Below are 144179 nucleotides of genomic sequence, written 5' to 3'. Positions count from 1 at the left end.
TCAGAGTGAGATAACGCAGCTATGAATCAGTTGAGGGCCCTACAATGGCAACATTTAGCGCATTAGTGTCAGGTGCGGGTTAGGGTAGGGTGAGGGTTGAGTTTTTCCTGACCCGAACATCACTATTGGGCATTCTTCTGATGCAAAGTCCATGTAGGAGACCCATATAATTCAGTAAATCGATCCCAAAAGAAACAGTGGTTACTCTATAATAAGTAGTTCATATAAAGTGATACACTACGTAATGTGCTAATTAATCAGTTGGTTAATTGGGGGCCAGGGGAATTTAAACTCTACACTTCTGCCTGCCCCTGCTCTCCGCTGTCATTGCTTGATACGCAAGTTGCATATGTTTTTGCATAAATTACATATATTGAGTAAGTTTAGGGGACAAAGTGCTAATAAGTCAATCAGTTCATGGAGGGGTCAGCAAAGTTTGACCAAATGTTAAACCTACCTGCCCCTGTCACACTGCTCTGCCTTGTTATTGCTTGAAATATAAGTTACGTAAGTTACTTTAAAAGTAATGTGAGTTTTTGCATAAGTTACGTAAATTACGTATGTGTAGGGGCCCAATTATGTTGCTGTGAGGCCCAATAACTAGTCATTCCAGTGCTGAAAACTTTATGTAGGAGACGCTCATATAATTGCATAAATAGAGCTTAATATAAATATATATGATGTTACTATAAGTAGTTCATATGATTAATGTGCTGATAAGTCAGTTACTTCATTGGTGGTCAGTGGAATTTGCTCCTGTTAAGCCTCTCTGCACTGTGTTTGCTTGATTCATACGTTTCGGAAGTATTTTTGACACTTAACAGGCAGTGTTAGGGGCACAGTTCACGCGGATGCTTCCCAATACACTGCAGATCAGTCATGGTTTGTGGCAGTGCCCAGAGCAAAGCGGCTTACGGTGGCCATTAGTGATAACTGCCGGTCGGGAGGGTTCAGGCCAGGCCCCAGTACTTCCTTTGCAGGTTGCAACCCCTGACCTTACACTGCCGGATTCCTGCTTCTATTTTTATAGGTGTGCACGTCCCACACCTTTAATGTCATCGGCAGGGTGGGTTGGCATGGGACCATAAATAGAGGGGCGGAGGTGGGTTTGGGGTGGGCTCAGATCGGTGCGGGTCGGGTTCGGGTAAAAAAAAAAAAAAAACACACCACCCGCAAATCACTAGTGGCCATACATACAGAGAGCCGCTTGAGGGGGGTGATATGGGGCTGATACAACTGTAGGCCCCAACGATTGGATCAAAATGACTAGAATAAAGGCGGTCGGATCGAGGATAGCATCAACGGTCCTTAATTGGATGGGATTTTTAAGCCAGATATAGATTGAGGGAAGCCCGTCGGAGGGCCCCACATATTGACGAATAAGCTGCCGACAGTTTATATCGGTCCGTGCATGGGGAGCTTTAATAGGGCCTGATTATTTATAAAAGGTCTTAGGGGGTGCTGGAAGTTATAAGGCTCTTTTGGGGTGCTGGAAGTTTTACTCCAGCAACAACTAATGGGATGCAGGTTAAGCATCACAACAATCAAGGTGATCTATGTCTCATGCCTGACATGTGTCACCCATAACCCATCTAGTATAAGGAAGGCAGCTTCACAATCATAGTGCCAGCATGTCAGACATACAGTAGGATGTGTGCCATAATTAAAATGACTCAGTGTACTGGATTGTAGCTATCTGTACTCTTTACTGTAAGTAGGTAGTGAACAGTAAACAGATTGATATGTTGCCAAAATTGACCAGATAGGCAGGTTTGAAAATCTAATTGATAAGGAATGCCTTGCCCTGTGGATGCAGTCTTGGTCAAATGGCTGTGTATGGCCTCCTACAGATGATGATATATTGCTCTCTAAGGGTCAGGGCACAAAGGCAGATTCGGGGAGATTACTCGCTTGGCGAAAAATCTCCTCTTCTTCGGGGCAACTAATCTCTTCAAACTGCCTCCCCGCTAGGTAAAATGTAAATCACAGGTGGGATGGCACTCGGAGTGATTCATTTTCCAAAGTCGCCAGAAGTTGCCTCACAAGAAAACTTTGGGCGACTTCGGAAAACGAATCACGCAGAGTGCCATCCTGCTGGCTAAAATGTAAATCGCAGGGCAGTTCGGGGAGATTAGTCGCCCCGAAGAAGAGGCGATTTGTTGCCGAACGACTAATCTCCCAAAGTCTGCCTGTGTGCCCTGATCCTTAACCGTCTTAGCTTAGCACATGGGTGACCAAATGAGGCCCAGCTGCATGACAAGTCCCAGAGCTGTCTCCCACTTCCTCCACAAGGTGAGCCCTGACATTCCAGCCACTCACCTGCTACAATGCACTTGGCTGAAAGTTTCACCATGATAAGAGTTTGGACAGACCTTCAATTGTGCAGTCAAAATCCTGTAGGAGGAAGAATGTATATGGTTAACTTTGTAAAATAAATATTCAGAATTCAAGCTGTTGCAGGAGAACTAGTGCTCCCAGAATGCCCTCAAAGCCAAGGCTGGCACCGGAGCAAAATATTCACACAGCTGTCTGTGTATAGGATCGCAATATACCTTCTATAATGGAAACCGATGCACTCGCACGCTGCTGATATAACTGGTATCACTTGGTAACGTGGTTGTTTCCTCCTGTGTGTGTGTGTGTTTGTAACAGTCATGCCCCACCTCTTCCTCTGCAAACTACATCTCCCATAATTCCACATGCAAGGAAACATAGAACACTGGTCCTGGGATCTGTAGTTCAGTGCTACAGACGAGCTGAATATGTCCAGCCCTATTCCCCACCCCTGCATTTGGGACGCTCAACGCTCCCATAGCAACCTGGATTGCTAAAAGATAAGCCATTGTTCAGGCCTGTGGAGCTAAAGCAAAGTTTTTGCTAATTAATACTTAAGTGCCCAGCCTACTATTAACTCTTAATACTATCAGGTTCCATAATAATATAGGTTTTATTTTGTATGTATATTTATATATGATTAATGCATACAACTCTATACAGAAGAACAAACAAGGGATAATATAATAATAAATATTAAAGATTTACTACTAAAGAGACCAGTGGATGGTGCTCTCTGCCCCAGAGAGCTCACAATCTAATACATCTATATGAATAATTGCAATAATCACAATAATAATAATATGAAAAAGACTTCTACTCCACCTCAGCTTCTATTGTTATTTGACACCCTTTATAAATGTATAATGCCCCAGGAAAAAAAAAAACAGGTGGTTTAAATCACATTTTACCTCTTACAAAGGCCATTGTATCAGAGCTACAGAGAGATCTGCTCTGCTCCGTGTCTAAGCTGAAATGAAGGTGGGCGTGTCATTGCACACTCCCGCAGGAAGTGATCATAACTGTGAGTGACAAGCATAACTGAGCAATAGCAGCTGTAACCCCACCTCCTGTCTCTCTATGAGAGGGTGAAGCTGTGTCTCTGCTCATGGTGTTTAGCAGAGCTGCAGCTTTCCCCCCTCCTCAACAGCAATCTGTTGTATCACCTTTATCATCGGTTTTATCTCATTCGAAGCACCTTTATTTGCTCGTCTTCTGTGTATAATACACAGTGCACCCTCCCTGAAAGCAGTAGCACTTATAATATGCTGGGGTCCTCCAGCTATAATTCCCTTCAATCTTAGGGGCATATTTACTAAAGAGCAAAGTGGCTAATGCTAGAGACAATTCTCTAGGGTTGCCACCTGCAGGGAAATCGCCAATTCACTAGCGTAATCAGACAGTCGCTGGCACCGTTTCAGACCCTATGCTATGGCCAGACTATTTTCGGTCAAGCGAATGGGAGCTACTCCGCAAATTCACCAAAGTGCAGATTTTACGCCAGAGTTGCCTTCGCCACCTCAGACCAGGCGAAGTGCTAAAAAGAAGCCACATCTTCCTCAATCTTCTGTCACTTACATCATATCCTGTATGATGAAATTGCATTAAAGTTCCAAAAACGCTGGCGATTTTTCCATTTTTGAAGCGGAATTGCCTGCAAAAGTCCTTGAACATTCATTTTACAGTGGGCTCATGTGTAGGGCATTATATTAACTCTCTTGTCTTTATGAAGGTTCCCTGGACATTTGTAAGAAAAAGTGGTAAATTCAAGCATTTGAACCAACATTTATAATAAAGACTTCCATACAACTTTAAATTACCCGCCGTATGCAAACTTACCTAAGCGCAAGATCACTAGCGAATTTTTGCGAGGCACAAACAAACGCTAGCGCATCTTCACTATGAAATGCTCGCACTGCTGAAGTAACGCTAGCAAAAAGTCACCAGCGTTCCGCGCCCAGGACAACAACGCATGTTAGTGAATTATCGTTGTGGTAGCGAATTTACGCCTGCCGAAGTGGTGCGACGTGTGCGAAGCAGTCGCTGGCGACAATTTGCCCTTTAGTAAATCTGCCCCATAGAATGAGCAATATGTTATTTAATCACACTTAGAGGGACACTTCTTTGTGAACTTTTGCAATCAGATGGCCCTCCAGCTGTCACAGAATGACAAATGCTTCTATATAAAGGGGTAGTTCACCTTTAAATGAACTATTCTGAGACAATTTGCAATTGGTTTTCATTTTTTATCAGTTGTGGTTTTTTAGTTCTTTAGCTTTTTATTCAGCGGCTCTCCAGTTTGCAGTTTCAGCAATCTGGTTGCTTGGGGCACAATTCAGGTGCAACCATGCATTGATTTGAATAAGAGACTGGAATAAGAATAAGAGAGGACCTGGATAAAAAGATGAGCAATAAGAAATAGCAATAACAATAAATGTGTAGCGTTGCAGATCATTTGTTTGGAAGGAGTCAGAAGAAAACGGTAAATTATTATTGAAGGCCAATTGAATCGTTGCTTAGAATTGGCCATTCTATAACATACTAAAAGTTAACTTAAAGGTGAACCACTCCTTTAAAGCTGAATTCAGTTGTCCTGTGACAGCCCGAGGGCCACATACTAGAAAATGCTTTCTTCTCATTATTCAGTGTTACACATCTGTACGTGGCTCTCAAGCTGTTACAGAACAACAGATAACCCAAATTGTGAGGGTGACACAATAATCACACACACATTGTGATACCTCGGCCCCTGATGTAATCACACCCGCTGTCAACATCATCACATCTGCCCCCAACAGCATAGCTTCATCCCCAACATCCTCATACCTGACCCCTGGCCAATCGGCCAGTCCCCTTTTCGCCTGGGATTCACCTTTGGGCCACCTGGTTACATGGAGGAACATGAATCTAATAACACATATTTGGAGAAAGCAGCACCAGATTTATGCCTGTTATTGCCATAGGCACCACCGCTTCACCAACGCCTCTTGCACCTGATTGGTTACATTTGTAGGGTTGATACCTTTTATGGCAAAAAAGTCTGGGCAGGGAGCGGGGTGGGCGATGTCAGGGGGCATGGCAGGTGACATCAGGGGTGTGATGGTGATTTTTTCTTGGCAGTCTGTGATGTCATAGGGTGGGACTACGAATCAGTAATTGTCAAATGGTTGAGTGCTCTGTCATTCACTTCAGAATTGGGTGGTTTTCACCTAGACAGCCCTTCCAAAAACCAGGCTGTCCAGGTGGCAATCCTAGGCATGTGCAGTACAGACTGTGTGTATATACTGTATCACTTGCAAAGGAGATTGATAGCCCCTGGATGCAGTGCTGAGCCAAATCTAAGGGGCTCCCTAGGCAAGCCCAAACCTAGTACCTAGAGCCTCCTACTGTTGTGCCCTAGACACATTCCTCTTCTGCTTACCCCTAGTTTTGCTAGTGAGTCTTGGGACAGAAGTGACATCACTAAACTCTGATTATAACTGATGACATCACCAAGCTTATAAGGAAATAATTTACAGGAAATTCATGGCTCTTGTGTATTATGTGTCTGTATATATATATAGATATATATATATATATATATAGATATATATAGATATATATAGATATATATATATAGATATATATATATAGATATATATATATATCTATATATATATATATCTGTTCGTCTGGTTGGCACTCCGCTCCTTGTGCGATACCCGGGTGCACGGTAATGGTGGCTGTAACTGCACATATCAAATACAATGTTTTTCACTAAAACCCTGGTATTGCTGGTCATTTGAAAGTTTTATATTTATACTGTATATATATATATATATATATATATATATATATATATATATATATATATATATATATATAGTGAATAAAGTACCCCCTCTTGTAAAATATAAGGATATTGTAAGTTACCGAGGAGTTTCATGACCATATAAAAGCACGAGGCCGAAGGCCTCAAAGGTAACTTTGAATATCTTTTGAATATTTTACAACTGGGGGTACTTTATTTATTATAATACACAAATTTCAATGAGTCATGTGACTGAAATGACATCAGGTAGAAGAAATGCAGATTTGTAGGCCGCGCACTCCTGGGACACCAACACGAACCGCTCGTCTCCAAATGTTTAAAAGGTAAATTCTTTATTTTTAAGACATACAATCAATCAAACAGCAATAGCGTCTGAGGTCTGACGCGTTTCGTGATAATTCACTTCCTCAGAGACCTGGTCTCTGAGGAAGTGAATTATCACGAAACGCGTCAGACCTCAGACGCTATTGCTGTTTGATTGATTGTATGTCTTAAAAATAAAGAATTTACCTTTTAAACATTTGGAGACGAGCGGTTCGTGTTGGTGTCCCAGGAGTGCGCGGCCTACAAATCTGCATTTCTTCTACCTGATCTTGACATTCCTTCCTAGTGACGGACTCGGGGCTGGCTGCACCCGGGTCACCATCCCTGCAGGGTAAGATTCGCAGCATAAGCTTCCATTATTTAATCACTGGTGTAGCAGACTTGAAGAACCCGCTGTTTATATTCAAGAGTGGGGTCCGGGGCTTTGTGCACCCGGACCAACCAATGTCTACGGTGAGCAGGGTTAAGTCAGCCTTAAAGTTTTTTGCAGCTGGAATTTTTTTCCTGCACTTTTGTCGTATTTAATAAGTTTTTTTTTAAAAAAATGTCTCAGAGCCGGATTTATTCTCCTTGTAAAGTTACTGAAATGACATCAGAACTCACCGTTTATAAGGATATAATTTACAAGATATTCATGGCTTTTGTGTATTATATATATATATATACACACAGTATAGTGGCGTATGATAGCAAGTTATGGCTCATCCTTAATGATAGCTATAAGGTTTTACATTAGGGCACACTGGGTTGGATTGGCCTGCCAGGGCACCAGGAAAAACCCAGTGGACCCCACCAGCACATTGGTGGGAGGCTGTGCAGTGTGGTACGGTGTGGCACAGGGCATCAGGGGGGGAGGGCAGTGTAGGTGACTTGGGCTTTTTTGGTATGGCTAACACTTATACACACTCCTTGCACTTGGTGAATACTTTCAGGGAGCACCTGCAGCCCCTGACCTTCCTGCACTGATGCATACTGCCCAAGTGCACTGACAGATGCAGAGGAACCTTGGAATAACCAAGAGTCTGAAGGTGGCGGTATTTCCAAGGTTCCACTAGTGCGATTGTGGCAATAGGCTCTACAGACTTTTGCCAAGCAACACTAGTATACTGATATTGTTATTAATGATTCACACCAGAAGTAGTGTTGTGGTAGATGTAATTATCCATGACAAATTGTGCGCTACTTTTGGACAAATATTGTGGCATCTGGCACAATTGCTTTGGATGTAACACACTGTGCAGTAATAATTCTTCTGAATTTCTGGGAAAGAATGCTGCATTGTGGGAAAAAGGGTACTCTGCTACATATGTTCATGACCCCTTTAGTAGCTGAGGTTGAAAGAAAAAAATGCTGATCAAGACCAACATTTGACCCATGTAAATACATTCTAACTTACAGCTGATCTAGAAGAATGTAAAATCATTTCAGTCTAGTTTTAGGGGACAAAATATCTCATAGGCTGTTCAGTTTCATGCCTTCACATTATATTGTGCACTATTCGGTTTTAATGAGAATTTAATTGCTACATCCCTTATTTACATTCGTTTGTATTCTCGATTAAGGCAGATGATTGTGCTTATTTGTGCTTTTTCTCCGCTTTATTGAGCAACCTTCTCTGGTTAGCACAAAACTTCCAAGGAAAATCCTGTTTAGCCTACTAATGATATTCCATTTCTAGGAACTGAGATCAATTCTATGTTGATGAAGGTTCGTATACTAACGGATAAACCCATCATGCTTAAAAGGCTACTGTCAGTTACTGTCTCATCCGAGAAAATGAAAATTAAGCATTTATAGTCACTAATTGGTCGTCTCAGTCTTGTGTTATCCCATTCAGTAGGGCTGTTAATAGGAGGCTCTCAGGTTTTATGGATGGAGTAAAAAATTCTTCCGGGGGCATCGTGTTTAGAGGTGATGCTGAATAGAATCTGTTAATCTGTTAATTATTCATAATCCTATTTTATCACATCAGTCAAGCAAAATGAGCTTTAATTACACTATATAAATTATTTGAATCTTTTTTCCTTCAGTCTGGGAATTCAAAATTACAGCAAGCAGGCAGGAGCCATTTTGTGAACACTGTTATTAAGACAAGCCTTGTATCAGCTCAGAATCTTGTTTGTGCACAAGAATGGGGAACCTGATGTTCATCCCCATGCCCTGGCTACACAATTAAACGGTGAAGAGAACGGGAGAATGTGTGGAGAGCAGCAATTTTTAGGAAGTGCTGAATGGAAAGTGAAAGTAATTGTCTGCCCGTCTCTATGCCCAGGGCATAGAGGAGGGGCAGACAATATTTGATTGACAGCTGAAATGTTTAAATGAGTTTACAACAGATATGAATGTTTTAATAAAAAATGGAAATTGGATTTCATGTTTAATTTGAAAAGGACTTTTATTATACAGCTTTTTGTTTCTGGGTGACAGGTCCACTTTAATCTAGCAAAACAAGCTTGTGAGATACAATTACTTGGGTTTAGACCAAAAACAGCTGTCTTGTTTTCAATAAAGGAGGCAAGTGAGCCCTTAGTGCAGAAGTGCCCATACTTTACTAATGTGAGGTCTACTTTTAATGATGTTGTCCCATTAGGATCTACATCCATAATAGCACTGTTGGCATTCTGTTCCATGGAAATATTACTATATAAAATATATTGATTTATGAGAAAATGTATATTGTTATATTTAACAAACAACTATTACTTATCTAACCTTAACATAAATTTCTGAAAAATATGAAACAGGAGGGTGATTTAGAAAAGCTGCTTGTTGACTTTGTCTTGAGATCTACTGATCACCAGCTAAAGGTCTACTGGTAGATCCCGATCTACATTTTGGGCACCCCTGCGCTTAGTGCAAAGATAAAGCAGTTTTACAAAGGGTCAGGCCCCATTACTTACAGGAAATTGTGAAGGGATATCATCACTCCTTAGTGAGATAGACCCTCTAGATAGCCCCTTTCTAGGTGTGGTCCCTACAATTAGGTCCACACTAATTCTCCTCGGTGGAGCAAAATACTGCTATTGCCAGCCTGGCCTGTCTGTCTCATGATCTTTTTATGAGTGCAATGACAGAGCTGTCTACTACTACATTATCCTCATTCATAAAGTCCCTGCTCCCCAACTTACTAAGACCCTTGGCCAACTTAGGGTTTAAAGCTTGGTACTGGGGCTTTCTACTCCAGGCTCCCCAGTACATCCACCCTGATAATAGGCGGAGCCCTATTTATTTGCACCATCCCATCATATAAACTATTGGCAGGAACTGGTCAAACAACCTGTTGGTCAATTTGGAGATTTTAAACTAGGGTAGGGTGCAGTGTAAAACAGCTTAGATTAGGTAGTGGGCATAGGAAGGGAAAATGGGGGAGGAGATTTGGCTGGAGGTACTGTTAAGGACAGGGAAGACCACATGTAGTATTTACAAAATTCTCACTCTGGTTCCAGTATTAAATATATGTTTTCAAATGCAAGGCATCTGACTGGTAAAATTGGAGAGCTGGAGGTGCTGGCACTGGAAGGGTAATATGATGTGGTTGGTGTGGCTGAAACATGGCTGAATGAGTTGCATGGCTGAGCAATTAATATCAGCAGCTATACTTTGTTTCAGAGGGACAGAAAAGGAGGAAGTATATGTCTGTTTGTTAGGCAGGATTTAAAAGCTAATATAAAGGAGGAGGTGATGTTAGAAATTGAGGAGGAACTCGTGGGTGGAGCTTTTCACTGATTGTAAACCAGCAAATTAATTGTAGGAGTATGTTATAGACACCTGCATGTAAGTGAGGAGGAGGCTAAGCTCTTGATGCAAATAGAAAAGGCTGCTAGTTTTGGGAAAGTAATGATATTGGGGGATTTTAATTACCCAGATATTGACTGGAGTAACAGTACTGCCAGTACAGTTAATGGGAACAAGTTAATAAACTTGTTTTGTTCCATGACAATTTTATGGCACAGGTTGTTGAGAAGCCAACCAGAAAAAATGCTATACTGGGTCTAGTGATCTCTAATGACCCAGAAAGTATAGCAAATGTGCAAGTAATTGAACCCCTTGGCAATAGTGACCATAATGTGATCTAATTTAATGTCTGGTGCAAAACAATTTTACACTCGGGCAACAGCGCCTTAAGGGCTGCCCTACAGAGCATAGATTGTGGCATTATGTTTTCTGCTAAGAACATAGAACAGCAATGATTTTCATTTGAAATTATATTAAATTGTTACTGTTCTCTATTTATTGAGCACCAAGAACCACTCTATGTGGCTGAATATAGAAATAAAGAAGTTAATATGAATGAAGAAAGGCCTTTAAAAACTACAAATATGTGGGGACAGAAGCTGTATTTAATGAATATAAATACTAAATTGTAAAACAGCAATCTGGAAGGAAAAGATTAGAAATGAGGAATGCATAGCGGCAGATGCTAAGACTAACCCCCATTTTTTTTTTAAGTATATTAATTTGGAGGGGTTGAACTTGATGGACTTTGGTCTTTTTTCAACCCAATGTAACTACGTAACTATGTTACCGTGCTGGTACCAGTATGGTTGTAACAGATAGAGAAAAGGCAAATGTGTTAAATCAATTAGATTCTTCAGTGTATACAATAGAGGAGTCAGAGTTCCCAGAGCCACCTAATAGCTGCACGTTTCGTCGCCCGCGTCCACTTCGGCGCGCGACAGTTTCCGACGCGCTCGCGTCCGCGTCCATGTTGACGCTCGTGCGCGAATAGACCTTACAAGAACATAGTTCATTCATCCACATAGGAGTTCATAGAAATCAACAGGAACGTAGAGCAACAGAGCATAGCATATACAGCAGCAATTGAAGGTACACCCAGTTTCAGTCTTTTCCCTAAGTGGAACCCAGGAGAATCTCTACATCCCTAAGTACACTTAGTCCCTACTTCTCGGAAATCAGTGCCTGGGATTTTAATCCCAATCACACGGAGCCTTCGGCTGCTTAACTAAATAACCTGTCTGTCACTCCTAGAGTGACCTATTACAGAGTATAGCGTATCCTTTACTATGCTTGATCTACCTAAGTTCCTCTACCCATTCCCTTCCTGCCTGCTCAGTTAAGGGCTAAAGCAATTTACCCAGAGTACATTGTTAGCCAGACCTTTATACTATAGCACAGTGCCATCTACTGGACAATTGAGAACTCCAAGGGGCATAGCTTAAAGGGCATGTAAAGGCAAAAATTAAAATCCCATTATTATGAAAAAGAAACCAATATACTTTAATTAAAAAATGTGTACCATTTTTATAATAAACCTTACTGTATGCAGTGAAATTTTCCCTTGATTTACTGCTGTGGATTGGAATTATCAGATGGTCCCTAACTGCTGAGAAGGGAAACAATCATACTTATGAACAGCAGGGGGAGCCCCCGCCTTACTTCTCAGCCATGCAGAACTCAAGCAGCTTTGTTTATGACGATCCCTAAGCAGCCCAGACCACACTGAGCATGTGCACAGTCTTAGTCTTGCAAATATGTTTAACAAAGTTACAAGATGGTGACCCCCTGTAGCCAACTTTGAAAGCACAAATTATTTGTTTGATTAGGCTTGTGGTGCAGTAAGTTCATGTTTATATTTAGTATTCAAAATACAGCATTCTAGCCTTATTCTATTTTAGATTTTGCATGCCCTTTAAGGCAGAATACAGGAATATGTCCCTATCTAACAGTGTCAGGACCTATTTAGGCTTCTATAGCACTAGGTAATTGCCTGCCAATATTAATAAGGGTGGCTAATTTACCAGACCCCTACACACTTTCCAGCAGTTTTCTTGTCCAGCGCAGCATACAGAAGAGTGGGTGTAATGCAATATTGTAATGCAATATTTCTAACTCACAGTCCTTATTGAAATCTTCAGGTCACGCTCTAACCAATTATTGGGAGCAATGCATGAAATATGTTCCTAGTCAATAGGCAGGGCACGTATCTATAGTGACTTCACAGACTGCACAACTGTAAATGAAAAATATCTATCCCACCCCCTACCTGAAACAGTAAAGACTCAGCGATCACCACCATAATAGTGCTGCTGCCCTGGTCCCCATTACTGCATTTGACTATGTAACTGCCCACACCCCTCATCAACCGAACTAGAGTCCAATTCGAGTTGAAGCGAACATGCAACTGCACTCGTTTTAATGCACAAGCTGCATTTGTGTTAGGCGTAGTGACCCACTTCAAAGCTGCAGTGTTGCTAGAGTTATAGTGAAAATGCTGCATTGTGGGTATAAAACACTGCAAGATGTGCCTGAAATTGCACTTTGCACACTACACAAGTTTTTAAAGTATCCCATCGCCAATTCCACATATATCCCTGAACCTATGGCAGGATAAATGCAGAAGCAATTTCATGTATGATACACCCCCAAAAACGTGACAAGAAAAGAAGATAAATGGCATACCAATTTAATATATAATGTACCCATAACACATTCAAGGTTAAACAGGTTGTGGTCCATGAATAATGCCCCAGAATTGCAGGATAAATACTGTGACAATTTCCTGTATAATAGCCGCAGAACACAGACACATAGAAGGATGAATACAGTGACACTTTTCTTGTATAATAGCCCCAGAAGAACACATAACAAAAAATACATATAGCAGAAAAAATAGTGTCAGCTCCATGTATCATGTCTTGAAAAGACACATAGCAAGATAAATACAGTAATGTACAAGATAAATACGGCACAAGCTCCGTGTAGAAGGCCTTTTTAAGGACACATGGCAGGATAAATACAGTACCAGCTCCGTGAAGAAGGCCTTTAAAGAAAATAGAGCAGGATAAATACAGTACCAGCTCTGTGTATAATGCCATTAAAGGAAACGTGACAGGATGAATAAATTGCTGAGTCCATCCATTATTTCTCAATCCTGTTCTTTGTGGGAAATTCAGTGTATCATTTCTTGAAAAGACACATAGCAGGATAAAATACAGTTCCACCTCCGTGTATAGAGCCTTTTAAAGTAACAGAGCAAGATAAATACAGTATCAGCCCGTGTATAAGGCCTTTTTAAGGACACATGGCAGGATAAATACACTACCAGCTCTATGTGTAAGGCCTTTAAAGGAAACAGAGCAGGATAAATACAGTACCAGCTCTGTGTATAAAGCCTTTCAAAGTAACAGAGCAAGATAAATACAGTACCTGCTCCATGCATAAGGCCTTTTTAAGGACACATGGCAGGATAAATACAGTACCAGCTCCATGTATAAGGCCTTTTTAAGGACACATGGCAGGATAAATAAAGTACCAGCTCCATGTATAAGGCCTTTAAACAAGACAAGGCAGGATAAATAAAGTGCCAGCTCCGTGTATAAGGTCTTTAAACGACACATGGCAGGATAAATACAGTACCAGCTCCGTGTATAAGGCCTTTAAACGACACATGGCAGGATAAATAAAGTACCAGCTCCGTGTATAAGGCCTTTAAACGACACATGACAGGATACATACAGTACCAGTCCATGTATAAGGCCTTTAAAGGAAACAGAGCAGGATAAATACAGTACCAGCTCCGTGTATAATGCCATTAAAGGACACGTGGCAGGATGAATAAATTGCTGAGTCCATCCATTATTTCTCAATCCTGTTCTTTGTAGGAAATTCATTGGTGTTGGTTTGGGGAAAAAACATCTATGTAGATACCAGACATATGATATATTGGGATATTGTATATGTAGCACTTTTTAGCTGAATGAATGGAATATGATGATTTCTCAGTAATTCAGCACAATATTATCATATTCTGCATTACTTCATGCATTTATATTCTGTACTGATACTTTCTGTAAAGCTGATTGGGGGCAATTATTAAATATGTATAATGCTATGTTTAATGGTGTACAATGTGCTTTCAGGCCTATATAGGTCTTGCTCCCTAGACACAAAGCCTGGTCTTTAAAGGTCAACAAATTAATTGACAGTGACGTTTTCTGTTGAGTGATTAATGTTCTTTCTGCGTTTCTCAGCAGTTTCAATTCACCACTTAACCAAACTAGTCTGGAAACAATCTCAGACCAGATGAAAAAGACATCTGGTATCATCAAATAAATATAAGATCCCTTTTAATTTATCTAATTAGATCAACTGCCCTAATGAAGCCAAAACCCAATGTCCGCAAACTAAAAAATTTCACATTTAGGTAGATTACATTTCTTTATATATTTTTGACAATCGTAAGAAGTACATCTAGAAATCCTCACCATCTTACTATAGCCAATATTGGCCAGGTTTCAAATCTTCATTGGCCCAGATTGTTTCCATATGGCTTGTTCTCTTCCAATTACCCAAAATACATTAGATTGAACAAGTGCCCATGTTGCCTCGTACAACTGTAAACCAACATGGAGTAGGACTGTTTCAGCTGCATGTTGCCTACACTTCTGGAGACATGTCAGGAACTACCTGTCTAGGATACAGGGCATGTTTTAAAGGGATGGTTCACCTAACAGTTCATGTGTAAGATGTTATAGAATGGCCAATTCTAAGCAACTTTTCAATTGGTCTTCATAATTTATTTTTTATAGCTTTTTTAATTATTTGCCTTTTTCTTCTTACTCTTTCCAACTTTCAAATGGGGGTCACTGGTCCCTTCTAAAAACAAATGCTCTGCAAAGCTACAAATTTATTGTTATGGCTATTTCTTATTGCTCGTTTTTCTATTCAGGTCTTCTCCTATTCATATTCCAGTCTCTTATTCAAATCAATGTATGTTTACTTGGGTAATTTTGCCCCTAGCAACCAGATTGCAGAAATTGCAAACTGGAGAGCTGCTGAATAAAAAGGCAAACGACTCAAAAACCACAAATAAAAAAAATTAAAACCAATTGCAAATTGTCTCAGAATATCACTCTCTGCATCACACAAAATGTTATTATAAAGGTGAACAACCCCTTTAAGTACTTTTCCATGTGTGCCACCTGTGTGTTCATGCTGCCTGCCATATTTCCCAGAACCAGTGGTACATTAAAGGAGACCATATATGGGGAAACAAGCTTGGTCATCATTATCATCAGCACAAAGCACTGTACACAGATAAAATACTATAAGGTATGCGCACATCTAGTAACCCATAGTAACCAACTGCATGTGTATTCTCAGCTGACTAGTAAATGCTGCCTGCTTACTGGTTGCTATGGGTTACTTGAAAAGAGACAAACTATGCTTGACACACAAGGCAATTTACTGATATAAGGAATTCAAAATATTAATCCCCCCTATTGCTGAGGAAGTACAACAGCCTGCAACCTATGCTCTGTGGGAGGGAGCATTCTCAATTACATAGTGGCATAGTAAGTTAGGTTGAAAAAGACACATTCCATCCAGTTCAACCTTTTAAGGTCATATATAAACTGCCTAACTTCTAATTGATCTGAATCCTCTCCAATTTGCCTCAGAGGGGGAAAAAATTCCTCCCTGACTTCTGACTTCGTTTATTTGCTGAAAAGCCATCCAACCCCTTCTGTATCAGCCTGTACAACTGATTTAGGGAGATAATTCCACATCTTCACAGCTCTCACTGTAAAAAAATCTCTTCCGAATATTTATACAGAACCTCCTTTTTTCTAATCGGAATGGATGCCCCCGTGTCAGCTGGAAAGACCTACTGGTAAATAAAGCATTAGAGAGGTTATTGTACGATCCCTTTATATATTTATACATAATTATCATATCCCAACTTAAGCGCCACTTTCCCAAAGTTAACAACCCCAACTTGGCCAGTTTTTGCAACATTGAATCTCATTGGCCACCAGTTTGTCAAGATCCACTAAGAACCTTACTCCAAGTAGAGAATGTACCATTAACAATCACCCTCTGTACCCGATCCTGTAGCCAGTTTCCTATCCATGTGCAAACGACTTCATTAAGCCCAACAGACCTTAGTTTAGAAAGCAGTCGTTTGTGGGGCACAGTATCAAACGCTTTGGCAAAATCCAAATAGATCACATCTACTGCCCCCCCACTGTCCAGAATCTTACTTACCTCATCATAAAATGCAATCAAATTTGTCTGACATGCCCTATCCGACATTAAGCCATGCTGTTTGCAGCTGATAAAAATTATTCAAATAATTTGCCCACCACGGATGTCAAATTTACTGGCCTATAATTGCTAGGCTGAGATTGTAATCCCTTTTAATAGGAATGGCATCAGCTTTCCTCCAATACATAGGTACCATACCAGATGAAAGGGAGTCTGAGAAAATCAGACCTAAACTAAACTAAGATCTCTTAGAAACCCGAGGGCACCATGTTCATGTTCATTTTTAGTAAACCTTTATGAACCGTATCTTGAGTCTGCCACTGACTAGACTGAGCTGAACTCAACTCCAATTTAAAGTTTTTGCGGATTGAAGACGAGGAGCAGACCCAAACTTTCAAGTCGGAGACAAGGTCTGGTTAGCTTCTACCAATCTTCGCCTTCCTCATCCGTCAAAGAAGTTTGCCCCAAGATTTGTTGGGCCTTTTTCAATTAAAAGGTGTGTTAATTCAGTTACCTTTGAATTAGAACTTCCGGGGTCCATGAAGATCCATCCAGTTTTCCATGCTTCCTTATTGAAGAAATGTTATTCTAGTCCTTTCTCCTGCCAGCATCCTGTTCCTGTTCCCCCTGTCGTTTGTCAAGAAGGGATTGAGTTCGAAGTGGAACAAATTTTGGATTCTCGGCTTCGTTGGGGGAAGTTGCAGTATTTGGTCAAGTGGAAGGGGTTTTCTGTTGAAGAGAATTCCTGGGAACCGGTAGGAAACATCCATGCTCCGAGGCTCATCAAAGCTTTCCACAAGAGTCATCCTGAGAAACCATCCAGAGGTGTCCGGAGGCCACCCCTCAGGGGGGGGCAATGTAAGGTCTATTCGCGCACGAGCGTCAACATGGACGCGGACGCAAGCGCGTCGGAAACTATCGCGCGCCGAAGTGGACGCGGGCGACGAAACGTCCGCTGACGCAACGGCGTGCGGCGTGATGACGCTGATGACGCTGGCGTCTTTACGTTTGGCGCCAAGACACTGCCTTTAAAAGGACGCTCTGGAAAAGGATCCTTGCTTGGTTATAATCCTAGCTCTTGGATGTGACTTGATTCCTGATCTCGGTTTGACCTTCGGCTTGTTTCCTCGGACTTCTGATTGACTTCTACCTGCTTGACCCCTTGCCTGTTACTGGACTTCGCTTGCTATCTGCCTGCCCCCGACCCGGCTTGTTTTTGGTTACGCACGAACTCTGCCTGCCCCGACCTTGGCCTGCTCCGACGATTCTTCTGCTTACTCCTTGGTACCTCGCTTCTGGCTTCATCTGGGACTGTTTTGGCCATTCCTTGCCTCCTCACATCTGGACTCGCTAACCCAGGCTTGACAGTTCTCTGGTTAAGCACAAAGAACCACTGGCACCCAATTATTGTGCATAGCACTTTGTTACAGTTGCGCTACACCCTGCCTCCACACTGTTGCGAGGTCTTCACCCCTGAGAGAAAGGTCTCACCCGGAGCACAAATATATATTAGCGTAAACTCTTAGTAGAGACGGCGCCACTCAATTTACTATAGCGCTACATGTGTGAAATATGTCAGTTTCCCTTTCAGATGCATAGAAGCTGGAAGACCACAATACAGCTTTCATTAAAATACGAACATAAGAGGGGTGCATCCCATAGTGTAAAACCAGAAATACTAATTATTATTATAGATGCCACTTACAATGTAAACACAGACAGAAGAAATATAAGGCACAATGGCCTTTTTTACTTATTTGTCTGATATATTCCAAAGCCGGTTCCATTACCAATCAGGGGCTTCTTTGTACTTCTGAGCCAAGATCCCTCCATTGCCGCAGTGTATGGGTTAATAATAAATGTCAAGGATATCTGAACTGTGTATTACTTACCATATAAATAAGCCATGAATACTAAAGTGGTTGGCACAATGGCAATGCCACTTCTGGTACATATAATAATAATGGACTTATAAACCACTATAATCATCAGTAATTTTTTCTGAGGCAGAGAGCTTGTGAGAAATTATGTATAATAATGTGCATCTATCCCTTGGTTTCTCTTGTGAAATCCTCCAACACAAGATGTGCAGAAAAAAATGCACTTTGTGGTCACTAGAGGGCAATGTTGCCCTAAATATGCAACGTCATCCAATCAGTGCCACTGCTCTCAAGATGCCAATTGAGAATTTTAGCATAGCTTTATTAGCGCTGTTTTCATCCTGCCTTTTATTATAGAATTTTAAGATAGTTGTACTTTCTCCATCACTTTGTAAAAGGACACTGGCACAAAGGAGTTTGTCCCCTTTACACAGGAGGTAGGGCACTAAGGAATAACACCACTCCACTATACAGCAGGCAGGGCGATCCGTCACATATCTACCTCTTTCAGTTTTTTAGTGACCTTTAGGAATGCACAAGGCATTTGTTTTCTTTCATTTTGCTTTATTTTGTTTCCCTTGGTTTGTTATGCTTTGTCCACAATATTCAGCACAAGCTCCAGAATTGGCTCTGGGCCAGGGTTTCAGCTAGTTCACCCAATACATTTCCCACTGCATGGGCCAAGGGAGAACTAGAACCTCAAAGGTATCTGAGTGACCCAAGTCCCCTTCAGTACAGTTGGCCAGATGGGTCACCATCCAACTGAATGGACGGATCTGGGTATAAAGAGGTTTTCTGTGACTGGCAGGTAGTGGTGAATAATGGTCAATAATTAGCGTTCTTTGAATAATGAAACGATTTACAAGATATAAGTTCTTATCCAGTGCAGGAACTTTCCCCTAGGAACACATTATAATCCCCTATGCCCCAAATTGGGGGTTTCAGTGGCTTGTAGCTGGAACAATCTATTTTGTGTCACATGCAAAGTGGCAAGCTCAGGTGCCAGTCATTTGCCTGTCAATGTAGGTGGCCCCCAAATACTGGCTCGTTATGGCTCCTATGAGGGGTCTATGGTGGATGCAGACCCAGGACAGGTTCATGCAGAGCCTCAGGGGCTGGAGGAAATTTCACCTAGGAAGTACAGGAACAGTCACTTTACGGCTTGGCAGGAGAGGCCCATGTGTGCTCTTCCTTGTGTAGGAATTTGTTGGATTTATTGTTGAAATTTCCTTAGACCACACTCGCTTTTATTAACACAGTTGCAACAAAAGAAGAAGAAAAAAAAAAAAAAAAAAAAAAATATATATATATATATATATATAGATATATATATTTTAAATATATTGTTGTAGCTCCCACCCTTCCCAGCTATAGTCAGGTGATCCCACTGGTGTCTAATAAAAGGGCAGCCAAGTTTGGGAGTTTTACTTTGAAAGCAGCAAGTAAGTTGCAGGTAAAACCTAGTCCCTTTGTAAAATGTATAATGAAGCAATAGAATTCTTAATGAATCAGATGAAATTTGAATGTAGGACTGGCCAGATATGGGATGACTTTGACGTAGTTAGCCAACTTAAATATATTGCAATATATGGACAAACAATCCCTGTTTTGTTTAAAGGGTAAGGCATTTTTCAGTAGCAGTATGCACAAAATGTCTCTGTCTTAAATATATTGATAATGGGTTGTGTGCAGAGGACCTCTTGCTACTATGGGCAGCACGGTGGCTCACTGCCTTGCAGAGCTTTGGTACTGAGTTCAATTCGAGCTTGGGCACAATCTGCAAAATGTTTGTATGTTCTCCCCGTGTCTCTATGGGTTTCCTCCTAGTATGTGTGAATGTGATATGGGACTGTGAGCTCACTGGGGCATGGAATGATCTATAAGTTTTGCAATCTGCTGAGTATAAATGTTGGTGCTATATAAATGCCAGGAAATAAATTAGCAATATTTACAACATTTGTTTCATAGGGCCTAGCTGCAGAAATACGTTGTGTTAGTGTTATTTATGGCCCATGTTTACAATGAAAAATAAAGTATATTGCATTTAAATATGGTGCTAATTAAATGTTTAAATAATGTAATATAAATATATATATATTACTGCACATAAAGCAATAAAACAACCATGGGCAGCATGGTGGCTCACTGCCTTGCAGCACTTGGGTCCTGAGTTAAATTCTAGCTTGGGCACTATCTACAAAAAGTTTGTATGTTCTCCCCATGTCTCTATGGGTTTCCTCCTAGTGTGTGTGAATGTGATAGGGACTGTAAGCTCACTAGGGCATGGAATGATGGGTGTGATCTATATTTTTTGCAATATGCTGAGTAATAACGTTGGTGTTATATAAAGTAAATGCCGGGAAATAAATTAATATTTACAAAGTTTGTTTCATAGGGCCTAGCTGCAGATATATGTTATAATAGTGCTATTTATGGTCCATGTTTACAATTAGAAGTACAGTATATTGCATATAAATATGGTGCTAATTTAATGTTTAATGCTTCCATAATAGTATACAAGTGGCAATTTAATGTTTAATGCCCAAATACACATACAGGTTTGCCGTGTCCCAGGATTTATAGCAGCATAAACAGTACCAATTTGCCCTCAGTATTCAAATTTGTGCATATGCAGTGTTTGACTAGAATTGCAGTATGTTTTGCCGCTCTTGACACAATCCAGTGTTGTAGTTATACAACAAACATAACATACATAAAAGGGTCCCCACATCATTTTGCCCCCTCAAGATTCTGTGAGACTCACTACTGGCAGCAAAAGATTTACAGGAGCCACCCTTTGATCATCTGTACCTGGCAGTCCTGACTATACCGTGGCTAAAGGGCTCCAGTTAAAAAAAACCATTGTGAACAACAGTTGTGGAAGCAGACCCTCGGGCTGTGGTTAAACTGTCCAATAGGGCAGTTAGTGATGGGGACAAAATTCCAGGTTCCCCCCCCCCCGCCCCTATTTGTGGACACCCATGCCTGAACTTTAGGGCAATGTAGAACTGAAGGATCCAGCTAAGTGCAAACATAATGGGATTAGTGAAATTGAAAGATCCAACTTTACAAGTACTTTAATATGATTTATCCATTCAAAAATAAGTGGTTTTCTGTTGCCTGTGATGGACCTTCCAGTCTCTGGGTTAGGATGTGTTTGCCAGCAGATCACCACTACCTAGGGAACCTGTCAAGGCAAACGCATTTCATCAGGTCGTAACCAATCTCCTTCATGTGTTGGCGAATGTGCCAATTCCAAGGGCACAAAGATTCAAATGTTTCTGTTAAAATCTGGTTATTGAGCCAAAGCAGGATGGTTATGAGAATTGCTTGTGAGGAAGACCAGGTTAAATAGATACACTTAAATAGATAGTTCTGGAAGCAAAAACATACAATCTATCTCTGAGCCAGTGCATATATTCTGTTAGGATGTAATCTTAGAAACCCAGAAAATATATTTTTTCTGAAAAGAGTTCTAGTCTAGTGATATATATAGTGACAGGAGATTCTTGGCAAAGGTCCCCAAGTTGACAGACATTGCGGATGATGGGTGGTGCCATCCCTTAAGTGCAGTTCCATCTTTGACAGATTCAGTGGGATATCCTGAACAGGGCCTCCAAGCAAAAACAGAAAAATCAGGCTCAATATACAGGATCTTGTGCGTTCATTTTTGAACAGATGCATATATTTTTTGTTACCCCTAAATGCAAATATACTCTCGCTTCTGATCTGCTATCAACCCCTTTTACCACCTGTGATCTCCCATGCCTTAACTCATGGTTCATGGACCTGCCATTTATAACCTGGCAAAGAGAAACTCAAAGCTCATGGAGGATGTAGCTGATGTGAAAATAAAAACTGTGTAAATAGATAGGCTGTGCCAAAGGAAAAAAATGTTTCTAATATAGTTAGTTAGCCAAAAATGTAATGTATAAAGGCTGGAGTGACTGGATGTCTAACATAATAGCCAGAACACTACTTCCTGCTTTTCAGATCTCTAACTAGTCAGCGGGAGCCACATATCTGTTCAGTGAGTTTGCAATTGATCCTCAGCATTCAGCTCAGATTAAAAAAACAACAGATATGACCCATGTGCCCCCCCTTAAGTCTCTGATAACCAGGGTAACCAGTCAGTGTAAATCAAGAGAGCTGAAAAGCAGGAATTAGTGTTCTGATTATTATATTAGACATCCAGTTTTACACTGAGCAATTCCTTTAAAGGAGAAGGAAAGGTTAAAACTAAGTAAGGCTTATCAGAAAGGTCTATATGAATACACCAGTAAACCCTCAAAGTAATGCTGCTCTGAGTCCTCTGTCAAACGAAACACCACATTTCTTTTCATTCTATTGTGTAGACATGGGCTTCTGTATCAGATTTCCTGGTTTCAGCTTAAACCCCCAGGGCTAGGGCTTGAGCATGCTCAGTTTGCTCCTCTCTCTCTCTCTCTCTCTCTCTCTCTCTCTCTCTCTCTCTCTCCCCTTCCCTCCCTGCTGTAATCTGAGCCCAGAGCTATGAGTGAGCAGGGAGAGACTCAGGCAGGAAGTGATGTTACACCAAGTTAATATGGCTGCTGCTAGCCTAAACAAACAGAGAGCTTCTAGAGCTGTTTACTCAGGTATGGTAAAGCATCCTGCAGAATAAATATAGTGTAATAGCTTGTACTATTGTGGCTAATCTAATGGCAATAAACTACTTCATTAACTTTCCTTCTCCTTTAAAACAGTCCTATTGGGTTTAGAATGTTTCAGTTATTTTTTAGTAGACTTGTATTATGGAGATCCAAATTAAGGAAAGATCCCTTATTCAGAAAACCCCAGGTCCCAAGCATTCTGGATAACAGGTCCCATACCTGTATTATACTAACTCTGTTCTTAGTAAATGCTCATGGAATTGCTCAGAACACTATTTCAGTATGTGCTTCCCAGGCACCATGTGGTTAGGAAATGTTTAGGTGCAAAGAAAACTGGAATCATTCAGGTTCTGCTTGATTAAAAGACCCCAAAATGCCCTTGTGTGAATCTTGCACTGTATAAAATTCTGCAGATCTATAATAGTCCTTTGTGATATTGTATTGCAAAAGCACCATGCAACACCAAATAAAGATGAGAGATTAGAATTTCAGACAATGAACGAGAAATAAGCAAAAGCCATGGGAGGAGGATGATAATAATATTGTCCATAAATCCACTCAGTATATTCCCAACATTTATTGTGCTATGCATTATAGGACTATAGCACATACTAATTAAAGTAAGTCTAGATTTAAGTGTGAGCACGATCAAGAGGCTGCCTTGAAAAAAAAAAGACAGATTTATTGTTGTAACTCAATATCAGGGGGTTTTGTTGTTGCTGCAGATCGCCTCCCACATAGCCAACAAAGCACCTGAAAATACCTTTTACTTGAAAAGCCTTAAAATTGTGTGTTCCAAATCAGTTGAATCACTTAATTGTATGAAAATGCTTTCTTCAACATTTTCAGATGATTGCATAATCTAACCAACTTGGTTAGTGAAAACAAGTGTTTGGAGAGTCTATTAAGACCTTTGAAGATGACACACTCTAATATTATCAACTGTCCTATAGAATAAATAAGAGGAGACAAGAACATAGTTATGGTTGTTTAATTTCAAGGTGGTTTTGCCCTTTATTGCACTGGTATGCTTTGTTCCTACATGGAGATCCAGTAGACAGGGACCAAAGGTGGAGTATAAAATGGGACCAATAAATAAAATGTTGACTAAGGGGGTTGGGTGAGGGGTCAATGCGCACAGGTGGGGTATGAAGTTTGAGCAGTTTATGACTCTGCCACCAGTGCTGTGAATTCTATGGAGACAAAAAAAAAAGAAAATGGAAATCAGATAAATGATTTAAATAGACACGTCAATCAATGAAACAATTAGTAACACAGAACTGTATTTACTGTACACAATGGTATACGATCAAGCTCAAACTCTGAGGCATGATTGTATTTCTGGCCATTTTCTACTGTAATATGGAAGTATTTGTAGTTATTTACATAAAACATCTGCTTTTCTTTGACATGCTAGTAGAATATTTAGGCTTTTTCATGGTACAGGAATGGGGTCCATTATCCAGAAACCTGTTATCCAGAAAGCTCAGAATTATGGAAAGGCTTTCTTCCATAGACTCCATTTTATCCAAACAATCCAAATTTTTCTACTATCGCGGTAATTAAAATTTAATATAAGCTCCATCATACTGAAATAAGAAACTTTCTAAATACAACCAGTTAAATATTATGCATTGTTTCTGAAATAATCAACTTCTAACCACCTTTTTCCAAAGAATAAAATGACCCTTCATTGCATCAATAGTATTAACTTTGTTTAAGAGCCTGATCATACCAAGCAAAATATGCAATAAACTATGAACAAAATTCGATAAGAGAGCTAATAAATAAGATTGTACGGGAATTGAATGCAGACATAGATGCAGTCGGTTATTGTGATAGATCTAATACATTTTTTAGGCAGTGGGAGCCCATGCAATGAATTTGACCTAACTGTCAATCAAAATCTAACTCCGGCATGAAGAGAGACAGAGAGAGGGGGGTAGTGACAAATAACCTGATTATTTCAGAATCAGTATAGAATTTATTATTGGTTGTACACTGTATTTATTCAGAAAGTTTCTCATATCTATGAGACGAAGCTTAGAGTAACCAGCGTTTATCAGCAAATAGAACAGGGGGCCTTAAATTACAACCATTGGCCATATAATGAATCACACCGTTTTCATTCTTTTCAAAGCAGTTTGTGGAATATTTATATATGTCAGCAGATTCCAAGACACATATTTGTTGGAAATTCATTTTCCTAATCCCTACTCCAAAGCATAAGAACTAGATGAGATTTCAAGCTTTAAACTCAATCAAAAACTAGGCTTGTGCCGCTGTCATGATTTAATGATACTCGTAAACATTCTCACTGTACAGTCAAGCAGCGCTATTTATTCATAGGAGATGAAAAGTAATGACATTCTGTGATTGGGGGAAAGTTGAAAGGATTCATTTCACAACAGACTTATCCCGGGTAGTGGTAATGGAAGCATTGCGCATTGTAAGGTACATTGGGGGAAAGGGAATGCCATCAAAGAGAAGATAAAGAGTGCGCCGGTGCCAATTAGAGTTATTTTTAAAAATGTCTCAAGGGTTTATAAATGGCCTTTTGCTACAGAGAAGATCATTGAATCAGTGAGATAGTAAACTGAAATCTCTGCATGCAAGACTTGTGCTTATAGAAAACAACCATTGATTTATTGCTTTAAAAATGGCATTCCTATTCAGGAACTTGGAAAAAATACCAGCAAACTCATAGGCAGTCCCAACTGCACATTGTAGCATAATAATTGTCTAATTTATACAAAGAAGCATTAACACAAAGTAATACCTACCAGCCTTACTTTTGATACTTCGGGCCAGATTCAATTCAGTGAGAGGAAGGTTTATCATGTGAAAAGTTATGAACGAGATTTAATTTGAGATGCAATTCAGTTCAGTAAAACTTATCACTTGAAAACTGTATTGAAGTCTATGGGGAAAAACTGGGACTGAGTTTGGAGAAAAGTTTTTTCGCCTCAAATTGAATCTCGTCCATGAGTTTTCATGTGATAAACCGTGAGATAACTTTCTGATAACTCACTGAATTGAATCTGGCTCTTTATTAGAGAAGCATTTTTTAATAAGAAACGCACTCTCTGCAACACAGAAATGATCAACTTGCTTTAAGGGCTATGGCAATGGAAGAAAAGTCACCTCTTAGTATGATGCCTGCAATGTTTTTAACTGACGTCGAAAATAAAAAATTTTAATATCTATCATAACATTGTCTTTGAATGCAATTTATAATTATAATTTTGCCATAAAAGCATTTGCCTGATGCTTTTACATTACCTTTCTTACTACCCTGTTCCTCTATGAAGAGGCTGCCATATTTGTGCAGCAGTAGTAGTCCGTTAGCATTAGAAACTCTGACAGGTTAAAAAGGGACAGTCAGGCTGGCAAAACAGTCAGGTTTAGGAAATTCAAGTAACAAATACTTACAAAAGTAGAACTACCAGCATGATCTATAGGTAACTTTTAATGTAGATTAATATTTTCAAAATATTTTTTTTTAATGTCAGTATCACTTTAAGAAGTCTGTGGTCAAAATGCCCCAAATCATCTTCTGTTGTCTCCAATGAGAATTGCCTGAACGTGCCGGCACCAACACAAGCCAGTGATTGTCACCTGAGAATGGGCACTGCTGGACGTTTAGGCAATAATTAACTAATGTGCTAGTGTTTTCAGAATATGCCCATAGGGACAATGGGGGTGATTTCATACAAGTGTATTTTTTTTAGTTGTAAAATTGTTGTGTAGGCAGCCATCTCAGGTCATTTTGCCTGGTCATGTGCTTTCAGAAAGAGCCAGCACTTTAGAGTGGAACTGCTTTCTGGCAGGCTGTTGTTTCTCCTGCTCTGTGTAACTGAATGTGTCGCCGTGGGACCTGGATTTTACTATTAAGTGCTGTTCTTATATCTATGCTATGCTGCCCTGCTGTTGGTAAATAAAGGCAATTTTTTAACTTTATCCTGGAGTGCTGCCCATTTCGTCTCTGATTGCTGTTCTTATATCTACCAGGCAGCTGCTATCTGTTTACCTTCCCATTGTTCTGTTGTTTGGCTGCTGGAGGAGAAAGGGAGGAGGGGGATATCACTCCAACTTGCAGTACAGCAGTAAAGAGTGACGAAAGTTTATCAGAGCAAAAGTCACATGACTGGGGGCAGCTGGGAAACTGACAATATGTCTAGCCCCATGTCAGATTTCAAAATTAAATATAAAAAAATCTGCTGGAGCAGCATTATTAACTGATGCATTTTGGAAAAAAAATTTCCGTCGACAGCATCCCTTTAAAGCTACTTTGAACTTCTGTCCTGCCTTGGAATCAAGCGCAATAGCACCCATTGATGCAGAGGGAGCCACCCTGGTGCTACTGCCAACTCAGCAACAGGCGGTAGCTCCAGGGTTCCCTCTGCACCATGTGTCAATGGGTACAGCACAGAGACCGAGGTGGAGAGCTTAAAACATTGAACACATACCTTTGCGGTACCAGGTGTCAGAGGCTTGTTAAAGGGCCCGGGTGGCCCGAAACATTGCCCTGTTTGAAATGTTTTGATACAATAAATTTCACGTTTGTGCAAATCTACGGTGTGTTGCTGATAACTGCTTTGAATGGGTACAGCACAGGCATCTAAAGAATCAGCAAATGCATCATTATGTGCTGAACACTGGAGATGATGCCAACCGGATTTGTAAAACATTCAGCACAATTGCGTCTGCTTTACAGAGAAGTATGAGAGCAATTGCATCATGTCCAGTTGCGCCTATTGATGGCAGGCAAGCCTGGGGGATACTGCCACCCTAAATGTGTTATTAATTCCAGGTTTCCCACAACGTGATACATTAAAAGGTGCAACAGACTTGCAGCAAAAGGATCACACATTTTCACTGTGTGGCAATCAATGTGTTGCAATCCCCACATTGTGCACAAAAAGGTGCAGTTGCATTATTTTGGCACACTGGGCATAAACTGTGTCAAACACAACTCTGTGTGTCCGCAATGCTGCTAGAATTCTGTAAAAAAAAAAACAACCACTGCATTGTGGGGAAAAACATGGTGATTTGCATTCGAAAATGTTCACACTGTACTGTATTGACAAGTGTGGGATTTTAATTACTGAACAGAGATTGCACCCTGATCATTTACTCTTCAAAAATAAAACAAAATCCAGTCCAAAAGGGAATCAATAGTTGGAAGGAGTACAGATGCTCTACAGAATAAGAGATTGCTGTTTGCATGCTGTACTGTGCTTTGTTATAATTGACATACTAGGGATAAAGGAGCAGCGACATACCGAGACCGCACTTGGCCCCTCTGCAAAATAATCTTTGGGGGGGGGGGCGCTTCAGCCATTACTGGTCGCCCTCCCTCCCTTTCTGCTGCCTGCCTGCCCCGTCTCTAATAACTTTTTGTTTCCTACAATATAAACAGATAGGACTTGTAGGGATCCCTTTTAGGTTACGGTTGCAGCGGGTTAACATATCTTCAATAAAGATGTACTATGATTTCTGGATCTCAATGAAGAGGGCAGTGTGTACTGAGCGCCGGTGCTCAATGAAGAGGGCAGCATCAGGACGCACAGCTAGCCATATCCTTACTCTACCTTTCCTTACCACCTTCCTAAAGGCCGAGAGTGAGTTACTGTGTCGATACCTACCTTATATGCAATGGAGGGACCAGAGGGCATGATGCATCTCCTTGGACGCCCATCCACCAGCCTCTTTCAAAACAAACAGGCCACACTCGATTCAATGGGCAGTGTGCAGGTCTCTGCCCTCCAAAATTGAGTCCCTACTTTTATTTGCTCCATGCCCCATGCAGTGGGCAAAGGGCAAACAAATGGCAGATTGCATTATGTATGAACCATTTTATGTAGATTATTTAGTTCTGGGTCTCAGCACCATGAAGAATTTTACAAAAGTGTTAATGTAAATTATCATGGGTATGGTATAAATGGTTATTGTGATCCCCTCTTTTACATAATGTTACAGTGTGTTGAGCAATGGCATTAGCAGAGTAGGTAAGACTACAATGCAGTTTTCCTGTAAAAGTCAATATATTGTATGGTGCAATGCTCTCCTTAGACCTGAACACATAACTGCATGAACACATAACTGCATGAACACATAACTGCATGAACACATAACTGCATGAACACATAACTGCATGAACACATAACTGCATGAACACATAACTGCATGCAGAAACCTCAATGCGGCTATTAGCACACAACCAAACACAGTGTGCAAAGTGTAAAAAATATGGCCGAAGTTATGTTTGGCTTCACAAATTAAGCCTGTATTTTTTTCGTTTAACAAAAGAACTAGTGTTTAAAAGCAGATAAAGATCCCTTCTAATCTGATAATCATTCATTTTAAGGTTCTGTCTGATATATCATTGATTGGCGTAGTAAGTCTGCATGAAACGCAAGTGTTTATTGATCAGTTCTGTTTTAACTGTCCCCACTCTTTTTTTTATCCTAATCCATTACTCAGAGGAACAGTTGTTCTAAAGTCTGAACTTAATACACACATACCATCTACTCCGATTTTGCCATCTCCATCTTTGTCACCTGCGGCGAGGAGCGTCTTGGTTTCCTTATCGGAGAGAGCACGGCCATCTGGGGTGAATCCTTTTAATACAAGCCTGCGTGACAGAAACAGTTATCCTTTTTATAGCAATGCAATGGTGGATTGTTCAGCAGCCGGTACATTTCAGTAATACTGCAATCTGTCTGCCACTAATAAATTCACTGGTCCCACCAAGCAAAATAGTTTGCTTTACATGCAATTCGTTTGTGCTATTTTGACACTTTAATCATGAGTCTTTCTCATAATATTATTTCAGGACTTTGTGGCCCTTTTCCTTCATTACATACAAGTTATAGTTTTCTTTTTACTTTTTTTTGTCAGAGATAAATACAGGTATGGGAGCTGTTAACCAGAAAGCTCTTAATCATGGAAAGGTTGTCTCCCATAGACTCCAGTTTATCCAAATAATCCAAAATGTTAACAATAATTTCCTTTTTCTCTGTAATAACAAAACAGTACCTTGTATTGGAAGCAAAACAAGCCTATTGGGTTTATTCAATGTTTATATGAGTTTCTATTAGACTTAAGGTAAGGATCCAAATTATGGAAAGATCTCCTATCCGGAAACCCCCAAGGTCCCAAGCATTCCGGATAATAGGTCCCATACCTGTATTTTTAAATTGCCGGCAATGTGTTTATTAAATAGGTTGTAACGGTGGAAGATTTTATTATCTATGTAATTGTTGGCTTCTTTTAATGCAGACATGGTCTCAGTGATTTTATAGTGCAGGTGAATAGGGCGATTCCAAACATGTACGTTATAAAAGTTGCTCTTCTGTGTGTGTTTTGCATTCGCTGGTTCACCAGACGGCATGTGGAAATTGAATGGGACTTGTTATCCGTAAAAAAAACCCTGGAGTTATAAACACAGGGGCTGCATGACAAGGGATCTGAATGACCAGCAGCCAAATTACACTGGTTTATATTTAAAGATTGACAAAATCAGATGCAGCTGTGAGTGGGTGATAAGGATTGAGTTAAGGCAGGGAAATGCCAGGCTGGGGGCGAAGAAAGACAGGGATGTGATGTCAGGGGAAGAATCAGTTCACTTCCTTATCTTCTGAGCAGGTAGAAACCTTTTTTGCATATTTTGTGAAATGTCAGGAGTTTCTCTTTATGTTGTCATATTATCTATTAATAAGCAAATGTGGAGGTATTCCTTCATGTATTGTGGTTTTGGTACTGTTATACAGTATAAACATGAGAGAGTTTGCATGTTATTATTCATTTTTAATGAATGTGAAATGTTTGATCCAGGGAATGTTTCCGATCGCCATTGGGATCAGGAAGGAATTTTTTCCCTCTTGAGGCATTATTGGCAGTGGCTTCAGACTGGGTTATTTGCCTTCCTCTGGATCAAAACAGTGGATATATGTTAATGTATTTTAAGTTTGTATTTGTCACAGCAGCGGTAGGACTGTACAGGTAAATTTAGAAAATAAAAAAAGGAGGTTCTCTCCTGTGACTGCATTGATACCGACGCTACTACTGCTTGTGCTAGGTGACTCCTTACATTTCCTATCATCGACACACTGCAGATTCCGGACCGACAGCAGGGCTGCTGAACTTCTCTCATGGTGGGAGATGCAGCTCCTGCTCGCTGCAGAGTTTGGGGCCATCCTCTCTGTAGGTAGAGGCAGCCTTATACTCAGTGGTGGATATAATGACATAGTGCTGATCTCAAGTGAGGAGCAGCAGAGTATAGTAACAATCTCTTATGGAATTCTGGCTTTGAATATTGCCTTGGGGTGAGGCTGGCAAGGTCCTATTTATTTGATAAAATGTGAATAAATGCTGTGGCCATTTTCACCATTTTTGGCTCCTGGTGTCTCATTACGGTATGTAACAGTGGGGTTCAATGGGACAGCTGAAGTCGAAGGGTCAATTGAGGAGTCCCCTTGTCATGCTTGGGACCCGGGGTTTTCCAGATAACAGATCTTTGCGTAATTATGATCTTCATACCTCAAGTCTACAAAAAATGTAATTAAACAATACTACAAGATTATCCCCCAAACATAACTGTAATACAGGTATGGGACCTGTTGTCCAGAATGCTCGGGATCTGGGGTTTTATGGATAACACATGTTTCTGTAATTTTCATTCCTTCATCTTCATACCTTAAGTCTGCTAGAAAATCATGTAATCATGAAATAAACCCAATAGGAACCCTAAGCTTAGTTTCTCAATAGCTATCCAGAGCCTACTGAGCATGTGCAGTGCCACTGGCAGGGAAATTAAGCCTAAAAAGGTCCAAAATGTTAGGCTCCTTTGAAGTCCTGTAACTGTTATAGGGCTGCCGAACAGTAAGTTCGGCAGCCCTAGAATTATATATATAAATTTTTAGGCTTCAGTTCCCCTTTAAAAACAAAATCTCATACATACCTGCTCAGTCATATTTGCAATGATTTTGTTTTGCTTGTGTAATTCAATAGGGTGATTTATTCATTTATAACGTTATAGATTAAAAAAAAGAAAAGTATAAACCCACTTGAGTTCATCTTCTTCTATGAATCCACTTCGATCCTGGTCGAGAATGTGAAAGACTTTCTTGACGTCATCCATACTCTTTTTCTTCAGGCCGACCAACTCAAAGAATTTCTTGTGGTTAAATGAGTCAGCGGCTGGAGAGATTGAGAATACATAGGTCTAAATGGCGAGGAGGATCGATGGGGAAGAATTAAAAATAGAACAAAGAGAGGCAGGCGACATAATGTAGCCTTGTGAGTTATTAGGATGACCACAGATGACCAGCAAAAACCAAATGGAATGTACCATTGTAAGTAAATAATTGATAAAGGAATATACAATAGATATGAATACCTGGTTAATAATATAAGTTGCATTGCCATACTACCGTTTTAATAACCCATAACAACCAGTCAGCAGTTCAGCTGTTCAGAAACCAACATCTGATTGATTGCTATGGGTTACTAGACCTGGGCAAAATATTCTCGTTATATTACATCATGTAGAGTCCAGGGTCTCACACTGTGAGATGATTGATAAACATGCTGTATTTTATGATACATATATTTTCCATGATGATACATGTACCAAGGACCGGTAAAGCCATAACATGAAAAGGTTTATTTCTTTTTACAATTTTAGTTTGTATCTGTTTAACCAGCACCTACAAATAAATCTTTTCTTGCCAAATGTCCTATAAAAGGCTCTTTCTATAGCCATGAACAGTGTTTTGTCCTGGTGTAAAATGCAGATTTTCTTTTATATAAATGTGCCTTATAGCCCAATTTTTACTTGAATGGCTGCCCCTGTGACTACACAGCATTTTTTTTAAAAAAATATAAACTGCAGCAGTTCTTCTGAAACAAATTCCTGCTTTAAAATGCTATTTATATGCATGCAACCCATTTTTTATTTTTGGTTGCTACTGGTTCTTTAATACACAGAATGGTTCTCAGAAGTCTGGACAGCAACCTTTCTTTGGAAGATCCACTACTGTAATACTCTACAAGCATGAACCAAAATGCATAGTAATATTGAAATATTAATACAGATAAACACTATTTAGACAGAAACTGTATTGTTCTGTGCATTCTATGTGGATACTGCCTTCAATAGTCTCATTTCATTGCTTGGGACATTGCAGGCTTTGTAGGGTGGACAGACAAAGAAGAGATGTAATGAAGGCAAGTATAGCTACTGCAGGTGCAGGAGAATGTGTAGCACAAACAAAAGGGAGAGCATAAAGAAAATTAAGATTATCTGTTATAATGAAAGGGGAAAAGAAATGCAGTGTAAAGCTCAGACATTAACACATGCACAAAGGCAAACAAACGGTTGAGATTGAATTATATGTGGATATATCTGTTCTTCTTTGAGAATACCTGCATTTCTATTCTTTTGGGGAATACAAGCGCTGCATGTCTTGCTCTTTTGGAGAATACAGTAACTGCAGTTGGTATTCTTTTGCAGAATACATTAACTAGAGTTCATTTTTTTTTTGGGTCCAACAGCATTCAAAAGAGAAGACCTTGAATGTCCTACTAGAGATGATGCCTAATCAGCTGGAGAAACTGGTACAATACAATTGAGTCATGTCACTGTAAATCTATACTTTTTACAGGTATATCTGATTCAAATGATTGTATTTCTGCTTCACCTCTTGCACTCACACAGGCACACCTTTCTTACCTGCAAAGGCCCCCACGGCATTTTTGATGTCAGCAGCAGCGAGAACATCAGTCATAGACATTGCGGCTCTGGATCTGCAGAAGAAGGAGACAGACTGAGTGGCAGAGTAGGTTCTGCTGGACTCATCACTTCTTGGGGCAGTCGACTTGACTGCGGCTGCTTGCAAACACGCAACATCCCGTGATAAAGTGTGAGGGAGGGGGGTGGCCGACTCGGGATGCATTTACTGGCTGGATGCCATGGGGCACTATGCCAGTCATCTGAGCATGCACCAGTTTTACCTCATCAACTGTGTTTAGTGCAGTATGAACTAGGCCAGTGATCTGATAGGGAAAAAAGCAGCAGAAACAATATAGGCTGCATTAACGCATTCCCTGCTGCAGTGGTTATAAGGAGAGAAATGCTAATGTTCTGCACTTGCATTGAATGTCTTTCGGTCTCTTTTTCACACAGAGAGCCATTATTGATTCAGTTTTCCTTGTGTTTGATTTTGCATCATTTTCCATCAGTTTATGGCTTATACTGCATGCATATGTCACTTTAGCTACACTGCAGCACTACAAAGCTTGCTTCTTACTCTGAAATCTAGGGTCAATGTCAACCTTATTAAATTCCTATGCAGCATTTAACTCTTGCAGGATCATGACAAAGGTACGTTACATTCCATAACAGAACACTGAAACTGCTTCAAATTTAGATTTAAAGAGTAACAACAGCACTCATATGTCTCCCTAATGTCATATAATAGTCCTATGCTGCAGCCCAATTTGACTTTCCACAGCCAGTACCATCACACCATTCCCATGGAAGGCTTGGGGAAGTTAAGAATCCCTAAACCAACATCAGTGAATGAGCCTACAACAGGAGGGAGGTAATATGCCTTATAGTGTGGTGTGGCTCACTTTTAGTATATCATAGAATGGCCAACTTTTCAATTGGTGTTCATTATTTATTTTTGATAATTTTTTAATTATTTTCCTTCTTTTTACTCTTTCCAGCTTTTAAATGGGGGTCACTGACACCTTCTAAAAACAAAGGCTCAGTAACTATACATACTAAATATACATTTATTGTTATTGCTATTTTTTATTACTCATCTTTCTATTTACACCCTCTCCTATTGATATTCCAGTCTCCTATTCAAATCAGTGCATGGTTTCTAGGGTAATTTAGACCATAGCAACCAGATTGCTGAAACTGCAAACTGGAGAGCTGCTAAATAAAAAGCTAAAGAACTCAAAAACCACAAAAATTAGCAAATTGTCTTAGAATATCACTCTTTACATCAGGGGTCCCCAACCTTTTTGTACCGTAAGCCACAATCAAATGTAAAAGGAGTTGGGGAGCAATAATAGCATGAAAAAAGTCCCTGGGGATGCCGGATAAGGGCTGTGATTGGCTATTGGTAGACCATATGTGACACCTGTTTCAAAACTGGAAAGAGTCAGAAAAAGAAGGCAAATATCTAAAAAATAATAAATAGAAAATAAAGACCCACTAAAAAGTTACTAAAAACAGGCCATGTGAACTACCCATTTAAAAAGAAAATATAACCTCTTTTTTGACATGAGCAAATTCAATTGGGCTGATGCAGAAAATGTGCATAAATACTATCTGAAGTTCAAGAAATGAACATAAATGTACAGATGAAGCCACTTGGATTTGTGAGTTAAATGCGTCATGACTCAGAGTTAATTGAAGAAACTGTGTTATCTAAAGTTATCTTAACTCATTTAATGCATTTAACCTTTTCATTAGCATACCAAAGCACCATTGTTAACAATGGTGAATGCTTTAATTAGATGGGATGTTGTGACACAGTTTTCTGTGTTAAATGAGATAAATGGGATATCTGTGTTTAGTTATTCTGTGTCAAACAGACAAACCAAAGTGGCTGCATCTGTATGTTGTTTCTACATGAATATACCTGATGTGCATAGTGAACTGATTCTGTGGAAAGTAGAGGGACTTCAAGTCCCAAATTCATCACTTCACAATGGCACAAGATGTGCATTACATTAAGGGGCAGATTTATCATGGGTCGAATTTCGAAGGTTAAAAAACCCTCAAATTCGACCCTCGAAGTAAAAATCCTTCGAATTCGAATATCGAATTCTAAGGATTTACCGCAAATACTTCGATCAAATGATTTTAATCGATCGAACCATTTTTATTCGATCAAAAAAAACTTAGAAAAGTGCTGGGGAAGGTCCCCATAGGCTAACATTGAACCTCTGTAGGTTTAAAGTGGCGATGTGTGAAGTCGAAGTACTTCGACTATCGAATGGTCGAATAGACGAACGATTTATACTTCGAACGTTCGAATCATTTGATTCTATCGAATTTGACCCATTTGATGGTCGAAGTACCCTAAAAAATACTTCGAAATTCAAATTATTCCCTCGAGTTTAGTAAATCTGCCCCTATGTGTCTAAGGGATGTTGGGAACTTGCCTGTATGAGTTATCATGCTTTTCTTTCAATCTGTGGAATCAGGCATGTGTGTGTGTAGAAGAAAAATACATTTATATTTATTTATCGCAAGTCAGATAGTGATTATGCACCTTTTCTACATAAGCCCAACTATACGAGCTCAAGTTAAAAAGGTAGCCATATTTAAACTAAGCTCACATCCCCGATTTTTATTAAAATAACTTGAAAAATTGGATTGCGGAAAGACTCGATAAAATTGAGCCAAATCCGGAATCGTACGATTTTTTTCTGACTATATTCCCAAATTAAATTAAATCGGGTTATCGCCCGAAAACCCTGAATTTTTTGGATCATAGGGCTAAACCCAGCGCAGACCACCATATCTTCAAATTGGTATAGGGGCATCTTTCATTGATTTATAAATGACCTCAACAGGTCAAAAAGCCCGACCAGAAAAAAATCAAGTTTTAGTAAATAACCCCCCTTCTAGAAACCCATTTAAACATAAAATAAGATGGTGTTGCCTTAAATAAGGATTAATTATATCTTAGTTTTCATCAAGTACAAGTTACTGTTTTATTATTACAGAGAAAAAGGAAATCATTTTTAAAAATGAGGATTATTTGTATAATATGGGAGACAGCCTTCCAGTAATTTGGAACTTTCTGGGTTGCCGGATAATGGATCCCATACCTGTACCAGAGGCAGCTATTACACTTTATTACTACTGCCCCTCTATAAGACAGCTCTTCTGTTCAAACACTTCAAGTAATTTTGGCCTAAAAAACATGCTTTGAAAAGAGGAAACTAAAGGGTAATTTTCACCCTATAGGTTTGGGATACTAAAAAAGAAAACAGTTAATTTACATCTGCTATGATTATTTTAATGCAGATCCCTCCATCATTGAATTATTTTCCAGCATGCATATTATGAAGTTTACATTGTTTTATTGCTTTTTTATTACTTATCCCTAGAATGAGAATTTAAATGAAATCTAATTTAGGTATAATCTTAGAGAAGAAACCTTGTCTACTGCTGCTATTTCCCATATTATATTGACAGGCTGACAATACATGTAATATATGGACTAGCCATGGTGTAATAATGCAGAAACATCAAGCAAACAGCATATGCAGAGGTATTGTGCTGCTTAAGCAGAGAGATGGCAGAGAGTGACTCAGAAATGCCAAAGGTCTCTCTGTACTGCAGATCTCTGCCAAGTGGAGAGTTCTTCTTCTTGAAATTGCTGATTGTGCAGAACGCTGGGTATTCTGCATACACCCACCCCTTCAGTGTTGCTGGTTACAGTAAGCTTCCTCCGTCTCTTTTTGGACTTGGCACTGATCCCTTATGCACTGTTCCCTGGCAGAGGCATCTGGATGTGAGCAGTAGATATATGGAGAACTAGCAGAATCTCAGCAAGTTTTTTCTACTTCATGTACTTTCTTTTTTCCCCTCACTGATAATTAAATCTGCACAATGAAACACTGTGAGCCCATCTGCATTATCCTAGTTACACATAGGACACCCTAATTCACCAGCAACGGCTTCCCTCAGAGCGCAACACTTCGCCAGGCGTAGATTCGCCAGGACAGGGCTAATTCACTAAAATCGGAAGTTGCGTCCAGGGCGCCGAACGCTGGCGAAGTTGTGCTAGCGTTACTGCACCAAGCAAAGCAAATTTGTGCTAGTGTCGTCTAATTTGCATACGTCGGGAAGTTAAAGTTCAATGGACGTATATGTTGCAGCAAATACATTACATTGCACAAGCCCAGGAAACCTTAATAAAATAAAATAAAGTTGTTATATTGCCCTACACATGAGCCCAGTGTATAGTTTATGTGCCATATTATGTAGGGGGAAGCTGGTTACCCCCAAAAAAATTATGCTCTTTTGCAGCCTATCACCCTGAAAAAAGTAAAAGACGCTAGCGTTTTTTGGGACTTAGAAAATTTTTCAGCTATTTTTTGAGGAACTCCTATCTACTCTATTGCACTTTGCCTGGTCTGAGGTGGCGAAGGCAAGTCTGGCGCATGAGGTAACGTTCAGTAAAATCCGCATCTTAGTGAATTTGCGTAGTTATGTGAATTTGCCAGAGCGCAGATTCGCCTGGTGTTAGGGAGCGATGTACCGCTAGACTCCTTCGCTAGCGAAGTTACGCCAGCGACCATTAGTAAATCTAAATTATGTCACCCCAGCGAATTTTCGCCATTGTTAGTCACTTCGCCCTTTAGTAAATTTGCCCCTAAGTGTATAGAATATATATAAAGGTCCAGGGGACACGGGGGAAAAACCCGGTGGGCCCTGGCCCTCATGGGCCCCGTGGGGCCAGACACAATACCCGTTTGGCTAGGCCCATAAAAAAAACAAATTGCGTGCCAGCGCGGCGGTGTTCATACACGCTGGCATCTGCGCATGCATGACACGCGCACTGCTGGGGACCCGGAGGTATGGAACCCAGTGGGCCCCCAATGGTCCAGTCCGACCCTGTAAATGTCCATGTGAGGACCGAAACGCTGATCCAATAAATACGTTGTTTATAAGTAAAACCCTGGTGTGCTTCAGCATTTTTCTATGAATATGTATTTTTTCTGAATTGCACCCAGGTTTGTGTTCTTATAAGTGTGTGCCTAAGCTCTCTATTGCATATATATATATATATATATATATATATATATATATATATATATATATATATATATATATATATATATATATATATATATATATATATATATATATGTAATACACAAAAGCTTTGTGTAAATATCTTGTAAATTATATTGTTATATAACGGGAGTTCTGATGTCATCAGTTATAAATGGCGAGTAGTGATGCCATTTCTGTCACATGACTCACTGAAACGCGTGTATTATAATAAATAAAGTACCCCCTGTTGCAAAATATGAGGATATTAGAAGTTACCTCTCCGCCACTTGTAAATTTAAGAGCCAAACGTCTGGGTTTTAACCCGGAAATTTGGCTCCGCTAGTGCAGAGAGCACTATTGCACTCAATGCACTAGCTGTGCTGCCCCCTTAGACCCGCTCCAATGATAATTTTTAAGCGCAGAACAGGAGCGGAGGGGGCAGCATCGCTAGAATCGCCACTGGGGCTAATTCAGGTTTCCACTAACATTACTTTCTATTTGGATAAAGAGATTGTAATTAGCGTTTTTCATAATGCGTCAAAAACATCTGTTGATAGCGAACAAGAAAGTCTAATGCTGCCATCATGGCTTTGGTTATGTTCAGTAAGTTTCTTGGTTAGTTGGTTGGTTGTGTTCAGTAGGTGTTCTCTATTGCTTTGCACAGTTAACATATCTACTGTTTTAACTGGCACAATCATATTTCATACCTATACTCTTGCCCATGGAGCCAACATCTCCTCTTCCATCACAGAAAATATTGCTCTGTTGAATATGATATTGAGGGATAAAAGATCCTAATTTATTCCAATATCTTAAATGTTTCCTTTCTATGTGATTTATGTAAGACCTTATAGAATGGTCTATTATTTTAAGCAGAAAATGAATTAAGAGAGATTTAGGGTCCTTAATATTCATAGCGTAAATGAAAGATCAGAGAGAGATGCGATAGGACTCAAAGTGTGAGTTACACTAATGGATTTAAAGTTCAGGGGGCAGGTGCTAAAAATAATGGATCCATTACCTGCACTATGTAAATCTGAAACAAATTATGACAATTTTCTGTTAATCCTATATTTCAATAGAAAGGAATTATTATCATTATGGGGGTAATTTGCAAGCAGGGAGCAGATCCAGAAAGTGTTGTGGCTGTTACTAATACCGATATTGAAAGCTGCCTCTACCTTCCCCACAGAGTAACCACCCAGGTCCTGGTTTAGACTGATTCAAACATACTTACACCCAGGCAAACCAAACTACACTGCTATTCTGCACCATTCCATTTCATGTCTACAATTGACATCCCAATGTGCTATGATGCCCAAGCTGCATTACTTGTAGCACAGATCGCATATATGCTGCTACACAATTAATTTTATTAAACTGGGAACTTCTGCATCTAAATGTAACCAAAAGCCATGTCATTATATCTAATCTGCATTCATTAAAATCAGAGCAGATCCTTAAATAGATAATGCTTTGTTTGTCCTGCTGCACGTGTGGCCTTTTATTAAGCTATTAATATGATACATTAAATCGTGATGGAAAGATCAGACATCTCATATACTTCTAGATGTATCTCACAGTACAAGCACTTAAGCATCTGCCTTTCTTTCCACTGATATTCCCCAGGGCCTTTTCTATAATATGTGTGTTTTTATAGCTTGGATTACTTTACAGTTCTTCCACTTAGAGCCACCACTTGGTAGTAGAGTTAAAGACTATACTATTTAAGGCATATCATCTGACAGTAGTCGTTTGAATATTTAAAGAAGCAACAACAAAATTGCAAGGGATTTGTCAGACACAAGGACTGTCAGACACAAGTCGGAGCATGTTGGAAAGCAACGTTGTCCGTTATCTCTGCATATTGAGCTATGAATCGCTTCTGATGGCATAAAACAATTGAGGAATTGACAGTTTTATTTCTCAGGCGGTTACATCAGATTCTGTTCTGTTGCAATGGGGAAAAGCCTCGTAAATCAATCCAAATCAGGGCATTGCCCTTTTGCCGTCCTGACATTCTCTCACATACACTGCCAACTCTGCTTTTGCTATGCTATGGCTTTCACTACAAGCTGCATTCTCTTCAGATCTTTCACAGCGTGCCAGCTGACAATGTTCAACGGGAATCTAATCTATACCCTCCTTTTTTTCGCACCTGGTCAATTGCTATGCCCCCCTTTAGATTTTGGCTGCCCCAAAACTTCTAGGATGTCAACATCTAAAGTAGAGGCAGTTGTGCTTGGTTTCTCTCCATATTAAGTTTATATATTCTTCTCTGTTCCATTCTTAGTCCATAACCTTTTGTGTTTCATTCCAATTGACACCGATCCTTAAAGGGATACTGTCATGGGAAAAAATGTTTTTTTCAATACACATCAGTTAATAGTGCTGCTCCAGCAGAATTCTACACTGAAATCCGTTTCTTAAAAGAGCAAACAGATTTTTTTTATATTTAATTTTGAAATTGATATGGGGCTAGACATATTGTCAGTTTCCCAGCTGCCCCCAGTCATGTGTCTAGTGCTCTGATAAACTTCAGTCACTCTTTACTGCTGTACTGCAAGTTGGAGTGATATGAACCCCCTCCCTCCCCCCCCCCAGCAGACCATCAGCAGAACATTGGGAAGGTCTCCAGATAAAAGCTCCATAACAAAATATAACAGCTGCCTAGTAGATCTAAGAGCAGCACTCAATAGTAAAATCCAGGTCCCACTGGGGCACATTCAGTAACATTGAGTAGGAGAAACAACAGTCTGCCAGAAAGCAGTTCAATCCTAAAGTGCTGGCTCTTTCTGAAAGCACATGACCAGACAAAATCACCTGAGATGGCTGTCTTATCTCCAATATTACAAATAAAAAAATACACTTGCTGGTTCAGGACAGTGTAATTTAGAAATAAAAACTACATCATAAAAATCATGACAGAATGCCTTTAACTCCAACCATCTATCAACCTATCCAACACCAATCTATCTGTCACCTGTACCTGCTTTGGGGAGTCACCATTGCTCACACTTTTATTTGCCATTATTTTAAGCAAACTATCTATGTTAAGACATAATTTTTGCTCTTTAATTACATTTGCTGAATGTCCATATTCCTGGCCCACAAGAAACCATTGAGTTGTCAGTATATGTCAGTCTCTTAGATTAGAGAAACCTGCCAACACCAACAAATCATCTCTAACGTCAACGTGCTCTTCCCTTGTTTCCAGTGTAATTACTACACTTTGTACTGCCTACGCACAAAAAATAATATAAATATAATCATGTCTGTTTTATTTTTGCAATAAATATATAGAATATTAGAAAAAAAAAGTTCATAACTAGAAAAACGTATCCAGAATCAGTAGTTTGTATTCTTACTAATACTTATGTCAGACCTAATCTAATTTAGATAATCATCCTTTATAAAGGGAAAAAATATACCAAAAAAGTTCAGTTTTACATAATGATAAACATACTACAGGCTGACAATGAGTGAATTCAGTGGGATACCTCCCTCAGGATTATATATCATATTAACGTCCATCTTTCGTTTGGCCTCTTTTTTAATTTTGTCAGACCTACACATAGCATTTTATCCCTTTATCAAACAACACAGAGATCACCTATTAAAGGGTGGTTCACCTTTAAGTTAACTTTTAGTATGTTATAGAATGGCCAGTTCTAAGAAATATTTCAATTGGTCTTCATTATTTTTAATAGTTTTTAAATAATTTGCCTTCTTCTTCTGACACTTTACAGCTTTTACTAAGACTTACTTAGTTTTAACCTTTCCTTCTCCTTTAGGGGTCCGTTTACTAAAGTGCGTTAAAAATATTCGCACAATATATAGACAGAATTTTCGCCAAATATGTTATCGCCAGTTTACTAACCTGCGGTAAATATAAATTTGCGAATTTTCTTGCGCAAGAATAATTGTTCGCCAGTTATCGCATTTGCTGAAAATAACGCTACGTACACATTAACGCATGGTTTACTAAACAGCGAAATGTGCTAAAGACAAAATTAACGCCAGAATATTCGCAAACTTTTACCGCCACATATGAAGTGGCGTAAAAGTATTTTTTCCGCCAGAAAATTCTCAAGGGGCAGGAAATATCCCATAATAATGTTTTTTTTTTACCCATCATTCTTTGCTGACAGGAGGGAGATCTGTAGCTATTGCTGACAGGATGTTTTGGCTTCTGCTTCTATCTGGTACAACAGCAGCAGTTTCAGCTCAGAGGCGTATTATTGGCAGTGGCATCACAGTCCAAGGATTCGTCAGCCTCTACACTTTTTGGTTTCATTGGGATTGGCTACATTAAACTGTGCATTTCTATGAAGCAAAGAGATTGACTGGTATCATTTCCTATGATTCTATTGGCAGAAGGGTTTATATGATGCATAAATGTTTGATTGGTGTTACTCTGGTGATGTTGTTGGATGGTATAATCATCAGTCAATAAAGTTTATAAGTTTTGAAGATGCATTTCTGGCCATAAATGTCACAGTAAAAATTGCCATAATAACCGCCATAAAACAAGACTATTTTATAGCATAAATATTCGCAAAAACGTAATTTTTCGCCAGAAAATTCGCAACTCGCTAAAATTACCGCTAACGTAAGCTGGTTCCTTAACGTAGTTACCGCAAGTGATCGCAATGACTTCTGAGCGCATCGCTGTTTAGTAAACTTAGTCGCTGCGAATATTCTGGCGTAAAAATATTCTCAGCGATAACATGCGGAAACTTAAAGTCAGATTTACCGCACTTTAGTAAACGGACCCCTTAATCTCTTCCCTTCTTGCCTAACTGTTCCAACTTCATACTCTGCTGAAATACACTCATTGTTTGTTCTCTTGCTGCCTGCAGACATTATGTGCATATAAGACAACACATTTCAGCTCCTAGTATTTACATGTTATTTACCGTTTTCCTTGAAGGCACAGTTACAACAAAAAATAAAAGTATTTGAAAAGTAATGAAAATATCATGTAGTGTTGCCCTGCACTGGTAAAACCTATATGTTTGCTCCAGAAACACAACTATAATTCATATAAACAAGTTGCTGTGTAGCAATCGTGGAAATTGAAAAAGGCTATATGGCACAGGTTAAATAGTGGATAACGGATAACATTATGTTCTACAGAGCTTATCTGTTATCTGCTTGTGTAACTTGAGCCTTTTCTCCTTTGAATGGCTGCCCCATTGCTACACAGCAGCTTATTCATATAAACAATAGTAGTGTTCCTGAAGCAAACGCACCAGTTTTACCAGTGCAGGGCAACACTGCATTATATTTTTATTACTTTAAAACACTTTTAATTTTTTGATGTTACTGTTCCTTTAAATCCCCACCATAGAATATACAGATACTCAATGCATTCTAGAACCAAAATGGACGTCAGTGAGGCCATTTCTAAAACATGCAGCATAACAGAAAGGATGATCGAAGGAGACATTTGGGGGCACATTTACTAAGCTCGAGTGAAGGATTCGAATGAAAAAAATTTTGAATTTTCGATTTTTTTTTTTGGGGTACTTCGACCATTGAATAGGCTACTACTACCTACGACTTCGACTTTGATTCGAACGATTCAAACTAAAAATCGTTCGACTATTCGACCGTTTGATAGTCAAAGTACTGTCTCTTTAAAAAAAATTAGACTACCTACTTCGCCACTTTAAACCTACCCAGCTACAATGTTAGCCTATGGGGACCTTCCCCATAAGCTTTCCAAGCTTTTTCTGATTGAAGGAAAATCCTTTGATCGATGGATTGAAATCCTTCGAATTGTTAGATTCAAAGGATTTAATCGTTCGATGGAACTTTTTTTCCTTTGATCGCTCAATCAAAGTATTTGCGGTAAATCCTCCGACTTTGATATTCGAAGTCGAAGGATTTTACTTCGAGGGTCGAATATCGAGGGTTAATATCGAGGGTTAACTAACCCTCGATATTCGACCCTTAGTAAATGTGCCCCTTGGTGTTAATGTGATTGGTTTGGGATATACAGGTATGTAATGTATTATGCAAAATGCTTGAAACCTGTGTTTTGTCAGATAAGGGATCCCTCCATAATCTAGAATACCACTTTTTAATGGGATAATTCACCTTTAAATTAATATTTAGTATGACGTAGACTGTAGAGAGTGATATTCTGAGAAATATTGCAATTAGTTTTCTTTTCTTTTTTATTTGTGTTGCTTTGAGTTATTTAGCTTTTTATTGAGCAGCTATTTTCCAATTTCAGCTATTTGCTTGCTACGTTCCAAATTACCCTAGCATCCATGCATTGATTTGAATAAGAGGAATATGAATAGGAGTGAGTCTGCATAGAAAGATGGGTAATAAAAGTATCAATACCAATACATTTGTAGTCTTACAAAGCATTTGTTTTTCATATGAGTCTGTGACCCCATTTGAAAGCTGAAAGTCAGAAGAAGAAGGGAACTCATTTAATAAATATAAAAAAGAAAAAACGAAGGCCAATTGAAAAGTTGCTTAGAATTAGCCATTCTATAACATACTAAAAGTTATTGTAAAGGCGAAGCACCCCTTTAAGGCTTAAATAAACATAAAAGAGTTGTGATAGAATTGGATAGGATTGTGTCACCTTCAATTTCTGCTCACATGGATATTATCAAGTATAAGGTAGGGCAAAAGGAAATCAGTCATAAATAGCAATAGTTTGCTCAGGAAATCATAATAAAATGCATTGTCATATCCAGAGCATCCTGGATAATGTGATTTCAGGTAATAGATCCCATGCCTGTCCTTCCTCGTAAAAATAAAAGCAACATGTATTAAAATTACACAAATACAAAAGTGTCAATCTTTTATCATATGTACTTCAATATTAAAGGGCCAATTACACCATAAAGTAAATCTGCTTTGTATATATAATTATGTAATGTATAAAATATAGCCCAAAAAGAACTTGAATGACATCCCCCACTGCTACTTTATTAAAACAATATTAGTAAAGCTTAGTAAGTAAGTACACAATTGATCTGTTACCAGTACAGTTTAAATGCATACAAAAGTCTTTTCTCTTTCTGGTCCTTTAGTCCTTTAACAACGCTGTCAAACCCAGAGAAGCCCATGTACTATATGATTGCAGTGTTTGAATGGATCTCTTTAGGATGGGACTACAAACATGTAAGCATCTACCTATTCTAGAGCCTAATACTTCTACCATTCTAGAGCCAGGCCTATACACAATCTTCTTGAAAGCTTTTCATTTGTCCTGTTAATTCTCATCATTTTCCATTCCATTTTTGATCTGATCTTTTCCCTCGGTTGATTTTCAAGCACACCATTCCAAAAGAAAAACACAGCCATCTATTCTAGCTGGTAAGCACAGAGATTTCATTCTCATCACTGGTGCTATAATTATCACATCATCTACCATAATATACTTGGTACCTATTAGACCCTTTTTGTCTTGGGTAATTCTGGTAGCTCTCTTTCCCACTTTTGCCCTGAGCTTTTCATCTATCAATATTCAAAATATTTTTTCATTACATATGTCAATTCTTTCATCTGCCTAATACCCTAAGCCCCTTTGGTGGTACTCACTAAGGGATGGATCAGGATCCGTGGGAAGGGCTGAAAGGAGACAGTCAAAAGCCAAAGATGAGATGATCCAGAAGAGGAATTCCCTCTTAAATACTTTATCTATCTGATCTATTTTGGGACGGTTCATCCCCTTAACCTTCTCTTCCTGGTCCCTTGGTGTCAGATACCCTGAGACAGCAGGAAAGGGATCATATTTATTGACAAGTAACTCATCAAGAAACTCTATTAATACGCCTGGCAGAGGCTCAGCTCCTGGACTTGGTCGTCTGAGGCCATAGGAGGAAGGAGGACTGGGGAAAGGAAGAACCTGCCTGCAAACCAAAAGGTGGGGGTGGGGAAGACCCCAAGCTTGCTTATTTGTGCTCTTGAATTAAATTAATTTAGAGACTCATACCGATGAATTTTAAACCTTTTTAACTGGCAGCTAAATGTTTGGGAAATGATTGCAAAGAATATCTTTACAACATCATGCGAGACAACTGGAGAAAGACTGGGCCTTATTGATATCCCAAATGGAACAGCTTTTGCAAGATCTGGATCTACCAGGATACATTAATATACATGATATAACCTACCAGTAAGGCTGAAGATGAACATTCCCAGCTTTGGGTACTTTTTTGATCTGAACGTTTCCTTGGATTTCTCATAAAATTATTTATAAGCTCAAGATCCTCTATTCTAGAGGCTATGAGATCCAAAATTTCAACTGGTTTGGAATTCACTGATCATCACTGTGCAATTAAGTTGATTTCATTCATTTATAAATAAATGTTTTGGTTTTTTTTAAAAGAAATGTCATCAAATAATCAAACAGCAATGGAATATTGCCCTTTGTGTTTGACTTTCCTTGGAGTGTAATTGAAAGAGGCGGGCTGCTGTCCTGAAAGGTAAACATGAATACGGCTTGGAATGGAAATTCCATGGATTAACACAAGTCCCTTGCCCCTCCTGCTCTCTGCAATGTGTCAGGACTACTGAATGAATAAAACAGGACACACACATAAGCTTGTTGATATTACAGGTATGATTTTCAGAGCCAAGACTTGTTGGAATCCTGTATTGTAAACCTAAACTCAGTTGGTGATTATGTATCACAGCCATACATAGAGTATAATGCAATAGGATTAAATGCAGTTTTAGGATGGCTCATTCGAGAATACAAGAGAATACATTTAGGACATGATTTAAATTACTGTAGACAGCACTTTTAAGTATAACAGCTTACTGTAGTTTCAATGGTCTATTTTGTTCTTAATTCCCAGAATGCCCTGTATTACACTGTAGCTGTATTTGCCAGAAACATTTTTTATCTATATGGATATCAATTATGGTCTGTACCCATGTGCCAAGAATAATGTCAAAAAATCCATTGTGTTTCCCCATTTACCAACAAAAGATTAAAGGTTTATGTCTTCTTTATTCAGTGACATATACACTATTTATGATTTCTCATTCAAGGTGTAAGCGTAAAGGGCAAAAACTGTTTGATTGATCATATAATGTCCTGGAAATGAATTTCTTAATTACAGTGACTGTCCTAAAAGCAATACCTCCTATATTTTGCATTCTGTAAGAACTGAGTGCTGTAATAGACTCTCTGCTACACTATTTAATTGAGGATCATATTTATGAAATACAAAATAGCAAAATACCCCTCGCTCAATGCTCACATGTCACTTAATTTATTATTACAGGTATGGGATCTATTATCCAGAATGCCCGGGACCTAGGGGTTTTAAGGATAACAGCTATTTCTGTAGTTTGGATCTTCATACCTTAAGTCTACTAGAAAATCATGTAAATATTAAATAAATCCAATAGGCTGTTTTTTCTCCCAATAAGGGTTAATTATATTTTAGTTTGGATCAAGTACATGGTACTGTTTTATTATTACACAGGAAAAAAAGGAAATATTTTTTAAAATATTGGATTATTTGAATACAATGGAGTCTATGAGAAATGGCCTTTCCATAATTTTGAGCTTTCTGGGTACCGGGTTTCTGGATAATGAATCCCATACCTGTACTATGCTTTATAGCACCAACATATACTGCAGTGATTATTACAGATATTATATACAATATCATTCACATCAGTTCCTTCCCTAATGAAGCTTACAATCTAAAGCCTCTATCACATTCAAACAAGAATCTATGGTCAGTTTTATTAACCTGCCTGTATATTTTTGGAATGTAGGCGGAAACTGGAGTTTCAGAGGAAACCCACATAGACATAGTTACATAGTTAAATTGGGTTGAAAAAAGACAAAGTCCATCAAGTTCAACCCCTCCAAATGAAAACCCAGCATCCATACACACACCCCTCCCTACTTTTAATTAAATTCTTTATACCCATATCTATACTAACTATAGAGCTTAGTATCACAATAGTCTTTGATATTATGTCTGTCCAAAAAATCATCCAAGCCATTCTTAAAGGCATTAACTGAATCAACATCACAACATCACCCGGCAGTGCATTCCACAACCTCACTGACCTGACTGTGAAGAACCCCCTACGTTGCTTCAAATGAAAGTTCTTTTCTTCTAGTCTAAAGGGGTGGCCTCTGGTACGGTGATAATCTTTATGGGTAAAAAGGTCCTCTGCTATTTGTCTATAATGTCCTCTAATGTACTTATAAAGTGTAATCATGTCCCCTCGCAAGCGCCTTTTTTCCAGAGAAAACAACCCCAACCTTGACAGTCTCCCCTCATAATTTAAGTCTTCCGTCCCTCTAACCAATTTAGTTGCACTTAGTCTCTGCACTCTCTCCAGCTCATTTATATCCCTCTTAAGGGCTGGAGTCCAAAACTGCACTGCATACTCCAGATGAGGCCTCACCAGGGACCTATAAAGAGGCATCATTATGTTTTCATCCCTTGAGTTAATGCCCTTTTTTATGCAAGAAAGAACTTTATTTGCTTTAGTAGCCACAGAATGACACTGCCCAGAATTAGACAACTTGTTATCTACAAAAAAAACCTAGATTTTTCTCAGTTAAGGAAAAGCCCAACACACTGCCATTTAGTGTATAACTTGCATTTATATTATTTTTGCCAAAGTGCATAACCTTGCATTTATCAACTTTGAACCTCATTTTCCAGTTTGCTGCCCAGTTTTAGACAAATAACTCTGCAAAGTGGCAGCATCCTACATGGAACCTATAGTTCTGCACAATTTAGTATCATCTGCAAAAATAGAAACAGTACTTTCAATGCCCACCTCCAGGTCATTAATAAACAAGTTAAAAAGCAAAGGACCAAGTGCAGACCCTTGCGGTACTCCACTAACAACACTTGTCCATTTACCACCACTCTTGTAGTCAATCTCTTAAAAATTTCAGTTACTTGAAAAAGTCAGGTTATGGGCTACTTATCAATAAAGGATTGTTTTGTATGAATAGCACTCATAAAAACATTTACGGTAACTAAATACACTATATGTAATAATAACTAATTACTCCAGTGTTACAGGTATAGACCTGTTATCAGAAATGCCCGAGACCTGGGGTATTCTGGATAAGGGTTCTTTCCATAATTTGGATCGCTATACCTTAATTCTACTAAAAATCATTTAAACACCAATTAGACCCAATAGAATTGTTTAGTATCCAATAAGGATTAATTACATCTTAGTTGGGATCAAATACAAGGTACTATTTTATTATTACAGAGAAATAGGTAATATTATTTAAAATGTTTAAATAATTGATTTGAGTGTCTATGGGAGATGTCCTCATTGTAATTTGGAGCTTTATGGATAACGGGTTTCCAGATAACGGATCCCATATCTGTATTACATACACTGCACATTGGCACAAAATTAAAAAATGTGCAATAGTTTTTCTAAATACCTTTGAGGGTTATAATACTATTCATGCCATTCATGCACAAATTCAGTAAGAGATTCTTCTACCACAATATGCCACAATTTACCATTTGTTAATGCTGGAGTTCTGGGAAAAACTCTGCATTGTTGGTAAAAAAACCGATTGAAGTCTGCATATTGCACTTGTATTTGTAAATGAGCCTTTATACTGAACATTGTATGGAACGTGAAACAGAGAGCACTTATATTTAATTGTCAGTAGTGCTCCCCCCGAGAGGTTTAATAGCTACACAGTTCTTTTCTTTAACACCAGTAAACCTGGACAAATACATTTCAGGATTTAGAGAGCTAATAAAGCTCATCTCTTAATGTCTGCCAAATGAAACATTATCTATATTCTTGCCAGGATGCAGCTATTAAAAGAATATATACATATTACATGCATTATTTATACATTGAACGGTTGTTACCGGCATTGCAGTACGGCACATAAGTCTGTATTTTCATCTTAGAGGGGAGATGTGTGTAGACACTAAGGTTCATCTTGAATGTATTTAGAGTTTATAATCTTGTATACAATGCAGCATGTTAATTCAAAAGCCTTTGCACTACATATATATGCTTTTTTGTTTGTTTGAGGTTATGTTACTTTGCCTTGTCCTGTGTAAGAATTTAGATGTAAAACCTGTCAGTGATCCCAGGGGAAACCAGGGGACACCATGAAAAAAACCCGATGGGCAGCATGTGCCCCAACTTTTGTTGTCTAGGCCCGCTTCCCCCCACCCCCAATTGCAGGTGCAAGAAAAACATAAACAGTGTGGGGGGAATTACAGCAGGTTGCCATCTGCTTGACTTCTGCAGGAGCTCTCAACTGAGGAGGGGTGCTAAGGGGCGATTCTGGGTGGGGACCCAGACACCCCAGTCTGACACTGAATGACCCCAAACTGTATAAATCATTCGAGTTACCAGTTAGCTAGATTGCAGGTATGAATGCATTGGCATAAGGGCCCTAAAACCAACACAAGTAAATCCTACTGCTTACACTACTAATTAGCAATTAATTGAGCTAATAACCATTTTTCCTACAACACCACCAGCATGTGCATGCTGGAAACTGCAGTCCAGTAACAGCTGAAGGACCAAAGGCTGGAAAGACCCACTTTATATAAATGTAGGGATGTGTAAAATAGCCATCCCCAGTATTATTTAGCAGGCAGTTTCCCTAGTATTATAGATACCTAACTGGGTCCTAAAATACAGTTGGGAGGGGTTACTGTTTCCTTTTCCTGCTTTAAGATATGCCCTTGTTGTTTCTCACAGTGACCAGTAGATGGCATTGTACTAGAGTATAAAAGACTCTGAAGCCATGCTTTCAGTGTCCATCTTGTGCTGGCTCTAGCTTGAGCAGGAGGCAGAGCTTGAGTGGAACCTAGACAGGTCAGGTCTAGAAAGAATAGGCTACTCACCTTTATAGGTCACTCTAGGAGTGAAAGACAGTCAGAGTAGGGACTTAGAAGGGCACATTTACTAAGCTCGAGTGAAGGATTATAATGAAAAAAACTTTGAATTTTCAGGTTTTTTTTGGCTACTTCGACCATCAAATTGGCTACTTCGATTTCGAATCGAACGTTTCGAACTAAAAATCGTTCGACTATTCGATGGTCGAAGTACTGTCTCTTTAAAAAAAACTTCGACTACCTACTTCGCCACCTAAAACCTACCGAGAACCAATGTTAGCCTATGGGGACCTTCCCCATAAGCTTTCTAAGTAATTTCTGATCGAAGGAAAATCGTTCGATTGAAGTAAATGCGGTAAATCCTTCAACTTCGATATTCAAAGTTGAAGGATTTTACTTCGATAGTCGAATATCGAGGGTTAATTAACCCTCGATATTCGACCCATAGTAAATGTGCCCCCAAGTGTACAGACCTAGGGTAGAGAGTATTCCCCTCAGGTTCCACTTAGGGAAAAGGCTGAAAGCTGGGTGTACCTCCTCAAAGCTGCGTGTATTGTTCCTATCTCTGAGGAGAATCATACTGACCAAAGGTGTGTGAGTACTGCCTATTCATTGTAATGATCCTGCAATGTTCTCTTTATGTACACTCCACTGAGGATTGTATGCTCAATAAATCTGTTCTATGGTTAAGTTATAAGAACCACTGGGGCCCAATTATTTGCACCCTGAATACAGTTACAGTGGCACTACACCCTGCTTCCACATCACTGCGAAGGTTCACTCCCTAAGGTTTTAAGGTCTCATCCGGAGCATATATACTGGGAGTGAAGCTTATAGTAGAGTAAGGTGCACTCAATTTACTATAGCGCTACATAAATAATGGGACCCCAATAATTCTGTTTTGCCTTGGGTCCTGCCATTGCTAAAGACTGACCTGTAAACTGTGTGCAATGCTGCATTACTATTATTATATAACTTGGCACTGTGCATTTGCTCACTTTGATGAATAAATTCATATATGCCTCCCTTAGTGTTTTATTTGACAATAACAGACAAAACTGCGTAAATCCAACAACCTCCAGACCAAGGACTATAATATATATATCAAATGTTTTGGGGCTGCATAGAATTTAGCTACTCAGTCTCACTACACACTCGAAGTGTAAGAATATTAACTTCATTATTTACTTGTTTTGATCAATAATGTTTGCTGTTAATGTAGGAGTAAAAAAGGAGTTAAGTCTCAAAATGAATTATACAACCTGTTGGAAGTTATACAAAATGCAGAATTATTTCTGTTCCTTGTATTTTAGGTTTGGTGGCCCTTTAAAGTCCTGGTGGACATTGAGGCCAAAATGATAATGCTGGCACATGAGTGGGTGTTCTGTGCTTTGTTGATAGCGTCATATACTCTGCCCCTGTGATTGGAATCCTCCGGGAATCCTGAACTCCACCGGTAATAGTACATTGTGTACTGAATTCGAAACATGGACAAGCAGGCCCCATAACATCCATCATTTTCAACAGAAATCAATGAGGGAATTACCTACAGTAAGTGGAGAAGAGCTTGCGCAAGCATGCATGGTTAAACACAACTAAGCTAATGAATGACTTCATTCATAGATACAAAATAATGGACTTCCTTAACTCTTTGCATGCCATAGGCTTATACCTTTTTGCTTTAGCAATGCCCAAGTAAGGAATATGCCCTCTGGTTCTTACGGTCCTTAAAACAGGATACACAAAAACAGACTCAAAAAAGACAATCAGATAAATTAAAGCACCTCCATGTTTGGTCTAATTTGGTACATGATTCCCTGTGTAATGGACTCCTGTTAACAAAACAGTCACAACAGAGGGTGAAAGAACAGGGGTCATATACTGGTAATCTAATTATCTACCTTGCAAGGACCAAACATGGTGTAGCTTCAGTTTCCGTTTAAATAAATCCAAAGCCATACATGTTTCCTGATAAAAATAATAGTCAAGACTTATTCAATGCACTCGTGTTGAATAAGGGAGTATACTGCCCCTTTATGGAGCTAAATGAGTACACTCTTTTACTGTCTGTATGTTTATGGAAGTAACACAGCTGCCTCTGCTTCACTGCTTATCTGTTTCCCCCTATGCTAACCTGTACTGACGACTATACATACTGTATATGTGCTATTGTACCTGCTTATGGTTTTTTTCCTCGATCTGCAGTGGTCACTGTGTGAGTACCTGTGGTATCCCAGCCACATGTGGGTGCACAAAGAAAACATCCTTAGACAGCTGTAGCATTCACATGGCCATCTCTATCAAGTACAATTTAGTGCATTCAATAATGTGGACCTGTCACTTTAAAAAACAATTCCAAATCCTTTTCTATTGTCATTGTAAGGGCAGAATGGAAAACGAAAGTAATTGCTTGTGGGGCAGGCAATATATGATTGACAATTGACAGCTGAGATTTTAAATGCCTGTATAACAGGTACGGATTTCTTTAAAAAAAATGTAGGTTAAATATTAATTTTTAAAAGAACTTTTCTTATACAGCTTTTTATGTCTGGGCAACAGGTCCCCTTTAAAGAAAAAACCATTACAGGTATGGGACCTGTTATCAGGACTGCTCAGTACCTGGTGTTTTCCAGATAACAAATCTTTCCGTAATTTGGATCTTCATACCTAAAGTCTACTAGAAAATCATGTAAACATTAAATAAACCCAACTGCCTGGTTTTGCTTGCAATAAGGATTCCTTATATTATTATTAAAATGTAATTTTACAGCGCCAACATATTGCTCAGCGCTGTAATTATATCTTAGTTTGGATCAAGTACAAGTTACTGTTTTATCATTACAGAGAAACAGGAAATCATTTTTAAAAATGTGAATTATTTGGATAAAATGGAGTCATTGGCTGACTCCAACATGTATCTGCAATATGCTATGCACCACTAACAAACAGCTCAGTCAAAACATGTTAGGTTGGTAATGCATAGTTATAAAACATTTAATCCAATAAACTGTGGTGTGGTGATGGCAGAGCTCACCTGGCAGTGCGTCTCCTCGCGATCGACGCTCTTGCGAGAACCTGGAAACTTCCCTCCAGATTTGACTACACAATCTCTCACTCGCTTCTGAGTGTTGATCAAAGGGAGGAGTCGCTTTAAAGGAGAAGGAAAGGCTAAAATTAAGTAAGCTTTATTAGAAAGGTCTATATAAATACACCAGTAAACTCTCAAAGTAATGCTGCTTTGAGCCCTCTGTCAAAAGAAACAGCATTTCTTTACTTCGATTGTGTACACATGGGCTTCTGTATCAGACTTCCTGTTTTCCGCTTAAACCTCCAAGGGCATGGCCTTGAGCATGCTCAGTTTGCTCCTCTATTTCTCCCTCCCTGCTGTAATCTGAGCCCAGAGCTATGAGCGAACAGGGAGAGACTCAGGCAGGAAGTGAGGTCACACCCAGCCAATATGGCAGTTGCTATCCTAAACAAACAGAGAACACTTCAAGAGCTGTTTACTCAAGTATGGTAAAGCATTCTGCACAATACATATAGTGTTATAGCTTGCATTATTGTGGCTAATCTATTGGCAATAAACTTCTTCAGTAGCTTTCCTTCTCAGTTAATATCGAATTGGCTACATTAAAGCACGCAATAGTAGTACAGCAGTGGGTGTGCAAACTAATGCGTTTCGTGCCTATACAATCGACACTTCCTCAGAGGTAGTGCCGAGTGTACAGGCACGAAACGCGTTAGTTTGCACACCCACTGCTGTACTACTATTAGTATGTGTGCTTTAATGTAGCCAATTCGATATTAAAGTGACTCCTCTGTGTTGATCAGCGCTCAGAAGTGAGTGAGAGATTGTGTAATAAAACATTTACAATTCAAACTGTAGTAAAAAACAATAAAACTAATTTGTGCATCATTTTTATAGTGGATTTTCTATTCTACAATCACCTATTATTTCACAATTTGTTCCTTTGGAACATGAAAGAGATTTGGACCAATATAATACCATTTCTGTATTTTTCTTAGTTAAGAGTCGTCCGTGAGACATTTCCATGCAGACATATACGGAAATCCATCTAACAGCCGTTTAACATAAAACTTTGTTTACAGATGTTTTAAAGGGCTGATGTGGCAACTCTAGTTGCAGATAGAGCATGCCTTGAGAATTAATGTTACATCACAGTGACAAATCAGGAGCTAAATTTGGAAGTGCTAGTGATGGAAATAAATCCAGTAGACTTGTTAGTTAATAGTAGCAGCATTGTCAGAAACATGTCTGAACACATTTAGCATATGTAGTTACATATGCTTTCAAGTAACATCCTGGCACATGGAACATACCTGGCACACGGAAAAGTTGGCACAACATGCAAATACTGTTGCATTATTGAAAAACATTTTGCAGGAATCTATTTTGAAAATCTCACCCAAATAAAAATATGTGTGCATATCGATTTATATATAGAAATAAATATACATTATGTTCCCCGTAGGGTATTTCCCTTTGATATCTATTTCATTCTAACTTAAATTGTCCCTGCTGTAAACTAAGAGACAAATAAAAACCTAGGTACTTATGAGCCAGGACCTTGTTACAATCCTACCCAGAGTCAGACTATCTCCCTGGCCACTAGACATTCAGTTACACTTGATCTGGGCTCCCAATGGCTCCAAGTTTTAATTTAGACTCAGTCTTGGCCATCCTGCAGTTGCTGATAAATTTAGTTGGGGATTAAGGAGCCCAAAAGATAGGAGAGGCCCTTAAAAGGAGCATTAGGGCGGGAGAAACATTGACAAGCAAAGCATCCCTGACTTGCCTTGAATGGTGATGCAGAGTCCCAGGATACAGAGAAGATGATGCTGATAATGTCTAGCAATTCTAAGGACAGATGCAGTGTTTCCTCTTGCATGACATCACCTGCATCTTAAAACTGTCATTTCTGTAGTAGTTATTGCTACGTCGGCAAAAATGTTATGGCTGCTTATCCAGACCAAATGTCCCCAGTGCCTCCGATGTAACAAAATGAAAATGCTAGAAATTGCAGCTCAGGTGCTTTTTTTGATCCAGTAATCTGCCCTTTAAACAATAGACATTAAAGGAGAACTAGAGCTTAACAAAGAAGTAGGCTACATATTATGTTTGGGGTTCTGTCCCAGCCCAAGGCAACCACAGCTCTTTAGATGTAAAGATTTGTGCCTCCGAATATGCTCCTAGTAGCTCCCCATCTTCTTTTCTGTTGATCCTCTATGAGCTGACAGTTACCTGAGATTAGAGACCAACTCAGTATATATAGTATATATAGAATATAAATGTCACAATACAAGGATGATGTGATTAATTCTGATTTTCATTACATGGCACAATTAGCATCATAATTTAATTATTGTTCTTGTAGAATCAGCTTATATGACAAGCAAACTCCATTTTCTGCTTGATGATTTGTGACATGCCCTAAGCCTACCTTCTCAACAGCTGCTCACTGAGCATGTGCAGTGTCACTGACACTCATAACAAAATCCAAGGTGGGGAGCTCTTGTGTCAACGCTAAAGGCCTGGAACATTACTGTTATAGATATTCTGAGACTTTAGGCTGGTACATTAAGGTCAGTATATAAATTGTGTCATTTCTAGCAATGTTAATTTTTAGGGTTTAGTTCTCCTTTAAGGCTTCTTTCTTCTGAAACACCAGGTCAGAGAATAGAAAGGGACACTTCTATTACCAAGTACTTTTACAAACAATACTATACACTAGTAATGCAAAGTTGCTTAGAAACTTATAGGTATGGGATCTGCTATCCAGAAACCTGTTATCCAGAAAGATCCGATTTACGGGAGGGCCATCTCCCATAGACTCCGTTTTAATTTATTAAAATTTTCCTTTTTCTCTGTAATAATAAAACAAGAGCTTGTACTTGATCCCAACTAAGTTATAAGTATACCTAACTGGAGGCAAAACAAGCTTTTTGGGTTTAATAAAGTATCAATGTTTTTTTAATAGAAAAGATCCATTATCTGGAAACCCCCAAGTCCTGAACATTCTGGCTAACAGGTTCCATATCTGTAATTTCTTTCATTAGAATTTTATTTTTGGGTTTAAAGTCCCTTTACGTGTGACCACAAGCAATGTCAGATCCCTTCTTCCTTCTTGGTAGACTCCCTTTAGTTTTTCCACTACCTAGTGGCTGATTTCTTTTTAGCTTGTTGCTTATCCAAACCATCAATGTGATGTGCCACTGTAACTTTCCAAACTGTAATCTTTATTGTAACCAGACTATCTTCTTATCTTGATATCTTCCTCTAAGAGTAATGTCAAACATGGCATTTTGACCACTGTTAATTTCAAGGGCGTTCAAAACGGCAGCTTCTCATCTCAAGTGGATGTGAAAGGGAAGCCACACGTGGTCTATGTATACTGTGTCATGTTGTCTTATAGCACTGTTATTGCAAATTAATTTGGAGAACTCAGATCAAGTGAACAGTTTCTTTTTTTCTAGAATATGAAATGGCAGAGGGTATGTATGTCTGCCGGAATGGGAAAGAGGAGTGCAGTGTTTATGGTATGCGCACTGGGGCTTCCAGAATATTGGCCTGGTTCCATGTCACCTCTTCTAAATCAGACATATATTGAATTCACTTCCTGCTGGGTTAATAAGCAATTAATTAAGATGAATGATGCATTGCACTGGTTCATGTCAAGCCAGATAGGTTGCATGTAAATTATTGCTAATGAGTCATGCAGCATATAAATTCAATTGGAGTCCTCTTTAGAAGGGGCAACCCTAGTGTCATGGTGAATTTTCCAAGGGGACAAGCTCACATACTTTGATGAAGCTCTCACACTGGGACCATTGCAGTCATGCTGGAGCAGGTTTATAGTTTTGCCCTTTCCACATGACAGTTCTAAAGGTCCTCAGTTGAAGGATAAGGTCTGGGGAAGCAATATATATGCTGGTTATGAAATGCCTTTATATCTGTTGATGATGATCAAATTGCTCCTAAAAGGACACAATTACCAGCCATCTTGGCCATTATAGTGACTTCAAAGCCCCTTTATTCACTTGAATATTTTATGCTTATGGTTCATTTCTGTATCTGAAGTTTGAATAGATACCAGATTATTAATGGGGAGTAGCATTTGTAATTCATAAACATAATCTTTTTTTTCATTTAATCATTTGTTTCCTAAAATACTTCCCTATTCCTGTGAACCCCAGTAGCTGAAAACTATTAGTGGCAAACACACCCCCTAAAGCTGTGTTAAACTTTAAAAATCCATTGTTTATTAAAGTTGTTTTTTAAAACAGAAAACAAAATATGGATCCATCATAGCAACTTTATCTTCCAATAGGAATAAACAGTAGGAGGATTGTACCACACCTTTTATACCGTATGTATAAAACATGTATGTATTGTATGTATTGACATGATTCATATCACTGATAGGAACGTGCTAGTGTACAGCAGGGAAGACTGCTATGAAGACCCAAGGGGGAGTTAAAAAAACTAGAGTAAACCCTGCCATAGTAACCCATACAACCCCAACAACTAATGATAATTTCCTTAAAGTAGCCTTCTCTTATTACACATCACCAATCAGAGCTAATTGCTTAATGGTTCGTATTGTTGTTTGTATTGCAAATGCTGAGCAAATTTACTCTGGGTTTGTGATTTCCCCACAAGACAAATCCCAATATAGTTTTCCAAAGAGGCAATGCCGGATAGATACACTTAGAACTGAATTTACACCTTGCACAATTAAGTAATCGGATGTGCAACACAATAAAGGGCTCCACTCCCCAAAATGTTAACAGATATAGTTTTAAATATGTCTGCGCCTCCTGCAAAAAAGTTTCCACCAAAATAATTTGAGTCTCTCCCGCTCCCCACCAGCTTAATGTCTCTTTAGGTCATGTTATGTGTTCATTAGAATTAAAACAATTCATAAAACACAAAGTTAAAAACCAATGAAAAAACCAAAGTGAAATCAAATCTTCTGTCCCTTTGTTGCTCAAAACGGTTTCCCAGCCCACAGTGTCAGGACTTTGCGGATTGACCTAGTTGAGGACCCATAGGGAGAACGAAGGATCCAAAAATGAAGCGGCGTGTGATGACGAGTGGAACAGGAGGCAGCAAACGGAACCACAAGCAGAACTGCTCGTAGAATAAGAGCCTTTGGGAGCTATGTAATAAAAGGCACTAAGCTTGCCCAGGAGCAGGAACCCATAGCATCCAATCAGCAGGTAGCATTTACTGGTTACCTGTTTAAAAGCAAAGATCTGATTGGTTGCTATGGGTTACTGCTCCTGGGCAAACTTAGTGTATTTTATTACATATGGGGGTTTGTGTGTCTGTGATCCCCAAGTATTGACCTTACGGTATTATCAAGGTAGGACGGGATTCCGCTATCCCTGAACACAACGTGACCTAAAGAGACATTAAGCTGGTGGGGACCAGGAGAGACTCAGAAAATTTTGGTGGAAATTTTTTTGCAGGAGGCGCACGCATATTCAAAACTATCTCTAGTGCCGGATAGATACACGACCTGCAACCCACATTTTACCTGCTCTGACCCACTATCCTTTCTGAACACATACTGTACATGAATACCAGATCATTTGAAGAGGGGGTAAGGTGAAAAAAAGTAAATAAACAAGTAAAGAAGCAGAATTAGCTTATATTGAGACCAAAAAAATGGCAATTATAACTTTGAAAATGCAATAAATCGAATAAAATAGGAGAATTCTTAATGGATCTGATTAAAGTCAGTGTAGGACTGGCCAGAAGCAGGATAAAGTAGTTGGACAGCTGAAGTATATGGAAAAAATCCTTTTATTGTTCTAAGGGGAGGGCATTTTCTTAATAGCTTATGGTATACAGTAGGTGATTGCAAATTATTACTTCTCTCTGTATGAGCTTCGCAGACACAATCTCATGCTTTGGCTGACAACAACTTTCCCCTTTTTGCTAACAGTTAATAATATTGTTCCCATCCTTTTGGAATCAGGATAAAATCTGCATTCTGGTTGGTAAAAATCCAATACAATCTGTTGTATGAATCATAATGTATTGCTTATTTGCCAACTGGGATGTATATTTATCATGTGTCTAATTGTAGGGGGAAAGGTGGCATACAAAGATTGTGTGCTGGTGGTTTCTTGTTTGGTGGTCAAGCACATGAATACTATATAGGGATGATACTATATGATACTATTAAATGGTGGAGACCACAGGGCTGCAAAATTTAATTTGGGGAATGTGATTTCCATGATGTTTTCTAGACTAGGGATGGTAAAAGTTCTACTGCACTTGGAGCAGACAACCTTGTGCTGTTGCTGGAATGACTGTAGTTGAAAAAACAAGGGCCACAGGTTACCTATGTCTGTTAAATATGCATCAATTGACTCAAATGACATTACAAGGGTTATTTATGAACACAGTGTAGACACAGATCGCCATGTTTTTTTAACTAACAATGTGATTTTTGGCATAAGGCTGTTGCACCTATTGACACCACATGGTGTGGGAACTATGAAATTATTGCCACGTGCTGTGGCTCCAGGGTTCCTCTGTGTCCATGGGTGCGATTGGACGGATGCAGTGGTGCTGAGCATACCTATATGGAAGGGTCCATGTTTTTATGCAAATACATATGTGCATCCATAACATTTATGTCAATTTAGTGCTACTGTCCCGTGTTTGTAAATGACCCTATACATCAGATACATATACTCAATTAATGCATGCTATTCATTATTCCGATGAATGAACTTTCCAACCATATAAAAATAGAAGCAGCAAAATGGCCTGTGAATGTGTTTACTAATTTGGCACATTAAAACTCTTACCCCAGGGTCAGGATAACATTTCATTCTGGTTGTGCATGGAGCCCATGGAGTGAATTCTGCGCACCTCTCTTGCATGCAGTCACATCACCTTGTCCCTGAATGAACAGAGCTCCAGTTGGCCCGTGCTTTCTCCTTCTTCCTCTGACAAATCTTCCCCATTTTTGTGCTAGTACTGCAGCTGTTTTGGAGCAGGGAGGTTTGGTGACAGGCTGCTAATTGGTTGCTGTTTCTAAGAGTAATGGCCTTTAGAGCTTTTCATGAAACCCGTATAATTAAAAGCCAGACTATACTGAAACATAAGAGCCCGGTGCTGTATAGTAAGCTTTAAGCATAAAAACGATGCAAAGAACATAGCACTGCAGTTATGTCTCCCTCAGATGCCATTGTAATAGATCAATCAGTAATCGGCACTATGCAATTTGCGGTAATAAAATGCAAATGAGAACGCCGACTACATCAGCGTCCTACTCATTTGCCCTTCAGCTGCTCTCTCCTGTGCTGCTGTGTATATCTTCAGCATATTACATTATCCCTACCCTGCTGGATATAGATTTGCATGCAATTACCAATGCCTTTTCTAGTGTATCTTAACCCACAGGGCCTAATGGGTAGATTTGTGGTTTTGGGCAATATATGCTTGTTTGTGAACACTAAGCACTCTATTCATATTCTCGGCGCTTAGGGGATACTAATAAACACTTGCTGTAGATAGATAATGTCAGGGGTGTATTGTTTACGATCTGTTTACTAAACATGATCCTTTTTGGGTTTAAAAATTGGTGACTGGGCTGCAAAAACGTAACAGTAGGCAGAACCATTTTTTGCACAATGCAACACTTGATAAGGCTCCAGGCAAGTCACACCAAGCTTCTAAAGCACAGCAGTGCTACAAAAACAGTTCCATAATTACTGCTGTACCTCCATTATGGGACAACTTTCAGCCTTATCCATTCGGGATATTTCAGAGGCCCCTGGTTCTAACTTCCGTTACCTAAATGTTCTAATTTCCGGTTTTGATCAAACAGGTCACCCCTTTCATAACCTTTTGTAGATCTTTAGCCTTTCTTTCTCTTCTTATGCTTATGTACCACTGCAAGCCAGGTAATACCTACATAGGAATACATCCCCATTAAATCAGGAGTAGCAGACAAGGAAAACATTTAAAACAGTGACATTACTACAGGTATGGGACCTGTTTTCCAAAATGCTTGGGACCTGCGGTTTTCTGGATAATGGATATTTCTTTAATTTGGATCTCCATACCTTGTCTACTAAAAAATTATCAAAAAATCATTTAAACGTTAATTAAACCCAATAGGCCTGCAATACGAAAGAATTATATCTTTGTTTGGATTTAATACAAGGTACTGTTTTATTATTACAGAGAAAGGGAAATAATTATCAAAAAGATTTTAATTTGTATAAAATGGAGTCAACGGGAGACAGACTTCCTGAAATTCAAAGCTTTCTGTATAACGGGTTTCCAGATAATGAATCGTATACCTGAATTGGAGTGCACCATTCAGCTAAGAAGGAGGCACGTGTAACTATATAACTTGCCATGATTATATCTGGTAAAGCAGAAGTGCACTCTGGGAGCCACTTAAGGTGGCCATAGATATAACTATAAGATGGATTCGTATGGTCGTAAGAAAGATTGTTTGTTTTCAATACAGACATATAGAGATGAATCAACAGACTACCTGGCCTATCGATGAGCTGACTAATATCTAAATCTTTTGCCAATATCGGCTTGCAATATCGATGTTGGCTTGTCTTGAGCCATACGTGCACCGAATATTGTACGGAAATTTGTTCCATATTGTAATATCTGTGCGTCTATGGCCACCTTTAGGGATTGTTACCCTAAAAGTCATTTTGATTATGACATGACTACAAATACAGGGAAATATTGGTGTATCACTAATTCAATCATAGTTTAACAAATATCTGGGACAGCAAATATACATATTCACCTTAAATCTCACCCTAACTGACCTTCAACTGGGCTTACAGGTGTATATACCATAGGAAATCAAATGACCATTCTCCCCAATGTCTATGACATATAAGTAAGGGTAAGTAATTTATAAATGTCCAGACATACGTGCAAGAACAAGAAGAAACGTTGTGCTTGTGTTATCTTTGTTGATCAATGAGGGAGGCTTTTGCATTTTGTTTTTTTGCATTCGTAACATACTGTGTTTTTGGAGGGCCCTGTGTGTGCTAGGATTCATTATACCGTCTGTGACACAGTGAGTGCATGCGTGTGTGCTAGTAATACAGTCTGAGTAGACTAGTAATATTGTGTCTGTCTGCATAGGTCATGCTCTTTCGCCAGTGTGTGTCTCAGAGATCTGAGCGGGCAGCCTCCCTGATTAAATTTCCCATTTTCAGCAGCTTAGAGTAGACACTGCCTCTGGCCAAATTACCTCGCTGCTTCCATCTGCTGCCCACAAATGGCACTGCGACAGCTGTGGAACTAGGCTCACGAGAGGCGGCTAGAGCATTTTAAGGAAGAATAAAAACAAGCTGCTAAGCACAAAAAGGAGAAAATTAGTCTTTTCTGTAGTATTTCATTTCGGCAGCAGTCTGTTGATTGGGCTTTAAACCCTTTCTCTGCAAAGTGGATGATGTGGAAGACCTCTGGCAGAAGAGGTGTTAAAAATATTGTTGCAACACATTAACTCTGTGCCAAGTGCCTTTTTCGTTTAGGGGAGTAACAGGATCACTGGCTTAAGGGAATTCCCAAAGTTGAACCCTCTGCTACAGTGTTGAGATAGAAACTTGAGCTTCTGCTTATATTTCTGTTGCTAGAAGATAATGCCACTGTCCCATCCCTGTGCAGCAGGGTCACAACTGGTGAATTGTAACATGAAAAACAAACTTCTCCTCTAGCTGCACAAAAAGGGGTTCCGCTGTCTCTTTGCTCTGAGATGGCAACACACACATAGTCCTAAGTAGTCAGCAATCCCAGCACACTATGGTATAAAAAAAATACATTTTGCTAACTATAAACTATTATACGTACCATATGGAGATCTATGGTTTGGTAAAGAACCAATAAGAACAGTGTCCACTGGAGTTCAATGGGGTTCGCCATTGTATGGAAATAGAAATGAAGCACTATTATGTATATAGCTGTATAAAGATGGTTGATTAGCTTGGCACTAAATGAAAGAGAATGGTAAAAGAGAAAGAGTTCTTCAACATGCGATGAAGTATGCACAATGCACAAGCTACCCATAGCCTAGGCCCTAGGGGACCATCTAGCTTTTTTTTAAAATTGTTATTTCCATTTTATTTATTTTTATTTGTGCTGCTGGGTCGGTTGGGTGCACCTTCTGGGAGAAGAAGGCAGGAAAGGTGCAAAACCCAACCCAAGTGTAGAAAGCTTGGGTAAACACGTGCCTGGATTTGCACAAATCCAGCAGTAGCCTAAGGGGGGCCTGTGTAGATATAGCCTAGGGGCACCATATGTCATTAATCTGACCGCCACTGATAGTTTACCCCACCGCAATCTTTCTTATTTATAAATCAACCTGATCCTCTCAAGCACTACCCTGTGCTTCCCAGCTATCTCAGCAAGGGCAGATATGTGTGGGTTCCCAAGCAAACCTTTTGCACTGCCGGTACTCAATCTTCATTGACCAGTGGTAGTCAACTCCTTTTCCATATGTGAATATGACTATTTGACTCTTACACAAGGCAGTGGGGAAATTCCCAACCTCCATAACCAGGTCTACATGTATCATTGCATTGCTGCTACCACGGAGTAGGTAATATATAATGCAACCATAGATGGAAGAACATGTTGCATAGCTAAAACTGTAGCTACATGCCAGTGCAAAATCATCCCTTTCTAGGAAAATGTATTGCAAAAGCCTGTGCAATGGGAAGTGATGTAATGCAGGAATGGGTCAGCAAACACATACAATATACAGTATAATAACTGCCTATTTAACAAGTCAACTCTAAAGCTCTTATTATACAGCATTCATTCATAAACAGTGCAGTGCTGAAGGTAGTGATCTGAGGTACCCTGACACTGCCTTCAGTGGGATGTTGGATTTGAAGTTTAACAACAGCTGGGGGGCTGCAACACAGACATCCATGATGTGTATATGAAATATACTGACCAATTGTTACAAAAGGGGCCATCTAATGCTGGGGGCTTGGAGCAAATGGCCTATATGCTCCACCCTAAGTCTATGGTTGTGCATGAATCCAAGATTTATTAAGTGCAAAAAAGTTCATTATAAAAAAAAATCAGCTAACAACTGTATGTATAAATCAGTGGGACTTTTCAAAATTTAAACTGTTTTTAAATTTGAGTTTTTGAGCTCAATCCAAAAATGAGTAGTAGTAGTGATTTCACTGCATTTGAGTTGTATTTTTTCAATTGTGCAATTGCGCTTTGAGTTTTTTTATGAATAGAGTAAGAATGTTTTCTTTCAAAATTGAAAAAGACTTGAAAATTCTTATAAATTGTTTCATAAATCTTTTCATAAATCTGTCATAAATGCTCCATAACCCCATGTTTAGTAGTTGGTCAGAATTATTTGCTCTACACCTTGCCAGCATTTGTCGGAGCCGGTGGGGCACCAGGAAAAATTCAATTGGGCCCTGGCCCCCATGGGCCCAACCACCCCAGACCCGCTGCTTGCCCCGTGTCGGGATCTGATCTCAGTGGGGGTAGGCAGACAGCACCAAGCAAGAGGATGTACATGGCGCGGTTCTGAGGCACTTGTTGGAAAGGGGTGCAGCAGGGAGGATGGTGCCAGTTTGGGGGCCTTGTGACTGGGGTAGTGGGCCTTGTAGGTGGCAGACCCAGTGGGCCCGGACATCCCATTGTGACAATACTCCTTGCAGCCCCTTTAGTTACACCCCATAGCATAATCTATACCAGTGATCCCCAACCAGTAGCTCGTCGTGAACAACATGTTGTTCACCAACCCTGTGGATGTTGCTCCCAGTGGCCTCAAAACAGATGTTTATTTTTGAATTACTGGTTTGGTTGCCTAAAAACCATGTTTAATGCCAAACAGAGCCTATATGCTGCTAGTCCACATTAAAAAGCCAGTCAGAACCCTTATTTGGCACTCCCAGTGACTGCTTGTGTTGCTCCCCAATTCTTTTTTACATTTGAATGTGGCTCACATGTATAAAACCATGGGCAGTCCTGGTCTATATGATCCAGAGAAATGTAGGAATACTGCAGCATTGATTTTTCTTTGCACATTCAAATGGGATACTTAGATGGCTCTAATAAATACTCTTGTAACCCATAGCAATCGTTCAAAAGATAGCATTTACTGCTCTGCTGTTTCAAAGCAAACATCTGACTTGTTGCAAAGGGAGCAAATATTATTATTACATTACCCCATTGATCTTTCAACCGAGACTGTAGCAATATAGAGCTTCACGTTTGATAGAAAAAAAAACATGACTGCAAAAGATTTATTACTATTCATTTGTACTCAGAATTAAATGGTTAATAGTTCACACAATATTATGCCTGAAACATAAGGTTTTCTGGGACCATAAAAAACTCTATTGCAATTGGCTACTGGCATCAATAATGTAACAGTGATATTTTGCAAAGTGGCTCATGTGTTTGTGTAATATAGAACTGGGATTGTGCTTTCATAATGGCTCTGCTGGCAGACCCTCAGCACTGGTAGGCAGCTTGCTTCTTTATGATTTACATTAGGCTTAAGACATTTCAGGCCATATGGTGCTCATTTGCAACATAAAGTAGATGTCTGATAAAGGATCCATTTAATCTTATCAGGGCAACAAACAGCATGGTAATATTATCATAGCCTGCAAAGTTTTGACTTATAGCTTTATGCATAATGTTATTATAGTCCTACTTATAAACCAGCCTTATCCACTTTTCAGTCAAGCTAAAAACAGCAGCCCATTCACTAAATGACAAGGTCAGGTTTACTGCTTCCAACTGTAATTATATTTACAAATAACTGTAAAACAATTGGAAACAATAAATGAATTTATATTGGAAAGTCCCCTGGATTAACATTGTCTTTCATTGGGCAAAATACTATTTTCAGGTGCACATCCTCTTTAAATACTTTTTCCATATTCCCTTACTTATTTTTTTCCTCTTTCCACCCTTTCCATATTCTACTGGGATTAGAGGGAGGGAAATGATATTAAATTAAAGGTCACGCCTGTGTGTTTGAATATTACAAGACCCTGGCAACCAGATAGCTGCTAAAATTCCAAACAGGACAGCTGCCGACATAAAAAAGGGACATTATTGAAAACCCAAATGAAAGCCAAATGCAACTTGTTTCAGAATATACTGTATGTCTATGTCATACTTAAACAGGGAACAACCTCTTTAAAGGAGAAGGAAAGATTAAAACTAAGAAAGAAGCCATATCAAAGGTCCACCTAAATTTACCAGTAAACGCTCAAAGTAGTGTTGCTCTGAGTCCCCTGAGTCAAAAGAAAAACTGCCTTTCTTTTCTTCTATTGTGTACACATGGGCTTCTGTATCAGACTTCCTGCCTTCTTAAACTTATTTGCCCCAGGCGTAAGCATGCTCAGTTTGCTTCTCCCTCCTTTCTCTGCTGTAATCTGAGTCCAGAGCTATAAGTGAACAGGGAGAGACTCAGGCAGGAAGTGATGTCACACCAAGCTTATATGGCAGCTGCTATCCTAAACAAACAGAGAGCTTCTAGAGCTTTTTACTCAGGTATGATAAAACATTCTACAGAATAAATATAGCATTCTAGCTTGCACTATTGCAGCTAATCTATTGGCAATAAAATGCCTCCGTAGCTTTCCTTCTCCTTTAAACATGAGCTTTGTGCATGACAGTTATTACATCTGCCGTCTGAGACAGCCTAAGTGAATTGAGTAGATATACTGTAACTATTTCTACTTCCTACTCCCGTCCTTCTGCTTTTCATAAACCAACTTCCCCTTTGTGAAGTAACAGCAAAAGTACAGTATGTCATTAGAGAGCAGCGGAAGGCAGGAGCTTCTGAATTACAGGCCCTTACTCACAGGCGACTGCGCCCATTCCATGCACATTGTACTCTCTGATTCTTTGGCGCTGGCAGTCATCGTTCTGTCACAGGTTAGATCACTGGTGATACAAATCATTTCTTTTAAAAAGGGCTATGGATTATGGTGGGACAATATTGTTCTAGTGGTATAAGAGTATCTCTGTGTTGGTTTAATGCTGCCATCTCTGAGGCAGTTTATTTCTGGTGGGATTAGACTGTCTCTGTGACAGGGTAAAGCAGTAGTTTGCCTTTAAGTTAACCTTTAGTATGTTATAGAATGACCAATACTAAGCAAGTTTTCAGTTGGCCTTTCTTTTTATAGTTTTTTTTTTATTATTTGCCTTCTTCTGGCTCTTTCCAGTTTTCAAATGGGGGTCACTGACCCCATCTTAAAATGATATGCTCTGTAAGGTGACACATTTATTTTTATAGCAACTTTTTATTACTCATCTTTCTATTCAGGCCCTCTCCTATTCATATTTGAGTCTCTTATTTAAATCGAAGCATGGTTGTTAGGGTAATATGGACCCTAGCAATCAGATAACTGAAATTGCAAACTGGAGAGCTGCTGAATAAAAAGCTAAATAACTCAGAAACCACAAATAATAAAAAAAAATTAAAACCAGTTGCAAATTGTCTCAGAATATCACTCTCTCTCTATATATATATCATACTAAAAGTTATTTTAAATGTGAACAACCTCTGTAATGGTGGTGGGAACAACTCTATGACACAGGCCCCGGAACAAGGGTCTGGACCAGGGGTAGGCGATAGAAAAGGCATCCACTTTCGCTGTGCCCTAGGCACGTGCCTCTTCTGCCTACCTCTAGTTCCGGCCCTGCTATGGCAGATTATTACTTATTGTTAATGTGTCTTACTTATTGTTGGCAGTTTATTGCTGATGTGATCAGACCCTCCTAAAAAGGAGATGGAGTGAAAACTGAAATGGGTCCACTGTAGATGTGTTGGTGCTCATTTACTAATGCACTCTGTTCCCACTGGGGTTAACCCACAGGCAAGTTACTTAATACCCTGTTGTGTTGGACACAACTCTCACAACTTGCAGACACAGGGTCAGAGGCAGCAGTCCTATAAATACCACCTTGCAGGGACTTATTTTTAGTTTCCTGCACTCACTGCTCTCTGCAAATGTGGAAATGACTTGCAAGATACACAAACTAATGATTATGGATAACATCATGAAATCAATCAAGACAGAGGTGTTATTAGAAAAAATTCCATAACACACACAGAGCAGAGACAACTGTGGGTTCACCTCTGTCCCTTTTTAATAAATCTGGTACAACACTATAGTTATGGTTGTTGTAAAGAGACCTAACACCCTGGAATCTTTGCTAAATGTCTCATATGCCATGAAATATATGGTGCCCTTGGCCCCTTGCCCCAGAAAAACAAAATTCATTTCTATGCACCCTGCTCATAACTGAGACGGGAAATCCTCCTATTCAATTATCAAAACCACAAAATTGTGTACAAGCAGTGTGAGATTTGTGGTTATTGCTTATTTCCCTTTATTCAGGAAAGTGGTAATGTAATATATAGTGAATAAAGTACCCCCTCTTGTAAAATATAAGGATATTATAAGTTACTGTGGAGTTTTACGGCCATATAAAGAAAAGAGGCCAAAGGCAGAGTGTTTTTATACAGGTCATGGAACTCCGAGGTAACTTCTAATATCCTCATATTTTACAACAGGGGTACTTTATTTATTATAATACACAAGTTTTAGTGAGTCATGTGACAGAATTACATCACTACTCACCTTTTATAACCGTTTATAACTGATGACATCGGTACTCACCGATTAAAAGGATATAATTTACAAGATATTCATGGCTTTTGTATTTTATATTTATATATATATATATATATATATATATATATATATATATATATATATATATATATATATATATATATATATATATACATATATACATATATAGCTGCTACATGGCATTAGCCAAAGGTTTCAGTAGAGTGCCAAAAACATAATTAAGATCATTTATAGGTTTCAGCTTATATGTTGCTCACAATCACAACGTATATGTACAATAGTATGGTTATGTGATCCATTATCTAGAAATCTCCAATTACAGGAAAGCCATCTACCATAGACTTCATTTTATCCAAATAATCCACATTTTTACAAAATATTTCCCTTGATCCAAACTAAGATATAATTAATCTTTATTGGAAGCAAAACCAGCCTATTGTTTTATTTAATGTTTTACTTATTTTCTTGTAGACTTAAGGTATGAAGATCCAAAGATCTGTTATCTTGAAAATCACAGGTCCCAAGCATTCTGGATAACAGGTCCCATACCTGCATAAATATATAATTTATCATTTAAAGTATGTATAAATATATGTCCCTTAAAGTGCAGTGGCATCCCCTGAAATTAAGTTCCATCTTACAGTGCAGAAATGATTTAATTCAGGAGTTTCATGAACAATGACGGAGGTGACCTTTACAACCTCACCTATTATATTATGTCACGGACATACATACCACCACTCACGCTACATATTGATTAGTACATTAGAGCTACTGGGAACGCTCCGTAACTTAAAATAAGATTATAATTTAGAGTGGGTGTGCATTATCACATATTCCTGTGTCTTGTCTCAGGTCAATGTGCTGGTGATATCAGGCTGCCAAGACAAAGAAGGTTGAAAGCATTTCCTATTCAGTGCAGAGATCATGTCCCTTCCACGCCAGCTGAGAGATGAGAGGTGAGTGACCCAACTGTACAGTACATTAATTATCATAGTGACCACAATATATAGTGACCTGTCATCTGCTGGTTGCAACATTTTGCTGCTTCCTTGGGTAAAGTAAAATCACTATCAGAAGGATGACACCACACAATCAAGTGACCAAAGCTCCATATTAGTTTTTTTAACAGTGTTTATTTTGTTTTAAAGTTAGGGGGGGGTACAGAAGAGAAAAAGGGGGGGGGGAGAAAAAAGGGGGTATCAGGTACATTCCACACAGTCCACAAAATACAGTATAATAGCAGAGATATTAGACCTCATCTCAGTACACAATGCATAGCATATACAAGAAGCACAGAGTAATAAATGCATAGAGACATTGTGAAATCAGGTGCACCTAAATTTATCTCCCGACACGAGCCTGTGTACCACTATAGAAGCCCTATTATCTAGGAGTGGGCCTCCGTCCATTCCTCCCAGGTTTTCTCAAATTTGGCGCGGCACCCTCTAGCTATATGTCATCTGAATCAGCGGAAGATTTTTATTAATAAGGTCCAACCAAAACTGTAAGGAGGGTACTTTTGGGTCCTTCCATTTCATAAGGAGCGCTTTCCTAGCATAATACAGTAGGCTACGCCAGAGGTCTCTCTTTGCTCTAAAGGGGGTCACCTCGTAACTCCAAGAACACAGACTTGTGGTGACATTATTTTGGGGAAGGTCGTTTTTTCCTGTATATGGGTCATCACTCTGTTCCAATATCTATTCACCTTAGGGCAGTCCCATATCATATGGAGATACCCCACCTCCCTCTGTTGACATTTGGGACAGTACGCCTTGTTTGTATCACCCATACGACTCAGCCTTAATGGTGTAATGTGGAGCTGATGTATTATTTTAAATTGAATTAACCTGTCCCTGGTTGCAATGAGATATTGATATGCCGTAGAGGTGGATGCGTCCCACTCCTCCTGTGTAAGATCATGAATTCCGGTCTGCCACATTGTGTATGCCCTGGCAAACGGTGAGGGAAATGTATAGAGCAGATTACTATACAATTTGGTTACCAATTTTTTCTGAGATGGAGACTTCAGTATTTCTAACACAGGAGGTAAAGCCAACTCCATCCTGCTAGGTGTAAATTGTGCCACCAAGGCGTGTCGAAATTGCAAATAGCCCATGTGACTAATCTGTGCCCCTGGGTGTGCCTGGATCATTTGATCCCTAGTGAGGAGTAGTCCATCCGGCACTGCATCCCCCAGCGTCATTATTCCAGCCCTTGGCCATCTCATGTAAGTTAGCAAGTGTGAGTTGCCCCATAGTGGGAGATCCTTGGTAAGCAGTGGATTGGAAAGGCGATGAGTTTGCATGGCCATTGTCCATGCCTTATGGGGGGGTAGTAAGGACTGGATGTTTTACTGGTAAGTCTGATAATTTCCGATACAGTATATATTTTAAGGAATCGACCGAGCCAGCCAAAGTAGTTTGAAATTTAAGATTGGGGTTGCGTGGGTCTGGTACCAGCCACCAGGGTATATAAAACAGCTGTGAGGCCAGGAAATCTCCATATTGTTTTTAATTAAAATAACGAGCATTCTGGGAAAAAAATCCATGGAATATCCTGTACACACTATACACTGACACGTACCACTAGGTTTGTAAGATATAGTTAGCCCAGGTGCTGAGCAGATCTTTGGGCTGTTCTTGCTGAGGTTTGTTAAAGTATCTGAAACCAGCATGAAGAAGGAATAGTTATAAAGGCTTTTCCTTGACTTTTCCCAGAATGCTTGTTGTTTTGCTTGGGGAGCTCTTGACACTGTTTATGGTGGTCTCATCTGTGTTGTGTTATGTGATACCACTTGCTTGCCTTATGTATATTACAGAAATTACAGTGAGCTGTGGAATTGGCAAACCAGTCTTTAACCAGGATCTGAAGGACACTAAGGGGTCAATTCACTAACTTCGAGTGAAGGATTTTTTTGGGCTACTTCGACCATCGAATGGGCTACTTCGACCTTCGATTACGACTTCAAATCGAAGGATTCGAAGTAAAAATCGTTCGACCATTCGACCATTCGATAGTCGAAGTACTGTCTCTTTAAAAAAAACTTCGACCCCCCAGTTCATCATCTAAAAGCTACCGAAGTCAATGTTAGCCTATGGGGAAGGTCCCCATAGGCTTGGCTAACTTTTTTTGATCGAAGGATATTCCTTCGATCGTTGGATTAAAATCCTTTGAATCGTTTGATTCGAAGGATTTTATCGTTCGATCGAAGGAATTATCCTTCGATCGAACTATCTGCGCTAAATCCTTTTAGTTCCTAGTCGAATATCGAGGGTTAATTAACCCTCGATATTCGACCCCTAGTGAATCGGCCCCTTATCTTTTCCATGGTTTATAAATTCTATAGGAGACCCTCAGGTTATAGGATATTCAATGATAGTTAAAAGTGTAGACAAACGCAACTTGTTTCTAGTAATTCTTCTTGTTTTCGACATATAGTGACTCAAAAAAAGAAGTGCTTATTGAGAAACTTAGGCTCAGTTAAGGAAACTCCAAACACACTGCCATTTAGTGCATAACTTGCATTTATATTATTTTTGCCAAAGTGCATAACCTGCATTTATCAACATTGAACCTCATTTTCCAGTTTGCTGCCCAGTTTCCCAATTTAGACAAATCACTCGGCAAAGTGGCAGCATCCTGCATGGAACCTATAGTTCTGCACAATTTAGTATCATCTGCAAAAATAGTAACAGTACTTTCAATGCCCACCTCCAGGTCATTAATAAACAAGTTGAAAAGCAAGGGACCTAGTACAGAGCCCTGCGGTACTCCACTAACAACACTGGTCCACTGGATCATTTAGCCAGTTCTCTATCCAGGTACAAATACTATGTTCCAGGCCAACATTCCTTAATTTAACCAGTAACCTTTTGTGTGGCACTGTATCAAATGCTTTAGCAAAGTCTAAGTAAATCACATCCACTGCCATCCCAGAATCGAGGTCTCTACTTACCTTCTCATAAAAAGAAATTAAGTTAGTCTGGCAAGATCTATTACACATAAAGCTATGCTGGCACAAACTCAGTCTTATATTGAGACATTTATATTATATTTAAATATTCAGAATATTGTGCATTGGTCCCTAAACTCAGTAAGTGACAGCAGCACAGAGAATGTGCAGTGAATCTGCAGAAAAGAAGATGGGGAGCTACTGGCAGTTTTGGAGACAAAGATCTTTATTGCTAAAGGGCTGGTACAGAAGCCCAAACATGATGTACAACATTTTGGCCCTACTTTTTTGCTTAAGCTTTAATTCTCCTTTGATTCTGAGCTTGTCACTAGGCAAAAGCAACTTGTAAATATTGGCAGAGCAATTATTGTTTGGCTGTAAATTCCACTCATGGTATGTGTCAGAATTGGCATCATGGGGGTTCAATCTTAGATGACGTCCTTTCTGTGCTACTCAAACAGTGCAAAATAGGGCCCAGATGGAGCACCAGTTGGTCAATGGCAGGTACTTGACTGTCCTTGATTCCAGTAGATGGAGCTAATTTCTGGGCTTTATTAACAGAACATTCTGCATTGGTATTGTGCATAAAACTTCCATCATTTAAATGCTTGTTTTTGTGGGCAAGACAGCCTGGTAAATGCTCACCTCTTATAATCTGTTGCTGATCTATCCTTTATAACAATAATAATCTGGACTGATTCCAATATTATTATCCTCTTCTTTTTCTTAGTGATTTTGAACAGTTACCAGAAGACGTTCCTGTATCTGCTCATATTGCAGACATGGAGGAAAGGAGAGGCTTCTCTTTTTACTATGTGAGTCCATCCGTTTCTATGTCTCCATGACAATAATTTCATGTGTTAATGAGAGTCTCTACCCTGAAGCGCAGAACATCCCACTGTTTCTCTTTGTAACACTAACAATATTTCCATTGCTGTTCCATAGAGCTGATTGCCTTCTGTTGCTCCATTTGGTCTCCCACCATGATTCCTATTGTGAAATGTAAATCTCTAATAAGCGTGCTTGCTACAGTATATATGTGCCATGTAATCCATATTTTTAAACAGAACCCGATTTGACCCGTATAATTACTAAGGCTGTTTTGTTCTTTGCCTTTTCTGTCCACTCCATAACCACTCCTGATTTTGCTCCCAATTTCAATACATCTGAGGATTTTACATAGTAATTCTATGGTAATTCTATAGTAATTCTATGTCGATTTTATCTCAACATTTTCTGCTGCAAACTCCAATCAAATCCACTTGGGTTTTTTACGCTCATTTTATTATTACATTTTCCCGAAAATTTGCTTTACGGGAAAAAAAATGATTTTCACGATTTTTCACCCTAAAATTCCGATTTTTTGGGGGGGATTTTTACCCAAAAACTCAGATTTCTTAGATTTTTTTTTGCCCAAAAACTCAGGGTATTGCACAAAACTCGGCGCAAATCAAAAAATCATTGGGACTTCTCCCATTGACTTATATGCAACCTCTACAGGTCTGAGATGCCGGATTTTCTGATTTCGACTTTTCCATCCTTGGGGTTTAATAAATTTTGAAAAATTCGTAATTTTTTAAAAGTCCAATTTTATAAAAAAAAAAAAATCACACAGCGTGATTTTTGCATTCGGAGATTAGTAAATAACCCCCTATCGGGTATATTTATCAAAGAGTGAAGTTAATAGTGAAGTTCCGCCACTAGAGTGAAATTCCGCCACTCTCCATTCATTTCTATGGGATTTTTATAGGCGTATTTATCAAAGGGTGAACTTTCACCCATTGATAAATACGCCTTTCTAAATCCCATAGAAATGAATTAAGAGCTGCGGAATTTTACTCTAGTGGCGGAACTTCACTCTTTGATAAATTTAACCCTATGGGGCAGATGTAAGAAGGGTCGAATATCGAGGGTTAATTAATCCTCGATATTCGACCAGGAACTAAAATCGTTCGACTTCGAATATCGAAGTCGAACGATTTAGCGCAAATCCTGCGATCGAACGATCGAAGGATTATTCGTTCGATCGAACGATTAAATCCTTCGAATCGAACGATTCGAAGGATTTTAATACAACGATCGAAGGAATATCCTTCGATCAAAAAATCACAGGCAAGCCTATGGGGACCTTCCCCATAGGCTAACATTGACTTCGGTAGCTTTTAGCTGCCGAAGTAGGGGGTCGAAGTTTTTCTTAAAGAGACAGTACTTCGAGTATTTAATGGTCGAATAGTCGAACGATTTTTAGTTCGAATCGTTCGATTCGAAGTCGAAGTAGTAGTCGAAGGTCGAAGTAGCCAAAAAAACACTTCGAAATTCGAAGTTTTTTTAATTCAAATCCTTCACTCGAGCTTTGTAAATCTGCCCCTATGTGTTTCAATGGAGTGGGTGATGGCCCAGTTACTGTTGTGATTGTATAGAGTTAATTCAAGGTTACTGCCAAAAAATATGGGTGAGTTGTCTGAGGGTGGTGCATGTGTGCAGTGACACGTGTAGGGGGAAATTCCATGCAGGGATGATTGACAAAAACTGCCATCCGGAAGATCCTCCAAGAGCTCCCTTTCCCTCACACAAGGCTTGTATTAGGGATAGGCAGATAGAAAAGGTCTGTGCACCACAATCCCCTCCACTGTTGCACATGACTCTTCTGCCTAACCTACTTCCAGCTCTGGGATGGTGCATAATAATTTCTATATACATTTGGGGCTCATTCAGTAACAATAACATATTTGCATATTTGCACCAGTGCACTCATAACAACCAATTAGCTATCTATTGCAGGACAAATAATCATAGGGAAACTCTGACCTAGTGCTATAGTTAGGTTCACAGTTAAGTTCACTTTTAGTATGTTATAGAATGGCTAAAGCAACTTTTCATTAGGATTTTATTTTTTAGAGTTTTTGAATTATTGGCCTTCTTCTTCTGACTTTTTCCATCTTCCAAATGGGGGTCACTGACCCCATCTATAAAACAAAAACTCTTTAAGGCTTCAAATGTAATGTGATTGCTACTTTTTATTATTCATCTTTCTAATCTGTCCCTCTACTATATACTCCAGTCTCTTGTTCAAATCAATGCATGGTTGCTAGGGTGATTTGAACCCTAGTAACCAGATTGCTCAAATCGCTGTAGAGCTGCTGAATAAAATGCTTAATAACTCAAAAATACATATACTATAAAAACGAAGATCATTCCCTACCAAAGGTTAATTTACAGGTGAAAACACCCCTTTTAACAACTCTTTTCTAATGTCAATGCCAATTTTCCCAGTGTGAATTTGTTTATCTTTACGATGTTCTAGATTACAAATATATAACATTCTGTAATTAACCTTGAGATCAGTAAATTGTATAATTTATAACTTATAAAACATTTAATATCCCTATGTTTGCTACCAGCAATCCTGATGCATAATGTACTAACAGATGAGCATAGCCATTTATTGCTTATTTCTTCTGGTGTGAGACTGCTGCTCAGTGAGTATCAGTGTTGCAATATGCAGTAGGGAGGGGGTTTCATATTTCTTGTGGAACAGAATAAAGGTACGCAGGGTTTATTAAAGGAGTATATGTGTTTTACCAGCCCCATTCAGGACAAAGGAATGTGGGAGGCGGGGTCAAATAATTGTTTGGGAAAGTTCATAATGACATTCTGTCTGAAGGAGACATTTTAATTGTAGGCTAAGGGAGAAATGCATTTCTACTTCCTCCATAAGATGCAAATCATTCAATAGTCCTGTCTTTGCCATGTAATTAAGGTTGTAAGGTTGTTCCTTTTTCTGGAAATAAATACAGGGCTTTCATATCTCCCTTATCTGTTAATAACATTGTCAACGAGTGACATTATTACTGGTTGGGCAGGTAAAATACTGGCCGTGGTGGCAAGTGTACTTGTCATTGTAACTTTTGCACTAAACAATATTGCTCTTTTAGATCTGACAAATAGAATTCCCCATGTTGCTTCAGCTCTTCCTTAATGCTCGTCTTATTGCTTCTATTCTCTGCGAGTCAGAATTAAGGTGGTCATACACAGGGATCTCTGCTCATTTGGTGATGTCGCCAAACAAGCGGGTCTTTCCCCGATATGCCCACATTGAGATGGGCGATATCGGGCTGATTCGAATGTGGGCCCTTGGGACCAACGATCAGATCAGAATGGCCATACGGGCGGTCGGATCGTGGGACCGCATCAACGAACAGATGCGGCTGCGACCCGACTGGATTTTTTACCCTGCCCGATCGACATCTGCCTGACTTTCAGCCAGATATCGACCGGGGAAGCCAACAGAGGTAATATATCAAATATAAAGAATAATACTCATGCAACTAAAAGTAAAACATTTATTATATCAAATAAAATACAATAGTCCTCCAAAGAGCTTTTGGTGGGGGACTAATGTATTTTACTTTATATTATAAATGTTTTCTTTATATTTGACAAAGAGCAGTGTTGGCCATAGAGCAGGTAGTTTCAGGGATAGGGCCCCCCATTGCAGCCTGCATCCGTCACTAGTGATGAGCGAAATATTCTGCCAAGTTTAGCCACAAAAATGATACTAACAGACTCCAATGGGTAAAAAAAAATTGCTGCACATCAAAAAAAATTTGATGTGCTGCATCACGCATCAAAAAAATTTATGCCCATAGATTTTAATGCATTTTCGTGAATTTTTGCTGTTTTTCAAATTTTTGGTACAGCAAAACAGGTCAGATTCGCCCATCACTATCAGTCACCACTCCCTGATTTGCATGTCTGAATGACACATAAGTTAGGGGTTGGGGGCAGGATGCCTAAGCACTTCCCCTGTTCCCACCCCTCATGAATACAGTCCGCTGGACGCAGGCAGCACTATATTCATGGGGGGGAGCCAGCAGAGCCCATTGACCACCTGTGCAAATTCTTTATACAAGAATGGAGCATACAGACCTGTGCTTCCCTCATAACTACAGCTCTGCTGGCTCAAGGTGCAATGGATCTATCCCTACATTCCCTTTAGCAACGCAACGCAACGTGCACTGTGAAGATATGCCCTGAACGCAAGTGTTTCCACTAAAGGGCATGATTAGTTCTCCATTGATGTTCTTTTCGACTCAGACAACAGTTCTATATACAGCACTTATACATGGGCCCAGAGGCAGGAGAAATTTAGGCCACCAGCAAATTTAATCTAAGGCAAAGCAGATGTCAAGTTCACTTATTTAGTTAGCAGGATTATTTTGGTGCAGTATTATTTTGGAGCAGTATTAGGGCATGCTAAGTTTGGATGTGATTACTACCAGATAAAAGTTTATTGTAACACTCTTTTTACTATGCCACTGATTGTACTTGCATTTTCCTACCTAGAACTACCCATTACTGCTGCCCCTTTTTCTTTCCTATATTTAATGTCTCTTCTCCTTTGTCAGACATTTGTAATTGAAGTAAAAACGAAAGGGGGCAGTAAGTATTTCATATACCGGAGGTACAGCCAATTCTTTGCTCTGCAGACGAAGCTGGAAGAAAACTATGGCCCTGAAAAGGGTATTGCTCCTTACATCTGCACCCTTCCTGAACTGCCGCGTGAGTATCATTGTTAGCTTTCTTCAACTATAAGTCAAGGGAAAGTTTTGTTGAATTTTCCTGCAATCTGTCTCTGAGTACCAGTCTTTGGGGAATATTTATCAAAGGGGGAAAAGAGTTCACTCCTCTTCTGCTTAGGTCTGTAGTTTACATTTCCCTGCCTTATGGTGGATTTTCTGTAACATCTACTCAGTGCTACCCAGGGGTGTAACTACAAAGGAAGCAGACTATGTGGCTGCAGGGGGACCCTGGCGGTATAGGGGCCCCATGAGGTCCTAATTCATATACAATTTCAATAAATATTGGTAAAAACAAGTCAACCTCTAGATATTTGGGTCACTGAGGAGCCCAGTAATATCAAGTTACGCCGCTGGTGCTACCTTCACAGTGACCGGTTCTGCACCGGGACCCTTCCATTTATTAAAATCCCCATATAAAAGTCTTATTATCTTATTATCTATATCTTATTATCAGCCTTGAACATCTTTTACTTTCTTTGTCCTGTGCTCCCATTGGGGCATACAACTGAATAGTGTCATGTTTGTGTCCTGCAGCAAAGATTTTTGTTGGAAACAAGAAAGACATTGCGGAAACTCGCATCCCCCTTCTTAATGGCTATATGAAGGTACAGTATTCCAGCTGAATTAGATTTATTATCTCCTTTATTAGTGGTTGCATTTGCTCACCAATGCTATATTTCTCATATTCTTGCTACATTGCATAGTTTTATAGTGTGTCCATATTTATGCACTGTTTATTTAGTACAGAGTCAGGATATAAAACCCTGAAATGTAGAATATTAAAAAAATCAGCCATGTGTTGCTTAAACCAGAATAAATTAGCTCTTGCCTTACTCCCTCTTCCACTATAATGAATATGAACTTGCCATGTAAATGATTTCCACTAACCCAACATAAATCCATGCTATTTGGGTTTCGTGTATGTTTTAGAAACTTTTAAAGGAACAGTTCAGTGTAAAAATAAAAACTGGGTAAAAAGATAGGCTGTGCAAAATAAAAAATGTTTCTAATATAGTTAGTTAGCCAAAAATGTAATGTTTAAAGCAGGCCCAGACTGGCAATCTGTGGGTTCTGGCAAATGCCAGAGGGGCTGCTATAAGGTCCCATAGAAAGTCAGTATTTAGTGGCTGGTGGGGGCTTTTTGGGCCTCTATGTTGGCTGAGTTGGCTTCTGTGTACCTGAAATGCCAGGGCCTATTTTAATTCTCAGTCCGGACCTGGTTTAAAGGCTGGAGAGAACACTACTTCCTGCTCTCTAACTCTGAGTTAGTCAGTGACTTGAAGGGGGGCCACATGGGACATAACTGTTCAGTGAGTTTGAAATTGATCCTCGGCATTCAGCTCACACTCAAAATCAAACAGTTATGACTCATATGGTCCCCCACAAGTCTCTGATTGGTTACTGCCTGATAACCAATCAGTGGAAACCAAGAGAACTGCAAAGCAGGAAGTAGTGTTCTGGCTATTATGTTAGACATCCAATCACTCCAGCCTTTATACATTACATTTTTGGCTAACTAACTATATTAGAAACATTTTTTATTTTGCAAAGCCCATCTATTTTCCCAGTTTTTATTTTTACACTAAACTGTTCCTTTATGCATGGGACACACAGCTATAGAAAAAAACCCCAGTATGTATAAACCTGCATACCAAGCATTTGAGATAATAGATCCGAATCTATAGCAACCTGTCTCATGGTTTTTTTTTCCTGGCAGTCTGTGCATTGTTACAGTCTTTGACTTATTGGATATGCTTTTTCTTAGAGGCTGCTAAACTCTCCTGTTTGGCTTTTACTGGATGAGGATCTGCGGCTGTTTTACTACCAGACATTATCTGATAGTGAGAGGATCCCCCATGGCTTGCGGAGACTACGTCCTCAGACACGCAAAGTGTAGGTTACTTACATTCGATTTCCTGTTAAAGGGGTTGTTTACCCTTCGGTTAACTTTTAGTATGATGTAGAGAGTGATATTCTGAGACAATTTGCAATTGGTTTTCATTTTTTATTATTTGTGGTTTTTGAGTTATTTAGCTTTTTATTCAGCAGCTCTCCAGTTTGAAATTTCAGCAATCTGGTTGCTAGGGTCCAAATTACCCTAACAACCACGCATTGATTTGAATAAGAAACTGGAATATGAATAGGAGAGGCCTGAAAAGAAAGATGATTAATCAAAAGAGCAATAAAGGTTACAATTGTAGCCTTACAGAGCATTTGCTTTATAGATGGGGTCAGTGACCCCCATTTGAAAGCTGGTAAGAGTCAAAAGAAGTCAAATTATTTAAAAATTTTAAAAAATAAATAAAAAAGACAAATTGAAACTTTGCTTAGAATTCTCCATTCTATAACATATTAGAAGTTAACTTAAAAGTGAACCATCCCTGTGTGTGTTCACCCCTGTGAATGTCATGACATTTGTAGTTTTAGAGTTTGTGAGTTAAGTCGTGGTTTCAAAAACCTCTAAAATCCGACCTTTGATAAATAGACCTCCACGTTATGACAAAGCAGATGCTTTATGCAAAGTACATTTTCTATGTCTTCTGGTAATCACCATTTGTACTGATTTATAAGGTAATTTATATGGTGAGACAAACTCGTGTAGACCTGAACAGAAATGACCTTCAAACACACCAAATTAAATTCCCTAATTGAGATGTTATTTTATAATAGTAAACTTTTCCCCATAGACAGATTTACCATGAAAGTTTGGAGGTTATTTACTAAAACTCAAATTCATCATCTTTTTATTAAACCAAGCAAGAACAAACTCCCATCTGCGATTTTAACTTATTTATCAATAGAATTCAGTGCGGGAAAAGACTGGATAAAATAGATGAAAACTCGAATCGTACAAATTTTTCTGATTTGACACCCGAATCTCTCGATTTTTTCGGATTCTCACACAAAAACCCGTTATCAGACAAAACCCATTGCAGATCACGATATCTTCAAATTGTAAATGGAACATCTGCCATTGACTTCTACATGACCTCTGCAAGTTTGAGATCGGCGGATTTTCGGATTTCGGACTTTTAGTGGCTTCTGGGGGTTAAAGGATTTCTGTCATGATTTTTATGATGTATTTTTTATTTCTAAATTACACTGATTACACTGTTTACACTGCAAATAATTCACTCTACAATATAACATTTCATTCATGTACCAGCAATTGTATTTTTTTTATGTGTAGGCTCCATCTCAGGTTATTTTGCCTGGTCATGTGCTTACAGAAAGAGCCAGCACTTTAGGATGGAACTGCTTTCTGGCAGACTGCTGTTTCTCCTACTCAATGTAACTGAATGTGTCGCAGTGGGACCTGGATTTTACTGAGTGCTGTTTTAGATCTACCAGGGAGCTGTTATCTTGAGCTAGGGAGCTGCTATCTGGTTACCTTCCCATTGTTCTGTTGCTAAGATGGCCATAGATGCAAAGATTTGATTGTACAAATCTCCGTTTCGTACAAATTTCGGGCCATGTGTAGAGTGTCCCATCATTTTTAGTGAAATGGTGATAATATCTCTGCATGTATTGCTGATCTGACGATATCAGTGGGAGACTGTTACCAGCTTGGGGGAAAGGGAGGGGGATGATGATTTCACTCCAACTTGCAGTAAAGAGTGACTGAAGTTTATCAGAGCACAAGTCACATAACTGGGAGCAGCTGGGAAATTGACAATATGTCTAGCCCCATGTCAGATTTCAAAATTAAATATAAAAAAATCAGTTTGCTCTTTTGAGAAATGGATTTCAGTGCAGAATTCTGCTGGAGCAGCACAGTTAACTGAAAAAAACTTTTTTTCCCATGACAGTATCCCTTTAATAAATCTCCAAAAGATTAAAGCTTTTTTTCCCCCACGAAAAATCTGTTTTTTCCCCCACAAAAAATCTGTTTTGTTTACCAGAAAAAAAAAATCAAGGTTTATTAAATAACCTCTTTATGTTTTCCAACTACTTACTGTATACTTTTTTTTTTAGCAAGAAAAACTCCCAACCCATTTCTGATGGGGACAGACCAAGAGCAGAGGCAAGAAAATCTCGTATTTCTTACTATATAGTGTTATAACCAGTCATTTTGTAAGTTTTTAGTCCTGTTTATTGACACACGCATTGGTTTCCCTAAAGATTTAAATAGAAGTTAGTGAAACATAATTTGTCACATATATCTTGTAATGAAACTGTATGTTCACAATTGTCATTTTTATATACTTATACCTTTTTGCTTTTGTGTTTCTTCTATTGTCAGTCACTATTTGATTTTAAGGGAAATGCATCTATGGAGCTGAATCTTAAGTGCGGTGACCTTATATATCTTTTGAGTTGGGTCAACAGGGAATGGCTAGAGGTAAGAACAGCACCAAATCGACTTCGACTTTACCCCTCACATTTTAATATCTCATTCACACTGCACAAATCTGCTTGGTGAGAGGCACAGACATTTGTGTAAACAGAGGAATCAATTCATTATCAGTATAATTCTGATGAAAGTATACTTCTTCCTGTAAGGTTCTGCTACAAACTCCGCTCAAATCTGCTCTAGTTTTTTACACTTATTTATTATTACATTTTCCTGAAAATTGCTGTGCGGGAAAAAATCCGATTTTCACAATTTTTTCAGATTTTTTTATCCGATTTTCACAATTTTTCTGGAATTTTCACCCGAAAACTTTGGGGTATTGCACGAAACCCAGCACACATAAAAAAATAATTGGGACTTCTCCCATTGACTTATATGCGTCCTCGACAGGTCTGAGATGCCGGATTTTCAGATTCTGATTTTTCCAATAACGAGTATTGATGGGCGAATTTATTCGACAGGCGTTAATTTGTGGCGAATTTCCACGTTTTGCCGTCGGGGAATAAATTTGTGAAATTGCCGTGAAAATTTGCTGGCGAATTTTCACCGGCGTCCCAAATTTTTTGCAGCCGGCGACAATTCCGATGCAGATGACAATTAAAGGCGCCTGTTGACTTTAATGCACCTCGGAATTGTCGCCGGTGTAAAAAAAATTTGGACACCAGCGTCAAAATTCGTGTTTCACAAATTTTTCGCTTTTCGAGAATTTCGCTATTTTTTCATTGAAATGGGAAAAATTCACCCATCACTAATAACGAGGACCAATCGAGATGTTATTTAGAACTGGCCATTGTAAAACATTAAAAATGTTAAGAATTTAAAGGTGAACCACCGCTTTAACACTCCATTACTCCACACTGACATGTTATACAATTGATTATAATAACTAGTATTCAATGAGTCCATACATTTGGACAAACAAAGAATCCTCAGTCGAATACTAAACAAAATTGAAACCTTGACTGCATATTCACATCTGAGCAAAATGAACACAATTGCATCAGAAGCTCAAGAATTATAATGGATTAGGTTTGAGAATTATAGTGCGCCGCTCATTCCCAGGTACAGAGGCTTTATGGAACAGTCAGATTGGCAGTCTAGAGACTCAGGGGCACATTTACTTAGGCTCGAATATCGAGGGTATTTGATATTCCACCATCGAAGTTAAATCCTTCGACTATCGAAGTCGAAGGATTTAGCGCTATTTGTTTGATCAAAATATCGAAGGAATAATCAAACGATTCGAAGGATTTTAATCCATCAATCAAACGATTTTCCTTCGATCAGAAATTGGCTAGAAAGCCTATGGGGACATTCACCATAGGCTAACATTGATGCTCGGTAGGTTTTAGGTGGCGAAGTAGGGGGTCGAAGTTTTTTTTTAAAGAGACAGTACTTCGACTATCGATTGTTCGAATAGTCGAACAATTTTTAGTTTGAAACGTTCGATTCGAAGTCAAAGTCGTAGTCGAAGTAGCCAATTCTATAGTTGAAGTAGCGAAAAAAATACTTCGAAATTTGAAGTATTTTTTATTCTATTCCTTCACTCGAGCTAAGTAAATGGGCCCCAAAGTGTAGGGAGTGATCAGAAATTCAGGGCTATTCAACAAATTGATCAAGCCCCCTTCTGAACAGAGCAGTTGGTTATTTGTGCCACAACCCAGATATTACTCCATAAAAAACAGTATTCTCAGCTGTCTTTCCTGAAGATGGGTGAAAACTACTTGTTGCATGCAACTTTTCATTATGTCAGTACAAAACTAGTGATGAGCGAATTTGCCTCACGAATTTGCTAAACGCATTAAAGTCTACATAAAGTCAAGGGGTATTTTTTGGTCAACTTTTTCCTCACTCGAAAACCATTGACAATGGGCATTTTTTCTCACGTCAAATGCATTTAAGTCGGTAGGCATTTTTTTGTCACTCCAAATGCATTGAAGTGAATGGGCAATTTTTTTCCTACGGTGAGTATTTGTTTTAGTTCCGTGAAAAAATCTGCCAATGGCGAAATGCAGAATTTTGCAGCGAATCTATGCATGGAGAAAGAATTTGCTCATTAGTGATGGGTGAATTTGTGGCGTTTCGCCAAAAAATGAGCGAATTTCCTGTGAAACGGCAAAAAATTCACGAAACGGCGCCGGCGTCCATTTTATTTTACGCTGTCCAATTTTCGTGGCGGTTTCGCAAATTTATTCACCAGTGGCGAATCACGGGAATTCGCCGCGAATTCGCGCCTGGTGAATAAATTCGCCCATCGCTATTGCTCATCACTATACAAAAACTAGTGATGGGTGAATTTGTTTGATTTCGCTTCACCACGAAATTCACGAATTTCCCGCAAAACTACACATACAGTAAATATTATTTCACTCACCTACACATATGGTTAAACATAAGTATGGAAAGACCTGCTTCGTTCAAGGTGTATGATTCTGAAAGTGATTGAGTGCTTTTAAGTCACTTATGTGCTTATTTTATGCCAGGGGACTGTGGGAAACAGAACAGGCATTTTCCCAGCATCATTTGTGAGGATTATCAAGAATCTTCCAGAAGAGCAGCACCAGGTCAGCTTGCTGCGTTGCTATTTTCATGACCATGACAGATGCCTGATCAGGTAATGGGATAGATCTGTAACATCCTGATTATCTTCCACCTTCACCTACAATGTAATATTTATGTAACTTATATACATTTTCTCTTTCACAGAGACATTTCTTTAGAGGAAGATGTACGGAAATGTCCTTCCTATAAGAATTTGCTAGGTTTAATAAGGTAATTCTCATGCTTTTTTTTTTATCTCATATCTCATTTAATGAATTTATCAGGGTGAGGTCAAAATAAGTTTCATCAAGGATATAATGACTGGAGGATAGTCACAAGCTAGAGTAGAAAGGGCCAGGGTGAGAGTGGGGTCACGTGTGAAGAGTTTGTATATACAGAAAAATATGATATAATTGGTATTATATTGAGACCTAGGGGCAAATTCACTAAGATTCGTATATGCGCCAGCGTCCGCCACACTTCGCCAGGCGTGTTTTTGCCAGGCGTATTTTCGCCAGCACTACGCAAATTCACTAAAATCCGAAGTTGCGCTCAGGGGAAGTGTAAGGTTGCGAAGTTGCGCTAGCACTAATTCGCCAAGCAAAGCGAAGTTATGCTAGCGATGCTTAATTTGCATACGGCGCCAAATTGAAGTTACAATGAAGGTATATGTAGCAGCACTACACAAGCCTGGGAAACCTTCAAAACAACAAATAAAATTTTTATTTTCGATCTTTTTCAGCCTATCACCCATAAAAAAGAAAAAACACCAGCGTTTTTTGGGACTTAGAAATTTTTTTAACTTTTTTTGAAGCAATCCCTATCTACTCTATTGCACTTCGCCTGGTCTGAGGTGGCGAAGGAATTCTGGCATAAAAGGTAGCATTCAGAAAAATTTGCACGCCAGTCAATTTGCGTAATTACGTCCGTTGCGTAAATTCGCCAGGCAAAGTAACACTAGCAAATTTACGCCAGCGTCCGTTAGTGAATCTGCGAATTAACGAAAATTCGCTACGCTAGCGAATTAACGCTAGCGTTAGGCGCTTCGTCCTTTAGTGAATTTGTCCACTAATGGGATGACTGGGATATGAATTTAGATAAATGAAAACCTTTATAGGAGGGACGGTGGGATATAAAAAAAGGTGGAAGAATGTGTTTTTACTTATAGTCAGATTTGAAGTTATACCAAGTAGGGATGCACTGAATCCAGGATTCGGTTTGGGATTCTACCTTTTTCAGCAGGATTCGGATTCGGCCGAACCTAACCCGAATCCTAATTTGCATATGCAAATTAGGGGTGGGGATGGAAATTTTGTGACTTTTTGGCACAAAACAAGGAAGTAAAAAATGTTTTCCCCTTCCCACCCCTAATTTGCATATGCAAATTAGGATTTGGTTTCGGTATTGGGCCGAATCAAAATAATAGTATTCGGGGGTTCGGCCGAATCCAAAATAGTGGATTTGGTGCATCCCTGATACCAAGGATAGTACTGGGGTGTGTGTATAGATGCCCTATGGGTAGAGATTGCAGCTGGATTTAAGGTTACTAAGGAAATTATCATGGGTGTATTCTGCAAAGCACCCTGAATACATGAGGAGAATGAAGCACAACTACTTTTACAAATGAAAGGGGCTTCACAACTAGGCCAAGTTGCAATTATTTTTGCCTTCAATTATTTCAGACACTGACTGGATTGTCTTGTAAGAACTACTAATACCAACTTTATCTCCCGCACTAGTGTGCTGAGAATTTAGGGAATATTGATGGTGACGTGAGATCATGTCGCAGAGACATCTCTATGAATTTTCGATGTGCAAACTCTGCCAGGTTAAGGGCATCTCTGCAATATATACTGTGTTTCACAAGGTTAAACACAGAAGGACCATATCATTTTGGGGTGTATGCTATCTTTCAGTGGGAACTGTCCACAGGTCCAATACCTAATGTAACTTTATAAAATACAAGCATGCACAGTGTCTCACTTAAAACATTTATTAGTGCAATTTTACCATTATACAAATCACATTAGTGGAGCCTTACAAGGCATTTTAACACAACTCACCACAATGCAGTGTCTCCCCCCAGTCTGCCTACCTTATGTTACAGCCACTCCCTCCTGGCGGGTTTCACGCTATTGGGCGCTTCATCAGAGGAGGTGTGGCTTGTACTGGTCCTTATATACCCATAAGTTTTGTTTTATACATCCTGCGGGGTTAATCATTTAATCATTAATACTGAGACTCCGCCAGGAGGTAGTGGTTGTAACATATGGTAGGTAGACTGGGGGGAGACACTGCTTTGTGTTGTGTTGTGTTAAAATGCCTTGTAAGACTCCACTAATGTTATTTGTTTAATGGTTAAATTGCACTAATAAATGTTGTAAGTGAGACACTGTGCATGCTTGTATTTTATAAACACACCAGGTCTCTGTTTGATCAGTTACTGACTTTAGGTTCTCTTGCAGAAACCAGTTTCCTGATGCAGAGGTCGCCCTAAATATGAGAGACACAGATGGAGAGCTCATTCGGCTAATGGATAACAGCGACATGGAGCTTCTCATTACACGAGGGAAACTGACCCCTCGAGCAAAAAACTACTTTCCCTGGGAGTTACATGTAACCCACCAGGACGATTTGGAGGTGTACAAAACTGAGACTTGAGCAATGCTGAAAGCTTAAAAATTTACTAAAACGAGAATGTTAAAAATGATTCACCGCATATTACTGAATGTAAGGAAAGAAACAATTTGGCACATTTATCAAAGTAGATCAGTGTATCAATTTGTCAGGATGTTTTAACTGCTTTGAAGTGTTCAACGCCATTCTCTTCTATGTGGGGTGATAGAGCTCAGTGTCACCACAGAGCTCTAACACCCCACTGAATCCTAAATCCACAAAAATGAATTGAGTTTTGGGTTAAGATGAATGCAGTGCAAATTAATAGGGAGAATACAAATTCTGAAATGCTGGCACAAATCATTATAGTACAGAAATCAACTTTTTAAATCTGACAGTGCACTGTTTGGACGAAAAAAAAAAGATCCTCTATAAATCGGAACAGCCATGAATGTAAATAGAGAATGATGCCCTGATAAAAAAAAAACAGTGCTAGAAGGTGGTTGGTGCCATGAATTGACTCATATGGCAGATAACCTACAAAAGAACAATAAAAAACTATGAGTGGGCATTACTTTATAACATTTATTGGATAACCTTGCTCTAAAGAGAATCTAAAGGCTGATGCAAAGAAGCTCATTTCCAAAAATGCCTCAGTAGAATCCATGGCCACTGGAATGCAACCTATTGTATTGCTAGAATAGAGCCACTCAAAATATCCAGCACATGGACATTCTCTAACATGCCCTTGCTTCCACTTCATTAATATTAATAATATTGCTGTAATATATGGCTACTCTGGTCAATGTGCATGCCAGTAGAGTAAAATTGAAACTTAGAGAGTAAAAGTGCAGAGTACTGCACACCACCCAGGGCAATCACAAAGTATCCCTGGGACAAGAGACAAGATGGCGAAGCTCAGCAGAACATTACCATGACTGCTCCAATACTGACCTCCAATAATTAACTCTTTTTCTTGTTCTGGGTGTTCTAACAATGCTGGAACCCATATCTAAATGCACCATGTAGTGACTCAGTCTTTAGATCCCCTTAACCAAGTTTTATGATTGTCACAGTATTTATTGTAAGAGATCTCGTTCCCATTAAATGGATTTTCCATTCACACTTGTATGTTTCCTGTAGCTGACTTTCATGTCTAAATTCATACCCCTCCTGTGAGTTCAATGTCTGATTGTAAATCTTAGGGTAAGCACACATGGGCAGATTCTGGGAGATTAGTTGGCCCAGCAACAAATCACCTCTTCTTCGAAGTTTCCTTGTGAGGCAACTTTGGGGGACTTCGGAAAACAAAGCGCCACAAGTACCATCCTGCTGGCGATTTTTCATTATACCCGGCGGGAAGGTAGGGGAAGGCAGTTCGGGGAGATTGTCGCCTAAAGAAGAGGCGATTTGTCGCAACTAATCTCCCCGAATCTGCTTGTGTGCCCTTACCCTTATTTAGTAAGTTTCTGGGGGCTGTTTAATTTGCTCTTTCTACCCGAATATTCAGTTACTGATCACTGGGATACATCACCTTCATTTTGAACTGAGTTCCTGCCTGTTCTCCGGTGTCAACTTCCTCCAGATTCTTGAGATTAAACCCAAAAGACAATGTGGCACTGAAACTAAAGTAGTATTTATTTACAAAAAAAAGACATTCACCCACCTCTCCATGATACTGCTTTATGAGAGCCAGAATGAGAATTATTGACTTACCTATACCAGTTAATAGCTAGAATAAATTATATTTAATAGCTAGAATAAATAATCACTTTTTAACTAGGTTTTTTTAGTATAAAACAAAAACAAAAAAAATGAAAAATGAGCATTAATTAGATATGTACAGCAATATGTCACTCTCAGTAGAGCACAGTTAGAAATACGATCTTCTGTGCGACTAGAATTTATGCGGGGGCGCTAAGCACAGGCTACCATATGCTCAGTTATCTGCTCCCACAATTACTCAAGTACAGAACAACCAAGCCAAATGGCTGAAAGATGTATCCTAAACAAAACATTAAAAAAGACATCCAGACTTTGCTCAACCTGCTAACGACTAAACAGATGGAGAAGAATCCTTTGATTGGTGCTCAGTATCACATACCCACTAAGGAAATCTCACACTGCCAACAAAAGAATATTCACTTTGGGCACTAGGGACACATTCACTTTTGGAACATGGGAAATTAAATTTAAGGGATTTTTGTTGGTAAAATTACAGCATAAGCACAGAGATTTTTATTAGATGTATAGCAGAAGGAGCAGGTGCTACATCTTATTTAACTGCACTACATGTATTAGCATGATAAATACTAGATCCTTTCATCACTTACATACTGTGCACAGAATCATGAAATGCACACGCAACCTCCTCAACCCCATTAATTGTGTGATATTTTGGCCTGCCCTTCCTTGTTCATGCTGGAACACTGCTAGAAAGTAACTGAATTGCTTCAGCAGGGACCTGGAAATTGAAAAGCTCCCTTGGGTTGATTTGCTATGATAGGTACTAAATTGCATCAGTGAAATTTCCAACATGCAATTAACAATTTGTTTTGATGAATATATTAAAAGATAGAAAATAAAAGCAAAGCTCTGAGCGGTTGCTAAGAGTAACTGCACTAGTGCAATTTAGAACCTAGTAGATGCATCCCACTGTTTGCTGCCCAAGTTGACTACATCATTCATTCCTCAAACCTGAATTTATGCACTAAACTTGTTTTAAGTCTGCTATATAAATATACTTAGAAATACCAATGGTTAGCATGCCATGCTGTTTGTATCTGAATAAAGTTTGTGTCCATTTGCCAATGTGATTCAGCATTCAGAAGCTGTAGGGCCTGCAGCGGTTCAGGTTGTGCAGGACTGGAGGGAAGACAATCCTTTCATACAGCTGCCGACCAATACAAATGCCAAGGAATTCGGGACGCACACTCAAGATGAATGGAGACTTCTAATTAGAAAGCCTCCTGAGTCCTGCATGCCAAATAAACCACTTGGCTGGATCTCTTCCTATGGAAACAGGAAAACTACCCTAAATGCAAAAATATAAGTAAAAAAAAAAGAAATCAAAGTGCAAGGCAACTTATTGCTTGAGAAAGCTTATATTTGTAAAGTTATGTTCCTTTAATCAGTGCTGTCCAACTTCTGTGGTACAGAGGGCCAGAATTTATCTGGCCTACATGGTGGAGGGCCGATAATGGAAGCCAGTGTAAACCATTCCCTGTTTTTAAACTACACCCACTTTAAGTCACACCCATGTTATCACAAGACAATATCCACATTAATTGTGGTAGCACAGAAAAACCAAGTGGTTGGCCAAAACACAGGCAGAGTATGGCGCACCCAAAGAGCATAGGGAAGGTAGAGTATAGCACACCCCAGGAGAATAGGGCAGGCAGAGTATGGCACACACAGGGAGCATAGGGCAGGCAGCGTATGGTACACACAGGCAGAGTAGGACAGGCAGAGTACAGCACACACAAGGAACATAGGGCAGGCAGAGTATGGCACACACAGTAAGCATAGGACAGGCAGAGTATGGCACACACAGGGAGCATAGGGCAGGCAGAGTATGGTACACACAGTGAGCATAGGGTAGGCAGAGTATGATACACACAGGCAGAGTATAGCGCACACAGGGAGCATATGGCAGGCAGAGTATGGCACACACAAGGAACATAGGACAGGAAGAGTATGGCACACACAGGGAGCATAGGACAGGCAAAGTTGGGCACACATGGAGTATAGGGCAGGCAGAGTATGGCACACACAGGGGGCATAGGACAGGCAGAGTATGACACACACAGGGAGCATAGGGCAGGCAGAGAATGGCACACACAGGGAGCATATGGCAGGCAGAGTATGACACACACAGGGAGCATAGGGCAGGCAGAACAGAACAGGAGACAGGGAAACCTATAAGGACCTCTCTAAGATGTACTACATACAGTGACACAGTGCTGGTGCCCCATTAGCATTTTGTATAAGGTGTGAACAAGTGAACTATGTGGGCAGTTTCAGTCTGGGTCTCAAGTGTGAACAGTACAGGGTTTAGGGTGTGAAGGGTTCAAAGGTGTTACAAGTGTGAACAATAGGGATGTAGCGAACGTCGCAAACCCCATAGACTTCAATGGGAAGGCGAATTTTAAAAGCTAGAAAAGACATTTCTGGCCAGAAAAATGATTTTAAAGTTGTTTAAAGGGTGCAACGACCTGGACAGTGGCATGCCAGAGGGGGATCAAGGGCAAAAATGTATCTGAAAAATACATTGTTGACACAGCGCTGCGTTTTGTGCTGTAAAGGGCAGAAATCACACTACGTCACTCAGGTGATGTTTCTGGACACGGAATGTGAAAAAGCTCACACAGCTAGGTGGCACTTGGTTAAAGACTGGGCAAACAATGCCTGCAAGGGCAACGTATACAGTAGTGGATACGGAATATATTATTGCTGCTGTAAAAACATCACTCAGGTGATGTTTACGGACACGGAATTATTATTGTTATTTAGACAGAATGTGAAAAAGCTCACACAGCTAGGTGGCACTTGCATACCTCCCAACTGTCCCTCTTTTGACCACTCAACCCCCTGTCCCTCTTTTGTACTGGAAATTCCCTCTTTTCTCTGCACTGAACAGCCAGAACAAAAACAGTTTCTAACTTAATTGGCTTTTGGCAAAGAGCTCAGAACAGCTAACAGGTGCAAATAAGATACTTTGTAACAATTTTGACTCTGGTTGGTGCTGGTGGTGGTGAACTACTAGGAGGAGCAGCACACCAGTCCCTCTTTTCTCTGCACTGAACAGCCAGAAAAAAAACAGTTTCTAACTTAATTAGCTTTGGCAGAGAGCTCAGAACAGCTAACAGGTGCAAATAAGATACTTTGTAACAATTTTGACTCTGGTTGGTGCTGGTAGTGGTGAACTACTAGGAGGAGCAGCACACCAGTCCCACTCCCCAACACAGCTAGACTAATATACTTATAGTAGCAAAGTAGCAAAGTAAAAAAACAAAAAAGAAAATAAAAGCAGTCCTTACAAGGACTATTGGGTTATTACAGCAGTCAGCAGATGAGATCAGAAGCAGTGCCCACAGCAGCTACATACAGAGCACTGCAGTAGAAGGTAGATTAATAGTCAGCAAAGCTAACTAACCTAAACTCACTATCCCTCAAATCCCTGCAGAGTTCTGTCCCTACAATACAGAGCAGTATCAAGTAGATTACTAGCCAGCAAACTTACTATCAACTGTCCCTCAAATCAGTGAAATCACTAGCAGCTCTCTCCCTACACTAGCTCTTCCAAGCACACACAGGCAGAATGAAAAAACGCTGAAGGGCTTCAGTTTATATATGGAAGGGGAGTGGTCCAGGGGGTGTGGGGGTGGTCCAGGAGGGAGAGCCTCCTGATTGGCTGCCATGTATCTGCTGGTCTGGGGTGAGAGGGCAAAAATAAGCGCCAGCTAAGGCGAACCCAAATTGGCGAACGTCGCGCGACGTTCGCGAACATTCGGCGGACGCGAACGGCCGATGTTCGCGCGAATTAGTTCGCGGGCGAACAGTCCGCGACATCCCTAGTGAACAATACAGGGATGATTACATATGTGAATAATGCAGGAGTTTATAGTCTGAATTTGAGGTGTAAACAATGCAGGGGTCAATTAATCTCTGTAGTCAGGGGTGTTACTGCCATGAGGCAAGGTAAGTATCTTGCCTCAGACGGCATCTCCCCAGGGGGGCAAAAAACGGTCCTGGTAACTTTAAGAGACAAATTTTCATTTCTAAAATGGAAATTCTGCTTTTCTAGCACAGAGAGCGCAATTTCGCTCTCTTCACTAGTGATGCGCCCCGTCTGCGTTTTTAAGGTAAGCGCGATGGACGGACGGACGGACGGCGGCATTTTGAACGCTGCCTCAGGCGACGTTACAGGCTGGAGCCTGCCTGTCTGTAGTGATACCTTTTAAATATTATACATGGTAAGCTGACACAACAGGTATACTTTCATGTGGGGGCTACACAAGGGGGGGCGTGGGGCGCTAATTGGACAGCACTGCTTTAAATGAAAAAGAGACATTCTCCCTTTTCCTGAGAAATCGTGAAATATTTATGTTATAGTAGTATATTGTCCTGCATGCCACAGTACATATCAGCAGTACCTCACAGATCATATCTGAGATTGTACAGCTTTTCTAAAATGTTTATTTCATTTACAAAAAGCATGTGGCAGTCAACAATCCCCTGTACAATTATTTCCTCCTGGCAGGGCCGGATTTACATAGTGGGTGCCCCTAGGCCCACTGCCATTCGCCACCCTTGTCCCCTCCCCTTCATTTGTGCAAATTTTCAACTTCAATGGGGATTGCCGCATAGTAAATTTAAAAAATTATTGTATCTCCAGCGCATCCCCAGTGTTTTTGAACCAATGTGGGTGTGGTTGGGCAGCATGCCGCCCCTAAAATCCTGCCGCCCTAGGCCTGGGCCTAGGTGGCCTTTCCATAAATCCGGGCCTGCCTCCTGGATGTGACCAAAGTTAAAATCATAGAAACAACAAGTTGCTTGGCCTTTGTGACTTCCTCAATACTTATATCTGCACAATGACGAGAGCTGTAATTTTGTGATGCTCACCATTACTCTATGCGCTTAGTTTCTCTGTGCTTTCTGGCAGTACAGTGCAGATATTCCATTAGTTGTAATGGGGTACTGCTCTTTTGAGTCTCATGCCATTTTATCTCTTGTTCCAGGGATTCCTTGTTGCTGCCACAAGTGGTGCGCAGGCACAATAAAGTAAAATTGGAATTTAGAGCATAAAATCCAAACTGTTGAACACAGTGCTCAACAGAATAGATAAGGCCTGTATGTTTTTTCTGTACAGGCTCTGAGTTTAATGATCCCCTGTGCTTAGTCCTCATCCTTTAAATTTTAGCTTCAGCGAAACCTCAGTTTTACATCCCCTGATTTTAAATTTTCCCTCATTTTACACCCACATTTTTGTGGTCCCACCTGTATAATGTATTTCCACTGTTTTCCCCTGAAAAAAAATGGGGGTTCTATTGTATTCTGCCTGGCTCCCTCAAAGACAGAACAGCAGAGCACTCCTGAATTGATGATATTAGTAGTGTAGAAATTTAACGTCAATCTCAAAAGTGCTCAAATGAGCAATTTTACATTAAGGGGCACATTTACTATGGGTTGAATATAGAGGGTTAATTAACCCTCGATATTCGACTGTCAAAGTAAAATCCTTCGACTTCGAATATCGAAGTCGAAGGATCTACCGCAATTCGTTTGTTCGAACGATCGTAGGAAAACGATTACATCCATCGAATGGAACGATTCAAAGGATTTTAATCCATCGATCGAACGATTTTCTTTCAATCAAAAAAGGCTAGGAAAGCCTATGGGGACCTTCCCCATAGGCTAACATTGTACCTCGGTAGGTTTTAGGTGGCAAAGTAGGTGGTCAAAGTTTTTTTTAAAGAGACAGTACTTCGACTATCGAATGGTCGAATAGTTGAACGATTTTTAAACTCGATTTTTCGATTCGAAGTCGTAGTCGAAGTAGCCAAAAAAACCATTTGAAATTCGAAGTTTTTTTCCTTCTAATCCTTCACTCGAGCTAAGTAAATGTGCCCCTAAATGATATGTTGTGTACTTGTCCCCCTTTTAACATAGATTCTGTTTCATGGCACATGCAAGTCACCTTGGCATCGACTCGGCTTGATCTGTAAGATTTCTTGGAAAACTGGAAACTTTTCTGACTATAGACACCGCCTTGTTCTATTTTTATGGTTTTTCTCACTGCCAGGGACCGGGCCATGTGCCAGCAAAACACATGCCATAAAAAAAAGATAAAGCACAATAAAGGGGCAGTAAACACTTTATAAAATGTTTCCATTGAACGCCCCTGCTCTCCAAAGCAAGAGAATGGTTCAGTGAAACTATTATCTACCTGCCGCCATCTTTGTGCAGTTTTAACTTGCTGACATTACTTTCTACTTCTATCCTAAACATCAAAAGGGCAGACATGGGGATGTTTAGGTTTTTGGAGCTGGGGAAAGATTCCCTGAGAAGATCAGAAATACTAATCAGTCTCTCTATATGTTTGTAGTGTTGGCCGATGCCAAATTTTTCAGTTGTAATTATTGCCGGAGTTGCTTCCAACTAGTATTAAAGTGGACTCAAACGTTCATTGTTACTTATAGAAAGGTACAGAGATTTACAAACATTAAATCAATGCATGTGACTCCAGCCTAAGGCATTTCCCTTCATCCTAGATGAAACTCTATTTCTTCATCTGTATCCTTTAGAGCCCACACACAGAGGAAATACTTCTCCTTTCCTATAATCTCTTACAACACACAGGAAAGTCAGTTGCGTGCAGGTTCCCACCAGTGTCTGTGTAGCCTCCAGGCACTGCTCATGAGTCGCTACATCAACAACACAGCAGCATGGAACCAGGTAAAGTCAGTGGGTAAAGTTTCAAGGGATAATACAATGAAAAAAAACAGGGAGCTGGAAAGATGTAGAGTAATGCAATTCAGATGCAGATACTGAATGAATTGATGCACATTCCAAAGCAACGGAAGCAAATAATGATACAATGGACTAATTAATATAGGCTATAAATTGTGCAAGAGCAGATGCCAATAGGAACTAATCAGCAATTAGCTCTACAGTTTGCTCAAGTTAGATAACAAATGCAAAGATTTGTATTAGTTGCTATGGCCGGTTATGGTCTTAAAGGAACAGTAACACCAACAAATTGACGTATTTTAAAGGAATGACAATATAATGTACTGTTGTTCTGCACTGGAAGAACTGGTGTATTTGCTTCACATTCTCTACTATAGTTTATATAAAGAAGCTGCTGTGTAGCCATGGGGGCAGCCATTCAAAGCTGAAAAAGGAGAAAAGGCACAGGATATACAGCAGATAACATATAAGCTCTGCAGTATAAATTGTGATTCTTCAGAACTTATCTGTTATCTACTGTGTATCTTGTCCTTGAATGGCTGCCCCCACGTCCCCATAAACTATAGTAGTCTTTCTGGAGCAAACACACCAGTTTTACCAGTGCAAAGCATTATATGGTCATTAATTTAAAACACTTTCATTTTTGTGTTTTTGTTCCTTTAAATCAGCCCCAGTGTGTTTGTGCACAGTGCACTTTAGTGGGGGAAACATTATAATTTCATCATACTTAAAGGGGTTGTTCACCTTTAAATTAACTTTTAGCATGATGTAGAGAGTGATATTCTAAGAGAAACTACGATTGGTTTACTTATTTATTATTTGTGTTTTTTGAGTTATTTAGCTTTTTATGCAGCAGCTCTCCAGTTTGCAATTCCAGCAATCTGGTTGCTAGGGTTGAAATGACCCTAGCAACCATGCATTGATTTGAATGGAACAGAATGGAACATGATCAGGAGAGAGTCTGAAATTGCAATAACAGTAGATGTATAGCCTTACAGAGCATGCGTTTTAGACAGGATTAGTGAAGAGTCAGAGGAAGAAGGCACATAACTCAAATACCATAAAATATGAATAATGAAAATTTGCAGTTACTAGGAACTGGACATTCAATAATACGCTACAAGCTACCTTAACGGTTAACTACCCCTTTAAGCAGCTGGAATTATCCATGATGTACATGCCTTGTCAATGTGTGACTCTGTTCATATGTCAATAGAGCAGCAAAGCCAGGTACCTACAGCTTATGGAATTAATTACAGGACCAGCAATAATATTAAATATAAATATTGTTCCTTCTCAAAAACTACATTGCAAAGATCTCCCAAATTTTTCTTCGAACAATTAAAGTAAAAATTCCAGTGCTTGATGACATGATAGAGAACATAGCGGAGTAATCAGCTAACACCGTTTTGTATAGTGTAGATAGACAGGTAGAGGATCTATTATGCATAGTGCATAATAATAGTAATAGTAATAGTACCTAAGATTTTCCACAAGGAGTCTGATCACCATACCTTAAGTCTACTAAAAATCACTTTGGGACAAATTTATCAAGGGTCGAAGTGAATTTGAGGGTCATTTTTTGTATACTGACCATCGAATAGGCTACTACAACTTCGAATTTGAAGTAAAAATACTTTGACTATTTGACCATTTGATAATCGAAGTACTGTCTCTTTAAAAAACTTTGACTTAAATACTTCGCCCAATTAAACCTGCCGAAGTGCTATGTTAGCCTATGGGGACCTTCTAGAGCATTTTTCTAAGTTTTTCTAAGTCGAAGAAAAATCGTTCGTTCGATCGATGGATGAAATACTTCAAATGTCGACCAAACGATTTTACTTAGACTGCAAATGGCCAAATTGGATGTAAAAAAACTTCGACTTCGATATTTGAAGTCGAAGTATTCCAATTCGATGGTCGAATTTCGAAGCTTTTTCTACTTTGAAATTTGACCCTTGATAAATCTGCCCCTTAAACATGAAATAAACCCAATAGGATTGTTTTGCCACTAATATGGATTTCAGCAGCGTAGGTGGGATCAAGTACATAATACTATTTTATTATTACAGTGAAAAAGGAAATCCGTTTTAAAAATCAGAATTATTTTTTTTAAATGGTCTCTATGGGAATTGACCTTCAGGTAATTCCAGTTTTCTGGATAAGGGATTCCTTACCTGCAGTACACAGATAGTATTCTTTCCAGCTACTAGAGGGTACCATTGCAGAAGCAAAAACAGAATTTGTATAAAACACAAAGAGCAATTTCCATAGTTCCTTACACCCACGAGTTCCTTACCTGGCATGTAGCGATGCCGTCATGTCTTACGCGTTTCACCAATCAGGCCTCATGAGAGCCTTGACACTTGGTGCAATGATTATAATAAACTGTAAATATAAAGTGCTATAATGGATGCAAATATGAACTCGAAATTCGACCAACTGCAATTTATTAACAAATTCGTATTTTTCAAACTCTGTTGAATGGGATTGACCCGCAAACTTGAATCGAATTTGATCTGAACTGTCCCACTGTCTTTATAAGGACATACACATAAGTATATGGTTTATTCATTTTAATGTGGGATACAAAGCACCCAGATATTATCTGTTGGTGGTCAGATTTTTTATTGGTTATGTCTGTGATTGTAAGAAACGGGGCAAATTCACTAAGCGCCGAAGCGCCGAAGCGCCGAACGCTAGCGTTACTTCGCTAGCGTTACTTCGCTAGCGTTACTTCGCTAGCGTTTGTCATTTTCGTTACTGCGCAAATTCACTAACGAACGCTGGTGTAGTTTCGCTAGTGTTACTTCGCACCCTTACGCCTGGCGAAGTTTCGCTAGCGACGTAAATACGCAAATTCACTAACGCGCGCAGTGTACTGAACGCTACCTTTTACGCTAGACTTCCTTCGCCACCTCAGACCTGGCGAAGCGCAATAGAGTAGATAGGGATTGTTTCAAAAAAAGTCCCAAAAAACGCTGGCGTGTTTTCTACATTATGGGTGATAGGCTGAAAAAGATCGAAATTTTTTTTGGGGCTCCCCTCCTTCCCCCCTACATTTCCTGACTCATGGCAACTTACCTATACAGTGGGCACATGTGTAGGGCAAAATAAAAATTTTATTTGATGAATTGAAGGTTTTCTAGGCATTTGTAGTGCTGATACGTATTCCTCCATTGAAATTTGAATTTGGCGCCCTATGCAAATTAGCCTTCGCTAGCGTAACTTCGCTTTACTTAGCGAATCAACGCTAGTGCAACTTCGCAACCTTACGAAACCCCTGTGCGCAACTTCAGATTTTAGTGAATTTGCGAAGCGCTGGCGAAACTACGCCTGGCGAAGTGTGGCGAAGTGCGGCGAAGTTGCGCCTGGCGAAACTACGATTGTTAGTGAATTTGCCCCATAGTGTAGTAGTAATTACCATTACCAGTTGACCAGAGGCAATGCCAAAAATCACAGACATGTTTTTAAGAAATTGGTAACACGGGGGCCTTTTTTCTATAGAAAAATCTGATATAGCATAGTGGATAGGAATCCTCTAACAAAGTAGAGAACATTTGTAGCAGTATACTGAGAGAAAACGTGCATGTGATTTTGCCCTCCCAAAGCAGAAATAAGGTGCCACAAAATAAAAACAACCATAAACTGTAATGTAATTTGCTACAAAAATGGCGTGCAACAAAAACAAAATTGTCATGCAACAAAAAAGTTCAGAGGATTTGGGGGCAGCTGGGAAAATGACAATATGTCTTGCCCCATGTCAGATTTCAAAATTAAATATAAAAATAGTATAGTATAGAAACAAACAAACCAGTTGTACCAGTCCAGGGAAACAAAACATTATATTTTAATTACTTTAAAACACTTTCATTTTATTTGGTGTTACTGTTCCTTTAAGGCTATGTGGTTTCTCTCTGCTGGCAAAAATGCTGATACTGACCTATATGTGCAATAACTGATATGAATGGCATCGTCCTGTCACTGGATTTCAGCCAGAAAATGAACACTTGACAGTTTGCAGCCAAAAGCACATGTGCACAGTAGATGTCTCAGTTATTAAGAAAGACGGGCCAAGTTGGGGTTGTTTACATTGAAAAGCTCTTAAGGGGTGATAACTATGTTTAAATATATAAAATGATCATATAATAATACTTTATTTAACAGTAGGTCAATCCAGCAGACACAAGGGCACCTATTCCGATTAGAAGAAATGAGGTTTTGTCTAAGGGGTAATTTTACTAAGCGGCGAAAATTCGCCATCGATGGCTTTGCAACCATCGCAACACTTCGCCACTCGAAAATTCGCTGGGACAACACTAATTTACTAAAATGCGAAGTTTCATCCTGCCCGATGGACACTGGCAAATTTTCACTAGTGTTATTTCAGCAAAGCGAGAAAATCAAAGCGAAGATGTGCTAGCGTTCAATTCTGCCTAGCGCAAATTCATTAGAGGTCTTACGCTCTGCTTCATTTGCATACAGCAGGAAATTTAAAATTGAATGGACCTCTTTCTGTTACATGTTGTATCGAATACATTACATTGACATTGATAACTACACATGTCCAGGGAACCTTAATAAATTCAATAGAGTTGTTTTAATGCCCTACACATGAGCCCACTGTAAAATAATGTTCCATATGTTAGAAAATGTATGGGGGAATCTGATTACACTAAAAAAAATTTAGGACTTTTGCAATCACCCTGAAAAAAGGAAAATACGCCAGCGTTTTTGGAACTTAGACGTTTTTCCACTCACAAAATATGATGTAAATAACTGAGGATTGAGGAAGTTCTATTCACTCCATTGCACTTCACATAGTCTGAGCTGGTGAAGGCAAGTCTGGCGAAGGCAAGTCTGGCGAAAGAGGTAACGTTCAGTAAAATCTGCATTTTAGTGAATTTGCGTAAAGTCGCCTGGCGATAGAGTGTGAATCACCGCAAGTGTCTATCTCAAGTCACGCCTGCGCCCATTAGTAAATTGGCGAAGTCCCTGCTGGTGGTAATGCTGGCAAATTATCGTCAGCGTTAGTCACTTCGCACTTCTGCCCCTATATATTCGGAAGAGGTTTTTTTTTTTACATCAAGAGCTGTGAAGATGTGGCCTTATCCCCTGAATCATTTATATTCACTGATACATTAGATAGCTTTAAGAAGGGGTTGGATGGTGTTTAGCAAGTGAGGGAATACAGGGTTATGGGAGATAACTCATAGTACAAGTTGATCCAGGTCCAATTGCCATCTTGGATTCAGGAAGGATTTTTTCACCCTTTGAGACAAATTGGAGAGGCTTCAGATGTTTTGTTTTTGCCTTCCTCAGGATCAACTGGCAGTTAGGCAGGTTATATATAGACTATAGGTTGAACTTGATGAATGTGTGTCTTTTTTCAACCAAACTTACTATGTTACTACGTCAGTAAGAGCCGATCGTACAAGATCCGATCGTAGGAATCCTCGATTTGTACGATTTTGAACCGTGTATGGAGAGTCCCAACATTTTTCGTCCCATAGAGATCAGTTGTCTGGTCATTTGGCCAGGTTAAAAGATTTCTGTCGGCTGCTGATAATATCTCTGCGTGTATTGCCGATCGGACGATTTTCAGAGGGAGGCTGTCACCAGCTTTTGTCAGACATAACGTTCGTATGATTGCTGTCAGGGGCAGAACATTTCCTGGTCTGTTCTTTTACTACTTTATTCGATCGGAATGGTTAGTGACAGGTCGGGAGATGGGGAAGTCCGATCGTTCGAGCATTCGAACGATCAGATCTTTGCATCCATGGTCAGCTTTAAACGTGGGCACCAGTCTTCCTGTATTCTCCAGTCCTGTCCAAAGTATGCAGACTGCCTGTTATTGCACTGAGATTATCCATCTTAAATCTCACCTGAACTGGACATCATGCTGAGATTCTATGGTCAACGCTTTGTCCCACTCCACCATTGGGGGCAGCATCACAGTTGGGTGACTTCTGTTCTATATAAAAGTCCTTCCCTGCTCAGAACAAATAACCACAGATAAAAGGGATCCTTAGTAAGGAGCACAGCTTGTTATTTTAATGAGACTTTTGTGGCTCTTTCTTTGTGTATCTTCTGTCTCTTATAAATAAATGACTCATCACAGTGTAAGGGAAATACAATATGTGTCTTTTCAGAAATAACATCGCCGCATCAGGCATTTAGTTCCTTTTTAATATAAGATTCAGCAAGATTCTCATCCATGTTATTGTGCAGGTATGTAATAAAAAGACAATAAAGGGCAGATTTATTAAAGAACGTGCGTGGGATTTGGGATAATCAATGTAAACACAAAAGAGATCCTTGCTTGTGTTTTCTTCAGTCGATTGATTTTATTTTCCCATGGATTTTTTCCTATGAGCATGTTTTCCAAAGAATAAAAATCTTGCCTGTACTGCTCATGCCCAAGTCTAAATAGATGTAAGGGACTCTAGAAATGCTAAAAAAGATGGCCCTCAGCCTATTTGCCTTTCCTTGTCCATGAACTAAGCTGTCAGGAGCTACACATCTTTTTGCTACTTGTCTCACCCTCAAGTTAGCCCTTTCACTCAACAACTACAATATAAATACAGCTCCCAAGAAATATCAATGCCTACTGTAGGCTAAATCTGGTAACCAGCTGTGGGTCTGATCTACTGATCTGACCCATACCTGTCCAAAGTGTATAGTGACCAACTGACCATAATAAACATGATCCACCTGTCACTGCATATACAGGGCAGACTTCAGCCAGAAAATATTCATGTTTGTATTTTCTGGCCAAACACCACTCCCTGTGCAGTGACAGGGAAAACATTATGGGTGCCATAGGCCTAAACACCAATGGTGCCATAAGCCTTACTCTGCTAAAGAAATTGTGGCTTATGAGAGATGGGTGTCGGGCATATTTGGCATCAATCAGTCAATGAAGACTAAGGTGGTTAGTAGGGAAGGGAATTGGAAAGGCATAATCAGCCAGGGCCAAATTGAAAGGAAAGCACACACTAGTCAATAGTATAGGCTCGCAGTTCAGAATCTTACAACCGTAGCATTAACCTAGGTCATATACAGTCATATCAGTGTTTCTAATACTTTGGTAGTTATGTGTTCTACTTTTATTAAACAGATGGTAATTGGTAAATTATCTTCTCTCTACCTGAAAAAAAAACCTCGGCCGATGATGATGGGGAGTCCCCGTGACACCTGGTGGCTGCACATCCTTGTTTACCCTCTTTTCTTTGTTCAGATAATTCAAGGTTTGTATATAGTTGGTGTCATGCCTCACCCCCGATGTTATTTGCCCTGCCCCCCATGTTTGCCCAGCAAAGATGGCAACCCTAGAAGTAATACATTTTTTTGGGGCCTAGTAAGTAGCCCTGGAACCTTTGTTTGTCACTGCAATACAGATGACATTTGTTTTTGTGTCATAACTGTTGAACAACGTTGCCCTATGTTGTAAAAAATAGGCAATTACATGAATTGGCGGATTAGGATGTGCAGCTATTAATACCCTGTGTTAACTGTTCCCACACTAGGAAACCCAAGGGTGCCAGGAGTTGTATAATCCAAAATTTATTTATTTTTTCCTTCCAGCAAGATTCATTCAATAATAATAATTCCTCAAACACAGATTACACTTTTCATTCAACATCAGAATACTCTTTATAATACTCTTTATAATTCATACATTCAGTCAGTTCCGTCATTTTACACAGGCAATCAAACATTCTGGTTCCTTTCCATTCTTACCATCAGTCTCCAGTGCCTTCCTAGGGGTCCATTCAGCATTCCCTCATTTGCAGGGCATAGCCAGGGGCACCAGACTTGGTGTGTATCTGCAGTGGAGCCTTAACACATTTGACCAGTTTTTTGCCAAAATCATAAGGGGCTACCTATACCCTAACTGTTCACTTCTTCCCTGACTGACGGGTTTCTCAATCGTCCACACTGCACCCTCTGACTCTTTGGTGGGGCATGATCTGCCCATTCTTGCTGTCCTATCTCACTTCACACGTCTATAATGTGATATTACAACAACTAGTCCTGTGCTAGCTAAGTTCCGTCTTTCTTTCTCCTCTGTGCTGGTTCTGCTGGTTTGGTGTCTAACTCTGTGCATCTTCTTCCTATGGCACACACTAAATTCTCTAATAGTCCCCCTTTTATATACTTTCTAAACTTCCCCCCAGAACTTAATAGAGCAGGAGTACCCATACTTTACTAATGCCAGGTCTAATTTAAGCGATGATGTCTTATTGTGACCTAGTGGCCATAGAAAGAAATTACCCCAAAATTAGATGATCAAAACTTTCTAACCCTTACCAACATGCCCCCACCTGTTGTTGCACTACAATCCCTTGATAAAAGGTCCCAAGAAGTCAGAACGGAAACGTCCCTGTAAAGCCCTATTAAATTATGCAATAAAGGCATTTTTATTCTTCAAAGGAGAAGTGGTGCTGTTTCATCCTGCATTTTTTCCATTACAACCACAACATCCTTTAACATCAGTCTCTGAGCCAGAATTAGGACAAACAAGTTTTTGTGCTGGCCACCTACGTCAAAGTCATCCCATATCTGGCCAGTCCTACGCTCAATTTTCATCTGATTCATTAAGAATTCTATTGCTTCATTATACATTTTACAAAGGGAATATGTTTAACCTGCAACTTACTCGCTGCTTTCAAAGTAAAACTCCCAAACTTGGCTGCCCTTTTATTAGACACCAGTGGGATCACCTGACTATAGCCTGTCACAGCCTCATTGCACCCCCACCTAATGGTTTTAAAAATTAGTGGTGAGCACAACTTTCCCTTGTTTGTTATAGTTATACAGGAGCAGTGACCAGCTCCATGTTGTGTCTCCCACCCTTCCCAGCTATATGATATAAGATAACAGGTCCCATGGCAGCTTCAAGGGCAATTCACCTTCACCTGTAATAACTGAAAAAAAAACACAGAAATATGTTCAAACATTTTTTTGTAAAATGAACATGGTAATTAGGGGGACTTTTTTGTCCATCTTTTTATTTCCAAAAAGTTGGGAGGTCCTGTTCATGTGCAGATAATCCAATAGCTAGAGAGAAAGCTGAATATAAACATACAATACATAGTCATTGTTTTAGAAACAAGTTCCATGAGATATCTCAGCACCCAACAAGTAGAGACCTAGATTGTATTTATAACCGCTGTTTACTAGGATTCCGTTTGCTAACCAGGCTCTTTCTGCATACAGGGTCTGCACTGCTGGACTCTTTAAACTGTGTCAATGACTATATTAATCACTGGAAGTGTGAATGGAAAGAAAATGTGACAGCTCACAAACTTCTTCCAATGACCCTCTATAAGTGGAACACTTTAGACAGGTACAGTATGTACATTAATTATATTTCATTACATAGAGCTGACAAATTTGTATAGTTGTAGTTTGGTTCTGTGCCCCCCATCAAAAAAAAAAATTCTTTCAGACAGTTAACTTTCTTGTTACGAGGCTCCAGGTGAGAAAGATGGAACACAGATCATAGGATATGTAAAACTTTCAAATATAAAAACAGAGAATAGTTGAAAATGTCATCTGAGCTCTCTGATCCCTTTCCTGAGCACAGCAACATCATAACATTTCTGCTTTCCTTCTGAACATATTCTCCTTGAATGGACAGTCAGAAGAACTGGAACCCTGCAACTACTGCCAAGTTCAGGGTGGTGGTAACTCCATGGTTTCTTTCCACAGTCAGTTGATTGCAGACACTGGTATGAATGTATATTCCACATTGACACATGACTATTGTATAAAAAGACACAAGAATGCTATATTAGTTTGTATACTTTGGAATCATTTTTTTACTTATTACTGTACTATAGCTATGTTCATTTAAATAAGGGATGGTACATCCAGTGACTAGCTGGCAATTGTGTAAACTGAAGTGGGTCATTTGGTCAATGAAGTATGTAATTGTGACTCAAATCATCCAATTACAGCAAAAGATATTAGTAAGAAGTTTTGATAATTAGGAATACAACCTATTAGTCTTAACGTGGGTGATCAGATTCACAGACAGCCACAATCTGATTGTTTTCTCTCTCCCACACAATATGACAGTTATAAAATTTGACTGCTAATCTAATTGGCCATTCTAGAGCTATAAAGCTGGATTGAGCACGGCCAAATATGAAAAAATATGAAAAAAAATGAATATAAGGCTAATGCTGAGCCTGCATGCTTTTCATCAGTAATTCCATACAGAGCTTATATTTCTAAAAATAAGGACAAAATGAGAGATACTGAAATGTTTAGCATCACCGTAGGTGAGATGTATAAAAGATGTATGAAAGTGGTGGTGTAATTTTGGTGCAAAGTCATTGTACATATGAAGTAATCCCTTTGCACCAGATTTACTCCAATGGCTCTAAGTGTCAAGAGTTTTTACCTCGACATCAAGTCTGAAATATTCAACTTAGACTCTGACTCCTCTGAATTCATCATCCCTTCTTTGCAGCACCAGAAAACCCTGTGTCCCATCCCAGCACGGTGAAGGTCCAGAACTGAGAATGAGCTGTATTATTTACGATACAGAATTCATCATCAACATGAATGAATATTTCACCCTCCTCCCCAAAAGAGATGTACGTCAAGGGGTCACCATCGTACCAGCCTACAATGGTGAGAAGAGGGGATTCAAAGGGCATGTGTACTTTCTAATGCTAGAACCCGAGAACTAAGGTATAAATGATGTATAGTTGTAAGAGGATGTAACACAAAAACATTGTTATATATCAATCACTTGTGTAGCATTAGGAGGAGAAGACCCTGGGGTTTTAGGGGCCCTGGGGGTGGGAAGTTGTTGACGACCAACCCAATAATATTTTTAGACGAAGGGCCTGGAAAGGTAGTTTTATACCCCAATATCAGATATTTCAATTTTCATTGTCATTGGAATTCCTTCATATATTGCCAGAAAGTGAATACTAATCAACATGCTCTGATATGTATATATATTAAACCCCACTATATCATTAAAACTGTTATTTCGAATTTTTACATTACATACAAAATATACTAATTTTCAGCTAGGTTATATTTATTTATTTTTACATTGAGCACAAGAATTCATTAGGGGTTGTTTGTGTTTAATTTTTTTTTTGCGTTTTTTCAGTTATGTAGGTTTTCGTGAAGCAGCATTCCAGTTTGGAATATTACCAGCTGTCTGGTTGCTAGGGTCTAGTTTACATCACCGAGCAGGTAGTGGTTGAATGAGAAACTGGAATATGAATAGGAGAAGGACTGAATAGAAAGATAAGGAATAAAAACAATAATACTAGTAACAATAATAAAAAAAATTGTAAGCTCACAGAGCAATAGTTTTTTTGCTGTTGGGGTCAGTGACCCCCATTTGAAAGCAGGAAAGATGTAGAAGAGGGCAAATAATTAAAAAAGAATGAAGTCCAATTGCAAAGTTGTTAGGAACAGGATATTCTATAGCATACTAAAAAGTAAATGCAGTGTATCTTGTTAGTAGGCTGAACTCTACCTACTGTTCATATAAAGGGCAGAACTGGTAAGTGATGAAGCCGATATGTTCTAGTAATTCATTTCCTCAGGATCTGAGTATAATGCATCAAACATATTTTCTCTTTCCTTAAAGAAGGAAAAATAAGGCTAAAAGCCCCAGGAACACATATACCCTTTCCAGAAAGAAACTATAAAAAAAAACAGACTTTTTGAAGGAAATCTCATTAACTGCACATTGTTTTGCCACTGTTTTATATGTGATTAACAGCCTTAGGGGGCTGCCATATGTGAGCAGAAATTGGATGAGCACAAGTAGCCTGGCAGAAGAGGAAAGGTGACTTATGTTTCTCAAGCATCTATGAACATGTAACCCTGATGTCTATTTGAGACCACATTATTCATTATTAGCTGCTGTGGTTGGTACACCCCTTGTTCAACAGGAATGCAATGAATATGGTTTGTGCTGAACATAATTTTTCCTATTATTTCAATGACAAACCTATGGTTTTGGTTATTTCTTGACCTAAACAGGGCAAACAGTGAAACTGAAGCTACTCCATGTTTGGTCCTTGCAAAGCAGATAATTAGATAAACATTATATAACCCAATTTCCTTCAGTCTTGGTTTATTAAATGGAGTCAATTACAAAGGGGTTCTTATTTTGTGATTAAAACAATTAGAAAAATGTATGTTTGGCATAAGCCCTATTTATTGAATTCATGTTGAACAAGGGGATATACTGCATTTTTAATCCCCTTAAATGAAGCCAGCAGGGAATATGTATCCAGTGATTGAGTGATTGAGGCATAGTTGTAGAGTTATAGGACCTGGGGTTTTCCAGGTAACAGGCCTTTGGGTAACTTGGATCTCCATATCTTAAGTCTACTAAAAAATCATATAAACGTGAATTAAAACCTATAGGATGGTTTGGCCTCCAATAAGGATTAATTATATCTTAGTTGGGATCAAGTACAAGGTATTGTTTAAGTATTACAGAGATATAGGAAATTGTTTTTAAAACATGTAATTATTTTAATAAAATGGAGTCTACAGAAATGGTCTTCCCATAATTCAGAACTTTCTGGAGAATATGTTTCTGGATAATGGATCCCATACCATAGTAAGAATAATCTTTCTTATTTAGCTATACAGAGGGGAAACATGAAACTGTTGGCACAATCCTGCAGGAAAATTGCTGTTGGTCTTGTTTTATGGACTTTTTGTGATGGCAACACATTGATTTATATAATAGTATAAACACACAGAAAAATCTTCGCATCTGTGTACACTGCTACTCACACTGATTTATTTTACCATGTCTGTGATTTTATTATATGTTTTTGCAGTCAGGACATACCCCCCACGAGGGCTTGTGAGTCGCATGTTGGACAATGGAACTGTCATTCTGAGCTGGAAGAGCCCTGTCCGCTCGGACTTCCACCTGACTATACTCTACCAGATTACATACCGAAGGCAGGACTGGGAGGGATGGAAGGTATAATAAATGGGTTTATATTCTCTAAAGGGCTTCTAACCCAGGCATCTTTAGTTCTTCCAATAATCCCTCCCTTTCCTTCTTCCCTTTCTTTCCTCTATTTTCTACTCTGCCATGCCTTTATTCTGCTAATAGAAGGTGGTTGGTTGTGGTGTATGAACAGGATGGTCAGCTGATGCCAGGTGCCCTAGGAAGAAAGTCTTATTAAACATGTAATTAACTCAGTTTAATTACTTTAAATACAAAAAGGCTTGGGGTTCTTCATGCAGATAAGTTGCATTACAATGAGGTTAGTGTGTTGCAATCATCTGGAATAGGGACATTCTGCCAACGTTGAACAAAACACTAGATGGTAAATGTGATAACCAGCACAAAGTTTGCATCCAGGTCTAATAACACATAGCAACCTCTTGTTTATTTCAAAGATCAACCAGTCAGTTTACTTGCTTAGTAACAATGCATTATTTTTCATCATAACCATTAGAAGTTGCCTTAGGAGTTGATTACCAGAGAGATTCTGTGAAGGGGATACTAGTGACCTTGGAGAGAATTAATACAAAAATAAAAGATTCCCATGTTCTGAGTGATGCTGGATCCAGCCAATAAGAGCAACTGAAATCTGTCAGAGACTCACAGCAAGAGTGTGTTGGTTGCATCTTTAAACAAATGTTAGGTTGAGAAACTCATAAATACATTTTTAAATAAATAAATAATGTAAGAAAAAAATAGACTATTTGTTGAACATATATACTAAGGGCCCTCTTTTTTTTTTTTTTTTTTTTTTACAATTTAGCAGTAGTGATAAACGAATCTGTTGCGATAAAACTCACAAAACACATTGAAGTCAATTAGGGCCAATATTTTTTATGCACAAAGGGGGTTTTTTCTTGTGGCAGCTTTTTTTTTGTCTCGGGGACTTATTTGTCCAAATGCATTAAATGGATCCTGTCATCCGAAAACATGTTTTTTTTTGTATTCAATTTTGAAATCTGACATGGGGCTAGACATTTTGTCAATTTCCCAGCTGCCCCATGTCATGTGACTTGTGCCTGCACTTTAGGAGAGAAATGCTTTCTGGCAGGCTGATATTTTTCCTTCTCAATATAACTGAATGTGTCTCAGTGGGACATGGGATTTTACTCTTGAGTGTTGTACTTAGATCTACCAGGCAGCTGTTATCTTGTGTTAGGGAGCTGTTATCTGGTTACCTTCCCATTGTTCTTTTGTTTGGCTGCTGGGGGGGGAAGGGAGGGGGTGATATCACTCCAACTTGCAGTACAGCAGTAAAGAGTGATTGAAGTTTATCAGAGCACAAGTCACATGACTGGGGGCAGCTGGGAAATTGACAATATGTCTAGCCATTTTTCCCATGACAGTATCCCTTTAAAGTCAATGGGCATTTTTCTTATGGTGACTTTTTTGTCCAAATGCATTAAAGTCAATGGGTGTTTTTGTTATGACAACTTTTTTATTCTCCGTTACTTTTTTGTTGCTGCAAAATTTTCCGCTGCAAATTTTTGCCACAGTTTTGTGAAAAAAATTAGTAGATGGTGAAATGAGGAATTAAGCCTTAAATCCATGGCTGGCAAAAATATTCTATACTATACTATTTAGCAGTTTTATAATACTGAGAGTTCCCCATTTAGTATGATGTAGAGATTGATAGTCTGAGACAATTTGCAATCATTTTCCTTTTTTATTTGCGGTTTTTGAGTTATTTAGCTTTTTATTCAGCAGCTCTCCAGTTTGCTATTTCAGCAGTCTGGTTGCTGAGGTCCAAATTACCCTAGCAACCAAGCATTGATTTGAATAAGAGACTGGAATATGAATAGAGGAGGGTCTGAATAGAAAGATGAGTAATAAAAAGTAGCAATAACAATACATTTGTAGCCTTACAAAGCATTGTTTTTTGTAGATGGAGTCAGTGACCCCTATTTGAAAACTGGAAAGTCAGAAGAAGACCAGTTGAAAGGTTGCTTAGAACAGGCCATTCTATAACATACTAAAAGTTAACTAAAAGGCAACTACCCCTTTAAGGAAAATCAAGTCAAGGGGACCCTGAAATGATTTCAATGTGGGACCAGTAACTTCTAGCAATACCCCTTAAACGGACATTAAATTCATCAGTACCTTCCCCAGGAAAATTGAGACATGCCAATCAAATGTCTGGAACTGTGGCCAATCATTCAAAGCTGTTTTTGTCAGTAAGATATGTATGCCCTATAATACATGTGGATAATGATCCTCCAGATACACATTTAGCATCGTTCTAGAAACCAATGAGTGAAGACAGAAAGGATGAAAAAGAAAGTTACATGTTTAAGTAAATATTTTTTCTTACACCGATATTTATGTGCATTATTGTCATCACTGAAACAAGATGGAAGCAAAGTGTTCTCTTATTCTGCAGAGTTCAGCTTCTGTTAACGTGAAGAAGAAACTGAATGTGAGTCTCAGTCCTGACCTGTTTGTCCCGGGGAGCACAAACATCTTCAGAGTTCGTACTCTGCCCCATAATGGAGAGCACCCCAGCGGTTCCTGGAGCAAATGGAGTAAAGAGCTACCCATGAAAATCCCTGAAGGTATCTTGTTATCTAAAATAGCACATAGTTAATACCTCATAACTTGACACATAAGTGACTTGACATCCAGAAAAGCTAAAAGTATCATTGGTTATCTATTGATGTAGACATATTGGTCATAAATCAAATGACTTGGTCAAGCAATAGGATGTCATGGGGGATAACAACTTGTGAGGCCCGGTTTAATACATAGAGTAACAAGCAAAGAACATGGGGGAAGCTAGGGGGTCTGAAAATTTCTCTTTTTTTTTTATAAATCATTTTCTTAATCCACAGGTGATACTGCAGCCCCTCGCAACCTGCAGTGTAAATACAATGGCTTGACAAAGATGAGGTGCACTTGGGAGGTGCACAAAGAAGTAACCCCGGTGGTTTCCTATGTTCTGTACTACACTGAGTGGCCGGCAGGGGCCAAGAGTAACGCCCAGTCATCCCATAATGCCTTTGTCCCTCGGTGAGTGTACTGTTACTGTGAAATTTGAAAGAGAACCCAAGAAGATGTGCTGCTGTATACTGTATATGACAGGCCCAGACTAGCAATCTGGAAGAAAATGCTAGAGAGGCTGTCACCTGGCTGGCTTTACTTCCTTTACTTCCTCCTGAAAACTTCTGGCCTATGGTCCTGGTAATGAGCAACTGGGGTCGGCGCGGCCCATGAGGACTAGGGCCCACCATGTCCCGATGACGCAGTCCGATCCTGCTGCAAGCTGATATAGACCTGTGTTTTATATTGGGCCTTTGTGGGTCTTGAATTGTCAGAGCCTGTTTTTGAATGTCAGTCCAGGCATGGTATCTGCCTTACTAAAATGTAATGCATTCCATCACTTGTAGTCCCATTCCATCACATTGCCTTTTTATCTTTATGCATAAGAGCTGCACAGTTAAATATGACAAATGGCTCCATGTTGGTCATGTCATTCCCATAGGAATCACTGGAATACTGCGTGCATTAACCCTTTCACAAACATGTCATAAATTCACTCTCTTGTGAGCTAGTTAGTTAGTACAGGTATGGAATCCGTTATCCAGAAACACATTATTCAGAAAATTCCAAATTACAGAAAGGCCCTCTCCCATGACTCCATTTCAATCAAATAATTAAAATTTCTGACAAATTATTTCCTTTTTCTCTCTAATAATAAAACAGTACCTTGTACTTGATCCCAGCTAAGATCTAATTAATTCTTATTGGACGTAAAACAATCCTATTGGGTTTTATTAACATTTTAATGTTTTTTTTAGTAGGTTTAAGGTATGAAGATGCAAATTACAGAAAATACTCTTTATCTGGAAAACCCCGGGTCTTCAGTATTCTGGATAACAGGTCCCATACCTGTACCTATATAAATACAACCTCTATTCCATTATCAGTATCCTGTTTTTTCTAGGCCCATTCCCTATCTCCATCAAAAGTCCATAGCAAAGTTCAGGCATTAGTTTTGCTAAACCCTTCTACAAAGTACTGGCCTGAGGAATAGGTTTATTTGCATTTTTGTCTTATACTTTTAAGGTTCCTTACTGAGTGAGCCATCCTCTGTCTGCTGCTTTACAAATGTAGAGGACCGGCCATACCATCTTCATCAGAATTTGCAGGAATAGCCTAGTTCCTCTGCTCATGTGTGTGTCTGCGCAGAGAAGCAAAAATTTGTTGTTGTTATTATTATTCTTTATTTACATAGTGTAATTTTTTGGGAGTCTCTCATATTAATATACCACCGTTAGGCATAGTATTTGTATGGTCTGGTATGATAGCTGGGGCTTATGTATGGTCTGGAGCATGGCTGGGGCATAATAGGATGTAGCTGGGTCATGATGTAAGCATGTCTAATAACCTCCAAAAAAATTGGTTTGGGGAGGCTGACAGTCTTGCAGAGACCATTTAATGATTAATCTCAGCCTCAATGGATCTAATAATTACATTTGTATGCCACAGACATTATCATGCACACTACAGTCAATTTCATCATAAGCTAATTAACCTGACCGTATGTTGTGGACTGTGGAAAGAAAGTGGAGTAAATAGAAGAAACTCTTGTCATAAACATGGGTATAACATACCAATGTTACACTGAAAGTTTACATATCATTTTTTGTATCTCTACCTCCCAGATCACATGCATATGACTCAATCTTAATTATTATGCAATTCTTGAATATTAAAATGTTTTGGTTTTTTTTATTAATAGGAAGAACTCATGTTTGCCAAATAAAAAGGCTAGAAACAAACCTGGTGTGCCCTATGTAATGTACAGCTGTATACTGGATCTTACCCCACAACAAGTGCACAGGTCATTTTCTATCCAAGTCAGACCCCTGAAGGAAGTGAAGACATTCATACCCTATCAGACTGGTGAGTTATATTAGAGTTAATTAGAGTTAATTAGACTGAGAGCTTCATGCTGCAGCTTGTATATGGGAAATAAATCCTATAAAACATAGATATCCAGCTCATCAGAGGTGCCGTTCTTCTGCAGGGATGTTAGCTAGACCTCTGTGCATGAAAGAACAGGCCTGCCATTTTAAATTCAGATTCCCCTTTGTAGTTTGACATTTGGCCAGGCCTCCAACCATTCACTGCACTTGGCCATCGTTGAACATTTTGTGTCTAGTAACCCATAGCAAACACTGTTCCCCCACAGACCACTAATTGCTACTTGATGATTGATGATGAAGAGGGGGTTGTGATGTAGGGAGTAGAAGAAGAAAGAAAACTAAAGCATAAAAGTAAATAGTAATACATTGTAGAAGAATGTGCTATAATGTGGTTTTGTTGCACAAATGTGTTTACTATTATGTGCAAAAAATTCCTTAGAAACATAATACTGTATTATACTGTATTTTTCTCCAATTAGTGGATTTATTGGTACTGCATAATGACCTTAATCTGTTTCTGTTTTGCAGTCCAGCCCCAGCCACCAAGGAACCTCAAAGTAGAGGAGTATTCAGACTCATATATGTTGAGATGGAGCTCTCCGCAACCAAACACTATAAAACTAAGATACCAGCTATGTTATTGGAAGGAGGTACTTCCTATAATTTTCTATTTCAAGAACAGAAAGTTTTTCATGCTACTACCTGAATATAGCCAGGTCTGGACTGGCAATCTGTAGGTTCTGGCAAATGCCAGAGGGACTGCTATAAGGTCCCATAGAAAGTCAGTATTTAATGGGCTGGTGGGGGCTGTTTGGGCCTCTATGTGGGCTGATTGGGCCTCTGTGTACCTGAAATGCCAGAACCTATTTTAATTCTCAGTCCGGACCTGAATATAGCTTCTGCCATTGCTCTCTCAATTAGTGCGGGAGCTCTATTACTTGTTGCCGTGAGGGATGTTCTGTGTAAAAATAAAATGGTGCGTCTGAAATTCAAAAATGTACTTTAGAGCTGCACTTAAACCTTACGCCAGCACTATATAAAGTAGCAGTATGCTATTCTAGCCAATTATTAGAAGAGGTCGCTTAGTAGGCGCTGTAAAAGGGCAACTAAACCCTAAAAATGAATATGGCTAAAAATGCCATATTTTATATACTGAACTCATTGGACCTTGCTAAAGTTTCAGCTTCTCAATAGCAGCAATGATCCAGGACTTCAAACTTGTCACAGGGGGTCACCATCTTGGAAAATATCTGTGACATTCAGGAGTGAAGTGGAGACGCTAAGGTTACGGTCGTCGCAAATTATCAACCAGAAAATGAGGTTGGCCTGTAATATAAGCTGATGCTACAGGTCTAATTATTAAATTCTGATGCTAGTTGCACTGGTTTCTGTGTTGCCATGTAGTAATTATCTGTATTAATAACTAACCAGCCTTATATTGTAACATTTAGATTCTATATGTACTGTTTATTTTGAGTCGGTCCCTAAGCTCAGTAACTGATAGAGCAGTACAGAGCATGTGCAGTGAATCTGTTGAAAAGATGGCACAGATCTTCACTGCTAAAGGGCTTAGTTGCCTTGGGCTGGTACAGAAGCCCAAAACATAATGTACAACCTTTCTAGCCAACTTCTTTAGTTAATCTTTAGTTTTCCTTTAAAGGCCTACTGTCATCGCCATGAACCCTTCCCCTAGGTAACCTGCCACTACTTGTACAATGACATGGGGCTTCTACCCCACTTAACAGTACTCATTGTTAAATATCCTATGTCCCTTGACCAACATTTCCCGTATTTAGCCCAATTTCTGTAGCTCCCCATACACTTGTGATTTTCCACCTCTAGGCATACTTTGATATTCTTGCTCTACTTCCTGCTCTGAAGTGTTACACTCTAAGCGGAAATGTATATATAGTAACATAGTTTATGGAGTCCTCTCCCTATTCGTACCCAGGACAACATGTCTACCATGACTGTGCCCTTATCCCATCTGGTTTAGAAAACTTAGACTTACAATTCTACCTACTAGAATTATTTTCATTTTCTCTGCAGGATGATCCAGAGTGCCCTTCATTTTCTTTGATGAATGTCTCTGATAATGTTTATGAATATTATATACTGGGCTCTGACCTCAAGGAATTGAGCAACTACACAGCCAAAGTTCGATCAAGAAGTCATGGGATCTACAGTGGTCCCTGGAGTGACTGGAGCCAAAGGATTTCCTGGAAGAATGAAAAAGGTGAAATCAACTGTTCCTTTGTGTCCACCATTTTTTGTTCTCCTTGCCTCTGTTCATATTGTTCATACAGGTAAAGTTGCTGTATCATTTTGGCCAGAAAAAATATTACAGGGCAATCCTTTTGAAATAAAAATAAAAGTGGTATTGTCAGGATCAGCCGGCACTTGAACACTTGAGTTTTCTGTGTCCGGGACTCTTGTACTTACCATATGAGCCACTGGAGGCTCTTGGGGCTGGTCCTGATCTTGTATTTGATGCTCATGTATGGCTGCCTGTTCACAGTATGTCTCCTCCCTGTTTTCCACCCACCTCGTTTACCCTCATGTGTCTCCTAATCACCTTCCCTTTATAAACCCCGCCCTGAGCCTTGCTCAGGGCTGAGTCATTGAATGTATTTTGTTTGTTCCTGACATGAACACCTTGATACCTGTAAACCTTGATACCTGTAAACCTTCGTACCTGAAAACCTTGATTCTTGGAAACCTTGTCTTTGTATACCTTGTTCCTGAATACTTTTTGCTTTGTTCCTGAGCGAGTACCTCAAGTTCCTGTGTTCCCCATTTTTTCCTCACCTTGTCGATACCCTGATTAAGTGATTAGCCTTTTTGCCTGTTCCAGTCTTTTGTTTTCTGTGTTCTGGCTGCCATTTAATATTCAATCTTTTATCATCATGTCTTTGCCTCCAATCACCTATGGGTACACCCATGGGCTTCTGCCAAATCCACTCCCCATGGAGTGGCTATCCTCCGTTACAGTGGTTCCCCGTTGTAAACCTTACAGGTATACAGATGATACCTTTATTGGCAAACTAATATAATCAAGCTTTCAGAAGATGTTAGTTCCTTTTTTTTTTTTTCAAGCTGATACTTTCAAGCTTTAAAAAGGAACTAAAATGTTCTTTAAGCTTGATTATATTAGTTATCCAATAAAGGTATCACCTTTATACCACTTTTGTTCGTTTTTTTTTTATTTCAAAAGGGTTGCCCAGTAACATTCATATTGTCTACAAATATGTCCTGTTATATTTTTCATTACCTCATCCACCGCTTTTGATCTCCTTCCTCCATTACAATCCACAGTTGGCTTGTTTAATAATTTATAGAATATATCTCCAGCCTTAGGTTCTATAACAGTTGCTGAATGACAGATAGCAAGCCAATTTTCAATATTGTCTCATTTTTCACTTGAAGGGAGGTGATTGACATTTTAAGAGAATGTTTTTCAGTACCGCCAGGATTGCTGGGTGCATTAAATGGTTGCTAATTATGACTGTTGAAGTGATATGAATTGTGATACCAATAGAGGGAAAGACTTTCGTAAAATGATATGTACAGTTTTTCTGCACAGTATCTAATTGGGCATCCGATCCTCCTTTGTCCTTCTTTGTCTAGACAAGAGAAGATCATCTGTGATGGTGTAAAACCGCTGTTGAAAATGATCAATACAACTAAAATGATTTCCCTGTTTTATTATTTAGAGTGTGTTATATAATATATTCTGATTTATGCCATTCTGGAATCATTTAGATATGTATGTGTTAATGGCATAAATGCCCAGTTATTCAATAGCATCTCTAGTGTTTATTTAACAATGTATTTACTTGTCATGCTGATGCCAAACAAGTGGACCTTTCCCCCGATATGCCCACTCACTGCAAGGCGATATCGGGTCAATCTGAACACTCGGATTACAACGAATAGAATGGCACTGACAGATCGTAGGACCGCGTCAAGTAGCTGATGCGGTCCTTGAGCTCCAGAAAAACCTCCCCTATCTGCCCAATTTTTGGCCTGATATCGATCGGGGAGACCCGTCGGAAGCCCACATACACTGGCAGATAAGATGCTGAATCAGTCTAAAGGACGGATATTGGCAATCTGCCCGTGTATGGCTACCTTACGTTACATCCCTGGTGTCAGGTCATTATGGGGAATCTGTACACTAAGCATTGATTCACTAGAGATTTGCCACCATAAAAATTATGTTTTACATAGGTATTGTGTCATGCAATTTTTTCTATTATAATTTTAATGTTGTTTTTTTTTTTAATATTGGACACCTTACACCTCCCCAACCAGTGGTTCGTGAACAACATACTGCTCACCAACCCTTTGGATGTTGTTCCCAGTGGCCTTAAAGCAGGTGCTTATTGTTGAATTCCTGACTTGTAGGCAAGTTTGGGTTACATAGAGTACTGCCAAACAGAGCCACCTGTACACCACTAGGCCACATAGGGGCTACCAATAGTTGAGCACAGCCGGTAACTGGCACCCCCACAAACTCTTTTCATGCTTGTGTTGCTCTCCAACTTTTCTTACATTTAAATGTGGCTCACGGGGGGGGGGAGGCCCCATTTTTATGCTAGTGTAAGTGCCTTTGCCTAAACTTGAAACCGCTAAGCGTATTTATGCAGAGGTTGGCTTTTTTAAAAACCGCAGCGCGCCCCCATGCCAAAAACGCTGCGTATAAAGGTATGTGTGTCCAGAACCTTCTAGGTCAGGGATCCCCAAACACTATTTATTGACTGTAGCATTCCTTAGTCCATTCAAACTGTTCAAATGACCTGTGTTCTTTCAGCTGCAGCTGCAGACAACCCGATCATTTTCATTGTGACACCAATATGTGTTTTGGTGCTGCTGGCTTGTTCGTATATTGGCTATAAACTCATCAAGAGGTGAGTTCTCATCAGCCCTTATGGATCATTTCAGTCTTTGCATTTTTTTCTCTTTCAAAAAACAGCCATTTGTTTTCAATTTTTTTTCTTATGTTTAATTTAACCAACGCTTTCAGCATTATAAACAGTATTTGTATAAGATGGACTGTCAACTTTTTGCCACTTTTGACATTTTTAGTATCTCATGTGGGATTCTTTGGCCTCTTTCAACATCTAATCTACCTGCCAAAGCTGCTTCATTTTTCCTTCTTCCTGACCAGGGAAGTTCAATATGCATGACCTCGGCTCATTTAAGAGAAGTTGGAGGAGGAGGGATAGCATATAACTACACAGGATTGTTTCTTTTGAAGAAGCCAATGCCCGAAAACAAAATGATGTTGATACAATAACATCTTTAAGACCTTTATATACTAACATTTGCTGAAAAAAAGGAGACTTTCATCATCAAATGTGTTACTTCTCTTCATCAGATCCCAGGAAAGGTGGGAAGTCTCATTACCTAACCCCAGCAAGAGCAAGCTTCTAAGCAATTATCAGTTGGTGAGTACAATAAGGAGCACGGATGAGATGAAGAATGTGAGCGTAACAGAATATAGAGATAAAATGACAGTGTTAATGATGGAGATGGTTGAGGAATAAAGGCTTTAAGATAGGAGCAGAACAATGGAAGAGCTACAAGAATTGGATAGGGAACTAAATTACCTTTCCCTTTATTTTTCTTTAATTAGGTCCAAGCCTAGGTCCTGATAATGGTCCTAGGCTTGGACCGAAATGTTGGCCTGTTTTAATGTAACAAAATAAAATTATATTTTTTAAGTAAACCCCAGTGTGCACTCATGCCTCTCGGACTTTAGAGATAGGTATAGATATAGATATATATAAGAGAGAGAGAGAGAGAGAGATTAGATTACTCTGTGCACAAAACACAAGTATGGCTTATTAATTTTGGCACAAAAATCCATTATATGTGTTTGGCCAGGCTGTTCTCCATGATCCTGTGCCTGTCCTTGCACACTCATCATTCAAGGTGCAAAAGGCAGCAGATTGGCTTTTCTCATTTGGCATATATACCCCAGCTATGACTTGATGCAAATATATGGAGAATAAATTTTCTCTGCACAGTATAACCTATAGATGGGATATTTTCCATTTAATGGGGTAGGATAGGAAGAGGAGAAAAAATGACAGTTTCAGTAATTATAAAGAAATTATTGCTTTCATTATTTTGCAAGTGTGTTACCCTAGTAACACTGAGCAGCCTAGGTTTCAATACAAATGTTAATGTAGCTTGCAGTCACAGGTTCACAGAGCACATGAAAAATGAGGCACTTATAGAAAGCCCACCTATATACGGATAGAATACTCGTCTGAAAGAGTAATTGTATAACCATGTTTCTTTATTTGAAAGGGATTCTGGCAGCCTGGAGAATTTACATACTTCACTGAAGAATACTCTGGTGATGGAGAGGGGCCTTGCATCTGCTTCCCTCAAAGGTAAAATACAATAGGATACAGAGGGCACATTCATTTATTGATGTGTATGAAAAGAGTTTTGTTCTGTTTCAAAATTGGCAACTGGAAAACTCGCTAGATATTTAGGAAATGCATAAGGAAAGTATAACCTGAAGCCTTAGTTGAGGCCCTCTCATCAGCTGCACTGAGGCTGAGATATAGAACAGGGGAACTTATACAAAGCTCAAATATCTTATTAAATGAATGGTTAAAACAGTGTCATAGGAAGAATAAGTCTTACTTTCATTGAATTCACTTTTCATTTATAATGAAAGGAGTCTGTGAAGCAGCAGCTTTCTGATGGCTATTATTCCTTGATCATTTTCCATCTCCAGTAGCCATTAACTCCTATCTGCTATGAGATGCACAAAATTGCAGCAGCTAAAAACATGAAACTCTGTGAAATACTGTTGTTTCCTTTCACTTCGACCAATCTGTTTGACCAGTTGGCCATGAGCTTATTATTAAAACCAGTGCACTTTTTCCACCCACTCATATAGCCATATTTTGCTAGTACCTGTTCAGTTAAAGGGGTGGTTCACCTTAAAATTAACTTTTAGTATGTCATAGAATGGACAATTCTAAGCAACTTTTCAATTGGTCTTCACTATTTATTTTTTATCGTTTTTGAATGATTTTCCTTTTTCTGAATTTTTCCAGCTTTCTAATGGGGGTCCATGACCCCAGCTAAAAACAAATGTTCTATAAGGCTACAAATGTATTGTACTTTTTATTACTCCTCTTTCTATCCAGAACTCTCCTATTCATATTCCAGTCTCTTATTCAAATCAATGCTTGGTTACGAGGGTAATTTTCCCCCTAGCAACCAAATTGCAAACTGGAGAGTCGCTGAATAAAAATGAAATAAATAAAAAAACACACATAATAAAAAATTAAACCCAGTTGCAAATTGTCTCACAATATATCACTCTCTACATCATACTAAAAGATAATTTAAAGGTGAACAACCCCTTTAGTTTGATGGGTGGCCAGTTGGATATTCCTTTACTTGCTCCATGTGTGTTGACCTTTATACTTCTTTACAGCCTTGTCATATGGAGCTATATAGACCTCTATAGGCAGATAATGATAGTCTTGTCATAGTCAGCTATAAGATTGGTGTACTTTAGTTTTCACACCAAGCTCTAAATGAGCATGTTTAAATGTCATTACCTTGCTGAATAGCATTAAAGGGGTTTTCAACTTTAAGTTAAAGGAAAACTATACCCCCAAAACACTTAAGCAACAGATAGTTTATATCATATTAAGTGGCATATTAAAGAATCTTACCAAACTGGAATATATATTTTAAGTGAATATTGCCCTTTTACATCACTTGCCTTGAACCCCCATTTCGTGATGGTCTGTGTTTTGCCTCAGAGATCACCTGACCAGAAATACTGCAGCTCTAACTGTAACAGGAAGAAGTGTGGAAGCAAAAGATAGAACTCTGTCTGTTAATTGGCTCATGTGACCAAAGAAGTATAGTTTGTTTGGTTTGTTTGTGCACTGTAAATCATACGATCCCAGGGGGCGGCCCTTATTTTTTTTAAATGGCAATTTTCTATTTATGATTACCCAATGGCACATACTACTAGAAAAGTATATTATGAAAATTATTTACATGAAGCAAAGTTTTACATAGCTGTTTTATGCAATATCTTTCTATACAGACCTACATTTTTTGGGGGGTATAGTTCGCTGTGAATCCATACCTGGTGAATAAATTCACCCATCACTATTGGTCTTCATTACATTTCAAATTATTTGTTTCCTCTATTGATTTCTTTCCATCTTTCAAATGTGGGTCACTGGCCCCATCTAAAAACAGATGCTCTGTAAAGCTAAAAATGTACTGTTATTGCTACTTTACATTACTCATCTTTCTATCCAGGTCCTCTGCAGTTTACAGTATATTATGGTCTCTTATTCAAATTAATGCATGATTGCATATTGGATAATTTGGACCCTAGCAACCAGATTGCTGAAATTACAAACTGGAGAGCTGCTGAATAAAAAGATAAATAACCACAAATCATAAAATGAAAACCAAATGCAAATTTGTGTCAGAATATCGCCCCTTTAATGTGTGCTTAATTTAGCATCCATCTGTGCGCGTATCAATTTGAGCTAGCACTAATAAATAAACCCTGTTGTATTTACATTTTTTGTAAATATTGTTTTGCCCTAAAATTTATTTTTTTTCTTTGGTTTTGCCTTATTGCTTTGATTTTACGGAGTGTTTCGTTAACCATGGAGTGTTTTGTTAACCAATCTCCCCTTTTCCTTGTTGAAGCGGTCAGGCACAAAAAGCTTGGGACACGGAAGAAAATGCAGAAGAGATAGTAACAAAGAGCAATAGTACTCAGCTTGAAACATGTCCTATTCTTCCACCTAAAGCAGACATGGCAGAAGATCAGCACTCTATACAAGATCAGAGTGATGCTGGTGAGACACATAGTTCTACTGCGTTGCCTCATAACCCTCCAGTAGAACAAGCAACCAAACTGCAACATAAAAGTCCTTACCTGTTGTTTACCCGTGCTCATTCAATGTCAGATTTGGTAGGCAAGAAAATACAAAAGTCTGAATATTTTACTCTTCCAAGACCCAAAGGTGAAATATTTGGTGATCCCTCGAAAATGTCACCATCTTGCCGGCCTGTGTCTGCTCAGGAACCACTGGGTTATGTATTTAGGATGGGAGCACAACAATCTTTTCATCCACCAGAAAATCTGGTTCAAAAGGGACACAATACACAATGTACCAGTTTAATGCCTGTTCCCTCACCTTCAGAATCCCAAGCACCTATGGAAGGACCAGTTCTGGTAATAACGCCAGATGGTACAGGGCCGCTGAAGCAGATTGGAGATTATTGCTTTTTCCCAGGACTCGATGGAAGCCAGGAGAAGTTAGAAGTAAAGAAGGCACAACCCAGTGGGCACGGGGAGCAGCAGATAATTCAAAACTTACCTCCGCACGCTATAAAAGCATTTAAAGTTATGCAACGGGGTTATTTCGCTTTGCCACAAAACTGAAGCCCTCACCATATTATATCAATGCACACGCATGACTTACATAGGTAGCTCCCATGACTTTATTATAGCCAGAAATACAACATTAGTGCAATAGCATATTATTTTACGATTGCAGCGTATACAGTATAAAGGGATTGGGGTGCCCCAAAACATTGCATATACAACTTGCTATTCCTTGCATGGACTAATTGAACTGTTTCACATATCTGCTTCTTAGTAACATCCTACAATATAGACCCAACTGCTGTCAGGGATTTTAGTTGCTATCAGTGCTAAGGATACTATTGCAATGCCCTTCTCTTCTCTGTGTGTGTGTATGTATATATATAAACAGCTATGCATATCTTTGCAAAATGTATATTAACATTTTATCTTAGCAAAGTTTCAACAAAATTTGAAATTATAAAGAACTAAACACAAAGGAATTGCTCTTTACTTTTCTGGTGTCTCTGCTAACTTCTTGGATATAAGCACAAACCATATGGAAAGTGTGAAAAATACAAACAATTACACCCCTTTAATGATATCTATGGAAGGGTCACAAGAAGGCATTTGTTCTCCAGCTGGAGATGCAGATGTAACAATTGTGCCAATGAAAGAGCTCAGGGAATACAACTACACTGGCCAATTTGATGTTGTTCTTTCCTTATAGAGGTAGACACAATAGTCCAAAGCATCGGCTTTCTAAAGGTGAAAAAGGCATAACAGCTGCGATTTATTACTTCTAATCCTGGCAACATACTTCTGCCCATTTATAATGTATATTTTAGTAGTAATTTACTTTAAGAAATGCAAGAGAAATAAGGGTAGCTAAGTATTGGTGCACTTTGCCCTCATGGTGCATTAAAATATCTATTGCAAGGTGCATGTGATCGGCAGATGCAAGGCACTCATTCAGAAGCATATATTACGGGAGGGGTATGGGTTAGGTGAGGAGACTCCTATTTGCTTTCCGTGCGCACCCATACTTGTTTTCATCAGAGTAACTGTTTTCTGTGGTCTATTTTGGTACTCAGAAATCTACTGCGATTTTGATATTTGCTGGGTTGGGCGAAAGTGCAAAAACATGGCAGATTGTGCCTGTTTTTTTTGCACTTTGCACCCTACCATGCATATTGTGTTTCCAGTCTTTGGGAGCCAGGCCATCTATGTACAAATTCTCTACATGTAGAATTTGAACCAGGCAAAGATATTGAAGTGAACATAGTAACTTTAACTGCATTTCTTTTTATACTGATTGTATTTAATTTTATAATCTTCCATATATGAGTTATGGCAAATGAACAAATGTTGAAGGTCTGACTTTACATAATGGGTGTGTCATAAAAGTCCCAGAAGTCTTCATCTTTCTTGAACTCTGCCTGAGCAGGAGACTTTATTTGTTTTCTTTTACTCTTGTCTATGAGCCTTTTTTTACTTTTTTTATGCCGTGGCGGAGATGGTGCTGGTGTCTTAAGTGATGGCAGAGGTGGTGATGGTTTTACGAATATTTTAGGTTGAATAGAAGCTTTGTGGGTTGATTTGAGAAGGTTCTCCAGGTTCTTATAGGTGGCAAATCTTTCCATTAGTATTTGGGACCAGGTGGCTTCATGTAATAAAAAGATCACCAATAATAGGAATTGGGAATAAAAACCAAAGAGCAAAAAGAGCTTTGTAAAAGGCAAGCAAAGCAAGATAAAGCAAGCTGGTAAAGATTTTGGATGGCAATGACATGCTGCGATCAGTAGTGCCCAAGCTGATTAGGCCAATGGTAGAAAGAGATAAAAATGTAGAGTGCATTCCATTTAATACTAAGTTCTCATTAGGTAATATGTAAATAAAGATGTCTGCCATGTTACTTTAAAGGGATACTGTCATGGGAAAAAAAAAATTTTTCAAAATGAATCAGTTAATAGTGCTGCTCCAGCAGAATTCTGCACTGAAATCCATTTCTCAAAAGAGCAAACAGATTTTTTTATATTTAATTTTGAAATCTGACATGGGGCTAGACATATTGTTGCCTCATGTGACTTGTGCACTGATAAACTTCAATCACTCTTTACAGCTGTACTGCAAGTTGGAGTGATATCACCCCCCTCCCTTTTCCCCCCAGCAGCCAAACAAAAGAACAATGGGAAGGTAACCAGATAACAGCTCCCTAACACAAGATAACAGCTGCCTGGTAGATCTAAGAACAACACTCAATAGTAAAAACCCATGTCCCACTGAGACACATTCAGTTACATTGAGAAGGAAAAACAGCAGCCTGCCAGAAAGCATTTCTCTCCTAAAGTGCAGGCACAAGTCACATGACCAGGGGCAGCTGGGAAATTGACAAAATGTCTAGCCCCATGTCAGATTTCAAAATTGAATATAAAAAAAATCTGTTTGCTCTTTTGAGAAATGGATTTCAGTGCAGAATTCTGCTGGAGCAGCACTATTAACTGATGCGTTTTGAAAAAGACATGTTTTCCGATGACAGGATCCCTTTAAGCAGAAAGAAGGCAAGAAATTGGAGGAAATGCACACATTATTATCATTAAAGTCAGTATGAACTGAAGAGAGAACATTTTTGGTTTTGCTCAATATCACTTCTAGCACCAGTTTCTGATTTAGACATGTCATTTTTGTGGGCTGTAGTAGCGGAATGTGGTTCTAGTACTAGATGCTGCATATAGACATGTAGGGTTAATAAAACTAAGGGTGACGGAATGCCACTGTGCATTGGAATACATGAAGCAAAGTCTCAGATAAAGCATTTTATTGGGGTGCAGCACTTTTTCTATGCGTCTTTGATGTTCTGGCCTAAAGCATTCTTTAGATTCAGGTAATTAAAGTTTCTCTCGTGCCACTTGCCTGGGAAGAGCAGAGGATAGCAGTCAGTTTGTTATATATGTGCAGGAATGATTTTAATTAGGGCCAATAATGTACATAATTATATATCTACTGTATGTTTAACACAAGCTGAATGATTCAGCTGAACTATGAACTCCCTTTTATTTTCATTAGAAATCTATAGTTCTTCTTCATCAACAGGACACAGTATGCATGAACCCTTTTCCCATTAAATCAATCCCACTGAATTATGTAATTACTCTCATTGCCTTACACTAATTTTTGAAATACCAGTAGACGCCTTCAAGTTGCAGAAGGGAAAAGCTAATTATATATAAAAGAATATAAATTCTTTCCCTTTACTGGGAGGGTCAACAACGAATTTTGTTCCCTTTGTTTCCAAATTCTCCCTTTATAAAACAGAGTTATGTAGTGAAGAAAATGGTCATGTAGTATAAGTGTTTTTTTTTTAAGCTTATTGAACGTAGTTTTATAATTGATTTGTTAAAGTGGACCTGTCACCCAGACACAAAAAGCTGTATAATATAAATCATTTTAAACATGAAATCCAATTTCTATTTCTTATTAAATCATTCATAGCTGTTGTAAGCTCATTTAAAGATCTCAGCTGTCAATCAAATATTGTCTGCCCCTCCTCTATGCCTTAGGCATAGCGGCGGACAGACAATTACTTTCACTTTCCATTCAGCACTTCCTAGATGTCCCTGCTCTCCACACATTCCCCCGGTTCTCTTTACCGTTTAATTGTGTAGCCAGGGCATGGGGATGGACATCAGGTCCCCCATTCTGGTGCACAAACAAGATTTTGAGATGATACAAGGCTTGTCTTAATAACAGTGTCCACAAAATGACTGCTCTCTGCTTGCCATAATAAGAACATCCCAGACTGAAGGAAACATGATTCAAATAATTTATATAGTGTAATTAAAGTTCATTATGCTTGACTGATGTGATAAAATAGGAGTTGGAATAATTTTTTTGGTGACGGGTCCCCTTTAACACACTCGTTTCAGGGGATTGATGATGTGCTGATTGTGTGAAACATACTTACCAGCTCAGTATTTGTATGTATATCTCATTAAATGCATTTCAACAAAAATACATTTTCAGTTAAGCCTTCTGTGTTTTTATTTTTGGAATATTTATTACATATGGTTGCCTCCAGGACAAACAAACTGGCATTGGGTATGTGCCTAGAGGCACCTGAACATTCCAAAGCCAGGCAGGCTGTATGTGATGGCTTTTATTCACCTTAGAAGAAGAATTGACGGTTACTGCTGGTGCTCGGTATGTATAGGAGTAAAGATGTCCTTGCCAAACGAGTGGATCTGAGCCTATATTGGCCACCCACATGATGGACCATATCATTCTGATCTGAGGGTCAATATTCAGCCAATCCATTGTGGTCTACTGACATTCGCTGGATATGAACTACATTAACATGCTGATGTGTTCCTTATCCAATGGGATGTGCAAACCTGCCCACTTAATATCTGGACAATATTTGTCCAGGGCAAGTTTGTTGGTGGGCCCCATACATGTGCTGCAAGTTGCTCTGCTGAAGAGAGATTTCTATCAGTGAGAGCTAACTCATACAGCTTGCCTCGCTTTGGAAATGTTGCGGTATTTCTGTGTGTCATAGAGGCTAAAGGTACAAAGAGTCAGTGTATTTCAGACAGCCTGAAAAGAGCCCAAATTTGCCCCTGTCATCTCCTATTGACTGTAATGCAAACTTTATGAAAGTGCCCATAGTGGCAGTTTTGTGCCTTACAATGTACACTTGAGTGTTTTCAGATCAAAACTTAAATTACCGATGATTTCAATTGGTTGTAATAAATTAGTGTGAAGAGGCAGGGTTGGTTTTTGGTGCTTTCTGCCAGTGGATTTCAGCCAGTGGAGAAAGATCTAGGGATGCACCGAATCCACTATTTTGGATTCGGCCGACTCCCGAATCCTACGCAAAAAATCCGGCCGAATAACGAACCGAATCCGAATCCTAATTTGCATATGCAAATTAGGGATGGGAAGGGGAAATATGTCTTACTTACTTGTTTTGTGACAAAAAGTCACGCAATTACACTCCCCATCCCTAATTTGCATATGCAAATTAGGATTCAATTCGGCTGTGCAGAAGGATTCGGGTGAATCCAAATCCTCCTGAAAAAGGCTGAATCCCGAACCGAATCCTGGATTTGGTGCATCCCTAGAAAGATCCATAACCTTCTTGGTCACCTCACATTCAGCACATGATAGATCTCATTTAAATATTCTAAAAATGGGTTTATAAATATTGGACTATTAATAAATTTTTTGTAACCATGTGTGGTCCTAATACCATAGCATGCCATGATCCATGGGAGCATATCCCCAGATTCACAATATTTAGTTGAGAAGGTAAAGGATTTACCTAAATCATCAGTCTTCTTCCCATGCCAATGTTGTCTGTTGTTTCTATCCATTATTCCTCTTCTGTTAATGTCTGCAGTATAAGAGTCCTCTACCAAACTGCAAGATCTTATGGGCACCCCTGGGTGAAGAGATGGAGAACTGGGTATATAAAATGAACTGGAGGAACAAGAAGGTAGTCATCAGAAGTTTACCCTACATTGACCTACAGGCTAGGGTTAGCTTTTGCCATGATTTTCTCCTTGTGAGATTATTATTATTGTAATTATTATATTTATAAGTGCCAACATTTTGAATTGACACATTAGGCAATTAGGGCCCTGTCTGCAAGACCTTCCAATCTATTGGGTGGAGATAATTGATACACACTACAGACAGCATTGGAATGAGCCAGCTGGACACTGGGGAAAAAGGGCTGCAACCCAGACATGCTCCCCTCTGATCTCCCTTCCCTATCAGAGATTACAAGGTGGTTGCTCTAGTGGGCGCTGGACCTTCCAGGCCAGAGCTGACTATAGATATAAACTGCTGGGGAGGGATATGGTCTTTAATAGAGTATGGAATTAAGGCATACAAAGTTCCTACCAGAAGTTAGAGGGTTACAGTTTCCTTAGGGAAGGTTCTAGTAATAAGTATATGAACCCCCACGCCAGAAAAGTGTAATGCAGGCCCAATGCTAAATGGTCAACCAGTGTCTTGGTTATATTACTTAACAGCACAGTCCAGTTTATAAATTCATTAAGTTAGTTGAAGTAGGGCTTAGTGGTAGGAAACCTTAGATCCCAACAGGATAGAGGTGATGACTGATAAAAAGAATCCAGAACTAAAGTAAATATAATATTTTTAGGTGTCTAGAATTTCAGATCAGATTTAATAACAGAGACACTGGGCAATGGTCAGAATCCTCAGAGTTCAGAATGTCCAGCCTCTCATTATTACCAGACTGGGTTGCTAGGAGTTGTAGTTCACAACAACAGATAGAGGGCCACAGGCTAAAAGTTAATAAACAGTATTTTTGTGCTGGGTGAATTCTCTGAATTCTCTTTATATTTTATAAGAAATTCATGCAAGAATCTCATAAATAGCAATGTGATTTTTCATTCACACACACATATATATATATTATATATATATATATATATATATATATATATATATATATATATATATATATATATATATATATATATATATATATATATATATATATATATATATATATATATATACACACACATAGATATGTCATTATGCCGTGACTTATTTCTCATTTTATTCTATTTTCTCATTTCACAGGATGGGAATGGCTCGTCACTCTGCCCACTCTGTTGCTATGATTCACTACTAAACCTCGATCTTTCGCCTTTTATGCTATTGCTATAAATAAAGCATGAATGTTTCTAGTACTGTGGCTGGAGAGTAAATTCAGCCCCTCATGTTAGGATGTTACCTATATAGCATTTGGGGGTTTCTGGATCAAGCAGAGATAGGATGAGGCCATGGTTGGGTTGTAGAAATAGCTTCCTAGTGCTAAAAACAGTGGCGGAACTACTGGGGAGCAGGGGCTGCATTTGCACCACGTCCTGCATCCTCTCGGGCCCCCCGGCAGTTCATGCACCCCCATATCGGGACAGATAATCGCTTCCGGAGAAGGGTGGGGGGCCCAGCTGCACAGCCCGCACATGGGCACGACTGCACTTAGTTACATTACTGGCTAAATAAAAAATAATATATACTGTAGAAAAATTCCACTGAAAATAAGTTTTTAGTTGAGCAGGTCCAACCTGCTGCAAACTGTCTCAGTACATATATGGGACATGTTATCCAGAATGCTTGGGACCTGGGGTTTTCCGATAAAGGGATTTTTCTGTAAAATGTCTACTTAAAAATAATTTAAACATTAAATAAGCCCAATAGGTTTTGCTTCCGATAAGAATTAATTATATCTTAGTTTGGATAAAGGTACTGTTTTATAATTAGAGAGAAAAAGGAAATCAGTTTTAAAAATTTGGATTGTTTGGATAAAATGGAGTCTATGGGAGACGGCCTTGTTTTGCATCCAATAAGGATTAATTGTATCAAGTACAAGGCACTGTTTTATTAATACAGGTATGGGACCTGTTATCCAGAATGCTCAGGACCTGTCGTTTTCCAGATAATGGATCTTTCTGTGATTTGGATCTTCATACATTAGCTAGAAAATAATAATAACATTAAATAAACTCAATCAGGTATAATGTATTGTTTTATTATTATGGAGAAAAAGGAAATAATTTTTTAAAATTTGGATTATTTGGATAAAATTGAGTCTATAAAAGATGGCCATTCTGTAATTTGGAGCTTTTATGAGGCTCCAGATAATGGATCCCATACCTGTACATAATGGATGTCTCATCTGTAGTCATTATTATTTGATTAAAATGGAATCTATGGTACAGCTTTCCTTAATACGAAATTTCCACAATATTAAGTTTTGTGAAACCACCTTATCAGACGACAGTTGCATGGAAACACTGCAGTCTGCTATTTGGGGCACCCATCATGTACACAATCACTTGCAGGCTATTCAAAGGAAAGACAATCGGCTTTATTTTATGCTTTTTAAAAAGTAGCTCTTGACGTAACCAGAATTGTTCAGTGAGGCACTGAGCTGATATCTGTAGCAATACACATTTAATTAACTGCCGCTCACTGTAGCTGCCATGTCCTTCCAGTTTATTTGACAATGGCATGTTGTACCATAAGCAAGAAAACTGCCTGATGTGTATGTTGGCAGTTGCAGTGAGTGCCAGTTTATTTGACACTCACACCAAAGGAGGATTTTTTTTGAGGGGTAGTGGGTTGTTTTACAGAACATCTTTGCTACTGGCTCAGTGCCTGTATAATAAAGTGTCTGTAATGCCAATGTGCTGATCCAGTAGCATAAATTGTGTGGCTAAAGTGGCGATAAAATCGCACACTTAACATGTGGTTGGTATAACAGCAAAGATTCATGAGAATTAAAATGGTTAGATAGCAAGCACATTTATCTAGTGCTGACCTGGAAAGATATTAGCACGTAGGCAGTGTCCAAGATCATAGTAGATCTCATACTTATTGTTCTCTGTTGCCCATGGTTTAATGATTGGCAGGGGGATCCTGTATTCATGTCCTGTCTTTGCCTCGTCTTCTTTAAGAGCACTTCTAACCTACGGTAACAGAAAAACACCAATGAATCAATGAGCTGACCCACACAACTCCCAGCTATAGACAGGCCCTGGCTCACCTGCTCACGGGAGATCAATTGGTCCGACACAGAACTTCGATGTGTGGGATTAATATATGCTGGCATCAGGTTCCTGACTTCTTCAGGCTTGGCTGTGCTTTTTCTGGATTTGCTCTGTTGACTGAATGTTCCTTGGCTTTCCCCTCTTTTGTACTTGTTCCTTCCCGGGGTATTCATCTCTTCATTAGTTTGACTTGGTTCTATATTTTCCTTCCTGGTGAGGCCCTCTGGAGAAGGAGTGAGTGCTGTTCTAGTGTAGGAGGCCATGGCCAGGTAGGAATCAAGTTTCTTTACTTTTAGGCTGACTGGAATATTATTGTTATTATTATTATGGGAGTTGCCTATGTTATTAAAGCAAACAGTAAGAAACAACATCAGATTATGTAAGATTTATTTGGTTTACTTAGCTTAGTTCAATGAATTAGACAGATAGATACACAAACAATGATATACAGAAATTAGGGCTCATCTACGTCTGCAAGCACAGTGGGCATCTTGCACTTTTCACCGCAGTGAGTTGGGAGTAAATCACCATCATTAAAGGTACTTGCTTCAAAATGTGTTCTTTGCACTTCTGTATGGTTGTACTTGGCTCCATTCCTTCCTTTCCACCTATAACATTTTCTGCCTAATCATGTTGTAGGGGAACCCTGTAGCCCTCTTTCATGATGTCAGAGAAGGGTGGGTTGGACGCAGGCCTATAAATAGAAGTGCTGGGCAGGTTCGGGTGTGGATTAGGAGAGCAGGTGGGTTAGGGTAGGTTGCAGGTCAACGTTTTGTCGACCGCATATCACTGGATATCTCTGGATACTTCTTAGATTCATTATTAACTGCAACATAGGTCAAGATCTGTAAGGGTGTAACATATGTCCCAGAATGACAGGTGGTTTACGTGGCATCACTTTGTAGTGTATTAGGCCCAGGGGCATAATAGAAACATTCCTACCCCCTGGCTTTGGTCCTTATGCCAAAAGGGAAACTATATTTCTGAACATCGCCAGTACTATAAAAATATATCACATAAAACAGTCCATATGTAAAGCACTGTAGTCATATAATAAAAAGTATATATTATTTAAAAATATTTCAAATAGCATGTGCCTGTCCTCTTGCTCATTTGAGGCACAGTGCTCAAACACAAACCGAGGGCACATATACATGCTAGGTTACATCAGCCAATGAATGGACAGCGCTGTGTCTTTTACTTCCACACTTCTTCCTGCCATAACTAGGCCCTACCTTATTTCCTGTCAGGTGATTTATGAGTGACACACACAACATAGCAAAATGGCTACTCAAGATGAAAGATGTAAAAAAGCAATATTTGTCGATATGCATATGGAAATCTGATTATATTCTTTAATAGGTCATTTATTAGGATATATATAATGTTTTAAATTATATTGTTTAGACCATATAAATCCCCTTTGAAGCAGACAGCTACAGGTAACAAACAGAACCCTATAGTTACGGGGTACAGGATGCACATACCACCTATGCAACAAGGCAGGTCTGTGTAGCTTCACTGTCAAACTCCAAAACTGAACCCCATAAATGAATAGATTCAGTTACAATTCAAAGGGCTATTGCCCTGGGCCCTCAGTTTATCTCATTGATAGTTCAAGCTTCAGCTGCTCCCCGTCTCCCCTCTGTTGTAACACAGGCCCTGGCGTCACGTATTCCATATCTGACACTACAGTAAGGAAAAGGTAACAGGCAGTCAACTGGCTGCCAGCTTTAGGCAAGAACTAAGGGAGACCCACGGCTATAACAGTTTCTGAATGATTTAATCCAACCAGCGGCTCTTTAGTGGCGAATAAGTGGCAGGCCACAGACTTGACTTTCCTAGTAAAGATAAACCCAGTCCTATGTATTATGCTGAACATTATAAAATATATAAAATATATTTTATCTGTACATTATTAGCTGTTTGTAGCTGTGAATATGTTATTGCAAAGCCTCAGTACAGAGTACAGCAGTGTCTTATAAGCGCTTCTACAGCGGATAAAGACAAATATTTGTCTGGTCAAGTGTCTCTCATTTGCTCACTTGCCATAAGAGCAGATACACGTTGTTTATATCAGTATACATGTGAATAATATGCGGCAGCTTCACAAGTGTCATTATGTATGCATCAATTTAATATCATTGTCATCTGAAAGCTGCCTCAGTCCCTGCTCTCTCACCTGTATCTGTTGCAGCCACGGTATTTCCAGACACACATTGCCAGCAGCTAGATCACCATATTGCTTTCAGGTTTAGTTTCATGTTCCTCTGCAGTTAGTTGCTAAGACACCATTTGTGTTGGGTTGTTAATGGTAACATGGGACAAATGCTTAGTGGCTGTTGGAATGATGCACCTTCTTGCCATTAGGTGTCAGTGTCACATTGTGTTTGACTGCATGCATCTCTCTGCAGGCAATGAAAACATTGAATTTGACCTCAGATAAAGTTCATCTTATTTACTATCTTTTCTACATTTTTACTAAAGATATACACCAGGTACTTATTTGCATGTTATGAATGTTGGACAGGTTTTAAATTGCACATATTGCCTGTAATATATTCAGGGATTTCCATGCTATGAAAACACCAGGTCACTATCATTATCCCAACAGGCATCTGGTGCTTAAAGTTGTAGTTCAGTAACATTAGATGGGTGTGTATTTGCACACAAAGGTGACTATACGTGAGTTGGCCTAGTATGGGGTGCCGTTTGTCCCAAATACATTCTGTATACAAAACTATCCCTAATACACAGAATGAACGTCTCTCATGTTATATAAGTATTTGTGACCAGACACAGAGAAAAAAAATATACAAAAGACTTATTTCTATTAGAGAATGCGAACAAAATCTGGTTAGTGCACAAAAGGATGTCATTATATCACAAACTCCATTCTGTACAGTTTAACAAGCAATCTGTCGCACAAATGTATAACCTCCATGTAATGGACACACTTATGTGCAAAGTTACTTACAGAATGAATTATGTAAAAACAAAGTTGGACATAATATATAATAGTGTAACTAACTAGTGCTTGTCAAGCTAGATTTGACTGACAAAATAGATATCTGTGACAGAAAGCAAGATTTTATAGTACAGGATTCATTCTTTCCACAAAATGACAGTTTTGTTTCACAAAACAGATAAAATAACCATTCTGTGAAGCAACACTGTCAGTCACATTCCTGAACCAATAAGAACAAAGCTTATTGCCATATACAAACAAGATGAGAAGTGGCCAGCTCTGCTCCACATGGCTAAGGCAAAGTATCTGACCTGCTATAGAGGACGCCCTCTAATGTCCCCTGTGCTGCATAGTAATAAACATGAACAAACCTTTCCTAAAAGAGCTGCTGTTAAAAACTATAGGTTCATAAATGGAAGTTTTTACAAATGGCTGAGAAATAAAATGCTGCACTTATAATGATTGTAGAGAAAGAAAAGTATGCAAAACTTATATAAATATGATCATTTTAGGTGATATGGCTATTCTTATTGTAGTAACCTGCTTGTGTGGCCATTTTGGTTAAGGGCATTCCTGCTGTTTTGCCATTATCTTATGACTCACTCCTGTTCCTCTTCCTGTCTAAGCTGAGAGTAATTATGTGACAGGCCACACCCACCTGCAATGTTGTATTAAATGTACCAGAAGTTACTGTGCTTGTCTGGCTGCTTTGCCTGACTCTCAGAGTCAGTTATAAGTTTTGTATATGATAGTTAGACTCCAATGTCTCCTCCTAGCTGTAATCTTGCACCAATTAGCTTGTAGTTGTCTCTTAATAATGTGCTTAGCTATAGTTCAACTACTACATAATAGCTTTAGCCAGAGACTTGGGACTGATCATGTGCACACATACCTCCCAACTGTCCCTTTTTCAGAGGGACAGTCCCTCTTTTGACAGCTCAACCTGAGGTCCCTCATTTGTACTGGAAAGTCCCTCTTTTCTCTGCAATGAACAGCCAGAAAAAGAAACAAAGTTTCTAACTTAATTGGCTTTTGGCAGAGAGGCCAGTACACCTAACAGGTGCAACTAAGATGCTTTATAACAATTTTGAGATAAGAAAATAAGTAATTTTAACAGTTAATACGGAGGAGATAAGGAGAAATATTTTCACATTTTTATAACCTGCCAAACTTTGTAAAATGAACATGGTAATTAGGGGGTGCGGCCACAAAATGGGTGTGGTCAAAAAAATTGCTGCACTACATGCAAAATAATTTTTTGTCTCTCTTTTTATTTCCAAAATGTTGGGAGGTATGGTTCAACTACTACATAATAGCTTTAGCCAGAGACTTGGGACTGATCATGTGCACAGTCACGCATTCTCTATAGTATGATGTTTAGGTTAAATGAGCAGCCACTCCTGAGTACTGTGTGGAAACAAAAGGGGGTCATTTAGGCAGGGGCAATTTTAGGGGATCAAAATCTATTTACATAGAAGCAACAAGCTGCACAATGCTTTATATTTATTTATAACAAAAGACTCTAATGATGCCGTCCCCTTACTTGCCCAATGCTTAACCCTTTCACATCAGAGTGGGTCGAGGGGGGCACAACACTAGAGCAGAGAGCACAACTGTGCCCATGTCTCATGCATGTCCAGGGCCGCCAGCAGGGGGGACAAGTGTTCCCGGGCATTTTTCAAAGAGCTGGGTCCCCTTTACAAGCGCCCGAGCCATGCGGCCATTTCACATATTACATAATGCGGAAGTGCCGAAAAGACGAAGCTGAAGTCCCGAAGCGGCGAAAAGATCCGAATTTGCAAAAGGAGGTTAAGTTGAAGTCCTGAAGCCTTTTGTTTACACACAGTACTCAGGAGTGGCTGCTCATATAACCTACACATCATACTATACAGAATGCGTGGTGCACATGATCAGTCCCAAGTCTCTGGCTAAATCTATTATGTAGTAGTTGAACTATAGCTAAGCACATTATTAAGAGACTACTACAAGCTAATTGGTGCAAGATTACAGCTAGGAGGAGACATTGGAGTCTAACCATCATATACAAAACTTATAACTGACTCTGAGAGTCAGGCAAAGCAGCCAGACAAGCACAGTAACTTCTGGTACATTTAATAGAAGATTGCAGGTGGGTGTGGCCTGTCCCATTATTGCTCTCAGCTTAGACAGGAAGAGGAACAGGAATGAGTCATAAGATAATGGCAAAACAGCAGGAATACCCTTAACCAAAATGGCCACACAAGCAGGTTACTACAATAAGAATAGCCATATCACCTAAAATGATCATATTTATATAAGTTTTGCATACTTTTCTTTCTCTACAATCATTATAAGTGCAGCATTATATTTCTCAGCCATTTGTAAAAACTTCCATTTATGAACCTGTAGTGTTTAACAGCAGCTCTTTTAGGAAAGGTTTGTTCATGTTTATTACTAGAGATGTCGCGAACTGTTCGCCGGCGAACTTGTTCGCGCGAACATCGGGTGTTCGCGCTCGCCGGAAGTTCGCGAACGTCGCGCGACGTTCGCCATTTTGGGTTCGCCATTGTTGGCGCTTTTTTTGCCCTCTCACCCCAGACCAGCAGGTACATGGCAGCCAATCAGGAAGCTCTCCCCTGGACCACTCCCCTTCCCTATAAAAACCGAAGCCCTGCAGCGTTTTTTCACTCTGCCTGTGTGTGCTGAAGAGATAGTGTAGGGAGAGAGCTGCTGCCTGTTAGTGATTTCAGGGACAGTTGAAAGTTTGCTGGCTAGTAATCGTTTTGATACTGCTCTGTTATTGGAGGGACAGAAGTCTGCAGGGGTTTGAGGGACATTTTAGCTTAGGTAGCTTTGCTGGCTAGTAATCTACCTTCTACTGCAGTGCTCTGTATGTAGCTGCAGTGGGCAGCTGTCCTGCTTCTGATCTCATCTGCTGACTGCTGCAATAACAGTAGTCCTTGTAAGGACTGCTTTTATTTATTTTTTTGTTGTTTTACTACTACTACTACTACTACTACTATAAGAGCCCAGTGCTATTAGTCTAGCAGTGTTGGGGAGTGGGACTGGTGTGCTAATCTGCTGCTCCTAGTAGTTCAGCAGCACCAACTTTAATTTTTTTTTTTAATATTCATTTTTTTTTATTTTACTTTTTTTTATTTTACTACCGCTGTAGTAGTGTATAAGTTGACCTTTTAGGCATTATTTGCCCTGTAGGCATTATTTGCACACTGTTTTCTTCAACCCGCCATCGAGCTGTGTGACCTTGTTCCCATTCTGTCTAAATATCCATAATATTACCGTCTCCAGAAAAAACACCGGAGTCACTTTTTTCAAGCAGCCATAATATATTTTACGTAATCCGTATCCACCGCTGTAGTAGTGTATACGTTGGCCTTGTAGGCATTATTTGCACACTGTTTTCTTCAACCCGCCATCGAGCTGTGTGACCTTGTTCACATTTTGTCTAAATATTGATAATATTATCGTCTCTAGAAAAACCACTTGAGTTACTTTTTTTCAAGCAGCATTCATATATTTTACGTAATCCGTATCCACCGCTGTAGTAGTGTATACGTTGACCTTGTAGGCATTATTTGCACACTGTTTTCTTCAACCCGCCATCGAGCTGTGTGACCTTGTTCACATTTTGTCTAAATATTGATAATATTATCGTCTCTAGAAAAACCACTTGAGTTACTTTTTTTCAAGCAGCATTCATATATTTTACGTAATCCGTATCCACCGCTGTAGTAGTGTATACGTTGACCTTGTAGGCATTATTTGCACACTGTTTTCTTCAACCCGCCATCGAGCTGTGTGACCTTGTTCACATTTTGTCTAAATATTGATAATATTATCGTCTCTAGAAAAACCACTTGAGTTACTTTTTTTCAAGCAGCATTCATATATTTTACGTAATCCGTATCCACCGCTGTAGTAGTGTATACGTTGACCTTGTAGGCATTATTTGCACACTGTTTTCTTCAACCCGCCATCGAGCTGTGTGACCTTGTTCACATTTTGTCTAAATATTGATAATATTATCGTCTCTAGAAAAACCACTTGAGTTACTTTTTTTCAAGCAGCATTCATATATTTTACGTAATCCGTATCCACCGCTGTAGTAGTGTATACGTTGACTTTGTAGGCATTATTTGCACAGTGTTTTCTTCAACCCGCCATCTAGCTGTGTGTATTATCGTTTCCAGAAAACCAACTGAGTTTTTGTTGTTGTTGTTGTTTTTTTAAAAATAATGCCAGGCAAAGGCAGGCCGCCACGCAGAGGCCGTGCTAGGGGCCGTGCTGCTATGCAATCCTGTGGCCCTAGCAAATTGCCCAGTTTTAAAAAGCCAATGACCCTGAACTCCCAAAATGCTGAAGAGGTAGTTGACTGGCTTACACAGCACACCCCATCCTCTACCGTTTCTAACTTTACCACAACATCCTCCTCATCCTCCACTGCTATGGCCACCCCACGTAACACTTCCTCCACCACCGGTGCCCCTTCTTCACTGGGGTCAGAGGAGTTATTTTCCAATGAGTTTCTTGAACTGAGTAATGCGCAACCATTATTGCCAGAAGAAGATGAAGGAGATGAGGACCTTACACCAGATTTAATTCTGGCAGAGAACACGATAGAGATGGACATAATGAGTGATGAGGAGGAGGTCCCCGCTGCTGCTTCCTTCTGTGATGTGTCAGAAGAAATTGATGCATCTGAGGAGAATGATGATGAGGAGATTGATGTTTTGTGGGTGCCTAGTAGAAGAGAGCAAGAGGAGGGTAGTTCAGATGGAGAGACGGAGAGTCAGAGAGGCAGTAGGAGAATAAGACTTAGAAGAAGCAGGGAGGACAGCCCGCAGGGATCAGTAGGGCAACAACATGTATCGGCACCTGTGTTCAGCCGGCCAACGCACCCGCCATTGCCGCCAATACCGCCAACTTCTACTGTTACCGCCAGATCGCACACTTCCAAAAAGTCAGCAGTGTGGGATTTTTTTAATGTGTGTGCCTCTGACAAAAGCATTGTAATTTGCAATGAGTGCAGTCAGAAACTGAGCCTTGGTAAGCCCAACAGCCACATAGGTACAACTTCTATGCGAAGGCACATGAGCGGCAAGCACAAAGCACTTTGGGAGCAACACCTCAAAGGCAACAGGCAAACTAAAAGCCACACTCCTTCTGGTCCAGCATCTTACTGCTCTACCTCTGCTCTCCTTGACCCGTCTGAACCACCCTCCACTCCGCCTTCCACCTTGACCACCTGTTCCCATTCCCAGTCATCTGCCACCAGCCAAGTTTCTGTGAAGGCCATGTTTGAGCGTAAGAAGCCAATGTCTGACTGTCACCCCCTTGCCCGGCGTCTGACAGCTGGCTTGTCTGCACTCTTAGCCCGCCAGCTTTTACCATACCAGCTGGTGGACTCTGAGGCCTTCCGCAAATTTGTAGCAATTGGGACACCGCAGTGGAAGGTACCCAGCCGCAATTTTTTTCTAAAAAGGGAATACCACACCTGTACCAACATGTGCAGAGCCAAGTTACCGCATCTCTGTCACTTAGTGTTGGGCCAAAGGTCCATATGACTACTGACGCATGGTCCTCCAAGCATGGTCAGGGCAGGTATGTCACCTACACTGCCCACTGGGTGAACTTGGTAATGGCTGGGAAGCAGGGAATGGGTAGCTCAACAACAACAGTGGAGTTGGTGTCACCGCCACGGATTGCACGCGGTTCTGCCACCACCTCTACTCCTCCATCGCTCTCTACCTCGTCTTCTTCTTCTTCTTACTCTGCTGCTGGGTCCTCCTTCTCCTCCTCCACACCTGTGCACCCCCAGCTCCCCCTAGGCTATTCGACGTGCCAGGTACGCCGTTGTCACGCTGTCTTGGGGATGACGTGCCTGGAAAGCAAAAACCATACCGGATCTGTACTCCTGTCATCTCTGCAGTCACAGGCCGATCGGTGGCTGACCCCACACCAACTGCAGATCGGAAAAGTGGTGTGTGACAATGGAAGCAATCTGTTGGCAGCGTTGAGACTAGGCAATTTAACACATGTGCCCTGCATGGCACATGTGTTAAATTTAATAGTCCAATGTTTTGTCTCCAAGTACCCAGGATTCCAGGACGTTCTCACCCAGTCCAGAAAGGTGTCGGCCCATTTCAGACGTTCCTACACAGCCATGGCACGCCTTGCTGACATTCAGCAGCGCTACAACATGCCAGTCAGGCGTTTGATTTCTGACAGCCAGACTCGCTGGAATTCAACGCTCCTTATGTTGGAACGTCTGCTGCAACAACAAAGGGCCGTCAACGAGTACCTTTTTGAACTGGGTGGTAGGACTGGATCTGCACAGCTGGGGATTTTTTTCCCCCGTTACTGGGTGCTTATGCGCGATGCCTGCAGGCTCATGCGACCTTTTGAAGAGGTGACAAATATGGTCAGTCGCACCGAAGGCACCATCAGCGACCTAATACCCTTCGCTTTCTTCCTGGAGCGTGCCGTGCGACGAGTGACAGATGAGGCTGTAGACCAGCGTGACGAGGAGCTGGAAGCGCACGATTTCTGGTCGGAATCACCAGAACGAACCCAGGCACCTGCTGCAACGCAGGGAGAGGTGCCAGAAGTGGAGTCAGAGGAGGAAGGTGGCTTTGTGGAGGAGGAGGAGGAGGACCAACAGGAGCAGGCTTCCCAGGGGGCTAGTGGTGACCTTTTGGGGACCCCTGGTCTTGTACGTGGCTGGGGGGAGGAGACCGTGGATGATGCAGTCCTTGATAATGAGGAAGCGGAGATGGATAGCTCTGCATCCAACCTTGTGAGAATGGGGTCTTTCATGCTGTCATGCCTGTTGAAGGACCCCCGTATCAAGAGGCTTAAGGAGAAGGACCTGTACTGGGTCGCAACGCTACTAGACCCTCGGTACAAGCATAAAGTGTCAGAAATGTTACCAACATACCACAAGTCCGAAAAGATGCGGCATTTACAAACCAGCCTGCAAAACATGTTGTACAATGCTTTTAAGGGTGATGTCACTTCAGGAACTCATCAACATTCCAGGGGCAGAGGTGCCAGTAATCCTGCCACGAGCACACCTGCAAGGACAAAGCCCTTTGGCCAGTCTGTAACGTCAGACATGCAAATGTTTTTCTGTCCAAGGCAGCGCCACAACCCTTCTGGATCCACCCTCAAAGAACGCCTCGACCGGCAGGTAGCGGACTACCTGGCATTAACTGCAGATATCGACACTCTGAGGAGCGATGAACCCCTGGACTACTGGGTGCGCAGGCTTGATCTGTGGCCAGAGCTGTCACAATTTGCCATGAACCTCTTGTCTTGCCCAGCCTCAAGTGTGCTCTCAGAAAGGACCTTCAGTGCAGCAGGAGGGATTGTAACTGAGAAGAGAACTCGCCTAGGTCACAAAAGTGTCGATTACCTGACCTTTATTAAA

The 144179-nt window shown here is 39.5% G+C and overlaps 5 protein-coding genes across 9 annotated transcripts in view; 2 read left to right on the top strand and 3 right to left on the bottom strand.

Moving 5' to 3' along the window:
- ift27.L (intraflagellar transport 27 L homeolog) overlaps positions 1–3333 on the bottom strand; it is a 14970-nt gene extending 11637 nt beyond the window's left edge. Inside the window, 2 exon segments of one of the 2 annotated variants that reach the window (NM_001096912.1) lie at positions 2320–2394; positions 3246–3333. In NM_001096912.1, coding sequence (NP_001090381.1) covers positions 2320–2353 — 34 coding nt within the window. In that variant the 5' untranslated portion in view covers positions 2354–2394; positions 3246–3333. 2 annotated transcript variants of the gene reach the window in all.
- Positions 3334–23960: 20627 nt separating this feature from the next.
- Positions 23961–46416, bottom strand: pvalb.L (parvalbumin L homeolog). The gene is given in 5 exon segments (NM_001097110.1): positions 23961–24178; positions 29513–29622; positions 32057–32189; positions 33724–33797; positions 46378–46416. Coding segments are annotated over 4 exon segments (333 nt in total). The 5' UTR covers positions 33785–33797; positions 46378–46416; the 3' UTR covers positions 23961–24149.
- An 863-nt stretch (positions 46417–47279) lies between these two features.
- ncf4.L (neutrophil cytosolic factor 4 L homeolog) lies at positions 47280–90517 on the top strand. 2 transcript variants are annotated; one of them, XM_041589430.1, is made up of 11 exons: positions 47280–47398; positions 71202–71305; positions 75032–75116; positions 79710–79863; positions 80418–80488; positions 81649–81776; positions 83859–83907; positions 84127–84225; positions 86721–86851; positions 86944–87009; positions 89244–90517. In XM_041589430.1, the coding sequence occupies exons 2-11, from the start codon at positions 71274–71276 to the stop codon at positions 89437–89439; spliced, it is 1011 nt and encodes a 336-aa protein (XP_041445364.1). In that variant the 5' UTR covers positions 47280–47398; positions 71202–71273; the 3' UTR covers positions 89440–90517.
- A 7194-nt stretch (positions 90518–97711) lies between these two features.
- On the top strand, positions 97712–125275 carry csf2rb.L (colony stimulating factor 2 receptor beta common subunit L homeolog). Of its 2 annotated transcripts, none has more exons than XM_041590741.1 (14): positions 97712–97851; positions 104987–105116; positions 107089–107218; positions 108350–108513; positions 110709–110857; positions 113268–113439; positions 113716–113893; positions 115626–115789; positions 116341–116462; positions 117862–118048; positions 120632–120722; positions 121193–121262; positions 122131–122216; positions 124531–125275. In XM_041590741.1, exons 1-14 carry the CDS (start codon positions 97813–97815, stop codon positions 125270–125272), a joined length of 2424 nt encoding a protein of 807 aa, XP_041446675.1. In that variant the 5' UTR covers positions 97712–97812; the 3' UTR covers positions 125273–125275. The 2 variants fall into 2 exon arrangements, with proteins under 2 accessions (XP_041446675.1, XP_018114392.1); XM_018258903.2 differs by having other exon boundaries at positions 97714–97851; positions 120626–120722.
- Positions 125276–125315: 40 nt separating this feature from the next.
- LOC108714563 (testis-expressed protein 33) lies at positions 125316–136173 on the bottom strand. Of its 2 annotated transcripts, none has more exons than XM_018258905.2 (5): positions 135965–136173; positions 133779–134119; positions 133554–133701; positions 130515–130634; positions 125316–126857 (listed from the first exon to the last, which is right to left on the bottom strand). In XM_018258905.2, the coding sequence occupies exons 2-5, from the start codon at positions 134043–134045 to the stop codon at positions 126577–126579; spliced, it is 816 nt and encodes a 271-aa protein (XP_018114394.1). In that variant the 5' UTR covers positions 134046–134119; positions 135965–136173; the 3' UTR covers positions 125316–126576. The 2 variants fall into 2 exon arrangements, with proteins under 2 accessions (XP_018114394.1, XP_018114393.1); XM_018258904.2 differs by having other exon boundaries at positions 133779–134083.
- Positions 136174–144179: the final 8006 nt, after the last annotated feature.

Source organism: Xenopus laevis, chromosome 4L, assembly GCF_017654675.1.
Source record: "Xenopus laevis strain J_2021 chromosome 4L, Xenopus_laevis_v10.1, whole genome shotgun sequence".
Taxonomy (NCBI): domain Eukaryota; kingdom Metazoa; phylum Chordata; class Amphibia; order Anura; family Pipidae; genus Xenopus; species Xenopus laevis.
Note: the sequence above shows the minus strand (reverse complement) of the source record. Positions and strands in the feature narration are given on the sequence as shown.

What these genes read in the sequence shown, in the direction of transcription:
- LOC108714563 (XM_018258905.2), bottom strand. Translation starts at nt 134,045, where the DNA reads ATGGCCTCCTACACTAGAACAGCACTCACTCCTTCTCCAGAGGGCCTC. An exon ending in AATTGATCTCCCGTGAGCAG is followed by an intron (nt 133,702 to 133,778) that starts GTGAGCCAGGGC and finishes CTGTTACCGTAG; the next exon opens with GTTAGAAGTGCTCTTAAAGA. An exon ending in ACGTGCTAATATCTTTCCAG is followed by an intron (nt 130,635 to 133,553) that starts GTCAGCACTAGA and finishes CTCTTCACCCAG; the next exon opens with GGGTGCCCATAAGATCTTGC.
- ncf4.L (XM_041589430.1), top strand. Translation starts at nt 71,274, where the DNA reads ATGTCCCTTCCACGCCAGCTGAGAGATGAGAG. An exon ending in CACCCTTCCTGAACTGCCGC is followed by an intron (nt 79,864 to 80,417) that starts GTGAGTATCATT and finishes TGTGTCCTGCAG; the next exon opens with CAAAGATTTTTGTTGGAAAC. An exon ending in AATTTGCTAGGTTTAATAAG is followed by an intron (nt 87,010 to 89,243) that starts GTAATTCTCATG and finishes GTTCTCTTGCAG; the next exon opens with AAACCAGTTTCCTGATGCAG.
- csf2rb.L (XM_018258903.2), top strand. Translation starts at nt 97,813, where the DNA reads ATGAGTCGCTACATCAACAACACAGCAGCATGGAACCAG. An exon ending in CTTTGTTCAGATAATTCAAG is followed by an intron (nt 105,117 to 107,088) that starts GTTTGTATATAG and finishes TTCTGCATACAG; the next exon opens with GGTCTGCACTGCTGGACTCT. An exon ending in TTCCTGGAAGAATGAAAAAG is followed by an intron (nt 118,049 to 120,625) that starts GTGAAATCAACT and finishes GTGTTCTTTCAG; the next exon opens with CTGCAGCTGCAGACAACCCG.